The sequence below is a fragment of the Dermacentor silvarum genome, chromosome 4 (genome assembly GCF_013339745.2).
Source record: "Dermacentor silvarum isolate Dsil-2018 chromosome 4, BIME_Dsil_1.4, whole genome shotgun sequence".
NCBI lineage: Eukaryota > Metazoa > Arthropoda > Arachnida > Ixodida > Ixodidae > Dermacentor > Dermacentor silvarum.
This window is the reverse complement of record NC_051157.2, coordinates 69339946-69484124: the sequence shown is the minus strand read 5'-3', so window position 1 is coordinate 69484124 and position 144179 is coordinate 69339946. Positions and strand designations below refer to the sequence as shown.

Here is a 144179-nt window from a genome sequence, read left to right as displayed (position 1 = left end):
GTTGATCGCAACGGAGAACTATATAAAAAAACATTTGCAAAGCGCAATCAAGACTGCAAATCAATATGATTGGTTTTTCAATTTTTGTGACACGTATAGTAACCAGCTCCACTTTAATAGGATCGAAGCTTGTGCACCTAATGAAGACTTTTGCTTGCCCAGACGTTTGGTACGCAGTGTTTACAGTGGCGACGTTTGCACATATTGCGCAAGTGAACTTTCTAAAAACTCTAGGAGGACACTGAACTGAATACCGAGTGTTCACTCGGGTTTTCTCTGCCACCGCCTTTCTTTGGACACCATGTGCAGTCGCAACAGAGCGGGGCTGATGTGCGCTGGCTCGCACATGTCGCAACTGTCAGAAAACAATAGCAAACGAGCACGAACGATGTGGGCTGCACTTTTGCGTTATTACGCTTTTTCTCACGCTTGTATGAGCAAGCCATATGTAGGCTTGCTAGGCCAATCTCTCCTAGTTTGCTGTTATTGAACTTACTTCTATCTCCCTCACGACGGTTTGAAACAAAATATTTCCCCACGTGGGGTGTACTTCTGAAGTTCAGGACAACGTGATGTACCTCGCCAACAGCATTACAAATGGTCACGTTCTGAATGTCGCATTCAGCCTTGAGCAACGAAGATTATTGCAGAGCCAGCACTGGCCCGTATAGGCTCTGAGCTGACTCAATTCCTATCCTAAAGGATCTGTCCTCTGGTCATTTTAATTCCCTAAATGTGTGTGGATTTTTCCCATCAAAAATAACCTTAGGCTGTGGCAAGCAAGTGTCGAAATTCCTTCGGTGAAAGTACCGAAGAGGAATGAAATTGCGTGTGTTGTGCGATAGATTGTGAATTGCGTACACAAGAAAGAAAACATCGGAAAGCCTTTTTGTGCAATTGCTATTGCGTAACTCAAATTTTTAGAAAGAAAAAGGAAATATGGTTCGACAATTTTGCCTTCACTTCAGCTTTATTATTCCCCACAGTCCAACAATGCCCTAAACAGTTCACTGAAAGATGGTAACATAAAGATTCGTTTCGATAGTTGTTTTTAACTCTTTATTACGTGAGAAAACTGCCGAACAAAGCTTGCCGTGTTACAGTACCGTACGTTGGGTCAGCATCATCTATCATACAATGTTTCGGTGAATAAAAATATAAAAATATTGTAATATTCGTCAATTTTATTTAGGCTACGATATGCACTACTATATACATTGGTGGAAAAAATGACAGAAAGAAATTATTAACTCTATAGATTCTCACGTACAGCGACACAGCTACAATGGTCACTATTTCTTCTTTCGGCTACTAATCCATTGAGACAACTAAAAAATAAAAGCCCGAATGCTTCCATTTTTCATCTTTCCACATCTCAATGTTCAGAGCACGTTTAATTATAAGTAGCTGAAAGTACAGTGTGTTCTTGTGTTATAAGCAGCTTGGGTCATTGACATTTTAAGCAACCAATGGGGAGCAGACAGATGAACGCAAATGAAAAAAAAATTACTTCATCTCCCGCTGAAGGAAACCATGTGTGGAAGCGAAGCAGCGGGGAGATGGTTAACTTGAGCGAGAGATGGTTTCGCGGCAGCGGCCCGAGCGATCATCGCTGCGCTGCACAGGAGAGAGAATGAGTCGCGCGCGCTCCGTCATTTTCATACCGCGGAACTACCGTGGCACCCCCAGCGGAGTATGCAGCTGTCGCACCACCTGTCGTGCACGCCGCTCCGGTTCCCTAGAGGAGAGAAAGGGGGGAGCGTAGGAGAGGAGAGAGAGGGGGAGAGGACGCGCATGCGCTGTGGGGGTGTGGGACGCCACGGGAGGGACGGACAAAGCCTCCGCCATAAGCTGCTTCGCATCTAAAGAAATGCCGCTGTCTATAGGCTTTCTTGCCCTGTGTTCTGTATACTTTTTGCAGCGCCTTACCCGACAACGCCACCACCTCAAACTTACTTTTTTATTAATAATTTAATATTCCAGAGATGTTGGTATCTTTAACCGGCTACGGTTATTTAGTTTCATACAGAGCGAATATACAGGGTGGTTATTTCTAAGTTTCCCGGAATTTTTATAAATCGCCTGTGGCAGGCAGCATAATTCTTATTATTGAGCTAGGTTCTTCGATCAGGCGGACATTAGTAGCACGATAAATCGAAACACATAGTAGTCAAATAATTACTAAAAATTCACTAATTACCATCTTAGTTAATTATTTACGAAACATATTGCAATTTAATAATTGTAGCCGGTGAGTTGTCAGGCGTATCCACTTAGAACAAATTTCCAGAATAACACCAGTTTCGAGATATGCGCCATCAAACTCGCCGTAAAAATGCACTGTTGTTCCACTTACTTTATCAAAATGTGGTTTTATACATTGAAGCACAAAAGTAACTGGAACGCCCATGTATTTCGTCGCACACATTGGGAAATAATAACTCGAAAATGGTGTCATCCTGGAAATTATTTTCAAGTGAATGCGTCTTGCTAACTCACCGGCTACAATTCGTAAATTGCAATATCTGTCGTAAACTAATTAACTAAGAAGTTCATTAGTCAATTTATGTTACTTAGTTGAATATGTGTTTCGATTTCTCGTGCTACTAGTGTCCGCCTCTTCAAATAACCCAGCTCAACGATAAGAATTAGGCTACCTGCCAAAGGCGATCTTTAAAGATTCCGTAAAGCTTAATTTTAAACACCCGGTATATAAAAATAAAATAACATATCGGCACTGAACGAAAGAAAGGTAACAAAAAAAAAGTCCGACAATGAAACCAGGTGACAAGAATACACTAAAATGTATTGACAGCTGAAATCAAATAAAACATACAGGATCGTAAAGTCAGCTCAAATAAATACAGATAACTTAGAAAAGAGGTCACTAAAACACACCATAATATAAATTCAGCTCATATCCGTGTAGTCGACTTCAGTCACCTGAATTCGTAGATTCGCAATCGAACCCTGCTGCAGTGTCTCAGAACCTTTTGGTTTAGATAGCAATATCAAATAAACTTATTATAAAATATTTTCTATTACTCGAGCACAGATAAGAGTGTTCAAGGGACAAACAAGCCGGCAGTGCAGAATACATTCCTCGGCGAGATACGGCTTGCTGCAGAAGCTTTATATCCTGTGGGCCACTTGCGCTTGTGATCAACGCGGGCTGTGGTTTGGACACGGTAATCAAATCCACCAAACAATTGTCGCATGGATAGTTTCCAGAGTGTTGTGAACCGATTGATCTATGACACACCGATTCAGATTAACAGGATTTATTTTATTGCCGAATGAACCATTACGCTTCTTTTTTTTTTTCTTTTTTTAGGATGGGGGGGGGGGGGGGGCACATTATTTATCATTGAGGCAACTCTGGTGTTATTATTTTTGGTCCTGGATTCTTTGTGCAGGGTAATTAATTTTCTCGGTGTAAAACTTAGAAAAGAGTGGTGACCTCCAGATGCCCTTTGCATGTCTTATTTTCTACTGCCCTAATTTCTAATATAATAGGCAGAGCAGTTTGCCATTCTCCACTTTTCTTCTGTGCCTGAGATCAATTCCTATACCTAAACTTCGTGGTAAGGTACGAGTAGCTGTGCCATGAAAGTACCTCAGCTGTTTTCTCAGAACAAAATTAGGCGGCAGCGACCACAATAGAGCACAAAAAAAAAAGTCATAGCCTAGCTGACTGGTGCGTTCACGCGATGCGTTATTGCCGAAGGTTCAGCTCTCGCCTTGCCATGACAATCAGTGCTGTGTGTGGGCCAAGGTACCACGCCGAGCCCGGTCAGTGCGGAGCGGCTGCATCCAAATTGAAAATTAAGTCAGCACCGAAGGCGAAAATTAAAAGGACCCTCCTGATTAACGCAGTAGACAACCAGCAAAAGCAGCATGTCCTTTCTTTACATCGCATGCGTTGGACGGTCTCCTTGGGCCTAACAACCAAACTCTGCGTCCTGATCCGAGACAAATGGTAGAACCGTGGACGGTACAAGGAAAAGAAAAGTGGAATTGGCTGGACCGCAGAAAAGTTCCAAGCTCCGTGTGTCTTCGTTGCTTGGTGAAAACTGACGTCATTGTTGCCGTTGGTGACGCCTTATTTCTTTAAACTTTCCGTGGCTCCTTTTCAGTTCCTCTTTGTCTAGAAACTACGTTATTGCCTTATCTGGGGATAATTGTTCCAAGTGGAATGTGCTTTATACTTCATTCTGACAAAAAGTTTGTTGATGACGTAGAACTTATATCTGCCTATACAGAATAATGACATGAAGTCAGCGGCTGTCTCGAGGATCGAATCGCAGCGTACGCTGCCCCATTTGCCGAACCTGCCGCCAACGGCACTACAGTGCCATATTTAGACTATATCACGTGGGCTTAACCTTGTATAGCACAATGTATCACATATGCCACGTTGTGTTAGATGCTTGAAAGTGCTGATTTCAGCGCAGGAATCCTAATGGAATGACCATAGTTGCGTTTCTGATAAGCTGCAGTAATGTTTCACCTATGGATACGTTAACAAAGCAACTGCTAATTAATTAGTTCATAGAGTAATTAGGTTATAGTTGAAGAAAAACTTCTCGGGTGTTTTTTTACAAATGTACCCTGCATGCAAAAAATGTCACCAATTTGTTCTAGTGTTTCTTGTTAAGGAACTGCGTTTGGGAATTGCAAGGTTAAGCAGGTAGCTACAGATGAAAAATATTTTTAATAATGTCAACTTTAGAGTCAGCTTGTCTCGCTTACACTTTTTTCACGCTCACTCGCCGCCTCCTGCAAACACAGACTATCAGAAGCTTTGAAAAAGGCATCAACATTACCTGACCTGGAGGCATGGTTACGTTGTATAGGTTGACTGTCGGGGATTAGCATCTTGGTGACTTGACCATATTCTATATAATATGAAGAATTGATGCTTTGTTGCTTCCTATTGTCATATATTTATGATGAAGAATGGTTAAACAGAATTACCTTCCCTTTTGATCACCTCAATTTTTTGACGGCCCTGAAATGTTACTGCACAAACGCTTCTAACTTCCAGCCAGGTATAAATACAGACTTCATGATTAGGAATTCTAGCCACGGCCGCACGTAAAGTTTTTTCCGGTGTTTCGCATCCCGCACCATATATATCACAATCTTCACGGCAAGTCAAACATTAGGCGCATTAACGTCACTGCTTGTACGGCCACCGTTATCTTTTATTCAAACAGGGAGCAAAGTTCTTCAAGCGCTTTATGTTGTGAACAAATGATTTACGCAATGCTGGGTACTAAGTAAATTCAGTTCGACAATATGCTTCAAAATAAATAAACTTTATTTCGCTTCAGTGGAAGGTTAGGACAGCGGCTTCGCACAATTATGTAAAATCATTTCTTATCCCCATACGCTAAAATTATCGCTGGTATAATGAGCGCATGCTGCAAAAAAGCTTTCGGTTTCTCTCTCTTTCGGGTATCTCGAAGTTTTCTGATGTTTCACTATAACGGGGGTGCAAGGCTGAACTATGTCAATTTTTTGTATGCAAATTTACTGGGCTCAAAAACGAAAATCAGGACGAAATAAACAACAAAATCATGCAGAACATTCAGGGCAAATGTATAATTAAAACCACAGAAAGGTGAACGAGTCCACAAGAATTTTTGACATAGCAACAAGGCGCAATTTGTGGCGAAGCGGCAAAAAAGAAAAACTACAATAAGCATCTGCACATGTTCCAGGAAGTATCCGTCAGCGACAACACACCTGTTCACAGTCAAACAATTATAGTAGTTTAGGCGTTTCGAAAAAGATTTGTGGACGATAACTGAAAGCTGACTTAGACATGCACTGCCGCTTTAACTGATATAGCACGTCTCCACTATAAGGAGCACTTTTAGTTCTTTTGCTCAATATTGCCTAACCATCTTCAAAGTTGGAATTACAGTTTCATTCACGAATACGTGTTTATCGCCGGTGAGTCCAGGGATAGTATACCATATTTGCCAACTGTCCTGAATTTCCCGTGAAATTTACGAATTTGAGCCTCTTTTACAATTTTACGAATGTTGCATCAAATATTACGAAAAATTGATCCTCTTTGTGAAAATGTATCGCACGTCGGTCTCAGTAGGTTCCGTTACAAGTCTCGGTGGTGAAAGGATACGAAAGGCATAATCACTTCAAGAAAGTTTATACAAACAAGTTCTTGAATCAGAGGGGGTCATAGCGCGAGAAAACAGCGGACAAGAACGAGAGAACAGGACGAGCGCCTCCCTCGTTCTTCTCCCTGTCTTCTAGCGCTATGACCCCCTCCGATGTATCTAACCAACTAGAGCAAAAAGTCATACTCTTAAAGTTCTTGAAGCAAAATAAATTGTCAACAGCTAAGTCACTGTGAAAATTGGAGGACGCTTAAGCTTCGCCTTAAAGAGTAGAACGCGATAGCGTTATCCGGACCCGTTCACATCGCATCATTCGCATCTGGCAAGTAGGCTTCATTCATTGCAACACAGAACTAGCCAAAGCCAGCTTACAAAGACCAAGCTTACACCGATTGCCTTAAAGTCGGCTTCACCTTTAAACAGAAGTGCATTGCTGAGAAGATGTTTTTCTAGGGTCAATATGTCGCCTTATATTAAAATGTGAAGGGGCTAGGACCTTTTTTCAAGATTTAAATAATTGTTTGCTAGTGCCCCGACGCGCGCGCGTGTCCAAAGCGTATTTGGCAGACCAAGTCCCAATTTGACCTGCCGTAGGGAGCCGACATGCAAAACAACGCTTGCATGTAGGCTCCCTAACCTGCCGTAGGGAGTTGCATGTAGGCTCTCTAACCTGCGGAGGATGCCAGCACCATCTGGATAAGATTTTCGCAAGTAGGCTACCCGAGTGAGCCGGTGTTTTTATGGTAGAAATGCTGGCAAAAGAGGTTTGCGTTTGAGTTTCCTCGTAACAGAATTATGTTTTCTCGTACATTGAAATAACAGACCGACGCCACTATGTCTGTGAGTTGTGCTTAAGTTGTACTTTACCATTTTTCTGACGGATTTCACTGTGAGAAATTCAATTTTTGTTCACTAACACCTTGCCCCACAACGAAGGGCCTGCGTGGTCGGGGTGGTTCGGAATGATTTTCTCCTGCACTGACACCTTGCGGATGATTTTTTCCGCCACAGACGCCGATGCTGACGCCGGATTTTCTGCGACACGGGGCCCTTAACGCTGTCGCGTTAATATAACTGGCATCGAGAAACAGTTTCGTTTTTCCTGAGTATTTGCTATTCCAAGTTCACTGCTGGTCGGTGTGCTGCGTCTTCGCTTAAGTCCTCGTTACTCAAGTGCGTATGTATCCATGAAAAGACGTGCTGAAAGCAAGCTTTAAGAAATGCGTGCTATCTTACATGCTAAGGACTGCGTCGCAGGAAACGCAGCTGTCATAAATAATGAAATACTCTATAGCATGGTATCGAAGACCTTACAAACACAAAAAAAGAAAACGAAAAACAGGCATCGCGAGTTTGACAGGGGAACCGCTAAGCCTGATATGTATTCGTCCGTGGGTGGTAGCAACACAAAGAAATCGGCCAGCGCATCAGGCCTACGCGGATCTTGCTGGACCACGTCGTTTCTAACGACTCATGCTACCAGTAGTCTTTCATAACCAGAATCCGAAAGTAGTTTTGTGTTAACAAAATTTAAAGACAAGGACGCCATCGAAGAGTTGTCTCTTGTCAATGACGTGATGGAGTGGATGTCGCCAGGTGCGTACAGATACGTGCCGTGTCAGCTGCATTCGGGGCATGAAATGTATGAAAAAATAACCCACCAAAAAGCTGCAGTCTATTCACTGTTGATCCCGAGAATATCCAAAAATTTTTCATCACATGATAATTGTGATGAAGAATCACATTTATCGTGATTGGCAATTATCGTGATAATCGCTAAGGCTTGTAGCGTTGCGTATGCGTTCTAAATGTTGTAATATTAATCACATCATCCCCTTGGTGCCATGCTACAATCGATTCGATGCCTTCATGCTGTTCCAGGCAAATACTTCTTGGAGGTATCGCACTATACGCAAGCTATACCATACAAACGTTGTAGGACCTAGATTCAACCACTTTTTTATCGCTTTCTATGATAATGTGCAAGCAGATAGGACGAAGGCAAAGTGAGAAACAGCGTATCAGGCTCTACATATAGCATAGAAAAATCACAGTTCTGAATGCATGGCTTCGGCCCCTTACTCCAGAAATAACCAATCAGGACAACTACAGTATTCCAAACCTTTTGCCTTACACCATTTTGTAATTGCGTATAGCACTGGCCGGCCTAAATCTGTTAGAGGCCTCCTCTTGCTCCAAGGTATTTGCGGGACTGGTCATCGAGGATGACGTGCAATTATGACAGGTAAGCAGCTCTTATACATTAAGATAAATAGAAGTACTCAAGCAGATAATACATCGTAGGATATGAGCCAAGGCAGAGTATTGAAATTTAGCGTTAAGAAAAGGAAAGAAATGAACAAAAAAGAAAAAAAAGAACATTTATTTTGCCGGCTTAGCAGGTTCACCATGGCCCATATGAGGCCGAGTGGCAAAACCAATAGCGTGCGGTTTAATTATGTGCTTGTTCTTGGCAAGGCACCCGCAGCAAACCTATTCTTGAGAAACGAGATATTCCTTTGAAAGCAAAAGAAAGGCAGTACATGCTGTAGCGGACATAATAGAAAATTATGTATGGGATGCCTGCTGCCTGGCCAAGGAGGTGCATTGCATGGCACACTATAGTTCCACTTTAAATTACGGAACAGCAAGCAAGCAAGCAAGCAAGCAAGCGGAAAGGCCTCGTTGCATCGCCTGGAAGTATGGCCGCACAATAACCGCCAAAAGAACATTTCTAGGCAGAAGGGTTAAGCTAAAAACTACTTTTCGCAAACGGCAACAAAGCCGAGTCAGAGGCTTATACGGCCACGCAGACATAGCCGTGGGAGGTATGGAACAAACACGCTCACGGTTTTCCAGCGAAATTGCATGTGTGTAGCTGGCCAGGACATATTGTGTAAGAGGTTTAGGAAACAAGCCCCGCCAGATAAGCTTATATTTGTTATGCGCGGCCCCAAACTTGGTTTTCACAGCAACTGTTGCGTGTTTCTGCAAGATAGAAGAGTGGTACCATTTGTCTTGCTTGCTTTGACCAACTCCTGCGATCGCGATTTACACATCTTTAATTTCCCAAGTACAAATGATTGATTTCTTTATTCCTGGTCACCTCTGTTTTAACGTTGGAAAGCGTCTATTTGGTGGTCCAGATCTCACTTTCAACTGCAGTTGTCCCCGTTGGTCAAATCCGCTCTCTGCGAGAGTCGATGTTAATGTTTAAGCGTCGTCAACTTTTAGCAGAGACACCTTAATTGCCGTGTTACGAAGGGAAAAATAAGAAAATATTTCACGCATCGTGTATGACTCTTATGAGTATTTACAGCGGAATTATTTTCAGTGGTGGCAGTTAGCCTTTCACGTTATGTCACTATTCCTGATCTCTTTATCACTCGGCGAAATACGAAAAAGAAATTTCGTCGGCCCTACCACTCCGTGAAGATGGTGAACCAGCGAAGCTGAGACGTGAGGCCCCGGTGTTTATCGCTGGGTTAATCCCGAGCGTTCATTAAAGTATTTCTCAATTATGAGGTTACACACACGTTGGGCTGCGACGCAGAGAACGACGTCACTGACGGTATGCCCGCAGTCCGCCGTTGTGGTTAGCAGCATTCGCCCGCCATTAGCGCTTGCGGTTCTTCGAAATTAAATTGCTTCAAAATAAAATCGGCCAGTTACGTAAGACAATGACTGGCTCATACCCCCTTAAGCAATGGCTCATAACTACGTAAATGCGGCCTCCCCTTTACGACGATAGAGCAGAAGGGAAATTCTATGCTGGAATGACGAGCGGCAACGCAGCCAGCTATGGAACAAGACGACGACGACGAACGCGGGAGCAGTGGCATGAGCGCAACCCGAGGGGTTATAACGAGCCAGCTGCGGAAGAAGACGATAACGCTCGAGCCAAGGCTGATAGTAGACAGTTTTAGTTTAGCGCGCGCTAGACAGTACGTACGCAACGTGCTGCGCGCTACGTACGTTACGGTTGAGGCTGTCCCCCACAGCATTAGTTTACCGCGCGCAACATCTGAAACGTGGAGTGCGCCTAAGCGTCAACACCCTTGCCTCGGAGTGCTACTTGGCGCCATCTAGTGCATAAGCAATAAACTCGTATAGCCAACATTGGTTGTTACAAGTCAAGGCACGAGACAAGCCAAGCTTTTCCGCGGCGTTCGCGCCGTTCGCGCCGATTTTGTGTTCAGGCGAGCAGCAGCTAGGGAAGAGAATGCCGTCAAGCATCTTGTGGAATCGCCGCCTTTTGGCTACTCTTTCATGGCAAGAAATAGACGATCTGATGCTCACAAACCGCGAGCGGTGGCTTTTGAAAGCTGGCTGCAGCCTTGACGACATAGAATACCGCATAAGGCGCGATCGTGAAAGCGAGCTGCTGCGATACCGCTCACGCAACGGACTCCTCGATGTGGACCAAGTGGAGTTGACGTTGTTTCGACAACAACTCCGCTTCGAGAAACGGGATCTGAGTGAACTTGTTCGTCTGCTGCTGATCCCCGACAAAATATGCAGTGCTCAAAAAGTGACGGTGGTCGGCCGTGATGCACTGTGCCTTTTGCTCCGGCGGCTCGCCTATCCAAACAGATGGTGAAACAATCGTGTGGTGCACAAATTCGCAAGCAATTGCCGAACAAAAATTCACGCAGTCAGACTCGGAACTTACTTTCTCAGGTTGACTATGTCCTTCGCAGCGTAATAGGATAGCAGGAGCTCCGTTCGACTGCGGACATTCCGGGCAATAAACGGCCTCCCAGTGATATCCTGCATCTTTGCAGCGATCACGGTCCACTGCGCAGGGTCCGCGAATGGATTTAAGCTCCTCACATAGGCAAGGAGCTCCAAATCAAGGGAGATAAGGAAATGCACGCGAGATTTGCTCGCTGCCATGACCACTGACCCGCTTGTTTTGCTGTCGGTCGCCGCCATGTTCTTAAGCTCTCGGCAGTGCGAGATCTCGCGAGAGGGCCGCTGGTAGGGTACGCAACGACTGTAGCGAGCGCAACGCAAGCCCGGAGAACTAGCGCGCGTATCCCATACGCGCGCAAACGCACGCATCTCTCATAGGTTCAGCGCATGCGCAGTCGTGCCCCCGCTGGCACGTTGCATGCGCAAGGCCGTTGCGCGCGCTAAACTAAAACTGTCTATAGTTTTCTGTGCTAGAGACACCCTAACGTTTTTGTCTTGTCTTTGTCTATACACATACACATTCTGATAGTTTTCTGCCAAGCCATATACGATTTCGCCTAGACATATAAAGCTCGCTTTAAAAAAGAAACCGGGATCTATATTCCTCAGTTTCTTGTCATTTGTTTACCCGTGCGTTTCTTGTGTATCTCAATGTACACAGCGGAAGCATTATAAATTATTCTGTCCTGTCAAGCCTACTGAATTTCAGTGTGCAATTTATTGCTGCGTTATGCCAGTGTAGCCTCGTCTGCTGTGATGGCTTTTGTGCAAATGTGCTGAGAACCAAGAAAAAAAATTACCTAAAAAAATAGCGCATGTAAGATGCACCAAAAAGAATACGCAACTCTAGAAATATAATTCCTGCAGAAGTTGTCCCTCCATATTGACATACTGAAGAGGAAATGGAAAACCATCAGAATAAGATTGGTGCACATAGAATGAAACGAAGGCAATTGCTGCGTTGCAGCTACAAAGTCCGAAGAGGTCGAGGATTCATGAACAACGTTGCTTAAGTATCGCATGTGTGTCTCGAGGGCCTTCGAACACACACACAAAAAAATAACTTTGCAAAACTATCATCTTTTCTTATTTAGTGAAATACGTCTTGCTCGCGTATATTGGGTGCAGTCAATTTTGAGAGAACTGCGCTACCAGCGAAGACACAATCGCAAACTCAGTTTCAGGTTTGTCGACCCGCACTTACCAAAAGTGAATTGTTTCAGGATTCCTATGCTTAGATTTTTGATCTTACAAGCGTTCTCGTGCGGCTCACATGTAAGCTTTCTGATACTTGGGGCTATCTTGTCAAGCCAAGTAGCGCACTCCCGCTTCCCAGATGGTATCCTAAATGTTATATTCTAGAGTTTATTGATCAAGGGTCAAAGAAAAGAGCTTCGGGTTATTTTCTTGCCGAATCGTACAAAAAAACTGTATTTAGTAGCAGGATTTAGCCCTCCGTTTTCCTCCACCAGGCATTTATTATTTAATATTGATATTCACATCATTGCCACAAACAATAAATGGCTTTCAGGGCTATGCGTCCATAGTAGCCATCTGTTCTTTGCACTAAGGCCTAGTTTCTACGATTGAAAGTGAGCATGCCCACTTGTCGGAGAGAAACCAGGAATCAATTCCCTAGAAGAGCATTGTCTATTTTTGGAAGGGAAGAATAACAAAGCCGCGCAGCGTCACCATAAGGGCAGCTGCGATATAGGAAATACTGGGCAGGAAATCATTATTTATAGGATCCTGGGCGATGCACAAACCTATATCTGTGCTATTTCTAATAGACGGAACGCTCTGGAGCATCACTGAAACGTTGATGGAATTTAAGGATAAACGGGCACTTGTATGACTGCGTCACTAATACGATGTCTCTCCACTGAGTTTCAAGGCACCTCTGTTTATAATCTTAGAATAGGCAAGTTGAGCGAAAAGACCCCATCACGCGCATTTGCACAAAATGAGTCGACACTGCTTGAGCAGCAAGCATGTGGAAAGTCGCTTTTTTTTTTTTGTAAACCAATGATGGCATCTTAGGCGACGAATGAAACGAAATGCTGATTTTAAGGGATACCTGCCTTCTTGTACGTTCCCTGTTTTTAATCGTAAAATAAATACCTTGCTTGCATAAAATTTTAATGACACAAGAAAACCTCGAAAAAATTCTTGTGTAGAAATGAAGTTGGTGGCATTGTATATTGGTGCAGAAACAACTTTACTCGAACCTGGAGGAGTTGGAAGATCATAAACATAGAGAAACCGAAGGCGACGTGGCTTTGACTAAAGATGGAAATATTCAGTATAGCAAGAAAAAGTCAGGAAAGAAGAAGCCAGCTTATTCGCATGATGATTTCAACCTGCTGAAGCTTATGGCGAGAAGCCACGTCATTCACAGGTATTATTTGTTTGTAACTCCACTCTTTATGGAAAGACACGAAGAAACGTTGGACAGTGACATTATTCCAGAGCGTAATCGTAATAATGGGTAATTATGAGAGAGGTAAAGATAGCAGCTGCTGTTGCATGAAAAGACAATTGCAGTTCAAGAGCAAAGGCCTCTAGAAGCACTAACCTCTGAGGAGATTTACGTATCGTGAAAAAAAGACCAGCAACAAATGTTGGGCTCTTTATTAAGCGTCCAGTCGTAGCTCTGGTGGCAATTCATAGCTTTTTTTATTACCAAGGCCCTCACGAAGGTGTAAGTCCTACCTTCGTTATTTCATAGCGCTATTTTTGTTTTTTATATCGAAAGTTCGTCCGACGGCATAAACTATTAAAAATAGAAATGTAGGCCGGTTTCGGCGATGAACATCAATAGTGCTCGATGGTTGTTCCCATAGAGCCAAGAATCATAGTCCGGTGGTCGCGTGGGATGAAGGCCCACTGTTTGCAGGTAGCGCCGTCGTATCTGGTTTAGACCAGGGCATGTCAACAGCTGGTGTTTGATTGCAGCCGCGGACGCATGAGCTGGGATATGGGTAGGTATCCGCAAATGGCCCCCGGAGGTGTTGTGGCCAGGCATAGGTCACCGATGGGGTAAGTGCCACCCCCACACGGAGACTCCACAACACCACCTCCTTCTGGCGTGTAAGGAGCCCTATTGGTGTCTCCACTTGAGCTGGTTATCATGCTGCACCCCCCGATGTGCCATCGTGAAAAACACTGCCAACGTCAGCAAAAAGCTTGCAATAATAAGCGTGGAAACTTCAATCTGTCATAGAAGAATTTATCTGCTGTTACGCTCCTTAATCTGCACTCCTGCTTTTCAGACCTTCGGCACCCTACTTTCTTGGTAACATCGTTTGCATTATTCTTACTCGTCATTTTTATGACTGTGGTTTGAGTAGTTTCGTAGGTTAGAGTAGGTTCTATTTCGTTTTCAATGGGTTGCTATGGGAGGTTAGTATGGAAAATGTCTCGGGAACCTTATTTTTTGCTGTCCTATAGTTAGTATTACCTACAAAATTAAAATAAAATAAGTTATGAAGCGATAACAAAGCTAATTATGATAAAATAAGAACGTCATGACATGTAATTCAATGTCGCTGAGGTTGCACCAACATTGCATAAACATTACATTATTTAACCGTTAATCCGGAAGCCCTCTATGACCTTACTTAGATGGAAAGTCCTAACACTGAGTATACAGTTAGAAATCAGTACACAGCGCAGAACGTAATTTTACAACTGCATAAATTACTATACCATCACACTTATAAGTAATGCCAATCTAACCTTGTATCAACTAAAAAAGTAATTTAGGAACATTTTCACCTTTTGCTGCAGATGATTTGTTGATCACAGTCCAGGTACGTTTTGCGTAGTAAAAGGGTGCTTGTGCGGCCTTTAGAGTTTGTTCGTGTAACTTTTTTTCTTTCTTAGCTTTCAGTTCAATTTGCTCCTGGCTACAGGAATTCAAACCTCAACTACGTTTCAACTTATTGCCTGTTATTATGCTCATTCCACGAAAACCTGCGAGCAGGGTAATTCCATATGTAGCAATACCTTTCGCTGAAGAAAAGACCAACTTGCTGGTGTGGTTGCGCGTGGCCTCTGAAAGGCTAAAGACTAAATACATTTTTTTTGAGACTGTAAATTTTACCTCTCTGCCGGTAAAATGATATCTATTACTTTCATTATATTCTATCCTTGCTTTCAACTGTTGATACAGTTTCTTAGAAATTATAGAGACGAGATACCATGCCCAAGCATTCCCTATTGCACACACTTTGATGAGAGCCACACATCTGAAGACAAGTCCACCCACACATATTATTTTGGCAAAGTATACTATGGTGCATGTCGTTCTTTCTTGCATACTACGAATAAAATCCCTATTTGCAGCGACAGGCAAGTTTCGTTTCCGTCATATCCTCACGCCTTTAAAAATACATACAAATTTAGTGTAACCGTATCAAGGATGCCAGCAAGGAATTCAAACCACGTTCACAACATTTGTATATTTTCCACCCGTTTTCTCTTGTCAGAACCATTGGGCGTTATTTTCGCTTAAGCGCTGCCTTCGCGATGAACAAGCCAATCTGCATCAATTACTTAGAAAGAGGTTCCTAAGCAATTCCCAAAACTATCACTCTTGGCCTTCTTTTTGTGACTGGGGGCATGCATGCGGAAGAAAAACAAGGCACTTCCCGCTCTGGCGCAAGTACGCGGAAGTGCGCTTCTTTGTGTAGCTGCGTTCTGTTTCTGAAAGCCAAACGTCCCGTATGCAGCATGTGTTTCGCGTATAGCGTAAAAGAAACTCTTTTATGTTAATAGTTCCACGTTTCTTATCCTGCTCTGGTACAGGCTTTCTGCAATTCTTCTTTAGGTATTAGGAAGAAGAAACTGCGAATGATTTAAGAACAGCGCAATTTCCTTGGTGGTTCTACAAATAATGGTGTTGACGATAATTGGATGAGATTTCTGGCAAATTGCCGAGCTAAGGTTTCATGGGCGTGCCACAATTTCATTATCGAAAGTCCCTGCGCAGTGTTTCTGCACGTGCGCTGCTTAGCGGGCGTGCGTGCGCAGGAATTCTGCATGATTCACCTCGGCTATTGTGAAAAGCACTCTCGGAGGAACAGTTTCATGCGACCGCTTACAGCGGAGTACAGCATGTAAGTGGTTTTCTTTTTACTAAATGTGCGGAAAGTGATGTCATGAAACTCTACTAGAGAACAGTCACTCGGCATTCTATGCGCCAAATCTAAATCTTTGTGAGTCATCTGGATGAGGTAAGCAGTGTTGGAATTATAGAGAGAAAAACAGAGAGGAGCCTGAGAGGTGCCTTTTGCTCTAGGGATAAACTACACAATAAAAATGTGAGGAGGACGCGTTGCTGCTATGGTGTGTGGTTACTGAGTAAACGGACATGTATTCAGATTACGTGTTTGCTCTTGCGTTATGAGTGAAGTTCGCCATTTGTGCAGAGAATGCCGGAAAATTTAAAATACTTTCTGGGGATCACAAAGTGCGCCTTTTTCGTTTTTAATAAGTGTTCTTTAGGTGACATCGTTTCATTCATGAGAACAACCCAGCCGACAGTTTTACAGAGAGAGAGAAATGGGATGGGAAAGGCGGGGAGGTTAACCCGAAAAGATTCTGATTTGCTACCCTGCATAGGGGAAGGGTAAGGCGAAATGAAAGACAAAAATAATAGTGGAGAGAAAAAGCAAAGTCACGACAAAAAATAAAAAGAATAAATAATAGAGGAGGTTGGAAACGTCCGTGAGAACCATAGTCTGTCATATAGTCCACTCGAACGCAAAACTCAGTTTCACAGATATTCGTGTAGCCTCTGACACCATGTTGTGTAGCAATGTGCAGCTCCCCACTTTATATATTAGGGGGTTTTACGCGCCAAAACCATGATCTGATTATGAGGCACGCCGTAGTGGGGGACTCCAGAAATTTGGACCACCTGGGGTTCTTTAACGTGTACCTAAATAGTACACGGGTGTTTTCGCAATTCGCCCCCATCGAAATGCGGCCGCCGTGGCCGGGATTCGATCCTGCGACCTTGTGCTCAGCCGCCCAAGCTCCCCACTTTACCCGTAAAACCAGAAAGAGTAGCTTGAGTAACTTTTATGTCATGCGATTTCACAAAGTAAAGAACAGCTTTCGCAGGGGGCTGTCCGCTACCAATCGAGTGACAATCCGTCAACGGCGAAGTATTTCTTAATTAATTTTCTCACGTATTAAAACTGGCACATAGCGGTTTCGCATCAGCACGAGAATTTTTTTGCAGTAATTAAACTATCAATAACACATACGCATGTATAGTGAGAGAAAAGATGTATGGTGTCTTGTTTATTCAAGCATCTTTTTGCTTATATGAAAATAAACCGAAGATATGTATTCACCCTATAATAGCAACGTCTACTCATTTTCGAGTAGTAGTAATAATAATAATAATAATAATAATAAAGAACAAGAAACTTAGTAAGGCAAGGAAGTAACACAATGTGTAATGGCAGTCTCCTTAGCAACTCATCCTTTGCTTTCACCTCAGCTCTGCATTCCTGCTTTCTGTTAGCCGTATCGTGGAAAACCCAGAAAAAGTGATAGTGGACAATTTGACACAGAAAATTTCCCAACGCTTGCAACAACTCTATTAAAAACTGTGCCGTATATGTCTAGATAGAAGTGCTCGCCTACAGGCTACTCAGTAAGGCACATCGTTTCTGTTTTATCATTAAAGTGATGTTGTGCAGGCTTAGAATAAACTATGTTTTTCGCAAAAGATTTCGCAAACTATGTTTTTCGCAAAACAAAGCAACAACAAGAAAAAACAAAGAAGTATGCGGTAACGGAAAGACATTTCTGTGAGAAATTCGCCTGCAGAGTGTACCAAAATTATCTGTGTTGTCAAGCTTCCTCGCCGAAGAAAAGGATTAAATGCCCCTTTGAAACGCCCCTTATGAAAGGCTTGCTAATTTCGCAACACGTTTAGAATTAAAAAAAATATATAGTTTTTTGATGCAGACGCAGAGAAAACCCACTAAGAAAACGGAATGCCACCACGTCGTATTTTACGAATGTATACCTTAATCCGACGCTGCATGTTCTAAAGAGTTTTTGTGCAACGTCTGCTCTAATAAGGTTCTTTCGAAAGCGTTCTGCGTCAGTGCACGAATCTGGAGAACGAAGTTCTTAAAGGCCGTTTCCGACGTTGGTGAAAGAGGTCCCTGCCAACTTCCCGTGAAAGAGACATAATTCGCCGCCTTTGCATAAATGCCAAGCGTGACTTCCTCAGAGGGAGCACGAGGCCAAAAGATTAAATACGTGTAGACTGCGGTTAGAAATACACTTTCTGCAAGACACACAGAGATGAGCGCCAAATCACATAATGCACGCAACGAAGCGGCAGGCTTGCATTTTTTCAGAGTGGCTCGACGTAGACGGGCGAGCCACTTTTCACCTCTTCAGTTTGCTAACATCTTTAAGCGTTTCCTCAGAATGTGCCATTCGCCTGGTGCTTTTAAACACGCATTTCTGTGAAACTTTGCGGATATCGCAGAAAAAGAATTGACACAAAGCTACGGGTACGCTGGCAGTTTGATGGCGTGCTAGATCTCGGGAAGTGGAAAGGACAATTATGGCTAGTTCTCGAACCTTGTTTTTGGAGGTATTTTTTTGCTACGATGTTGAGTCATTTATTCGCATTTGTATACTGCTGGTTGTGGCCTCCGGCATAATCGCGGAAGCGCGAGCCTAAAGTGCGAGTGAATGACGACGACTAAAAAAGAATCAAAATGAAAAGAATCGTTTCAGAGTATGGCACTCAGTTAAGGAACAGGAAAAAGAACTAGCAAGTATACCGCAAGACATCGTGCTGCAAGTTCAACAAAAAAAAAAGAACGTTCAGGTTTTTCTTTCAAACGTTAATGACTACTTGGTAGAGAGTGCGTTTAAGTTCGTAAAAAAGTGGTTAATGATGATGACCTTAAAGTGATTGGCACCTATACCCACTCAGGGGGAGTGGCCTTCAACCTACCAGTCTCCTATAGGGATCGATGCATTAAGATAAATAATTTTCAAGGTAAACGCTAAATCTAACACCTCTACCGAGTGAAGTGTATATCCCTCTGCTTATATGTGCAGTGCCTAGCTTCAGGTGTTGCTCCTCCTGAATAGACAGGAGAAAGCGTCAGTGCAGTGAACACATTCTGAATCACGCATGCTTTGAATGTGACTCATGCTAGTGAGATTTTCAGACGACCACCTTGAAATTGTAGACTTACCGCATGAAAATACATTTCTTTTTCGATAATCAAGAAACTTCACAAACTGCGCATTGCTTCGAACAAACCATCTCTTTTTTTTTTTGAAATCTGTGTAAATGAAGATGAAAAGCCTAATCCGGTCTCCACGTGAAAAATTATTTTGTATTTAAAGTATTAAGGTGTGGGACATTAAACATTTTTCTGCGTAAACCGCAGTCATCAGCAAGAAATATTTCCACTACTGCAAGGCTGTCATTTTTATCGCCTTTGTATCAGAAGCATGTACATGAATTTATAGGGTTGTTTTCGTTATTTTTGGCGCTTAGAGAAGATAGTCTTATGTGGTTCCTAGAATTCTAGTACAAGCAATTTTTCTTTGCACTATATGGGACGCATGGTAACGCATGCACGTCCTCGCAATAGGATGTGAGAATGAACTTGTTTGCAACATTCACGTGGGTATTATTACTCTTGAATTTGCTCAACTCTGTTGACACAGATATTTGATGCTGTGTTTTTTTTATGACAGAAAAGGTTGCTTCAAACAAGCGAAAAAAAAATTAAACTAACCGAAACCAAATTCTCTTGCAATTGTTGTTTTTGTTAGCAAGAATTAGGAAATATAAGTTCTCTTTCAAAGGAATGGACTGAAGATGGTTAGCATTGCATTACGTGGTATGTAGCCCAAACGGGTTACGCAAGATGACACAGAACACATACTTCTTGAAGCTTGTTTTCTTCACCGTAGTTTGTACTTTTCTTTCATCGTTCAAATAACAAGCATTACATTATAAGCTTGACGCTCAGTGACTGGCCATACTTTAAACAAACTTTCTTTAAACGTAGTCGAAGCAGCAAACATTACGAAAAAAGAAAAAAATTTGAAGGAAATTCATTTCGTAGGATACTGCAAAATTACCAAAATAACCAGACTGCCCTAATAAAGAAAAACTTCAAGTAGCTTTTCAACTACGCTTTCGCTCCCTTTCCCTTCAGCTTCCTGTGGCAAAGCTTTCTTTTGTGTGTCACACAATGCTTGCCCAATTTTTTCCAAAGAATATAAAGTTTCAAGTGTTTTACCGCATATAGTTTAATATGTGTTCTTCATAAATAATCGCCTATACAAGCAATATCTGGCATTTCCATGCAAGCCCATTCTGCATTTGTGTGAAGCTGTCAAAGGAATGAAATTAGCACTGCGATGCCAGTCGTAAGCCTTCAGCACGGGTGACGCAGTTGCGTCTAGTTTCCTCTCGCCATTTTTCGTTGCAGGATCACCGACTGTAAACAGTTCATACTGTGCACCCCCGCCCCACTTTATTCCTTCTCTATTTCTTAAAGACTTCAACTTCCTTCAAAACGCTTAGGGCCTGCATGACAGAAAAATACTTTTTTTAAAGATAATAGAGGGGGCATTTAACTTTAGTGGTAGTACTCGCTTCGGGATATAGTATAGGATGCCTCAACGAGTGGAAATATAAATTTCAAAACCTCCAAGTAGGTGGGACTGAGCTCCGAGTCACCCAAAATTTTACAATCTTTGGCCGTTCAAGGGACAGATCTGACGCCCATCGAAATACGGTGCCGCCACCGGCGCCATCACAACTTGGGAGATAGAAAGAAAAAAAAAATCAGTGGAGGAGATCGGCATAAAAACTACAGAAAACCATCAAGCACGCAGTGAAGACGAATTCCCCTGCCGCAGCTGCGGAGACGATAGATGGAAGTGCATTTTAAAGGCCTCGAACTTGTAAAACATCTGGGACGACATCTAGAGCAATGCCCGCGAACACGAAAGTCTTCTCAAGCCAGCAGGTGCTCTTTCGTACCGTTTATTTTTCCCCTCTTTTTTTTTTCACGTGAAACCCCTCCTGCAATAGATATAAATGAACAAACCTTCGGAGAGCTGGAGTGGGTGCAGAATCGAAGTTTAAGACGTGCGCGTCTAAGGGTACCGACATTGACAGAAAAATGTTATGGCAAGTGAGTGAAACTAAGAGAAAAGAAAGAAAGAAAAAAAAGGAAGAAAGGAAGAAAGAAAGAGAAAGGAAGAACAGAAGCGAAGTGATCTTTACAAATGGCGCCAAGCACAGTTCGAGGCCGAAGCGAGTGTGGAGAAGGCAGGAAGAGTGTATAAACGACCATGTCTTCTACGAAGGGGCGGATTTTTGTGGCTTCTGCACCGCGCTGCCAGGATGTCAATTTTCATGTGTTTTCATTCTGTTTACGTGCCAAGATTCGCACCAGCGAGACTTCTTGACGTCTGATCGGGTTCTTCGCTTAAGGCTATGGGCCGCGTAAGTGAACGCTAAAATACTGCGCCGTAACGATCGGCTGGCTTAAAGTACAAAACAAGAGTTCTGGCGAATATCCTTAAAAGAACGCATTAGAGACGTTTCTCGGTTATCTTAAAAGCGAACGAGGCTGTAACGATATAAGCGCACTACAGGAAAGAAAAGCTGAGGGCTTCACGACAGACCCGTTACAGCTGCTCACACGGCTTAAGTTTGGTCGCAGAAGGTAGTTCGATCTATTCGCTGAATGGCGCTCTAGACAAGCCTTTAAGCCTCTACTTTGTCTTTTATTAGACCTTGAGGGATAACTTATGGTCCTAGGCATATGCTTTCCGTTATTTCTTTCTTATATCTAGTCATTGCTCGAGCAATGACGTTTATTGTTTAAAACCAGTCGCTCCTGCACACATTGGACTTAACCTCTCGTACCGTGCGTTCGGGTCTAAACCTTCGCGGTACTTGTCTGCTCTGTACTGCAATCAAATTAGGCGCGCTTATCCTGCACCACAGAAAAGTTGCAAGGGCGGGCGGCCGCCAAGTTTCAAACAAACGTTGTCATATGTGCCCTCAGTTTTATCAAGAGTAGCCCAGCCGAGATGTTCGTGGCTTTCGAAAGACATAGATACTCTTTCGGAGGTAGTAGCTGCCGGCTGCACATTTCATTCGTTACACTCCGGACATGAAGTCACGCCATCATTACGCAACTTAACATAGTTTTCTATGTCTGTCTTGCTGTTTTAGCTTGCTTCTCTGTCATAAGCACTGAAGACGTCATAAAAATCCAAAGGATAAGATCACAAATGTCTGCAAATATAGCTTCATTTTCTTTCAGACCATGCGGTTTTCGAATAAGTGCGGTGTTGCTGTGTTGGAAGGGAATTTTATACCAGTCACGGGATATTCATGCACACTTCGTTACAAGCACTAGCTATGCTGTAATAAGACAAATCAGGCATATAAGGGCTAAGTTTCTTGTGACACTGGCTTCTCTATGAGAAATTTGACGCTCTCCCATACGAAAGGCCTGACCAAGTATAACGCCCTAGGATGCGTTCAACATCCCTTGAACCTGTAATATAAGGAAGACGCTCAAGTGTCAGAGACCGGGCATTTATTAATTTATAAAAAAACTAAGAAAGAAAAAATTAAACGCAACATGAAATATGCCTTAAGAACCACTGCACTAGCCAGGAAAGAAATATTGAGAAGCATATGAAGCCTGCTCCTTTACGTGGATCAAAATTTAATTACATTGAAAAGTTTTAAGCTCTCTAAAAGAACTGTTTATGTCTTTAACAATTTAATTTCTTCGACGATTATAACAGAAGCAAGTCTTTTACTAAACCACACCTCTCCTTGTATTTCTTTTTTCTTGCACATGTTTTATTACGTGAGACGCCCTTCATTTTGAACTGCTGTGTCAAGAAGCGGCCCGTAGCGGACGCACCGTAAATTTTATTACCCCATCGAAGCAAGGCACTAGGCACTTCTCGAAGCATTGTCAGCATTATTTTCTTTTCGCGTAGCCTCTTTTGCTTGTCATCAGAGGTTAGGCAGCAAAGGTGATGCGCGCTTTCAAAAGCTCAAATGCTCGCCGACGTTAACGATTTGTAGAAATCACCTGAACGATATTCCTGAACCCACGGAAGCCAATTAAGAAAAGTATCAGGGAGGACTGGTGTAAGGTGGCTGAGTTGAGAACTGAGGCACTTTTAAGCGCCATTGATGTATGGTGGTTTAAATGATTAGGTTAGCAGGACAAACATGGCTACTGGAGAGTCGCATACCCCAAAATCACAGAAAAAAAAAAGAACAAAGATCTAAACGACATAATAGTACAGACCTTCCTAACATATAGCTGCGTTAGCGTGGCCTTAATGCCTTCTGGACTGTTGTGAGGCCGGATGGCCCTCCCTCAAAGGCCCTACAGAAGCGGCAGAAGGGAGCTTTGTATTCGGGTACGTGCTCGCATTTATTTGATTTAGGCAATCGTAACGTCTTGACGCGTTTACGCCCCAAAAGAAGCCTGTTTATCACTGCAGAAAAGCACTTCCTGTGGCGACGTTAACAGAAGCATTTATAATATGTGTATAAAGTTACTGACCCACCAGTATTTTTCAGGAGTCGCATTCAGCGTTTACCGTGGCACTTTCTATGCACATGAATACAGACCGGTGTACTTAGCACACAGTGGAGAACTAAAGGTATTGTTGCGCAGTTTGCTTTAACGAAAACCTTATGCGTAAATAACATGTTCTTCAATTTGGATTGAGGAGGTTGTACGTTTTAATAAATGTTTGCTGCACTCATCCTTGAGTCAAAGCCCGTGATATCAGAGTGGCGTGAAGAATAACCGCTAAGGGTTTTGTTATGGGATAACATCTGGGATAACACTCTGAATGTTATGGGATAACGATCTGAATGTGTTCAACTCAAATTGTTATCATGATAGCTTTTCCGGGATAATTATTTTTTCCGTGCTTTGCTCTCGACTGAACTATTTTAACATTACCTATAACTAATCGTGTTTGTCTCAGGTCATATACACGCTCTGCGTAGCGCACAATTTGTATTGAGTTGCAGCGTTCGTAAAGTGCACGTAGTGTTTCTTCGCTTTAGGCGATCCTTAAGGATTTTGATTTTTTAAAAGTTATATTTGTATTGTATTCTCGTCTATTGTTTTTTTATGTGTATGTGCTTAGCTGTAAGAACTTCGGATGGCGGGCTTTTCAGTGGCCAAGATTTCCACACAGTCGCAGGCAGAAACTTGGAGGACGATTAAGCTTCGCCTTTAAGAGTTGAACTCGATAATATAGCGCTAGCTGTTCCAACTTGAGCTTGCATATTACCTTATGTCATCCCGCCACTTTCTGCCGTATTCGACTGTGCTTCCTTCCCTTGGCATCCATTGCGTACCTCAAATGGCCCACCGGTTATCTGACCTACTCCTCACATGGCCTGCCCAGCTCCATTTCTTCTTTCAGTGCAGCTGTCTAAGGCTAGGATCCCGGGATTTCTTCGTGGCATAACGTCGACAGGAAACAGTGGTGGGCCAATCCCGTCGGCAGTGAAAGGCAAAACAAAGGTTCATACCCCCGTACGGCAAAGGCTACGAGCTTTTCGCAAGCAAAAAGGGGGTTTGTGTGTGAGTTTCCGCCGCAACAGAATTATGTTTTCTCATATACTCAAATTACAATCCGACGTTATCATATCTGTAGGCTGTGTGTAAGTTCTACGTTACAAATTTTCTGACACATTTTACTTTGAGAAATTTAATTAGTTCAGTAACGCCTATGCGCCACGTGGAGGGCCTGGGTGGTTGTGGTTCGAGATGATTCTTTTGTTTCATGACGGACACCATTGCCGACGGCAGACGTCGACACCGGATTTTCTGGGACACGGGAACAATCAAGATGACAGAAAAGTTAGCCATGAACCACGTTTGCGAAGTTATGTTGCAGGACCCTCGCCAGGGGTACGTACAGTGACACACGGCTATGCAATAAAGAGTGTGCTCTGCTATAGCAATTGAAACTAACGGATTTTCAGCATTGAAAACCCCGACAACACAGGCCGTAGCAGGCGCCACACACATAGACGAATACACATAGACGAATACAGCAGAGGAACACGCCTGTGAGCGTCAGGTGCAGGAAGTAACAGTGAAACCTTACTTCTAAGTGTGGCGCCTTCATGCAATGTTTGGTATTGCTTGTGACTTCATTTTTATTCCTCCCGTTTACATGTAAACTGAAGGAAATAATGAATTTGCAGCAAATGAGTTCATCCTGCAGGTGCGATTGAAATGTCTTTAACGCAAGTGTATGCAAGTGTATGCCGTCAGTCAATGAAGCAGGACCAAGTTCCTTAATATGGTTTATTTAAAGTGTTCAAGCCTTTAAAAAGTATTCAAGCTCTTAAACTGGGAAGACTTCATAGTGAGGATCAGCGGCTAAATATCTCAGCAAACGTCTGGTTTACAGATGACATTGTCCTATTCAGAAACAATGGGGACGAATTACAAAAAACAATTCAGGACCCTAACCGAGAAAGTGTAAGAGTAGGGTTGAAGATTAATGCGCAGAAAACAAAGGTAATGTTCAATAGCCTGGCAAGGGAACAAGAATTCAGGATCGCCAGTCAGCCTCTAAAGTCTGTAAAGGAGTACGTTTTTCTAGGTCAGTTACTCACAGGGGACCCTGATCAGAATAAAATTGGGCTGGAGTGTATACGGCAGGCATTACCAAATCCTGACTGGGAGCTTACCACTGTCGTTGAAAAGAAAGTGTACAATCATTGCATTCTACCGGTGCTAACATATGGGGAAGAAACTTGGAGCTTAACAAAGAAGCTCGAGAATAAGTTAAGGACTGCACAAAGAGCGATGGAATGAAAAATCTTAGGCCTAATGTTAAGAGACAGGAAGAGAGCGGTGTGGATCAGAGAGCAAACGGGGATAGCTGATATTCTAGCTGACATTGAGAGAAAGAAATGGAGTTGGCCAGGCTATGTGATGCGTAGGGTAGATAACCGGTGGACTATTAGAGTAACAGAATCGGTGCCAAGAGAAGGGAAGCGCAGTCGAGGACAGCAGAAAACTAAGTGGGGTGATGAAGTTAGGAAATTTGCAGGCGCAAGTTCGAATCAGCTAGCGCAAGACATTGGAGATCGCAGGGAGAGGCCTTCGTTCTGTAGTGGACATAAATATAGGCTAATGATGATGATGATTTAAAGTGTTGATTGACGGGGACATCCCTCCTGTGGACACCCTAACAGTACGTCCAGGGTAGACAGAGTAGGAAGCCATCAGCTTTCTCTATTAGTCTGCTTCCAAGTACTGACCAATCATCGATGTTTCTGACGACGCAGAATAATAACTTCACATATACGAAACGCTCTTAATTTGAATGGCAATACAAATCGAATTTATATATGAATAAAATAGCATTTGATATAGGAATTGATTCGAGAATCTGCTATTCGAAATTATAGAATCTTCGTGTCGGTTCCAATGTCAGGGTAGGAAGGCACTTCGCAATATCGCAGGAGTGAGACCAACGCAAGTGAGAACTGTTCCGAATCATTCTGCAGCATGAGAGCGACAGTTTTTGCGCAGAAGTATCTGCTCCTGAGCAAATGCATGGGGCAGAGAACTTCTGCTTAATAATTTGCAGTTATCAAAAACAAGGTTGGTACTTTAGCCCGAAGGGTGAAGCAGTGCCAGCGCCAGCAAGGCTCAGCGTTGCGCACAAACTCCTTGGATGGTGCTGTAACTATACGTGTGTGCGACAAAGCACGGCGCAGCACGCAAGATATCTGCTGCTGGCCAGAAGCAACGGTGCCTTGGCAGCTACCGGGCGTCTCAAAACGCTGACTTGCTGAGGAGCGCCGCCAAGGCCTCCGTGAGCGGCGCTCCGCGATGATGCACTTGATGACGCAGGCGGGAAACCGTGGGCGTTAGTCAGCACCAAGGGAAATATTAGATTACATTAGCGGTCCGTTCCGCTCAGACCAGTGCATTCATACAGCAGACCGTCAGGAACGCTAGTGTTCTTATAGTATCCGTGCGCACAACGCTCGTGCCAGCAACGGAATGCAGAACGCTGTCCTGGCTGCGTCACCGAGATACTCAAGGTGCGTCCACTGCGCTTCGTCGCTTATGCAGTCAAACGTACTCCGCGTCTCCGAAGACCCTGTAACACTCCACCGTCCTGCAGCGCATGCGCAGTCCATAGCGGGACAACACGGCAACGCCGAGGGCGACAGCGTCAGCACGCCTCCAACATCCATATTATTACTATAGCAATAATTAAAATTTCTCGCTTTTAGAGTCAATAAACGAACTTATTTTCTTGATTTAGACGAAGCAATTTAGTTAACCAGTATCGCCATGTTCGCATCCCTTTAAGAGAATATCCCGTGCGATAGTATCACCCTTCTCTTTTTCAACAACAAAAAAAACAAAAAAAAAAAACACCTTACGTGCATCTATCACGTGCGGTCTCTGGTTCCTTACTAGACATGTCAATGCACAGGAGGTAAAAGAAAGCAGTTATTTCACAGCTACGAAGTCATCAATTAACTGGGTGTCCAGTTATAAACAATTTTGCTTGCATGTTGAAAATAATGTAAATAAGCTTCATTTGTTTTAACCAACCATACTCTGCAGAAATTTTGTATTTACCTTTTCTTCGAAATAAAAAAGTTCAGTGTTCCATTTGGTATTGGAAGGCCGTTTTTAATGTTCGTATTCCATTCGATTCGGATATATCGCTATTCGAACTACTCTAGTGATTTTCATTACCGACAGATATACCTTTGTCCAACCATCGTGACGAGAGATAGTCAGGGTCAATAGCTAGAGCGTATAAAGGTTCACAAGCGTAAATAGATCCAGGCTGGAATGGTCGACGAAGAAGAATGATCGGAGAAGTCCTGACCAGTGGCGTTCTCGATAACAATGGCCGTTGCACGCTGTGGAGTCGAAACGTACTAAGGAAGGCAGGTCACGCCCGAGAGCCTGCCGTTTGTTGAAAGCAGCGAAAGACGGATAACCCGCTGATCCATCAATTCCCGACACCTCGATATGCCCAGCAAGTACTGAATGAACCCGCGAGGAGAAAAGAAAATGAATATGCGGACAAATCGTTTGTTCCAGGCGGTGACGCTCACTGCGAAGCTATGTGTTATTGGTAACAAATAAGCATCGTTCGCTATGGCACACGGGATGCAAGCCAGGGTTTTAAAGAAGTGGAACTCAGGAGTTTTTGCACCCCGCTTTAGTTCTCGTGCAAGGTCGTCTGTAAACAAGATGTTCGTATGACATAATTTAACGTCGAAACACTTCAGTTTATGGGGCTTTATTCCCTCGTTATAAAAATTATAAAGGAGAAAGTACTTGAGTGCCTTAAGCAGTAAGATGCAACATTTTAGACAAATAGAAATCAAATTAAGAAGAAAGTTTTTCTAACAGAATGTCAAGGGAATTTGAAAAAGATCTCCAAGTAGCACTGTATATATAATACAAAGGGATCATGTTCTTTTTTTGAGTTTGTACGCTTTTACAACCCAACTTTTCTTGATTTAGGCAACGCAGATGAGCCCACCACGTGAAATCCACCCGCTAAGCCAGCCTCATTATAGATAAATCGTTATTTATCACTGAACATTTCACTTGCAACGACATCTGAGAGTGGTCGTTCGTGCGCAACAACATGAAGTGAAACGTGTTACCCGTTTAATCAGCACAGGCTTTATGTATGGTTAGACGCCTCTTGCATTTGTTTTGCCATTTTTATAGTCGGACTAGAAACTACATTAGCATATTTTTTGGTGCTAACATAACGTATACTACACATTTTTCAATCTGATGGTGGTTGCAGTGACTGTGGAATAACTTTGTTATTTCACAGACGTCGTGCTCCAACAATGCTTCCAGCCATGGTGCACCACAAAAAGCATATATAGTCCATTTATTGACACTAACGCGCATTTATTTTGTCATATAAGAATATCAATACTCCTAGCTATAGAGCAACCTACGTTTAAGCAACTACAAAAATAGGTAGCTTGAAATATAATGCATAAAGGTTTTTCATGTTTGGACCAAAAGTTTATAAGAGCTAAAATTTGGGCGAGTTTGTGAGACTGCATACTTGACTTGAAGGGCAAAAGAACACGGGAACAGAAGAAAGCAAGGCCAGGGAGGACGAGCTCTAACTTCAAACTAAAGTTTATATTCAGAAAACGACGCCGTTTTTATTTGTCGACACTGATCAGGAACACAATACATCAGTGCGCAAGCGCGCTTCAATCTCCCCAAAAAGTTTAAGATAGTTCTGAAATTCAATCGCGACACGGCTATGCGCATAAAAACATTTAAAAAAAGCTATGAGAGCGTAAGACATAGACATAGCAGGCCCTTATCTTATGGGCACTGATAGTGTTGGGTTAGCAGCGAAAGAAATTGAAGAAGGCTTAAGCTGCGCCCTTAAGAGTGGAACGCGATAGCATTCAAAGATCCCTGAATGCTTCTCAGGCTTCCTGGCAATTGCAACGTTCTTTTTTCTCCACCTTCGCCTCTGCGTGCCGCTACCGTTTTACGCTGCCGAGAAGGCGAGCTCCATCTGGATGGGGTTTTCGCAAGTAACCTACCGGAGCGCGCCACTGTTATGGAAGAAATGCTGGAAATGGGGGATTGTGTTTGAGTTTTCTCGTAACAGAATTATGTTTCCTCGTACAATCAAATTCAATCCGACGCTATCATGTCTGTAGGCTGTAGTTAGGTCGTACTTTATGATTTTTCTGAAGGATTTTACTTTGAGAAACTCAGTTTTTGGTCACTAACCCCTTGCGCTACGCGGAAAACCTGTGGGGTCGGGGTGGTTCGGGATGAATTTCTCCGCCACGAATGCCACGGACGCCGATGCTTACGCCGAAGCGGGCGCCGACACCGACGCCGATGCCGGGTTTTCTGCGACACGGGGCCCTTAAGGTGGCGGTCCCACTCCCGCGGCACGAGCCCGTTTTCAGTACTTTTGGACCAACCGTGGTGGCTCTTCTACTTAGGATATAAAGTCGTATATACCATAACAAAGCTTAATTCTTGTAGATTTCAACTACATATAATATAAAGAAATTGAATAATGTGATTTAAAAATAAATGTTCAAGAACAAGCATGAGATACATGGTTTTTGCGAACTGTGTCTCAGTTGTGACCATATTTAGACGAAACTAATGCATGTACTGCATTGCGGCTTGCTCTGCAGCTTTAGGACATGTTTTTCTATTTCCTAGACGCAGCAGAATAATGCTGAATTCTTACTTTTTGAATAATTTGCTTTTGAAGATTGCCAAATATCGCAATCTTCTGTTGTAAACAGCCCGACAACTACACACTCAAGGATGCTAAATTTTTGATAAATTAGAATTCGAGAAATTCCCACTTAGGACGCAAAATTTCATTCATGTACCTTTATTAGTTTTAAACCGCAGCTTCGTAGCTTTAGCACCTTCCCGCAAAAATGGGCAAAAGTAGAACCAGGATTATAAATATTGCTTAATTTCGGTCGCATTATTAGGAAAACTGATAAAGGTGCATGAATGAAATTTCTCGTCCTAAATGGAAATTCTTTGAACTCTACTTTATCCAAAATTTAGCTTCCTTGACCATGTAATAACAACACGAGCGAAATCACTGAGCATACGAAGCAACCCAATTCATACATAAATACCACGAGCGTCTATGCACTTTGGCACCGTCCTTATGGCAACGTTGTTTCCGGCAATCAAACCCGTTACTCCGATCTCACCAGGAGAACAGCCACGAGAAGTTCCTTCAGCAAAGCACAACCGCTTTTTACGAAAGCACTGTGCCTGTTATTGCGTGTCACAATACTGTGCATTCCTAACAAATTATGGAATTCTTCGAAGCAGACAAGCAATCACGACGTTTCTTGTGAGATTTGTTTAGGAAATTTCCAGATTTCCAATAACGGAACAATCGTACCAGCGTCTACCGTCGTACGCTTTATGGCTGGTGCACGTTGAATTCCAGTTGGCTTGGCCACACGTAGTTGCGCAATTCGATAATGCTCTTTTCAGGACTGGCTTTCCGCGGTCGTTCAAGTGTCTTTGCTCTGTAATTCGATAGAAGCAGACCCTTTGTGGTTCGAAAACCAGTGGTGCATGTGGGGAATGTCAGAATGTACTCAGATTGTGGCTGCTGTCAGTATTCTTTTGTATTAAGGTTGCATCCTAAATTAGATTTTCAGGTTTGTCTGCACGAGCAATATCGTTCAATATGCACTGTTCTGCACACGTATGCACAATTTATGGGGAATGTGATAGACGTGAGCATATTTTTATCCCGATCGATATAACACCGGCGTGTGCTCCGATGAACTTGCGTCCCTCGATTGGTTTTAAAATTTCATGCTTCACGTTATGTGGTCTCAAATAATACGCATTATGGCAAGAATAGAGGCACAGCTTTGAATCATTCAAGCATTTTTGTTCATCCATAGCGGCTTGAACAAGACTAGTCCTTGTGTACATAGCCAAATGACAGTGTGAACGCTTCTATGAGTTCTGATTTTTCCGCAATACATGTAAGACCACAAGAGAAGAATAAAAATAAAGATTGTCGAGAGGAGCCTCTTTCTCCGGCCCCTTCTATTCGAATACGTGTAAAACAAGGAAACGTTCTATTTCGGCAGCCGTTGCCGTAGTTGTAGTGATCCTTTTGTGTGTGTTTTTAAGAAAGAATCGCATCTCAGTCACTTTTTGGAGCTAAGTTTTGCTTTACGCTATCAGTCTGTCAATCAAACATAATAATAAATTGAATATTATAAAAAATACATTTCTTGCAACACCGCAATAAAACAGACACGATAGTTTCGTACGGTGCATGTAATATGACCATCGAAGCTGACGAAATCGAAAAATACGCAGTGTTCTAGGTCATACAAACCATACGTGATTACGCCACAAGCACAACTCATGTAGTGAGAGTAACAATTACACGTCAATTGCAAATGAAAATATTAGGAGTGCCCTCCTTAGACGGCTATAGAGGGCTGCCGTTTAAGGAAAATGCGTTATATGCTTTTATTGCGTGCCAGCAATTTTCTGTAAAATGATTAACCTCAATCTTACATCAATTGCAGCACTACCAGGGCTTATTGTTTTATTTTAAATGCATTATTTTCCACTTATAACAGCCATCCGTTTTTAATTAGAGAGAAACCTGCATTATGTATGTATTAGAATATGACAGGCAGGGTAACTTTTGGGCCAATTGGCTTCTGAGGTTTATTTCAAACGCGACTACCGTCGTGCTCAGCTGACTTTATTGTAAGAAACAGCTCGCAAACCCAACTTCTAGCTTTTTTACAACTGAGCTTATTTCGACATTATCGTGAAAACTTGAAAACTTCACTTGTGGTACAACACTTGCGTAAGCATCGATGAGAGAGCTAGCGAAAGAAGAAAGTGGTGTGACAATGGTCGGAACATGGGGCCACATAGTCTCCACGGGGCTTGCATGTGCTCCCATTTCAGTGCTAGTTTGGTCAAAGTTGATGATGCAGCAGCGCAAAAAAAAATAAAGAAAAACAATGAGACATAGACGAAAAAGAAGGGATGACACAGGCACTGTGTATGTGGCTGTGTCTTTTTTTTATGCACTGCTACATCATGAACCTAATCCAACTAGCGCAGGTTAGTACATTTATTTTGTATGTTTCTAGGCTGTTGCAAGTCACGCAGGACGTATGTGCTATATGCTCGTGTGTTAGACCCAAAAACTAGTTTCGACCAGCTAATAACTCAAAAGAAGATGGAATGGCAGAGACAATGAGCCAATTGAAAGATAAAATGATGAACTGGCTCGAAGAAGCTTTGGCTCAGGCCAGGAAAAGTAGAGATGCCCAGAAGGCGGCGAAGTGGAACGGCAGGCAGGAGAGGTCGACAATAAGATAAAGGAAGGGGACAACGAATGACAGGGAAGGATGACCATATGAACTCCCGGCACTCCCATGACAAGCTTGCCTATCGTAGAAGACGTATATAGACAGATATGAGTCGCCAGACAGAGATGGAGCGTCCGAGAACGGTTCAATATAATACGGAGAGACTGGGCAGATGCCCGCGGAGCCTGTCTGTGGAGCACGTTTAATTGCGGTTTTAGCTGACAGCAGTCGTCAAAGACGGCTACGCGAGCTGTAGAGCCTGCAGTGGCGTGATTTTGTTGATTATGATGAAGTAGCAGATTTGATTTGAATAGCACCGCTGACAGGAATTGCAGCTCCGTCAGATATGAGGGCGTGCCTAGAGAATATATTGCTCGCCCTATTTTTTGGGACCTGTTACGGCACTTCGCGTCACTGGTAATATTAGAAAAGAGTTGAGTTCGTACTGGCACTGCTTCGGCGTAAACACACTCCTGAAACTATTATTGCTCGATCTTGCCACGGTATTCCACAAAGTGGGTTCCAGCGTGCAAAATTCTTGCTCTTCTTTATTAGAAAATAAGATATACTAATCTGTTTCTATAACGGTTCATGAAAGAGAACTTCAGAAGGAAGTACTAGCTATAAATAGGAGGATTTAGAGACAAAGTCCCTAACTAAAACACATTTCGTACGTCACAACTCAGGAGCGACATTGAAGTTTACCACAGCCTTTAATCATACGGCATTAGAAAATAATACTTGTTAAAGCATGCTGTAGAATATGCTGGCTTCTATGCTAGATGTAGTTCCACAAAACCTTCGTCATTTCTGTGTTCATCTGTATCTGTTTTGAAAAGCCAAGTACCACCATAAAAGACGAACTACGAAAGTAAGGAACTTTGTCACTTAATAGGCTCGTCATAAAGATTTTCCGATATATCTGCTACGAATTCATGTTCGACGGAAGCGTCCATGGCCACTAATTGAACCCGTAAAGAAAACACTGCCACCAAGTTTAGGCACGCCGAAGCCGGATGATCTCGTAACTGCTAATAATCACTAGTACGTTCGACTTTACTTCACTTTCGGTTGTATCACTTTACCTTGGGTTTGCTTGCCTCTGCAAAATTAATCTCCCTGAAGGTTGTCGCAAACTGCGCCCTTAAAGGCCCTACAACTGAATCTGACAGAAAGGAAACATTAATTGTCTCCACTGAGCGAAAAGATTGCAGAGACCAACGCCTTCTGGAAAAACCACACCGTTTCTGGCAAACTTACTACTGAGCGCAACGAATACGGTAAAAATAATAGGTTGATTTTTATATGCAACGTTATTGTTTCCCTTTATAAAGCTCAAACTAATTAACTATACAAATAAATGTTCAATGAAACACTAGGCGATTCATAGGTCTGCAGTGCCCTTTCCGAGTGTTGTAGTCTCTTCTTGGTCCCCTTCTAGATTTTCTATCAGAGGAAAACAGAAGAAAAAAAAAACTAGGTCATTTGTTTTCTTGTAGTCCCTGTTCACGTTATTATAGCTTTGGGTTGCAGCGGTCATGATATACATCAGCTAGCACTGTTGTTTACCCTGCAGAAAAACCACAAGTATAGTTGAATCATTGGCGCCTTCTTTGTCTTCCAGCTTTGTCAAAGCTCTTGTGAACTGTCGCATTATGTCGGCAGAAAGGAGCGCCCTCTCACACGATTTAACTTACTCATGAAGCCCTGCTATGTGTGCGTGCTATTGAGGACACTAATGCACGGTCAATCGGTGTTTTAGAGGCTCAATCCAACTTGCAGAGTCCTTACGGATATCTAGACTCACTTTTTATTGTGAGATCTGTTTTACGTTTGCCCATGAGCCTTCCCGTGCCTATTTTGCCCGTACTCGATTATCTGAAAACAAAGTGACTCGTGTGAGAAGTTACGTTAAATTAAAAATCTCTTAATCAAAACAAATATGCACACAAATGCACGACGAAATGTATCAATTTTTTACATATACACTACGGAACAAATATTATGAGGGGAGCTAATTATTAAATTATGCGATAGCACCTCGCTGCAGGCGTGTTACGGCAACCAGGAAATATTGAGTAGGAAAGTGAACATCCAGAGTAGGACAATTAATTTATACCGCATGAAACAGTTTTGTAGCGCTGCCCTGCATATTGCAATTAACATTAGAAGCATGAATGTGTTTATAGAAAATAAAAATAAAAATATGGTAAACACGTGACTTCGCTGTCGTGATGTAATGCGACAGCATTATCTTAAATATGTTTGAAAGAATAAATAGCAAATCCACTACGACGCCAGAGTGGAAGGAGGGAATGAACGAGGTCGCTTTAGGCCCGTGACGACAGTCGACGTGGATTTGTTCAGTGGCGGCCGCTGAATTGCGTAGACGCTACATCAACGACATCCTGGCATCATACTGCAGCAAACTGATGCGGGTATGTTTCAGGAGTAGACTTTTCTTAACCCGAATAAATAGCATAATAATCTGTCTGATTCTGGAGCAAGTTCATAAGGGCCTCACGCATGCTTGTAAGAATCTAACGATTTCATTTTTTTCTTATCACTCATACCCTCTAATGTGTTTCTCATTAACCAGATGTATAAAACTAATTTTCTTGGATGCCCTTTAATATGCATGCTTGACTCGAACTTGTGCATGAAAGATAATATTAAAGTTGTAGTCGCTTGCAAACGCCGATGGCCCAATATTTTTTGAAATTTACACGCCTGCAGTTCAGAGGAGGAAGGGAGGCGGGTCGTTAGGCAGGGCTGAAAGAATAATTAATCAAAGGGAAAGAGAAGGTCGTGACACTAGAGCATGGTTAATTTTTCCTAAGCATCAATCTGATCATGTGCATGGACACTTTGTTGTCTACAGTAACGAGAAGAGAAATTAGAACGGACTTTGAAGCTAACATTTCATTGAATACGTAAGAATATGTAGGAGGTGCTATAGACCCGCCTTTCGTGTTCGGCGGCGTTGTCAAATCTGAGAAAGGCTTAAGAGTTTTCCTAAATGCCCTCGCGAATAATGACAAATGTTTGCCGGTTTGATATAATAATGTTCCATGCATTTCCCTGCTTTGGGTACAGTAAAGTTCCATGTATTTCCTTGCTTTGTGCACAAACGCGAGTAAAAGTTTGGAGACTGCGGCACCAGCAAAAAATTTAAATATATTCAAGCACATTGGTCAAACACGTGCACGTAGGCACGCGCTCTTGATTTAAGCCGGAACGTCCAGCCTGCGAAGAAAAAATTTAATCGTGGCACCTTCGGTCCACAAACTTTTGCTCGCGACTGTACATTATCATCTTTCACTAGCCGGCCTTCTAACGGAGGCCATATACGTCTTACACTTTACCCGAGATGAGCAACTGCAATTCCTAGGGAGCCTACTAGCAATTCCTTTCTTTACTGACATTTTAACGCGAAAGCGTTAAGGGCCCCGTGTCGCAGAAAATCCGGCGCTGGCGTTGGCATCCGTGGCGAAAAAAATCATCCACAGCAACTACGACCACGCAGGCCCTCTGCGTGGCGCAAGGTGTTAGCGAAGAAGAAAAATCATCCCAAACCACCCCGACGGCGCAGGCCTTCCATGTGGTGCATGGTTTTGGTGAACAAAAATTGAATTTCTCGCAGTTAAATCCGTCAGAAAAATGGAAAAGTACGACTTAACCACAACCTACAGACATGGGTAGCGTGGGATTGCATTTTGAATTTACGAAAAAAAACGTAATTCTGTTACGAGGAAACTCAAACACAAACCCCTTTTCCAGCATTTCTACCATAGCAAAACCACGCACTCGGGTAATTTACTTGCGAAAATGCTATCCAAATGGTGCTCGCATCCTCGGCAGGTCAAATTGGGACTTGGCCTGCCTAATGCGTTTTGGATACGCGCGTCGGGGCCATAGCAAACAATAATAAAATAATAAAAAAAGGTGCTAGGGCCTTCATGATTTTATTATAATAATATTGACCTTGGAAAAACGTATTCCCAGCAATGCACTTCTGTTTAAAAGTGAAGCCGGCTTTAAGGGGATTGGTGTAAGCTTGGTCTTTGTAAGCTGGCTTGCCCTCGTTCGGTGTGGCGGTGAAGCCAATTGAAACAAAACTGTGATGCGAACGGGGCCCGATAACGCTACCTCGTTCCACTCTTAAAGGTGAAGCTTGAGCGTCCTTCAATTATTTTTTTTTCACACATGTCTATGCAATGCAGCGTCGTGTGTGGCAGAAGTGGACCACAAATGTAAGGAAGTAAATGCACGTTCAAAGGCCATACATAAACAATGCGCTTGGATGGCTTGCGTCGCCAATACATGGCTGAGACGGCAAAGGGTGTATAACCAGGATTATATTGCACGGGAGAAGCGTAGTGAAGACATCATCGGACAGCAACACACGTACAATGGGCTTCGTTTACGTGCTGTAGGCGCAGGTGCTGAGATATCGGATAGAAAAAGCACCCCTTGCTAACAAAAAATTTAAAAATAAATAAACTCGGTAAAGAGGGTGCAGGCAGCGACGCGGATATTTGCTGTCACGGCAAGCCGGCCGCGAGGAGATGACCACGGGCAAGGTTAGCAAGCCAGTCTTTAATTAAACGCGGTTCGCCGGTCAAAACAGGCTATGTGGGAGTCAGGCCGCGATCGAAAATTACCTGCAGCGTCCATAAAAAAAATAAAAAAACAGCATGCAGCCACTGTAATTTCCAGCGTTGGAACACATCGACCCCTCAGGTAAACGAGCTCCTGAATGTGAAAGCGTTCACTAACCGGAAGCTCAGAAGCAGAGCTTGCCGCATCACGCTAGGATGAGAAATTACGTACGGCTGACTACCTGCACCGATAGATACATTTTCTCATTGCTTGAGCGGGATACCTTTAGAATTAGCAGAAGATGCATCACCGCGTTTACGCCGCCATTGCCGGTAGTCCACACGCTGATATCATTGCCCGTAGAAGTGGTGTTCTCTATAATATAAACGCTGTGTTCTGGCGTCCGCAATTGAGAAGTGTTTTTTTTTTTAGAAAAAAATAATCAGACACATAAGTTCAGGAATCATCGTGAATATGCTTATCTGTAGGTAATGCTTGGTTTCTTATGCTACGTAGACATCTTGCGCTTACGTGCGTTTATTAACGCTTTGCGTTCTGCGTCAAGTTCAGTGCACTCAAGCGATTAATGGTCGATGTCACCAAGAGCTTGACAGTCACCACATGACGACGGAAATTGCACTGCCCCGCTGCACTTCCAGCGTAGCTCTGTACGCAAACTTCACAGTTTACATTTTGTTCCCGCGATAACACAGGATATTTAAGAGAGGACATTCGGCTACTGCTCAGATTAATCCGATATACACCTTAAAAAACGTTTGCGCCCTTTGGGGCTTATCTTGTCCCAAAACCACAATCGTCATCTGTCTTGTGCGCATTTCCTTTCTTTAACGCTGCGAGCCCGGTACTTCAAGGTCCCCAACGGCATGCGCGTTATCAGAATGGCATTGCATTCTTGACAGAAAAGTAGCGAGCGCTGAGTTTTCAAGAAAGTAAACTCAAGCAAGGCTGATGACGATAATCGTTGTCGAACGAGATAAGCCCCAAAAGGTGCAATATTTTTGAAGAGTGTACAAAACTAGAGTGGGAATGCTAAGGCTTGAAGGTTCACATAATCATGGCTGAGTGACGTGACCTACACCGCAGGAGGAATCGAAGCAGCAAGGCTGGCATATAGAGGATAAAAACTGGAATTACATTAATTAAAAACATACTTACAAATTTGTTGTTTCTGGACTCTCTTTGAGTCTCCCCCTGGCTAACAGGGGACCGTATGGCTCTTAAAGTAGTTTTATGTGTGGAAGAGATCAATCAATGAGCGAGTTCTTGTGAGAGTATCTTGAAGATGTCGGCGTGATCTGTGGTTAGTCCGCGGCCTCAATAACCGGCTCCTTCGTGCAGGTAGCTATCCTCCGCTTGTCACTGGGGCTTCATTCCATGTGGGGAAAATTCCGGCAGAAAAGAGTTGATCGTGGTTCTTAGCTTCGCCGCAGCGTTCCAGGCATGCGTCCTTCAATCTTCACAATCACTCTCTCTATCGGCAATCCTGAGCGAAAATGCTGGGCTCTGCTCACAGGTGGAAGTTGTTGGGCTGCACAAAAAACGAGTACAGAATTATGGTTGTGCCGCTAGTCGTATACGTGCCGCAAGCATTCCCGGTATGTTTACTCGCCACCTTGTGAGCAGAAGTGGCGGTGTGACCATCTCACGGCCAATTATCTCGCACAAAAGGCGTGCAAGGCATTGGCGGTCATGTGAATGGTTGCTAATCCCCGCAAGCCTTTCGGCACGATGACGCAGAACCTTTCGTACGGAAGCGCTGGGAACGTCTCACGCTTGGATCAACTAACCTGCCAAAAAAATCTGCAGGATAAAGATGGTCTTGCCGCTGGTTTTATGTAGTATCGACTCGGTAAGCGGACTCGCCACCACACGGAACGGAAGGAATTGGGCTATACAACACCGTTGAAGGAAATTTAATGGTTTAATAGTTTGTGCAGACGAAACTCATCAGGCAGCCTGCATGCTTTCAGGGTGAAATCTGGAAGCATTGCAAGCCGAGCCGGTAGGCTGATCATAACTGGAACAAACGTTGGAAGGATGGCACGCAACCTGTTGCACCCCGGTTCAAGTGTACGTCACCTTTGTTATTTCTTTGCGTTACCAGATGCAATGGTGTTATCAGATGTATTGTTGCCGGTTTCAGATTTTATTGCAATTGTCAAGTTAGTCTCTGGCGGAGCAATTGCCACCAGCTCTGAAAAGCTAGGTCATCTTGGCACAAGCGGCTCTTCTCCCGTTCTTCTGCGCAGGGTTATCGACAAGTGTTTGCGACAAGAACCGTGAGCCGTGTTTTGAAGCTTTTTTAAACCAGCGCATCGACCTCCGGGCAGTTGAAATCACCCGAGGATGTAAGTTTTAATCACATTGAACTCTGCATTGTGCCTTCATTCGTCTATTTTTGAGGAGCAAGAGGAGGAGGAGGGTTGTTCGTGCACTTCTGCCCAGTCCGCGCAATTAAATTATCCCAGTTCACATACGAGGAAATATCGGCTTTCTTTGAGAACAGTGCGCACTCAATTTCGAACCTTCGTCTTTGACAGAAGGGCAGGTTCTTGCTTTCAATGAAGGAGCTTTCCACTGCTACGAGATTGCTTCATTTAAAATTGTTGGCAGGATAGCGTTCACTTGCACGCGCCTGTATATAGTGTCATTTTGGCACTTATCTCTTTCGAACGAGGCTAGATACACAGAAAAAATTGAATAATACTTATATGTCCTAACAAACCCGTTTTTCTATACAATTGTGTGTATACGTGTATAGGAGTAGGTGTGTATGATTTTATATTCCTTTGTGTTCCTAAGATAATAGTATTTGGCACTGAGCTCGTGGCGCAAACTTGGCCTTTTGATCGTGGCCAATTAAAAAAAGAAGAAATCATCGATGTACACGTTTATAGAGTAATACCATTCATATACCATCGTGTGCGCTTTGACTTACCGGCCGTGCACATAGATACTGCTCTTTTCTCACAACCGTTGCGTTTTGCGTTATGCTTATTTCTGTACGGAAACGCCAGAGATGTCAAGGACGCATGCACATAAAGAAGCACCGGCAAGGATACTTTTCAGTATACGGAAAAGGAAGTCAGTGCGTCCAGTTAGGTGCGAGTCCACCTAATTATGCAGAAACCAAGCAGCGCATCATAGATCAAATCCAACAAAAAATTATTAAATAAATTTAAAAAGAAGCAGGAGTGTCCCAATGACTTTTTGCTGTTTAATCTAATTAATAACTAGGATGAATCCAGAAGAATGTTCACTCCTTCAATAAGTGGAGCAAAGTCGCACGTGCGAGTTTCTTGAGTTTTCAATAAATGTATTTCTAGTATTATTGCTCCATCAGTTATACGGACAGTCGAGGCACGTTCGTGTCGTTGGTGCCGCTGCCATTGTCATGCTGCCACGGTATGCGGCTGATGCATGACCGGCGAGTGGACGGTTAGAAGTTTTGGAGAGATGCGAAAGACTCTTCCTGCATTTGGTTGGAAGAGAGAGAGACAGCGAAGTCATCTGACGTACTGTGACCCACCGCTTAATCGGCTACACCGGAGCAAAGACAAGGCAGTGTTCGGCCTTCCGGTGCTGGTACGAGCATTGTGCGCACCATTACTAGCGCTGTGTGCATAGGACACCGTGGGGCCATTGTGGTGTTTGAGCGCAACATACAGTGCCCTCCCAGCTACACACGCCGACGGTTTTCCTTCGGTCTCACCTCGCACACCACTGAGGTACGTGGCCAGCGTCGCCTTTGACGTCGCTCCTTATCCCGCAAGCGTTTCAATACACGTGGTAACTTCCAGTTTCCCGTGTGCATAGCACGTGGGAAATTCTACTTCCTCCGACTAATCATAGAACTTATTCTATGAAAGTTCTCCTTACTTTATTGCATTATTTTGCATTATTATTTATCCTATTTCGTTACGATCTATTCAACGCGGTTAGAAGCTGCAGTTAGCCAAGAAGTCTTGCTTTTAGTAAAAATAGCATTAAACAGCAGACGAAGATACATTTATACTAAATGAACTCAAGACAGTGTATATACCTTAGTTAGTACAATACCGCCAGCCGGTTGGAAGAACCTGTGCCGGATGATTATGGCATTTGTATCGGATGGCTCTCATTGACACAGTGAATTTATTGAACTGATTAGACGTGTTGCTGCCTCCCGAGGAACGTACACAACGAAATAATTTAATTACCGCAGTTCAACTAAAAATAAAATTATTTTAGCAAAAGTCACTACAAAGTTCACTAAGAATATAAAACCCACACCATTCTTTGGGAGTGTCTTGCGGTTTTCTCAGCACAAGCGATTAATATAAACCATACTTTATAGCTAGCACGAATGTTAGAGACCACACCGACACAATTACCCGGAATGGGTGCTAAAGTAAACTCGATATATACATTTGTAACGAGACGACCAGTGGCAGAAAATACATTAATTTACCTTCGGCTACAAATGTGCCATCCCAACTCTTCGCACTTGCGTCAAAAGTACTCATTCATGCGCCGGCGCCGGTTCTGTGCAAATGCTCTACGCTGCAATCGCCACAATAATAGCCTTCAGCAGCAACAAAGTCGCGAGGAGCGGAGCGAACATCCATCGTAAGTAACGGTTGACATAAAAAAAAAAAAAAACATCATTCTCAAATGGAGTGAAATGTTCGTTTGTGGCATACGCACGTTCACGAGGACTCCATTGACAGCAATTTTGACACCAACCTGGCATGTTATCAAAGCCGCATGGTTAGCAAATCCCTCCAGTTGGATAACCTTAAAATGCACAACTAAAGGGGGCAAGTTATAAAGTGAAGCGGTCGCCATTCAATGAATAAATCCTTATTTTACAGTGAGCAACACATGAAATATGAGATAGACTGGACCTGTACATTCTTTTGTCGGTTGGCACTAATTTCTGTTTGTGTCCTTGAGCCGAGCCTTGCGACATAACCCTAGTAATCGGTGATGGCCTTGAGGTTTTTCTATCCACGCAGAGCTGTAAGCAGTAGCCGGAAGTAGTACAGCTGATGTGCTGCAGAAAGGGTTAGCCTGAGAGCTGATTCATAAAGAATTCGAGGCATACTATACTGCAGTAACACAAGTTCAAAAAGAATCGGATATTGTGAACTAGAAGCGTGCCACTCAGCAAGACTTTCATGAAGACTGCAGAAGGTTGTTGAAGATATAGAATAGTAGTTCCAGGGGTTATTGGCTATGAATGGATCGTAATTATGGCGTAGAATGCATACTTTCAGACTGATCTGATTCAGTTAGGGGAATTAATGATTAAGAAGAGCCTCAGCTACTTTTCTATTGGAGTTTTAGGCACCAGGCTAGCTATGCTCTTAAATAACGTTTCGCCCAACTCAAACTCGGTAGCTGTTCTATCGAGAGCAGCTGCCAATGCTCGACCAAGTTAGATATTCTCTCCTCCACCCGTCGTCTTTCTTATACCCTGTCTTCGTGTATGCTTATGATTAGGAAACTGCGAGGGGACAAAGAATGAAGAACACAGACTGAGAGTCTGTACCGCGCACTCGCCATCTGTTCTTCACTCGTCTTCATCCCTTCGTGCTTTCCTAACATCTAATCTATGCCAACTCCCCCAGTTCGCCATTTTCATGGGTATCTTTCGAGCGCCTCACACGAAGCACTAGCTTTCGTATTCAAGTCATCGAAGCCGAACTAAAAGCAGTATTAGAAGCCTGCACACATGAAGCGTATAGAGGACTGAATGGCAAAACGCAACAAGCTGCTTCAAAATGGGCACTGACAGTCAGCACGCATATGATGAGTTATATTGAAATGCAAACGCACGCGGTTGCGGGGAGAAGGATTTTCTTCATCTCTCCTTCATATTGTCGCCCCACTCTTTCCGAGCTCAGGAGTCTTCAATAACATTCAACCCGAGTCGGCGAGACCACAACTATATTCTGGTGACGTCCGCCATCCTTTAATCACCCCCAAAAGTGCAAATCGCAAGTGTTATGTGCTCACTCCACACTTAAGTTGTTTTAACCCATATTTTTATCGGTACTTACTTTTCATAAATGCCAACCTGTGAACTTAAAAAATTCGTTAAAATCCCGTGGGGATGACAAAGGGGAAGAGAGAAAGCGGGGCGCTACAGTATGAAATTTAATAAAGTTGGCATTGAGCACACACATTCCATTGGATACATACGCACCTTGTTGAGGATTTATCAAAAACTGTGAACAAGTGTACAAACCGAAAAGCAACCCTGTGTTTTTCAATCGCAGGGACTTTTTCAGCGACGTTGCTGTTGCCCATTTCACCTGCTTAAGGAAGATATCGGAATAAACTTGCTGATGCAAGTACCCCAATAGCAGTTGGCGTTTTCTTTTTTATGCCACAAAAGGGTGACGAACGCACAAAAGTGCCATGAAAAAACCCGTAATGCATTGATTTTGCTTTACAATGTTTAGTAGCCCCACACAACACCTTTAAAGCTTTTTCGAAAACAAAATCGTTGTTTCTAAGATGGTGCAAAGGTTTCGTAAAATCGTAGAGCTAGCAAAATTTCAAAAAGCTTGCAAAAATTCGCCAGGATTGGCAAAAGCACTTCCAAAATACGCGTATGTGTGCTAGAAATTTTTCTTCTTGCTATAAATACAGCAAACTTATTTTCTGCGGTTGAATACGTATATATGTGTTGACTAGTCCTGTTTTTCGTTGACGGTGACGCATGGCAATTTCTGGTTCCCCGTAAAATGTTCCATCTCAATGATTTATGGCTACATTCCGGGCAACATTACTATGAGTGAAATCAAGCTTACTATCCTACTACAAATATTGCTGGCTTGAAGATGACATTATTTGCACATAATATTAATAGAGGATCTACCGGAATACTATGCAACCGATGCGTTGCAAAATAATAGTGATACACTGTAGTGACTATCATTCCCGTTAGTACACAGCATTGCGAGTGGCCTACCTCCCTCAAAAAGGACACTTTCTTTATCTTTTTTGTTTTGTTTGCTGGAGATCGTCGAAAAAAAACTCCGAGTTTTGTGATGGATACTAAAGGTGCTCACGCCTTTTGCTGAAATGAAGAAGTGCAACTGCGGGAGAAGGCCATTGAAACATTATAACGGTGAATAGGGGTCACGGGTCGATGTATTTATCTCTAATTGGTTTCATTACCTACAGACGTAAAACCTAGTCTAAGTAACATTTCTGATTATTTTTCTCACTAAAGGTAATAATTGTGTGCTCTCTTAGGCCAAATATTACACCATTCTGTATGCGGAAATATGCAACGGAGCATCGTGCATTGATAAATTTAAGATTTCCTCAGGGCTTGACGGTGGGTCGGCGGGGACTAATGTACCACACATTGGTACCACATACTGGATAGGGCCAAATATGACCTTGAGGCCATAGAACTGAAGGTTGGCATGATATCAAACAATGTTAGGCACTCCGGCTACACTTGCAAGTCCTTATTTAACTGAAAATTTCGTGGACAAACGAAAATAATCTCATTGAAACAAACAAGTTATTTCTTTCTTTTGCAGCATTCGCTCGATATGTATAATAAGTATCGATATGCATATCAACGCAATCTCGTATAAAATATTTGTACTCAAAATTATAACGTACTCCCATGAAAAGGTAAATTTTCTGAGGGCATGTAATGCTTGTAGACTTCCGCATCTAAATCTAGTGATTTGTTTTAAGTTTGTTGCGTTCAAAGCAAAGCAATTATGGTGACTGGTCGAAGCAAAGTCATGAAAGCTGCTTACTTTTGTGCTCCACACGCAATAAGTAAGACACGCCCACGCTGGAACGCTAGCGCTTAGCGTGATTAAAGTTACAGAAGCTAAACATTTTAGATCATCTCTACGGTGTTATAAGTTCGCTACGAAAATTGATAATTCAAGCCTGGTAACTTTACCTGATATGTTTGCTAATGTTTTCATTCGCAACAGATGGCTTTCCTAAAGCCATCTGTTGCATTCCAATAATTTTCTATCCCACTGCTTCCACTAGCGTTCCACGATTGGCCAAAATGTTTTGTTCGGGCCACGACCACTTTGCCTCTTTCTCACCCGACGTCACGAAAAACCGCGGAAACCCCCATGTGATATGACGTGCCCACACTGATAGTTCAAAGTCGTTCAGGCTGCTTCCACTGACCCTGTCTGTCACTTGACTTCTAATACAACGATAACTAGCCATATCAAAGAGACGCGTGTACACTAAAGATGCACTAATATGAATAGCAAAACCAAATTTTGAAGAAATACCGGGGGACTGCCCCATTTCCAAAGGAATGAAGATTGGCACCCGCCGATCACCCTGGCACTGGCTACTCGAAGCGGCCATTGAGACAAAAGTTTTCTGCGTATAATGCAATTATTGCTTGGCAGTACAAGGTTGTCGAGCCCTTTCGGCACATATACAAGATTGCTCTGCCAACTTTTCTTCGCTGAAGATTCGTTTCAGCGACATGTGAACTGCAAGCTAAGGGGAAGTGGACCAATCTCAGACGCTGGAGTGGTCCTCCTCATGCCGTTATCTATATACTTTCATTATGATAGCTTGGGCCCACCAAAACCCTCTCCACTTCTGCGCGTTCTTGGCGTCTTGGCAGCCAACTTGATCAGAACAACCTATCAATGTAGGCAATCGTACTTGCTTTCAAAGCAAACAAAAGTGACCGCCTATATAGAAACGAGGAGAGCCTTTCATTAGGCTGTGCAAACATTGCTGTGGGTCATCGCCCCATACTTGCGTCGTTCTTTATGTGAATTTGATGTTAGCAGATGGAAATAAAATTAGAATGGAATAGATTTACGTTAAACGGCCCAAGATCTACATTACATTACAGCTTCCTGAAGCTCGGCCAGTAGCCTATTAGATATTAGAGACATGTGCGTGAGCAACTTCTAATAAGAGTGTGCCTTTTCTGCGTAATATAACAGACACCAGTCGTGATGTGTTTTATTGAAATATAAATTTTTATCTCGGTAAAGGCGTAACTATTCTGTGTGGAGACAATTAGATAGCTTTTCGGAGATTGTATAGCTTCCCAACGGTGGACATAAAACATGCCCCGGTACGGAAAGGCTTATGTGCAAACATTGACACATGTAGAACGAGAAAGACAACAAAAATGGCTTTAAAGGGATAGTAAAGCAAAACAATAAATCAACTTAGACTGATAAAGTATTCTTCTAAAACTCTGCTGTCGTTAACTGCACTGCAACAGGTAAATTATTAGAAGTGATAATGAAGCTCAAAGTTAATTTTTCAAAATTTTGCGTGGAACCCGCAACGTCAGCACTTCACTGTGACGTCACGACTTCTAAAGTAATTTTTCGTATTTGGGCCACGTTGGCTCAGTAAAAGTTCACGAAACTTGCCATATTCAGTCTTCGGCTCCTTTAGAACACAATGTCGTCAATCTTTACCACTAAAGAATTAACTGAGACCTAGAAGACGCTGTCAAAATCCATGACGTCACGGTAAGCTGGTGCGGGAACTTCAAGGTGGCGTGCATGGCCACTCACCTTCTGTGTATTTAGTTTTTCTGGCTTACCAAGCGGCTTCTCGCGGTAAGAGGGCTGTTTTCGGTATAGTGGAAGGGCAAGCTACTGATACAGAAGAAATTATATTTCCCTTAGGGCCCCTTTAACGCGATAGCATTAAAGGCCCCATGTCGCAGAAAATCTGGCGTCGGCATTGGCCTCGGCGTTGGAGTCGGCGCCGACGTCCGCGGCCGAGAAAATCATCCCCAACCACGGCACTGAGAATATATTAGGTATATGTATATACCCCATCTTGCTATACGACGTGCAGGATATGCAGGGTATTATTGCCACACCATTCAATCACTAATGTTGCTCATACTTTGGCTTACATTCTTGACAAAGCTGTTGCTCGCAATTTTGATAATGACAACCCACAAACAAATGTCATGAAACAAAACACCCCCATTGCATGCCTTTCATGTTAAATATTCTCAGACTGAAATATTAAAAGTGCGAAACAATAACGGAAACCTGAAAATGGTGTACTTTTGTTGACGCGGTTATGCACTATCTCCGGAAGCGGCCCATGCAAGAGGCCGTGTTTCTACCAGAAAGCTCGTCTTCGTGCATAGCGTTCAGCGTCTGCGTTTCCAGGCAACCATTAAGGTTGCATAGGCTGCAGTTGTCGGGAAGCGTAAGGAGCTGTCAGGGATCTTTGAATGCTATCGCGTTCCACTCTCGAAAGCGAAGCTTAAGCATCTTCCAAATTTTGTGTTGTCCTTTTCGTTCTACTTGTGTCTATGTTTGCACGTCGGATTCTACATGCCATGAATCTCTATCAGCTGGTTCAACTTTAAGTTCTATAGCAGGCCCTCCTGCAACACCCCCTCATTTAAAAGAGTCATATGTTGACTTTGCGCATTGAGGCTATTTAGAAAATATGGAAGGAGGAACAGCTGCAGATGTGCTTTCATTTAGTACGCCCTGCCTAAAGCGAAACCAATAGTGGTGTAGTTAGTAAAAATAACACTTCTGCTGGTCTGCTACAAGCACTGACTAAAGTTTCCGATTTTCGGAGACTGGCAGACGGGTCTATGTATTCTTGGCTTCAAGCTATAGTTATACCAGCGTAAGTATAAAAATAGAAAACTCTTGTGTTTGGAATGCATTAAGCCGTAACGGATGACAAAATAGCCAATGATAATATCAGCATTTCGTAACAAACAACACATCGTTCTCATTGAGTGATTTGATTATGCAACGTGCTACCACATGGTTTGTGTTTCGCGTAAAATATTCCTCCCACGTCAGTTTGTTTGCCAAAGATAACGTTGCTGTGTCTTGTGAGTATCGATGCTCATCTTTCGTTCCTGCACGCAGAAGTTATTGTGCTCTTCCGGAAAGAAATGGGGTGCACGAGGCAGCATTGCTTCCTAGCATACTGAAGGCGAGTCTCCGGGGCAGGAAAAGCCAATACACGTAACGAGAACCTGGCGTAACTGGTCGAGAAAGAGGAACAGCCCCAGGGATTCCGAGCGCCATTTTAGTTGTTACTTGGCTCGATGCGCCGTACAATAGAAACGCAGTCTGGTAGGCTTGTCACGTCCGGAGACCTTCTGCCTTCTGACAGCGAGGAAAGACGGATAACTCGCTGATCCATCGATATCCGACGCCCACTTCCGCGGTGCGAACACAGCGGACGCGTAATGCCAATCACATATATAGAGGAGGAAACGCAGCTGACCAAACAGAGCACATTGTGGCAAGCGTAAGTTTCAACGTGATGACAGAGTTCACTTCAAGAGCTCTCATTTATTCGAACTTTCTGCGAAAGAACTTTTTTGGTATGCAATATCACCAACTAACCGTGCAAGACGTGCTACAACGAAATTATTGCGGATGAACAGAAGGTTTCATCAATCATTGGTATATAAAGAGTGCATGCAGACTTTACTGTTCCATACGAAATCTGAGGAAGCTTTCTCAAGTTGAAGCGAAATAAACTACCTGTTATTGATTGATATTTCAAGTACACTACGTTGCCATGTCACGTAAGACAATCTAGCGTAGCAGATCCGTTGGCGATGCTTGCATCTCCGTGTCTATGTAGTTAACGACATTCCAATTTACCAACACATGTGTGGTTTAAGAAAAAGAAATCGAGTACAAATTCCGTTTGTGCGGGCACTTCACGAATCATTACCTGATATTTAGGAGGACCCAATTGCGTGATTTGTACCATATATATTTATGTCACCAATACACGCACTAGACGAGCAGCGGTGAACCATACGCTCTGTCGATGCCTTTAAAGTTATGGCTAAATTGCTGATGAACTGAAATGAGAGCTCAGTTTGTTTTCATGGCACAAACAATAAACAACTTTTTATTTGGCTGTGGATTGTGGCGACCGTTGTAAGAAAGCAATCGAGCTCAGTCAAGACCCGGGGCAGGACCTACCTACCGTTCTCCAGCATGTATCGGTAAATATAGATATTATATTAGTGCATAAGTGCACAACAAGGTAGGATTACCTTTCTGCAATGGGTTAGATAAATGTGTCCTCTCAGTATAATAAATCAGCGCATTCACTTTCAACTTCAATGATTTATTGTAGTGCCCTTCATCACGACTAGATCATGTAATCATGCATTGCTAGAATAAACATTTCAGCTAGAGTTCAATATTGATCCTTTTCGGCATGCCTCAAGTTTACATACCTAATAATTCATGGTATGCTCACCTGTTGCCGTAGTTTCTTGACAAAAACAGAGCATTCTGTTGGCAGGCGGGCCTTGTTTCTTTAAAGACGTCAGGGGCTACATATTCAGGATATGCTATTGATATCAGTGCTATCGCAGGAGGCATGCAAGATGAAACGAACTTCGAGCTTCATCTACGCCACTTATCGAGCGCGAGCTCTCTCACTTTGAGATTCATATTTATCGCGTGTGTAAAGCCTCCGCGAGAAAAATAAAGCACAACTTGAGCCCGATGCTACACTTAATTTGAAAAAAATAACCCAATTCAAAGTACCAAACGTGAGGCTTCAAGTTATCGAGTCTGCTGGAACAGTATTTGCAAAGAAAGAAAACACCTATATCTACACACTGGCTAACTTAATAATAAATGTGATTGAAATGGCTGTTAGCACACACCTGACAAGTGCCTACCAGCCGAAACTAGTAATAATCTTGGTTCTGCAGTTGCGTGATTGCTTTGTGCAGAACGAATTCACTTGGTTTCATAGGTGGAGTTTAACTTTGCCAAAGCAACATGATGGCTATGGGAGACAACAAAATCGAGAGCCCTGGTTGATTTTGCGCCTTGTAGCGTTCTTTATCACGCAGTTAGAGGTACTAAAGGGTGGTACACCCTTCTTCAGAGCTCTTGACAAATGCCATATTGTGAAAACTCCGTCTCCAGCTCCCGAAAATGAAGACTAAGAAGAGTCAGAGAAGGCCTTTCTTCAATTAAACGCCTCATGCAAGGATACGATCAAACTAGAAGTGGTGAGTAATTGTTAATTTATTCTATTTCCTGGAACTGAGCAATCGATCGTGGATGTTTTCCACTTAATTCTTCGAACAATGCTTAACTTCTACAACAACAGGCTTTTTGCCAATTAGTAACACTAATACGAACCCATGGAGAAAGCGGTTAAGTAAGAACATAAATTACGTGACGCTCGCATAACGGAGCACGGTATTAGCATTTTATTTGTGCTCGTTGCTATAGCGGAACTACATTTTGCTCAAAGTACACCACGTCAGTTAAAGAAAGAAGCAAAGAAAATCGAGCTCACTGTCGAAGGTGTTTTTTAAGACATTATCACACTCATTTGTAAATGCCCAAATGTTTAGCTCACGCGAAAAAACATTAGTTATCAGTGCTTGCGCGAACACCCTAAGAGAAACGTTATGCAGAAAATTCAGCCTGGCAAGGGCGTAATTATAGTTTTCTCGCCACTTTTCTAACGCGATCAACACGGAGCAGAGGGATACCACAAAACTCTGCAAAGCGTACGCAGCAAAAAAAAAAAAAAAAAAGAAAGAAAGAAAGAAAGAAAGCAAGAAAAATTAGCGTAGCTTGCACTGGAGGCGTAATGATAAAAAGTCGCAGTTTCGCCCGAAAGGCGCAGCATCAATTGCGATAGCAAGTTTACTAGTATAGTATACGGAGTAAGGATAGTTGTTTTATGGGCTGCATAAACTTGGAGTCATTCGCTTACTAACTGAATAAACAAGCATCCTGTCAGCGCGCTCAAGCAAACATGAATAGATCACACTCGATTACCGCCGACATGCACTGTCAAAACGTTGCCGTGAGCAAGCGCGGCGGGAGCAGTGACCGAAGGTTCGTGTGTTCCGTCGCTTCAACGGAAACTGAGCGGCGAAACTACAGCGCATACAAAGGTCAGAGGCGTGGGGAGATCGCTTTCAAGATACGGTGCGCGCGACAGCCCTCAGCCGCACAAAGTACAAGTACACCCCTCCTGGCAGAGTAGAAGCCGTGCGCCCTCCCTCACGCGCTGCCTTCCCGCTTTCCTCCTTTCGCGTGGGCGATTGAGTCACCAGTTCCCCTTGCGCCCGGTCGCAAGATACGCATTTAGGGCCGCTGCTAAACGTCGCCTCCTTCCCATCCCCCCACGGCCTTTCGCACGACCGGTGATGTCGTGTTTGCTCTCCGCGTGTTCGCTCTCAGTGAGAGCGCGCATTCCTCGCGCGCTTTCACTCGCACATACAGCAACGGCTCGCAGCGACGAGTTTATCGCTGTTGGACTTTGTACGGAACCTCACCGCGACGACGACGGCGACGACAGGAATGCGCTTGGAGTGTCGATATAATTGCTATCGCAATAAAAGAAGTGGAGCTGATGGGCGCCTAGCCATTCCTGGCTTTTGGGCTAGGCTAAGCACGACCAAGTCATCCCCAGCATTTTCCGGAACTTATTGATTATTGATCAATTATCGATAAGCTGTTGATTGGCTATCGGTTGGCTATCGTAAGATATTGGCCGCGTATTTGGGCAAGGCTAAGCACTACGAAGTCATCGCCAGTTTTTCCCGTAAATTATTGATAATTGATCATTATCGATTAGCTATTGATTGGTTATCGATTGCCTATCACAAGTTATTGGCCACGTATTTTGGTTAGGCTAAGCACTACCAAGTCATCCCCAACATTTTCCGAAATCGATTGATTATTAATTGATTATCGATTAGCTATTGATTGGCTATTAATTGCCTATCGCAAGGTATTGGCTACGTATTTGGGCTAGGCTAAGCACTACCAAGTCATCCCCAGCATTTTCGGGAATTTATTGATTATTGATCGATTATTTATTAGCAATTGATTGGCTATCAATTGGCTACCGATAAACGCCTAAGCTTAAGTAGTCCCAACCATGCTTAGCTAGACTTCGCCAGGCTTAGCTTGGCTAGTTCACAGGGGTACGCCAGTGCGCTTGGACCTTTTCTGCACCACCGCCAGGATCGGCCCACATTTTCTGTTCGCATGTTAAGGACTAACGCTCGGCTTAAACAGCTCCGCTGTTCAAATGGATACATGCATATACGTAGCTGCGCTGAAAGAATATGTAAAGTAAAGCAGGAATCTTGTATCAAATTATAAATTATGAAGCCTAATGCTCTTGTAGCGCGCATGCCATCAGTGAATTGCAGTGTTCAAAGCAATTTTACAAATATAGTTTCTGTAATAAATATGTAGATTTCACACAGCCTACAATAATTCTACAATGCGTCAACAAACTGCGCCGTATATTTATCCTGAGTTACCGATGCTTACTCGCATTGTCGGTCAGTCAATACCACACTAGCACATGAACTGTTTATGCGAAGGATGTTCAAATACAATGGACAAGAGGTAAAGGAAGGTTTGGGAATGCAAACAAATCTGCGTATATTTCTACTTTAAGCATACTAATGCAAAGCTACTATTCTTTCAAAAATGTATATTAGTACGCCACATTGGTATATTGGTACGGCGTGGCGTAGTACTAAACCGCGTATATTGGCAGCTGCAGCGTACAGTTCATCAGGGAAATGGGGTCTTCATTTTCATTTCGAAGCAGGACAAATAATATTGAATAATTGTACCAATATATTTATACACAACACAATAATGAATGCTAATTCAGATATACGACCTCCTAAAATAAGGCCCACCCGTCCTCCTCGAACAGAATATGGGTTTTTTATAGCAAACAAAACGCGCAGTATCACGCACGTATCAGGCGACATATTCCTGTCAGTCCGAAACCAAAAGCAAGAAATAATGCTGCAAACAGCACATTGGCCCTAAACGTCGCTTTTCTTTAAATAGAAGAAGCACTTTTTTTTTTCTGAAGCATCGTACTTCTATCTCGTCTAGACCTGCCGTGTATTTCTAGCCTGTGTTCCTGTGTACCCAAGAGACCATCTTTGGCACTTCTCACCAACCAGGATATATGCGCTATGTCAACAGGGGCAGCCATACCGAACGACTGAGACAGGAGTGATACGGTGTTGCAACAACCAGAACGAAAATGCTAGCACCTACTATGCTCTATACTGGACATCGGCAATAACAAAAAAGCCCAGTTTTCTTGCAGACTAAGCAGGAAAACACTCTCGCCAGGAAATGCCGCACTGCGTTAAATTTTTCTTTTAGATTTCCAGCCTCCGCCATCACGCTCGAAGGGAAACCAATTTCCAAAAGTTTCTTCAGCTTGTTATGGTTTCAATGTTCCGCCGTGAATTCTATCATGCGATCTGGAACGACGAAAATACGTTATCTCAAAAGCGCAGCAACTCAAATTTTATCTATGGTTGGATTGCGTGGCCGATGTCCGCGAGTTTAGAAAACGAAGTAGTCGTTCAATTTCTATCGAAGAGTCGAAGTGTTGAGCCAGCGAAGAATGAAACGACGCTGTTTCCGGAAATGCTGCTGCAAGAAAAGCTTTACGCGTAGTGTTTTCGTCCCACTGTTAAAATAAAGAAACTCGTCGCGCATTCTTGGCAGCAAGGAGAAAAAAAATAGAGAGAACTTACTGGAACGCTTAAACGCAATTGCACATGAAGAATATAGTTTGTTTTCTTTTAGAACGGGAGGGGCTACGGAAGGGGAAGGGGCACCATCGTAGTGTCTAAGCCTCTGGGTATGATTGGAAAAACAGGAGCAAAATTTTGAGAGCAAACGTAATTGCAATTATTTTTACCGTGGGTGATTCGTGTGCCAACGTAGGTCGTATGGTACAACTTCCTGCTTCTTAAAGCACACATCATCGCCCTGCGCAAGCTTTAAATATAGTTCTATCTTTTTAGTTCTCCTCCGCATTCGTGTATTGGTAGTCTTTGCTTATGACATGTCTGTCTACAGTAGCTGTATGTTGACACTGAATCATTGATGACAAAAGAAAACAAGAAACGCAGGTGGCTATCCTTACACTCTTCGGAAACCTCAAGTATTAACAAAATAAGCTTATCCATTTACAATCACATAAGTTGCCAGGATCTCAGCAAGGTCTGTGGAGACAGTCAGCACTAGTCGCATTTTCCTCAGTGTAGCGAAAAGGCTAATTCCAAACGCTACAGGGCACACCTGATAGGTCCAGGCGTTGCTTCGCATCTCTGTACAACTGGTAAGTTTGGCTCGGAAGAGGATGGAGTTTTCGTTTGAAGACAGCCACTCGCAAAGAGAGAATGAATAGGCGAGGCAACCAGCGAATTTGCACCGCATGCGAAATATATGTTGTCTCGAACTACCGGCTTAGAGTAAAACACGCAAACAAGCTGCATAAAGCCGCATTCTCGATCTCTAGTCCGGGGCGCTTTAGGCTGCACAACGATATCAACATGATCGCCCAGTTTGTCACGTAAACATTGAACACCAGGGCTTGTCGGCAGACATCGTGTTAACCATCATCATACTCCCGTTAGCGTTCGTGAGAGAAGTAAATGTGATTTGCCAAAACTTCGGTCATATTCGTGCTTACTATTTCACACTGAATTATTATTTTTTTCGCCTTTCACAGTAAAAACCCACTGCTGAGCACATCTACTACCTCTACTTCGGCACCCGAAGTACTTACTCACTCTCTGAACTTAGTGGGGAAGAGGATTAGTCGTTCCATGAATGCTCCACAGCTTCCTTCGTCTGCTGATGAAAATAAAGCAACGGAGTGAGCTGAGCTGCTGAGGCCCCACCTATAGCAGGGCACCAAGGCGCCTACAGAGGATATGTTATTGCCGTGGTATGTGCTGTCACCTGCAGCGCGGTGTGTGGGCCAAGAGACGACACCGTGCCTGTGAAGAACAGAGTGGTTGCATCCAAATTGAAAATTAAGTCAGCAGCGAAGGAGAAGATTAAAAGCGGACCGACTGATTAACGCAGCAGCCTTACGCTCAGAGAGGAAGCATCTTCGCTTTCCAGGTCGCACGCTTTGGACAGAGCCATCGCCCTAACGTCTAAATATGCTGCTCCTGAGATTAGGAGCAACGTATAAGAGGGTAGAGGCTCAAAAAGCAAGGTTGTAGTTGGTAGAAGATGAACTCCATGGAGATGTTCCCTTACTTTCTTTAATGGCGCACTCGACTGCATTAGAGAGTGAAGCGGGTACGGGTCTTCTTCTAAGTATTTTGGCTGATCCGTTTGAACAATAGAGACGCGCTGAAGGACAATTGCCGGCGTCCATTCATCGGCAAATTTTTGGGCGAACTGCCTGTGACTGATGAGAAACTACTTCTCGTTTTAGGTTAGTGCCAAAAGTTCGAGTCCTGGTATAAACCATGCAGCTCGTTCTCTGCGTATCATTTACTGCTAAAGTTCAAGGCGAAATGCCCACAGCGACGCGAGATGCAATGCCAAGCGGCATCATTGCGGCGAGATCCGATAAGATAATAATATAGTGATGCTTAAACTTGCCTAGGGCTCTATAGAACCATAAACATTGCTCCAGATCTGCAGAATGCTTCAGCGAACTGCGCCTGTTAAGCAGGAAAAAGCCTTTTCACTTTGTCTTTTACTCACGTCATCGATATGCGCCTGATTCTTTTCGCTAATTGTTCTTATCTGTTATGTCTGCGCCGTGCCGCTAACCCTAGCCCCGTCATATGCTATTCCACACTATGAAGATAGGTCACATAATGAAGTCTACATTTGAACTCCCGTGTTGACACCTTGAGTGCCAACTTTCTTCCAGTTGGCACTTTTTGGATAATCTCTCACACTGTTCTACTCTATTACCAAAATATTGTGGAGGAGTCAATGCCTGAATCAATATATAAGCAAATTCAAAGAAAAATGTGTAAATAAGTAGCGGCCCTCGTTCCACGAAGTGAACTCGTATTTCGCGTGAGCCTACTTTCTCTCATTTCTGTCGTCATTGCTTATCTAATTATTCTCTTATTGTTTATGTTATTGTGTGTCTCATTATTTCTCTTAATTTTAACAGCGGAGCTGTTTAAGCCGGTCGTAATGTGTGCCGCCTGCCACTGCGTTGCCTAGCAACCACCTCGCGGAGCGGTGCGCGCTATGCTCAGGAGAGAGAAAAAACATGTCACAGTTTCGCCCTAAGGGCGAAGCAATGAATGCGATAGCAACACAGCAATGTCATACGAAGTAAGGTGAGCGGCCTTGGTAGCAATATGAATTGTAGTAAACATGAGCTGATTAAGTAAGCAGGTGTGCTGTGGCGTAAGTAGACCGACATGAAGAGAGACTCGATGACCACGAGAAGGCGCGTGTGAAACGGTGGTGTTGATGAGAAGCGCTTACCGTGGGCAGCGCGTGCTAAGGGACACACCTGTAATGCTGCACTGCCGATCTGGGCAGCATTGCATGTGTAGCGTGCGTTGGAAAATGTGGCCCGACTATTACTAACTGAATGAACAAGCGTGGTGTGAGCGCGCACAAACAACATGAATAGATCACACTGAATGACTGCAGCCAACGACTGTCAAAACGCTGGCAGCGGGCGAAGGTACGTGCGGTCTATCGCTTCAACGGAAACTGAGCGGCGAATGCACGGCGCATAAAGGTCAGAGCCGTGTGGAGATAAGAGACGGTGCGGTCGAACGAACGACGAGCGCGGTTGGCAGCGTAGAAGTGCGCACCCCCCCCCCCCCCTCCCGTTCCCTCCGGCGCTGGCTTCCCGCTTCCTTGCGTGCGCGTGGGAGAGATAAGAGACTGTGCGGACGAGCGACGAGCGCGGTTGTTGGCAGAGAAGTGCCCCCCCCCCCCCCCCTGCTCCCTCCGGCGCTGGCTTTCCGCTTCCTTGCTTGCGCGTGGGTGATTGAGTGCGTTCGCTCTCCGTGATAGCGCGCGTCGCCGCACGCTTCCGCTGGGGCATACGGCGCGCGGCGAAGATTTTATCTATACGGAACCTCACGGCGACGGCGACGGCGACGCCGACGGCAGAAATCCGGTTGAAGTGTCCATATAATTGCTATCGCAATAAAAGAAAATGACGGCGAGAGAGAAAGAGAGAAACCAAATGTAGCAGCACCAACGAGGCAACGCGCAGAGGTGCTGCCGACGCCATCCACGCTTCTCTGTTTCCCCGCATTAGCGCCGAACGCTCGCGGTGTCCGTGACTGCAGCAGGCGCCTCTGGCGGCGGCTAGGCCGAGCTTCCACCAGCTGTGTGCTACTGCGCGTGCGCCGTGACGTCCTCCCGGCGTGTCGTCTGCTGGGCGCCGCCCGTATACTGTGCATAGCTTTCGCCCTACGTTCCCTACGTGTGCTCGCACTGCAAGTGCTTCGCGAGGCGTTCCCCGATGCTACGAACCACGAGGAAATGCTTACACACTTCGTATAACTTAGAATCGCTTGGCATTACTTCGTATAACTTAGCAACACTTCGTATAGACAGGACCAGCTAGCAACCGATCAGCTCAGCTGTGTCTTTAGCCTTGCGTCACTAGGGCAAGCTACCCCAATTTTTTTACGTACAATTACGTACATTAATAAATGACTATTTTATTTCACATGTCATTCAATAAAATCCACCGCTGTTGTTGCTTCTCCATCTTCTTATTCTGATCCGGATTCTTCTCCGTCTGTTTACACCTGCTTTTCTCTTTCTTCTTCCGACCCACTATCCTTCCCACCTGGTGACTCGCAGACATCCTCCATGTCTATTTCCGCCGACCCGCGCCCTCCTCTTCCTCTATCCGTTGACTCGTCGTCCACGTCCTTTCCATCCATTTCTTTCATGTCGTCTGACAAGCAGAATCCATGTTTGATCTTTTCCGCAGTCAGTCGCCAAGGCAGACCGAGTACAGCCACCAGCATTTTGTGGTCCGTAACGTAGTTGGATATGTAACGGACCTGGTCTACTGCACATCTATACCGGAACATCAAGTCCAGGCACGTTCTTTGACTCGCCGTGTGGGCAACGTCAGGTCTTGCCAAGCTACGACAACGGTACAGACAACAAGATGTCTCTGGGTGCCACTGAGGACCTTAACGTCAATCTTCACAAAGCCTAAAGCACGTGGTTCCTATATTTCACGATGAACACCTACGGACTTGAGTTGATATCACCTCTCAACACGCCGGAAAACCAGTTTGCTACCATACGTCGCAGTAGGGCTGCAATTGACCGTGTTATGTGCGGGTGGTTTGGATGCCGTAAACGTGTGCTAGTACGTATCGTACTACTCCATGCCCCTACCCACATTGAGCATCCTGCTGGTGTTTCCGCGCGAGCTTTCATTGCGGGAAGACGAGGAGGATACCATACAAGTGTGCGCAATGGTTGTGCGTGCTTGTGTTGGCCTCGTCGCTGCGTCCACCCGTTCGAGCGTTCACCTCTTCGAGCGTTCACCCACTAGAGTTTTCCTGCATATATGTAGCAGAAAGTCCTTGAAGCTCACTCCAACTCGCTCAAATTGCTAGAATGGGGTCATTCAGTATTCGCAAAAGCAGTTGCGTTACGCAAACCACTGGAAAATGTTACTCTACCACTACCAAAACAAAGAGGCCATTGATGCCATCATACGTATATAAAGGAGAATGCAAAATATGCTATCTCTCAGTTGTCAATGACAGCCCCCATTGGAAGATCCAAAATGCTGTGGAATGAGAAGAAAAGAAACGACCTTAAATCTTACAGACGTCGCAATCCCCAAAGAAAAAAAAGCCCTACATAATGTGCCTACCGTGTGTGGTGTTTCAATGCACGGTTCTCCAAAATTAAGAGAGCTTCGCTTACGTAGACAAAGATCTGGAATGTGTTCTGTCGAATGTTCTTTTTTTTCAATAAAGCGGCCTACACCCTCCTCTCAATAGAAAAAGAGAGCTTCAATTTCTGTATCAACATTTAAGATAATGGAATATGATCAGTTGCACATCATCAGGCCTATTAGGCAATTTTTTACAGTCGTAAGCTGTTATTGGCTCATTCCAAAAGCCGTTTCGGGTCGCGATGATGCCGCCGCCGGCGTCCGAGTAACCGCTTTCGCCAGAACCGCAAAAAAGTACCCGATTCCCGCCGGGAGCGAACCCGCGCCCGTTCGTGGGAGCCGGGCGGCGGAAAATACGCATATATAAAACAAGCACGCAGAGGGAGACGACTCGAGCCTCCGCCAGTATGGTGGCGCCGTCTAGGTAAGATGCCTGCAAACGCAGCGTCCGCAGGCGCAGACAACGATATGAGATTGAGACGAGGCGCGCAATCAACGCGCTCCCGTGCTGCCGAGCCTCCGCCAGTATGGTGGCGCCATTTAGTTAAGGTGCCTGCAAACATGGCGCGCCCGACATGTAAGTTGTAATTGTAAGTCTTGATCGGGCTCAGAAGACTGCTGTGGAGAGAACATTGCAAGCCGCAGCTCGCCGTCGACGCCGGGCGAACAGTTCAGATCGTTCTCGTCAAAACGAGGCGAACAGACTGCCGCGAAGACCCTGTTGGGCGTAGTGCCCAAATTGGAGCTACTCTTGAGCCGCTCCACCAGCTTACGCTGTGACTGTGCTGCGTGTGCCGCGCATGCCTATGACTTTTTGGCACTTTATGGCCAAAGAATGCAAAACCCAAAGATTAAGTCGAGAACGTATCAGAACTTACTAAAGTCGCAACGAATTGGGAGCGGTAAGTTACCCCAATAAAATGAGAAAAATATAGACTGACTGAAATAATACAGCTTCGTGTGATGAATGTGCCAACGCTTATGAACGGGATAATAAAATGTTTTCACGAACTTTAGTACGTATTAGCTATAGCTCGTGCATTTTCTTGTTCAATTTCTGTTAGTCTTTTACTTTATCCTCTTGCTGAATGTATGGGAGTAAAATGGACGGGGGAATCGAGTTGACGTCACTGCTTTTCTTGTGTGTGTCCCTTGCTTAACTTACTCTACATTGCACATTTTACCATTTCCATATCACAGGCTCTCTGCACTTGGAATTTATGCTATATGAAACACATAAATTACTTAGCTTAGAGCACTACATTCAATATCCTAAGGGAGCAAACACTTTTTTGCTCATGTCTCCTTCATATTACCTTTAAGTCTTTTGATCCTTACCCTCCTTACTCCTTACCCCAACACAGGGTAGACAGCCGATGCATACACTGGTTAATCCATGTCTTTCCATCTCCGCTTTCTCTCCTCTTCTATATCAATAAGAGAACACAGGACTAATCAAGCAAACTTTAAATTATAGCGTAGAGGCCAAGGCGTGAGGAAAGAGGTTGTTAAGACACTAATATACCTAGTCAGTTACGAATAGGGCCTTTAAAGGAATTACTGTTTTTATCAAAAAAAGAAAAAAAAAGATAGCAACAAAGGAGAACAGAGTAATTCGAACAAAAAAGGCGAGTACGCTGGGACACGGCATTTAATATTCTTTGATCAGCTTACTTTCGCAGTGTGAACGCAAAAGCGCACACAACTTATCACGAAGTGTGTATGTTATCCACTTGTTCAACGAACCTATGATGACACTTCACCCACCTTACGAGCTATTGGAATTACCGAGTTTTCAATATTCGGGGATTAAGCGCATTGAATGAATCAAGGCTTAAGAAAAGCTCCGTGTTTAGTCAGTTGACAACCACGTAAACTATAAGCCAGCCAGTTAACACACGTGAGAGCTTCGATAGATATGTATATACAGAAAAATGTTCACCTGTGCTTGAGAAATGACGATTTATGAATGAGTTTCAGCTACTTGAGTAAACAAATTACTGACAGGGGAAATTGGCATCCACCCAACGGTAGCACGAATCTTCAAACGAAACCAGTACGGATACCACAGAAAGAAAATTGCGCAGTTGAAGGACAATTCTTCCTGTTGATCAGAACAAATTTTTATTCAACTGCATAACTTTCTTTCTGAGGAATCCGTACTGCAGCTGGTTCCCTTTGTAGATTCCTGCGACAAGACGAGTGGATAAAAAATTTTTTGTGTGAAGTTGCTTCCACCTTGCGCGCCTGTGCAGAACTGATTTGCGATAACAAATCGCTGTTGGGAAAAAGCGTCAGCTCCGTGAATCAAGAAGCAACCCTTACCCTAACCACGTCATTTCCAAAAATAGAGCATGGCCAAAATAGAAGACACTCTACGATATTCTTGTGCGGACAAAGAAAAGAAGGCGGACGTGCTAAAGATGGCTTCATTGTGCTGCATAATGCTGCCCCAAGACGCGCAACGAGCTGCTGCGATCTTGAGACCACTCTTGCTTCTAAATAGAGAACTAGAGTTTGAGGAAGAGTCAGGAAAGTCTGTCTGTTTGTGTCTCTGTAGTTCGTATGTGTGAATGTGTTTTGCTTTTCGGTGTTTACATGTGCGAGTGCACGTGCACGAATGTGTTTAATGATTTGTTTGCAGAACGGCAACTCTTAAAGCGGCTGGTGGAACTTTCTTTCTTGGGCAGGAACCAAGGGGCCCGCAAACTCGCATTAGTGGAGAGCATGACTATACACACCATACCCCAGACGACTTCATTTCCTCCAACAACATATACTTTAGGCCCGTACAAGCAGCGGAGGAACGCAGTCGACTACCCGTGATAGCGGGCGACTAGGTATACAGTGCCAGCGAGCAAACTTAGCGGTGGAACCATAGCGCGATTCACAAAACCTAAAAACACGTCCGGTACAAAACGCTGCGTGTTTCAGAGGCTGATATTGTGCTTATATTTTGTACAGCTTGATAAAAAAATAAGATGAAATAAAAGAGAATTGTAATAGGCTAGCGAATGTCTAAAAAGTTGCATCAACAAGGCAAAATAATCTATACTAACCTGAGCCAAACCGTTGCTGAAAAAGATTTTGGCTTAGGCGATATATGCATTGCGCCATTCATTTCGACTCGCATGTCTCATCCTTTATTTATTGTTAGGTTGTTACGATGGCTTTAAAAGGACGAAGTATTGATGCATTCTATTTAGACGTTTCCTGCGCATAGTAGATAGAAAGCGAAAACACTAGGAATTAAAAACAAAGTGAGCAGCACCACACGTCATACCACAGTATATGTTTACAAGATTCTCAATAAGAAAAGTCGATAGGTATGCAGACTAACTTTGGAAAATATATTTTGGAGGCTTAACAAAGCAGTCCTGAAAGGGTGTGTCATGCACTACCTAAATGAAGCAGTATTTGTGCAGGTACTCCGAAAGCGCCATTAACATTTCGCTAAGTAATGAAGTTAAGAAAAAAATCTGAGCCCTTCCACTACTGTGAACATAGAAGCCAGCGAAGCTGTAACTATGATGGGTCTGCTATAGTGAATATTGCTACAGTGAATTTATACATGATCCTTATTGGCTCTATTGAGCGTCTTCAGCACGTTCGTCAAAGCATGCACACCGGCGTTTTGTTTTCGCTCGGCGCGATGGCCAAGTATTGCGTTTGCTGGGCCAAGTCCGCCCCATCATCATAGACTAGTGTATGAGCCGCTACGTTCATAGCCGCGGTACACTGCACGGCATCATCAGGATCCTGTTGTCAGGATCCTGGAAGATGTGATTAAACGAGCGTTAGTCCCATAGCGAGTCCAAAAGCCAACTGCTGATAACAGCGCTAGCGCGATCTTTGCATCACGAGACAAAGGGGAACAGCGATTGGTGGGACGTGCCGCCATCGAGTATCGCGACAATTGTGAAAGAGGCATCAGTGGTGGGGAGGGCATAACAATGGGCCATCAGTCTTCCGTTTTCACACCTGTGCTAAGGCACAACTGGCGGCAAATCGCCTCGCACACGGAGCCAAACCACCACACACATGGAGCCAAAGCAAATATTGATGGTAGTTTTTTTCTACACACGGACGCGATACTGGTGAACCTAGCCCTTAACAGCTTGGCTGTAAAAAGTAACGTGTAGCGCCAGCTACACGTCATTTTTACAGACACCGGGTGTCTATAAGCGCCTTTTCAGGTCCGTTGATTTTATATTTCGCTCCAAGTGCTAATCAAAAGTTCTAGATAAGTGTTCTTCAAAATTTTTGGCATGCTCTATGTAACTTATTACGCCGACCTGTGGTGTAAATAATAATTAAAAGAAGGTTGTTCAAGGTATAATGCAGATATCATCGAAGAGAAGTTGATTATCTGAGTAAATGAATAGCTCCCTTAGGCGGAGGACAGAAATCAAGAAATCAGATGGACGCACTTGCAATACTTCCAAAGTGCACTACTCAAGTCAATGGCGGTGTTTGATAATGACGGCAAAATTTATCGCCGACACGTTTTTAGCCGGGGAAGTGTCTTTTTTTTAATGCTCCTTCGTTTTAGCAGGTGTCATCATGGAGTGACGATGACGACGGTGGCGGACAGATGAAGGACATAGTCACGGTGATGGAGATCATGACAACGTGACAAGGACGTCAGCATGACCTAAGATGGTATGGCGACTAATGGCATATCGAGAGTGTGACGATGACGCACCACATCGGTGGCACGGTGACAATGAAATGACAACAGCAGAACGACGACCACATGAGAACGGCGACGCACCTGGGCTTTCTTCTGTGTTAGTTTACTCCACGGAGGCCATTTACTCGCCTCCGACCATTCGCTTTAATCATCTGCGCATCCCATGCACAGTGGGAGTCGGAATATAAGCAAAACTGTGGTGAATCAGCAAGACAAAATAGCGCTTCTCGACAATAGAGCCTAATTCGGTGACGAAAGCGTGTCCCGCAACCGTCAACCCAAGCAGTGAAGAAATATGGAGACTTGCATGTATGCTGGATACGGTGATACGTGACACAGATCTAGCCTACCACATTAACTCAGCATCAAAACCTTCAGACGCCACAAGGATCTCGCGCCACAGCACACGCGTCTCAAGGAGCCCCAATCGCGGACAACTTTCGATGGCAATGGAAGAAAAGCTCTGACGGGGCAAAACGCGTACTGGTAAAAGCGCTTCTATGAGAATGTCTCAAACTTTCCTCCGCGTTAGTTTAAGCTGTGGAACAGAAAATGTAAACACCTGAGTTACGACAGCAAAATAAAAAAAGTCGCAAGTTTCGCCCAGAAGGCATAAGGCTGATAGCGATAGCAGACTATTAGACAACTACACGAAGCAATTAAGGTTCGTAGTTTTATCGGCCGTGTAAATCGCAGTAACCATTCGCATGTAAATAAATTAACAAGCATGCTGTCACGCAGTACGGGCAAACATGAACCAAGAACACTGTCACAACGCTGGCGTTACGAAGAGCGGCAGCAGCGGCGAGTGAATCCCCCTTCGTGCTGCCTCTCGCTTCCACGTGAACTAGGCGCGCGATAACGCAATGTACACGCAGCCATCAGCCTACTCGGATCGCCTAAACTTTGTACCCACCAAAGGTTACTTCCAAGATAGGGCGCGCGTGTGCGCGCGTGTGCGCGCGGCTGCGTTTTTTTCACCAGTTCAACATGACGGCATCTGTACTTAGTCATTCATTTCACACAGTTCTGGCTCTGTGTAGGACGAGTACACAGCCTTCATTGCTGATGAAAGTAGGCTTCACGAGCAAGAACTGGAACTCAACTATCGGGAATTACAGTTCTCGAAGTGCAGGGCGAATCAAATGGATCTAATAGTCAACCTTACCACTGTCTTTCGGGTGCTTCACAGTGCATAGCAAGAAGGTGCTTATAAAAATGAGAGGGCTCCAGTTTCCCCCATTATTCTCTCGTGGCAGCTATACCTTTGCGGCGTGGTGTTGCACAGTGCAGCTTTCGGCGTTGGTCCACGTTCCCCAGTTCATTGGCCGTTGCCGCTTCGGCTACGTAGAGGCTGTGTAACATCGTACCACATCTGTGATCGACCCAGGTTGTTAGGGAACAGGCTGTACATTTTTTTTCGCAAAAGTACAACGAACTAGTCATCACACCACTACTTTCACCATCATACAATCGTATAGTTGTAGTCACCTTGCTGTTTTTGTCACACACTGGCTTGGCTCCCACACACATTTGGTTGACTTACATGAACGTGTTGCTTCTTTTGATAACTCTTCGCATAATCCCAAACGATGGTGTATAACCAGCTACCTGAAATATTTTTCACACAGCATCAATTCCTACATCTCGTGGGATCAACATAATGTTTTCCTTAATTTTCACTGACGCTACATCATACAGTTATACTTTTTTTTTAAATCTAGAGGCCATCTTACCTGTTACTAGAGCCAGGCCCTGTATATACAGCGTTAAGCATTATTTCTCATACTGAGTCTCTTGCATGCCTTCCCTGATAAGTCACAGCGACGCGTTTGTGACCAAAGCTAGGTTAGTACGGGGTAAGTATTTAGGTACGTAAGGGATAGAAATATGTGCTGCCTCCACGTTTACTAACTTCTTGGTTATCAATCACGTGCTGCAGGCAGAGTGATTCGCGGAAAGGGGGAAGCAGGTGCTCTCTCCACAAATAAGAGCAAAAGCTTCGCGAGAGCGTTGTGTGGAAGAGGTCGACAGCTCTGCGCTCATGTGTATCGGACAGAAACGAGCAATCGGTGGGCGAGTTGTGCGCCCGAAACTTCTAATTAGACCTGGCTCACCGGTCAGGTCACACACACGTGGGGATTTTCTAGGCAATCGATGAAGCCCACAGTTCTCCCCGGCAGGTACACAGAATCCGCTCGGGCGCAATACGAACGAACAGCTGAACGAGCAAGCCCACGCGAAGTTGTAACGAGGTTCATCCGGGATCAGTAATCAACCGGAAATTTCTACCTGTCTGAGTAGACAAACTATCGGTATGGTTCTCTCGTTGGATGCGCTCGCTCTAAACTTTCGCAGGAGCTTTTCGGCATCAGGCAAAAATCAGGCACGTGTTACGTACGGTGCTCTTTTGTCACGGATATCTGCATTGGCCTCAGCGACCGTGCATACTCCCGCACGCACACTGGCATGACTTACTTTCTTTTTTCCTCTTTCTATTTCATCTTTCCTTTACCCTCAGCGTAGGGTAGCGGACCACACACTCGTCTGGTTGACCTCTCTGCCTTTCCTCTCCTTCCTTTCTCTGTCTCTCTCAAAGCGATTGAAGATATGGAGACAATTTTGTTTTAGCGCAAGATACATTTGGGGTCATGTTTTTCTGTCGTTATCACCCATTCCGCCGAGCAGCCGATCTCGGTGACAGCGTGACCACAGCTTCGTAGTGGGATAAGAACAGCAAGTGAATGGAATTGTTCAATATATGGCCCCAGCATTCCATTATATTTTATGAGTGGGACTCAATAATACTCCCGAAGGCATTCGTCGACTACCTGAAACTGCAGGCGGAAGGAGGTGGTGTTCAGAGGGCACGCAGCAAGTGCCTCAAAAAGCGAGTGCAGTTCTCACCATGAAGCTTGTTTCACATGATGCGAATGGTTTGCGGTTCTAGTCGCAGCGACCAGAGAAACCGGACTTGCACGTTAGCTACGGTGGCGCAAATAATTTAAAACGCGGTGAAAATTTTCGCAGTGCCATGGCGTCTTACCAATGAAGTACAGGGTTTCGCGTACATGTTGGTGAGTGGTACGCGACGGTCTCGCAGTAGTACGGGAAGAGAGGCAGTCGCTGCGTCGGCAGAAGTTCGAAGCCGGAAGATGTGAAACAAACTTATCGCGGCTAGAGCTACTCCTCTGGCTGCAGTGGTGAGGAGCCGCTCGTCTAAGAAATTCGCATCGCAGAATCGTAGCATGCCAAATAGCCTTTGCTCGGCTATTTTGACTGTACACCTTTTGAACCTCAAAGTTGTGCCAAGAGGCAATATATTCATGACTGAAAATTGCAGACGAAGCATGCACGAGAGAGGGAAAGGAAAAAGACGTAAAAGAGGAAAGGACGGGGTGGTTAACCAGGGAGTATAACCAGCTGCTATCATGCAAAGCAGTCGTAAAAATATCGAGGAGACAATGCGTCAGAAACGGACGCGCGTTCACACTTAGTGAATGACTGAAGAACACGCGAGATTTTGTGCAGCGCTTCTGTTACGTTACAATCGGTGCTTTAGTTTGGGGACTTGCTGTCATTACGTTATAGCTAATGCGCACACAGTCTCTGAATTTTACAGCTGCTCCACCGTTTGCATAATGTCTGCCACAAGTGAGGGGAATATAAGAAACACACCGTTTAGCGCGTGAGTTTTTCTCTACGTTCACTCTTTCATGTCTCGATGGAGTTTGGAGATGCCCGAGAGAATCTCTCGGAAATCAAAGAATACGTGACCACTTCCACCATTTCAAGAAATTTTAAAGCTTTTACAAGCCTCGGTGCAAGTAGGCAACTGACACGCCTCTGCGTCTGGAATTACTGTATGACGCATTCTTTTTGCTTGTTTGTTTCCGACTCATTGAGCAGCTCCTTGGGCATCTAAACGTTGCTACTCTAATATTATCACCGTACATTGTCAATGCACTTTAAAAGAGTCTAATGAGCTTTCGTGAACAGATGTGCGCAAAATATTTGCGACGAGTTGAAAAATTTACAAACGGAACACTTAAATCCGTGCTCCATGGATGGTTAGCGTGTGTGCTATTTTCTTAGAACCTTACTCAGTGAAAGGCTCTGAAGCTTTGTCTGCTATGACGTCATGTTAATGTTGCAGGGGCGTGGAATACTTTGCCAGCCAGGTACATATTTTTACGTAAGATAACCAAAAGTTCCCGTTGAAATTTTCGATCTCATTTTTATGTGAAAACTGGTACCTGAGTAACACGTCAGTAATAAAGATATTAAGTCAACGCCCCCCCCCCCCTCCCAAATGCAGTCATATTGTGAGTTTTCACAATTTTTAAACGCCTTCGTCATTTTTAATGCAGTACAGAAAACGCACATGCGCTTTCGTAATGAACTAAATAGTGGAATAGGACAGCTTTCTTACAACATACGATTTTATGGGATACTTTCTTCTTATAGGAGGGGAAAAGAGGTATCAATTACTGGGCCACTTCAGTGTTGCTTCGAACTTGAAGAGAGCTACTAAAGTGTACAAATCGTACAACTTGTGTAACAATGATCGATTTCTCGTACAATGTCTGCGAGACGAGTGCTGACCAGCACTACCTCACAAAAGAATTCAACCTACCGGAGTACGTTAAAATGTGTCGCAATGTTTTCGTCTGACTTGAAAACTGAGAACTAGGATGAGATGCAAATGACGTATTTAAATTCCGGGCACTCTGCGTCTTGTCAAGCGCAGCAAAGCCAAAGTTAAATAGCTGCAATATTCCTTATCGCTGGACGACACCTGGCTCCACGAATTGCTACATAAGCTAAGATAATCTCGGAATGTATCATTTCATCGCATATTTAAACAACAGAGGACGTCCCAATCCGCCCTCCCCGAAGAAAAGAATTGCCATTTTCAGCATAAAAAGAACTGTGGCGCGTGCCTCCACAATTTCAAATCCCTCGAAGAAGGGTACGTCCACGCTCCGGAGTACGCACCAGCGCCGAAGGACAGTAAATGGCACGAACGTACTTCTGCTTGCGTAACTTTTTTCCTATACACTTCTTGATGAAAGAACACATGTACTGCCGAAAGAAATATTACGCGTCGCTCTTGACACGCTTTCAGGTATATATCACACATTTATATCACTCTCTTTGAGTCGTTTAAACCTCGACAAACGCCCGCCGCGTCATGTGTCGGCAAACCGCCTAAATGGCCACGTAATACTAAAGCTGAGAACATTCGACGTCTTTGCCGTCTGTAAATAGAGCGCTGTCACCGTAAATCTGCGAAATAACTGGCGAGTCGCGCCAGTTCTCAGTAACGGCACCACCCCAGAAATATCCCACCCACTTTGCCACCCTTGTCGTTACCGCGTTTATATCCCTCTCCGCAGCATGACACCGCAGCGTCCCAGGGCCACTATCTTCAAGCCACATCCGCGCCGTGTCCTCGTATGTCGACTCGGGGAATGCTTCGCTTGGCTTGGCTGCACATTTCTGGGCGGCGTGGACGATCTCTTCCATACAGGCGCGACTATAAGCACGGTCGCAAGGCCGGCATATTGCCCGAGTATAATCCGGTGACTGCGCTGCAAGCCGTCATTGGATGCTGGAATAAACGCTGTATATGTTCGTCGTCTGGACAGCGTGCTTTCCTCCGGTGCTATCTCTGCCGGCTGGAGAGTGTCGACAAGGGAGAAGTGTTAACACCCGTAGAAAAAACTAGCGCTTAAATACCGTCCACAGACCGAAATCGATTCTCAGTGACGTAAACACAACAGTTACGACTATGTGAAGCAAGCAAACAATGAAGTCACTGAAGGTGTAATGTAAAACAACTGTTATTTTTATTCGAAGAGTAGAAAGAATAAACAAAGTGTGGAAAAAAGACTTGCCGCAGGTGGAAGTCGAACCTACATCTTCAGCATTACGCGTGCGGTGCTTTAAACAATCAGGCTCTGTCGGCGGTCACCCTCCCGTCCAACTTTTTTTTGTATATTTGGGCACATGTGTAAATAAACAGCCCTGACAATGTTAGCCGGCGATACTTATAGCTATGACGGTGGATGAATATCCTTTAAACCCGTAAAAGTTACGTACGGGTAAATAGTACACCAACTCATAGGAGCAAGCAACCGATAAACACACCTACACTACATTGCCTAGTGACATCAAGGATGCATCAACGTACCAAGGCATCATAAAAGCTGCACTCTATATAAGAGCAGCGCTGCGCTAGCCGGTTCTCCTAGTGTAGTTTGGGAGAGATTACCTGGTCACATGTTCAACTACGTTTTCAACAAGTCTTGTATATATACTCCCGTGTGGTGGCGCACGTACACTTTGCATGAGCTCAATGAAAGTCAACGTATTTTATTGCGAGGTGCAATAACTGTTAGGTATGGAGTTAAATATCAGACAACGAGTTCCTTCCAAAGGAGGAAATTGTTTGCAATTTCTTTGTCGCTAAAGTGCAGGTGACTGACAAGTTTCGAATTGCGAGGTAAGATACTCTAAGAAAATGTATACTTAGGTTTGGATATTAAATTTCTACAGTTAAGAACTGACAATACCCACGTTTTAGTAAGTAAAGCAAAACATTTTCATTTAAGTCAATGTAAATAAATTTGGTAATTCAATAACACACTATAATAACTGAGAAAGAGGCCCCTCTTAAGCACTCAAAAGTGACCTTCCTCGTGCATCACTGCTTGATTGCAATGTCTAGTCGTCGATGGCATGCTATTATACTTGCTTTTGTTGGCCACCTTGTCCGCTAATAATCGCCTGCAGCCGAACTCTATATAATGTTAACTATAGCTGGTCGCTTTTTTATGACGTTGAGTAAGGCCGTCGGCACCGCCCTAGGAAAGAGAAGGTTCGTTGTAATGGAGTTTAATGATGGTTGATTGATGGTATTTATGACTTCGCAAGGAGTGGTAACAACGATCACGCACGGGTTCGACCAATAAATCGCATGTGTTGATTGCACGCTGCCCAGCCGCGCCAGCTACGGACGTAGCAATGAACATCTTCCACTGATCGAGAATCATGGGCTGGGTTTATAGTGTGCGTTCAACATGTCCAACAGCGTGGATGACGGGACTAGTGATACGCGCAGGACAGATTCGTTGTGCTCAGCCCGCTTCTGTTCTCTCGCAATGTGCGATGTTCTACACGTTTTCCACTGATGCTGTCGTCTATAAATACTCCTCCCTTCCGCCAGTGACTAACATCGCACACGTTTCCTGAATGAAGCCTTCTAATTCAGACACTGATTCAAAACACTAAAATGCACCGAGACGGTGTTCCTACGGCCGGGAGTTAGTGTAACGTAGTAGTTTGTACTTAGATGGAAAAGAAGTCGTGGGGAGAGGAGGAAGATGGTGTGACGCTTGCGTCCATCAGTGCTATCACTCTGCTCTGCGTTATAGTGGTTCGCATTCTTTCGGTATACAAATATCCCCTGTAAATACTCTTCCTCATAATAATATCAAGGCATTCTCGTCCCAGCACAACTCTTCAACGTATTTTGCTGCTTACGAAGCCCCTTTAGGCTTTCTTAATATTCGTATCACAGTAAAAACACTAACATTTCTGACAGGCTACAAACGCCGCCCTGCTCGACTGCTTTCACTCCGATACAGATGGCATCCAAATAAAGCAAGCGATGATGTAAACGCAAGAAACGCGAAATGAAAGAAACTAGCGGTGAAGGAACCGCCAAAGCGTGACATGTAGAGAGTTCCCGGGAGAAAAATGCGGCGCCGGTTTGCGCCAGCGCAGTTCGAGACGCACTGAATAAGCCATAACGCGGGACCGTTACGAGGGCGCACTGGGAACATTTGTTTCCCGTGCAGCGTGCGGCTCTGGGACCCCGTCGGTCAATCGGTCGAGGTAAGCGCCAGGTTCGTGCAAGGGCGAAAGCTGCCCTCCACTGAACGGCACGCAAACCAATCGTTGCCGTAAACTGTGTGCAGCTCTTTCGCTTGTATTTATTATGTAAGCTTGGCGCTGCTTTCGCGTGTTTGATTTAGTCCATGGCATGATACTTAGACAAACGGATTTGTTAGAAAGGACATCCGGGGTTAATGTGGGGGGATGATGGTCTGCGTACTGGACGTCTGTTTGTGCGTTTTGCAGAGAAGCTGTTCAATACATAAATATGAGCGTCAACTGTACTATGCACAATATACATATTTAAGGTTTTCTCGACGTAATGCTACTCGTTCTAAGAAATTGTAACGAGCTGTACTACGCTTGCTTAGAGACCGAGTTTGACTTAAATTCGATATTTCCACTATTATATTATCGACTTGTCAGTTTGTACATCTGGAAAAAAAGAAAACGAAAAAAAAGAACGCTCACCGACCCCGCAGACTGCGAATAATTATTGTTGTCAGTTACGCCACCTATTACGGGTGTCTTAACTCACTATATTTCAAGTTTGCATAAAATATTGTGCGCTTTAACAAGACTGTATTTAAGGCCTTTTTTGGTTTACATTTCTGAGTTTTGTTATTGGTTGTATTCGACTGGAATCACAGAAACGACATCACACGCAATTAAGTTCGTCAGATGAATCTTGGCAGCTTGGAGCCAATAAAGTGACATTTCTAGTCTGTCGTCTGTGTTTTTTTATAGCTGATATGCACATTTTTTCATAGCTGTGACTTTCTTCAGAAATATTCTCACTCATCATTATGTATATTGTGACCGTGATAAAGATTTAACTGGTGTAAATGCCTTAACTGAAAAGAAACAGTGCTACAGACCGGACAGGCGATTGGAAAACACACCGAGCGCTGAGTTCCAACGGACTTTAGTAACGCCATGTTACTCGTTTATAAACATTCACAAGAAACGGTTCAAGCCACTGCGCACTCGTAAAGCGCAGTTTATTGCTAGTCGTAATATTAATGTATCAGTGGTCGTGTCAGTCATGCGTGTAAGATTGAGATTGATTTTGGGGTTGCTATTATTTAGACCAAGAAGAAGCTCGAATGAAACCGCAAATCGAACGGAATCTGACGAGCACCTTCCTTGATGACTGACCTAACAGCTAAAAAAGTCGCAGTTTCGCCCGAAAGGCGAAGCATCGATTGCGATAGCAAACGAAGCTATACGAATAAGTATAGTAGTATTATAGGCCATATAAACTTTTAAACATATGCATACTAACTAAATTAACAAGCATGGTGTGACGTGCGCACAAGCAAACATGAACGCATCTCACTCGATAACAGCGGAAACTCGCTGTCAATACGCTGTAGCGCGACAGCAGCAGCGAGCGAATTGACCTTCGTCCCGCCGCTTGCATCAACGCGAATTGAGCCGCGAAAGCACAGCGCATGGACGAAGGACTCTGCCCCCGCCGCAGATAGATTTGAAGATGCAGCCGCCGAGGCGGCAGCGCGCGGCGTAGTACGTGGCCTCCCCCCCCCCCCCTTCCCTGCCCCCCACCGGAGCCTTGCAGCCCGGCGGGCGCGCGGGGGCGCTCGGGCAGTGCAGTGTAAACCCCCCTCCCCCCCCTCCCCCACGAACCCCTTCCTTACCCTTCCTCCGGAGCATTGCGCGCGACTGGAAGAGGCGCGCTTCCTTCCCGCTTCGCTCTCTTGCGTGAGCGAGATAGAGCCGCGATCGCCGGCGCACCTTCGCCCGCTTTTACTCGCACATACAGAATACGACGGGCGGCGATTTTATCGCCCTTGGGCTTTATACGGAACCTCACGGCGATGATGACGGTAACGGCGACAACAGAAATGCGCTTGCAGCGTCCATATAATCACTATCACCATAAAAAGAAAATTGGAACTAGGGTATATATACTGCACTGTATACGTATGAACTGCAGTGTTTGGAAACGGGTCTCTTGGTGTCAATAAACTCAGTTGGACGTCAGTGCTCTGTGTATCTGTTCGCCAATCGCCTGTACCGTGTTATGCTATGTTAGCTGATCCGAGCAACTAGCTCGGATCCACACCTTAGTGGTATATCCTTCATGCCCTCTATGATAGCTGCGAGACATAATCGCTTTTCCATTCGGGTATTATTACCGGCTGATAGGTCAAAAACTAAAAAAAACAAAACCCACCTTTTGCCTATAAACACCAAGCTTAAACGCGGAAAGACGCCTCCATTGTAGAAATATGATGAAATACCAATTTTCTCCCACTGAGCACAGATATAAAGACGTAACACCATGTAGTCGGCCAACACGCTGATGCACATCCCAAATTTTTAAGTATTCTAGGGGTATTCGAAAAAAATACATCGTGGGTGTTCTTCGTTGTTTGTGACGACACAACGTTAGAGCGGTCTAGATCAAACCAGTGTCAATATTCTCTAAAAGCAACTCTAAAAATCTGACTGAAGCATTAAACCATTTCGATATAGTTCCGCATGTATCTGACTTCATTTACAGGATAAATATTTGAGTGAGGGCTTCCCAGGTAACTTTGAAACGATTAATGAATAATGTTGTACAAGGGGTTTAGCGACGATATATGTCCGTGAGCTCACACAGCTGCAGCCAATCCAAACTCCTGTCATTACCTGTCACCGTCGAGTACTTTCTCGTTTTGGTGAGGCTATAGAGCCGTATGCCCGGTATGCTTCCTCTTGTTTATTAGTTACCCATCCCTATGTCATCTGTTTGCCACCGTACAGGAATGATGTCAGAGGTGCGCTAAAGAAGAAAATAATTCTGCAGATCCAACGCACTGTGGGAACCTATGTTATATGAAACACTTTGCAGGTACCTAGCTATCAGCATTGTTTGGGGTTCCGCAAAACTATAACAGGCGGACCAACGTGTTCCTGTTAATTTAGTATAGTTGTGAGCGTGAGGTTGTAGACGGGCGTATGACGGCAATTGCATGATTTCTACGCCGGCCGTACGACAGAGCAATGGTTGGGTGCTTCATATAGATAGCGGACGAGCGTAAGCAAGAGGAACACGGATTGTTATGGCATCAGCGACTACGTTAGATACATTTGTTCATCCATATGGCTACTTCATGTGGTGTATTTTAAACGACGGTGGCATTGTACTTGGGGGAAGAAATGAAGAAATGTTAGAACTTGATAACTTAGGCGATCATGAAGTCTGTACAACGTCGCACAGTTTCTAAGTTGCGTATGCTATTACGACAAAAGTACTGGGCAGTTTGGGCCGGTCCTGGAGATAGTGTAGTCTAACATGGAGCCTCAAAATGCGAGCTTTCACAAGGAAAGAAGACGACAAAGTGGCACGCGGTGCACGCGCCAAGCATTTCAAAGAACTGGCTGGCTTTGCAACGAGAAATGCATGCGTCCTTTTACTGAGGCCTAATGCCAATAAAGAGAGAAAAAAAAACTGTGGCTCCAATCCACGCTGTGAAGGTGGTTGGACAGCGAAGCTGTAAACGACACCCACAATGATTACCCATCGGGACGTCACTTGAATTCACACACGTGGTTCTACAAAGAGTGAAAGCAGAGACAAGTGAAATGTACTTAACCACACCCTTTATTAGTTCACAACGACATTATATTCACGCTGTTCTTCTGACGTTTCTACTTTCCGTGGTCTACCCACGGTAGACCACGGATGGTAGATCACGAAATTGAATGAGTTGCTATACCGTGGTAACGTCACAGCGTGATTTATATGCTGTTGGGTACTTTTCTACTCGGAGTAGCTTATATGCAACCGTAAACTTTACCGGGAAACACACGCAGGAAAACGAACGCTGTAAACGACACCGACCACGATTACCCATTTTGACGTCACTTGAATTCAGACAGGTGGCTCTACAAAGAGGGAAACCAGAGACACTGGTTTCACGAGTGTCTTGAATGACGTCAACCCTTTTCGAAGCAGCTGCAAACCTAATCTTTACCGGAAGACGTCGGAGGGCGTTCCCATTGTTCACATGCGCCTTATCATCCATCATGCGTTTTGATGCTTGTTTTGTGGTTTTTCTTTTGAAAGCAAGTGCGAGCTGTATGCTGTATGCCTGATTTCAAAGGAGAGGGAGGGAAGCCCGGAAGAGTGCGCGCCAACCCACTTTCTTTCCATGTCCCTCCTCGCTACACATGGCGTTTTTTGCTGACGACGACACGAAAATTTCCTTGGCTGGTACAGGTATACAGCTGCGCTGTAAAACAAACTATTGAGGCGTAATGGGCAGAGCTCCCGGCTACTGTGCTCGACAGGTTCGATTTCCACATCGGTACAACATTATTTTAGTTTTTCTTAAGCGAGGCGAGACAGGAACCTACCTACTTACCTACCTACCTAGCTACCGCAAAGTACCAAGAATGAAGCAAAGCGGGTTTCGAATTAAGAAAATTACCGATAGCAAAGCTAAGGTGAACAACTGACTATCTCGGTTATTGCATTCAATAAGGTTCTGCGAATTTCATTGCAATCGTTCAAACATAGAACTTCATAATAGGATTCTTATGCACAAATCTGGGACTCCAGCTAAGCAGCCTTCATGGGAATCATAAGTGACACTAAAACTTTTCCAACGATTTCTGACGGCTTCGTGAAGATAACAAAAACTGCCGATCATTTGATTGTCTCTCTGCGGTTCAATACTATTCTGCACTGTCATGGTTGTGTTTTTGATATTATACCATCGTGATTCGCATGCTGCATTGACGACAACACGGGTGCGCGTCTATTCTCTTAGGATCTGGCGTTTAATCTTGAATACCTAACGCCGCAGACCGAAACAATCAGTGATAGCGAACCTCGGGTAGCCAAAATTAATCGGTAGCCCTCCAATGCAGCGTCTCTCATAGCACGGGTATTGCTTTGCTATGTGTTAAACCTCATGAATATATCAATCGGCACCAGCGTGATTCATGGTCAATAGATCAGGCGGGTTAGTTCCAAAGTACGTGAACTAAAATCACAATGAGTTGAACTGGAAAGCGCGCTCACCAGCCGCGTACGCAACGGTCACGAACAGAACACAGCGCGCTAATGTTTTGGAAAGTTTCCGCGCTATGGCGCCACTCATCCGCCGCGTTTAGGACGTCGCGCTCGCTGGGGAAGGAGTCATTGGGGTGCGTCTGCTACAAATATCTCACTGAGGCTGTTCTACACACAGCCTATATTGTATGCGTTTCCTTTAACACTCTGCGCTCGCTTCATTTCTGCCAGGAACGCGATATCACACTGGTACGAGTACGGGCATGCCATTTGTGACTCGAGACATACTGCGAGCGCAGCGCTAATGAAAGGATATGAACTAAATGTAGATGACGATTATCGCAGGGGGTCAAGATAGATCACAAAGAGTGTCTCTTGGATTATGTATATGGATTTATTGAATATATTCACTTTTGCGCGTGCTTACGTTCTTTGTTTGGATACAATGGTTTCACTTCTTTCTCTTTCTTTTCTTCTTTTTGTACTATATTAAATGTTGTAACCACTCCTGCATGGGCCCGAGGACTGCCTGCAGTATTGCCAAATAAAATAAATAAAATAAATAATGTAGCTTCGCGCCAGAAAATTGACGGGCCGCACAACTCGAATGTTTGGCGTTGAGAGAGATTTGCATGCTGGGGAGATAATTGTGTTATAAGTGTCGTATGCGGACAGTGTCAAATGAATTCCCGATTAAGTTTTTATGCGTGCATGTTGATAATAACCACTAAAACTATATGTTCTATTAGTGCTGTGTCTGTTAAAACCGAACGTGGATGTGGTTGGGTATTTGCAACCCTGGGGGCTACATTAGAGGATGCAAGGTTCGCAGAATAAACACCATAGGCATTTTATTCTCTCAATATTCCCGGGAGTGCTATGAGGTTAACGTAACTAGAAATTAAATGTAACATGAAAGTAAGAAATAGTATACGCCTGCTTCTCTGGATTACTGAAAATTGAAACAAAGAAAAATATAATATTTGCTTATGAAAACGTTTTTAGTTCTCTTTCTTCATTGCCATGTAAATATACACGGCCATGCGTGATGAAGCAGTTTACTGACGCCCACTGGTGCTTGGAAGGGGAACAAAAATCGGATTTGCCTGTCGCTTATAAATGTATTCAATCGTTGCATATCCGATATACTTTGTGTGGTGTTTTGCACAAGCCGAATGTTTTTTTATGATCCTTGGTCTTGCTTCGTTTAACTATTATTCCTGTTTCCGAAGCTGCCTTGAGATTGTTTCCCGATTTCTATCGAATGCATTTTAGTAAAATTCAGTGTCAACACTTGGTTTCTTGAAGCAAATTTTATTATGTAGTGCTTGCAAAAGTTCTAAATTAATGTCGTTACCTCTGTGCAATGTGAGAAGCCACTTGTCTTATGGATTTTCAATTTAACCTTAACGAATGCTTCGGTCAAATATGCTCAAGAATGGTATTTAATGCTCGGTCTATATAAAGCATAGTTTACTATGTTTAAGGGAGACAAAGAAATTATAAATGAATTTCTCTAGACTTGAGCTTCACGTTTGCTTATTTGTTTTTGAATCACGTTCCAACTGCCTTGGGCAGTTATTAGAAAATCGTTTTTTTTTTTTTCATGTCCCAACTGAAGCCCTCTTGATAGATGCTTTTCCGTACAGGGTGAATAGTTTCCTGCTCAGTCACAAAATCCAGATAAAATTCTGCACCAGTCGCCTAAATAGTTAATTTTGGGAGTCTTTCAGCTAAGGCACTGACTCGCTGGCGCAGAACTTCCTCCCAGAGGTGACATTTTGCATTATTTTGCATTTGATATGACATTTGCATGCCGTATTTGGTGGTACTATCGAGAACATCTCTATTTACACGAGTCCACTTGTGCGTAGGCTAAGTGGTTTTTGTAGTCGGTATTAGAGTCGCACACTGGATAACTGGTACTGGAGTGGTCACAAACAAAGTGCACTTGAAACGAAAAAGAAATAGAGGTAAAATATCTTTCTGGACAGTATTTTTGAACCCTAAATAACAAGCCCCATCAAAAAAGTTGTCCTACATTCGTCGTTATCTGAAATCTTCGATTTCAAAAAAAAAAAAAAAATGTAGAGGCATTTTTTCAGGCACCGAAATTGGTGGTGGATTTCGCAATACTTTACGTTCGTAAGCCCCATTCGTCATCGGAACTGCTGCCTTGCCTATTAATCTTATGCCCTACATTACTATTGGTTCGCAATTGAGCTTACGTTAAGAACGTCATTAAGAACTGAAGAGTAAGAACGTTTTTTTTTCTTAAATGATACAGACGATCGAGGTGCCTTAGAGCCATCGCAGTTGGCGCCGTCCTGCTTTTCTGCTTTCTACCACGCGTTAAGGGTTAGACGGCGTCCACAGATAAGCAGGGCTGTTGGCTCGAAAAGCGGCAAAGTGGACGCACGGTCACGCGGGCTCAATCTACTATGCCACAGCAGGGGCAGCAGAACGTTCTGGCTGCCGCTGTTGGCAAGGGCGTTGCGCGCAAACACGTTATCGTTCATGATGAGCAAATGTATGCAAACTACACCTTGGTGCGTGCAATGGTCTCAATGGAATGTAAAGTAGACGTCCAGCCAAATTTATGTAATCCTTTCCTACGGAGTTGACACACACCGAGGGTTTTAAGTCGGCCTCATCTCGGTACTACGTTACGAGGTGCTACGCTTACAATTGCCGCTGGTGGCGGTCCTCATCATGCCATCGTTCTAAGACGTCTTCAGCGCAACGCTATACTTTGCCATCGATTTCAACGCTTCTCTTTCGGGTGGAACAGCCAATGTTTCATTTTTTTTGTAGGTTGAGACCCTGGATTTCAGAGAATAGCAGCGCCAAAAAGCACCCTACTGACTAAGCCGAGCGGAACTTTTAAATACCTTTCTAGTTTTACAGATCTGCTGAAACTGCATAAATGTAGGAAAGTGAGTCGGAATTTGGCGAACAACTTCTCGGCAGTTTCAGCCACGGCGCACTCATTTCATCAAGCAAAATACACAAAGAGCAACCCAGTTAGTACACCAGCACCTCCGAAGAAAATGAAAGACAAACAAAAGAATGCACCAAGAGGGGGAAAGAAAGGAAGCTGACGCTGCGTGAAGACCCATTTCTCGCAACAGCGGCGGGACGATGTAGATATATGGAACTGCATTTTAAAGGCCTCGAACTTGTAAAACAGCGCGAAGGACGTCTCACGAAGCCAAGAACAGGAAAGTCTCTCGAGCACGGTAAGTGCTCTTTCGGTGTTCTCGTGTCGTTTTTTCGTCGCTTATATGGGAAAGCTCTACCGTGATGAATAAAGATGAGAAACCAGCAAAGATTGATAGTGGGTACAGAAGAAAAAGTTCAAGACTGTGGCTGGCATCTACAAAGATGTGAAAGAAGCGAAAGAAGCGGTTGAAGCAAGAATGATGTAACTCAACCTGGTAAATTTCAACGGCATCCAGTGCAATTGGAGCGACAAGGAAGTTAGGAAGAAAGATAAAGGGAGGGGGGGGGGGAAGCTTTGTCTTGTTTTAGAACCCCTTTCTAACAGCTCCTCTGTGTATTTCTCCGTCTTTTTCCGTGTTTTGTGAGACGTCGCACGCAGTCAGATTTGTATAACTTTGATCAGGAACATTGCTTGCCGCAGTAAAGTCGCTTTACGAGTTTCGGCTGGGCAAACGAGTTGTGAAGGGAATACAAAAAGGAACAGAACTTTTCAATATTCACGATGGGAAGCACGAACTATTAAGCATGTTAGTGGGTCATCGTGGACGGATAACAAAGGTATAGCCAAAACTATTTTTAAAGGAAATACAAACATCTACGTAGTGCAGGTCCCCAGCTGCTGTTGCAGAGCAGGCTCCTCGCTGAGGTGCCATTGCAACACCTGTTCGATGCGTGCCACGAATGGCGGGGAAAGTACTTGTAATGCCTATATATTTGTTTTCCTTTTTTACGTTATTAGAGAAATGGCCGGGATCTGCCGGTTCAATGTTCAGTGCTCAAGGAAGACTTCTGTGTTTTGCAGTTTTTTTTTTTAATGGGCAATGCACGGATCCTCGCACCAAGAACGCCATCACCACTTCTGTCATTTAAAGATTAGACTTAAATGCCTACACTTTCTAGAGACCAGAACACAACTTTTATCACGCGAAAACATACAGATAAGAAAGCATGAGTAGAAATCCTGGCAGCTAGAAAAAGGCAGACGAGCGCCAGTATGGAGATCTCCATCTGGGATTTTATTCCTGGTCTACGGCATGTCAGCCATCGTCACCATGGTCGTCACTACAGGTACTGCTGTTTGGCGCGTCACATGAGGTTTACATTGGAGTGGCCCTTATGCAAATTTGTTTAACAAATAATTCTTCATATATATCTACAGCGTTTTGCGATCTAACGCCACAGCTTGGCTAAGAGCGATATCGTAGTGGTTGCCTCCGAGTTATTTTTACCACTTGGCGTTTGTTAACGTGCCGGTATAGATAATGAGAATCGCGAGTAAAGGTTTGAAGTCCACACATGCGGCTAAACTTATTTCTCTAGCAGCGTAGGCGTTAAGGCTAAAATGAAGTGGAACAGCCCAAGCGCGCCTGTTCAGCCAATTCAAGGCTTTGAGGCAGGTTCACGTTCGACGGTGCCACAATTTTGCTGAAGCCGTTGGTTTCTAAACTTTCGCTCGATAGTCAGTGTACATCAGGACTCTGGAATTTCATTGTTGTACGAATGCGGTGCCCGCGGCGGAGAATAGAAGTCACCACATAGCGCCCAGCAGGCTTACACCAAAGTAATAATGCCACAGCGACGGGGATACAGTAGTTAATGGCAGGTCGGCTGAACTACATGTTGTCCGAGTCGTTTAGTATTCATAAATGCTAAACGAGTCCGCAGTGAAGGCGGCAAGCCAATGGCGAATGAGCGTTTACGAAAAAAAAACAGCTTTGCTTAATTCTGCCCTGGGTATTTTTTGATAATCAGGGACCGTTGTCGCTAAATCACCTGGCATTGATCACCATTTCAATGTATGATTTTATCGCGATAGCAATTATATGCACACTCGAAGAGAATTTCTGCCGTCAGCGTCGCCGTGAGGTTCCGTATGCTGGATGTGCGAGTGAAAGCACGCGAGGGACGCGCGCTTTCACGGGGAGCTGAACGCACGGTGGAGAGCAAACGCGCGTTCTGCGCCGTGCTACCTGAAGGGCTGCAGAATAAAGCGTCTCTTTCCTCCTTTACAATCACCATATATCTAGAGCAAACGCGACTTTTTCCGTCGCGCGAAAGGCCGTGGGGGGACGGGAGGGAGAGAGGGGTGGCGACGTTTAGCTGCGGCACCAAAGGCGCATTTATATAAAAAAGTTGTCGCAGTGTCACCTGAAAGGCGAAGCATCAATTGCGATAGCAAATTTATAGAGAGCTATACGGAGTAATGATAGTAGCTTTATCAGGTGTATACCCTTGGACATGCAGCAGCACCGGCAACACGCAGAACTGTTGTCGACGCCGTCGGCGCTTTGCCCGCGTTCGCACAAAATGCGTACGGCGTTGGTGACTGTTGCCGGAGCCTCTGATATAAATAGGCACTTGATGCCGCAGCTAAACGTCGCCTCCCTTCCCTCCCCCTCCCCCCCCTCCCCGCCACGGCCTTTCGCGCGTCGGAAGAAGGCGCGTTTGTTCTACATATATGGTGATTGTAAAGGAGGGAAGAGACGCCTACTTCTGCAGCCCTTAAGGGAGCACGGCGCAGAACGTGCGTTTTTTCTTCGACGTGCGTTCACTGCCCGTGAGAGAGAGAGAAAATGACTTTATTGACACTGCCCGTGAAAGCGCGCGTCCCTCGCCCCCTTTCACTCGCACATACAGCGTTCGGCGCGTGGCGACGATTTCATCTCCACTGACGTCATACGGAACCTCACGGCAACGGCGACGGCGACGGCGACGACGACGCCGACGGCAGAAATCTGCTTTGGAGTGTCCATATAATTGCTATCGCAATAAAACGTTGTGAGTTGAGAAGGTGGTAAAGACTTCCGGCGCTGCTCAACGAGTGTCCCGTTCTGATCTCGTCGAAAACCTCGGATCCGCGCCAGAGGCACCGGCAACAGTTACCAACGCCGCGCGCGTTCGGTGTGAACGCGGGCAAAACGCCGACGGCGTCAACAGTTCTGGGCTTTGCTGGCACTGCTTCATGTACAAGTTTATACAGCTGATAAAACTACTATCCTTACTCCGTATAGCTCTCTACTAATTTGCTATCGCAATTGATTCTTCGCCTTTGGGGTGAAACTGCGACATTTTTACATTCCACGCCTCATTATTGTACGTGGTTTTCTTAGACCTTTTCTCCTAAACCTCCCAGTAAATGCATTTAAGTATTAAAAGTGCAACTTACTTTTTTTTTCTGCAAGGCTCCTGCTTGAACGTATTGCAGGATTTCTGACAAGTTCCTAAAAGATGGCTTACGGTTCCTGAAGAGCCATAAGAACGTAATATTTTAGACATGCTAAATGCGTGGACAATCTTTCGACAAACATTCATTTTGCTTGCTGTAGATGAGTTCACACTGAATAGTATTAGTTACATTTTTTCGGACAAAGTTGCCAGGTCACGAAGCCAAACCATTTCATTTTTTTTAGAGAAAGGTCAGTCAGTGATCATGATGATTTACTCAAAATTTTGTCGCTTTACGTTTGTGTTGTTTCTAGACATGCTCATTATTATTATTTAATGTGTAGCTTTAGGTTACTTCTTGTGATGGTGAATCAACAGTTGGAATGTGAAAAAGGTTAACAGCCCCGGGTTTTCTAGAACGGTATTAGGACTCAAGATTTTGCTTTGCCTAGAGAAGCGCAGCTTTCGTCCATTGAGATGGCTCACTAATGGGCTCTTAGATATGTCTTTATAAATGTTGACGAATGGAAGTGCATATACCTTCATTGGAATAAAATGGACGCGAGGCAATGAGCTTTTCCAAATCCTCTTACATAAATTTAACAGGACCATTTTCTGGCTAATAACGTCACTAAAAAACTCACTAAAATGGTCACTTGGACGCCAAAAAGGCAAACTTGACGTTAGGGTGACCAAAAACTCGCTAAGTTTAGCGATATTCTCCAATAAGTTACCAACACTGCTGCTCATAACATAATCGGTGTGTTTGTAAAAGACCTAACAAGCAAAAATTCTAGCTGAATTAACGAATGTAGTATCGCAAATCATAACGCAATTAAAATAATGTTTACTGAAGTGTGCACTAGTAGTTTCATTTGGACTCCTTGGTACCTAACTAAAGTTCCTATGCCGTGCAAATTGGTTTCGCTGACACACGCGCACAATGAGATGCAGACGTGCGTGAGAACTGGAGGAGTTTAAAGTCTCAGCAGGTACTTAGCTAATGAAGCCATCTAAACCGGCGCGCGAGATCCAACAAGTGAATAATATTGTATAAGAGCGACATCTACTATTTATTTCTCATTTACTTTTGCCGGCTTTCTATTCTGCGAAGTTTGGATTTTGCTTCAGTCGGCGCACACTAAACGAATACCCTGCATAATTTACCTTGTGTCCGATGTGTGCGTGGCCTGGCAGAAGTATTTTATTAGCCCCAGTTGCTCTTGATAAAGCGCTTACTCTAAATGCTTCGGCTGGGAAGAATTCTGAGAAAAAATTGAAAATAAAAGAAAGTGTGGATTTATTGAACAAGATCCTGTGAATACTTCCAGGCATCTCTAAGTTTCCCGAATATATATATATATATATATATATATATATATACATACATACATACATACATACATCAGGGACGCAATGAATCACAGGGGCCGGCACAGAAGTAGTTCAAAAAATAGAAGCACGTAGGCAAAACATAACAGGACTTTACTGACTATATGTATAAGAAGCCAACAAACAATGACACCAAGGACAACATAGGTGAAATTACTTGTACTTACTAATTGAATTAAAGAAATTATAAATAAATGGAAATGAAAATGGATTAACAAGCAACTGTCCGCAGATGGGGAACGATCCCACGTCTTCGTATTACGCGTGCGATGCTCTCACCATTGAACTACCGTGGCGGCATTTTCCCATCCACTTTCTGGGGTATTTATGTCTTACATCTTAAACTAACGCTGGGAGTGTTAGCCAGTGCCACCACTCAGAAACCATGGTGGTGGATGTGGAACATCCTTTCTGCCGCAGGCGTCATGAGCACGTGATCTTTTTGGTTGATGGCAACTGGTCAGTAAACCCACATATGCTACCTGAAGGCATCAATGTTGCCGCATTCGAGCCCTCGTTATGTAATGAACGAGAAGAAAGGGAAGCGAGGGGCCCGATTATTATTAATCATATCTTAAGAAGTTAACAAACAATAACACCAAAAACAACACCCAGGACCACACCAAGGATGTTCCACATCCGCCGCCATGGTTTGTGAGTGATGGTGCTGGCTAACACTCCCAGGGTTAGTTCTAGTTGTAAAAACATAAATACCCCAGAAATTGGATGGGAAAACGGCTCCGCGATAGCCCAATGGTAAGAGCATCACACGCGTAATGCGAAGACGTGGGATCATTCCCCACCTGCGGACAGTTGTTTTTTCATCTATTTTCATTTTTCATTATTTTTATCATTTCTTTAATTTTATTATGTACAAGTAATTTCGCCTATGTAATTTCCCCAGACTCAAATAGTTGGAACTCATGCCAGCCACTCCTGAAATGTTGTCCATAGAGTAGCGACGACTCTAATTGTTTTTGCGAACCTTTTCCAATTTCGTAGGCACGACTGGTTGAAAGTTAGTCGAGAGGAGAATGGTCTTTAACGCTCATTTCTGATCCTATAGCAGCGCGAACCACTCAAAATCTCATGTGTGACTGAATGCTCACTTCATAAATGTTGTTTGAAACATTTCAATTGTTTCTTTTGACGTTTTTATTTTTATAAGAGAAATCAAAGTATCAAGGAGATTAGCTATCTGTTACAAACAGGCTTCACGATTTCGCAAGAGTAGCACGACAACCATTGTGACAACTGCCACAAAACTGTAAGTCATTTTACGGTGATGGTGGCTCATCCACTGACTTGTGAACCCCAAGTCAGTGGATAAGCCATCATCACCGTAAAATGACTTACAGTTTTGTAACAGTTGTCACAATGGTTGTCGTGCTACTCTTACGAAATCGTGATTCTTGTTCATGGATTCTACGAACAAGAATCCATGTGAACCCCATCCCACGTCACATGAACCCTCACTTCCACGTGAAACGGCGACAAGCCAGAGCAGCCATCCTGCGCAAAAGGCAGGAGGATGCAGACACATACTTTACTGACGCGGGCTTATACCCCAGAGGTGAGACAGCGACTCCTACTTATGTGGCTGTCGCGACAAACCGGGGGAGACCGATCGTAGCAGCGTCCGTACGCACGACTTCAAGTGCCACGGCGGAATCCGCGGCCATAGCCCTAGCCATCCGAGACGCTGAGGCCAAGAGCCAGTCGGCTTATATACTCACAGACTCGCAAAACGCCTGCCGGCTCTTCCTTCGGGGAGTTCTACGGGCCGGGGTCCTTCGCATACTAGGACCAAGCCTCCAAATGGACCACGGGATAACCTGGTGTCCTGCGCACACCGGAGTGGAAGGCAACGATCGGGCGGATCGTATGGCTCGAGGTATAACAGGCCGAGCCGCGATACATACCGCTCGAACGGACGCCTCTCCGACACCCGGCAGCACACCGAGAGACATACTTGAGGCACAACGACTAGGAAGACGAACCAAAGCTCCACCTCACCCCAAGCTAAACAGACGACAAGCGAGGGACTGGCGCCGAATACAGACAAACACCTACCCACATTTACATAGACTGCACAAAATATTTCCTAACAAACACAGCGACAGATGTCCATGGTGCGACTCCACCCCGACACTAGAACACATCACTTACCAATGTACGCAGCGTCCGGCAGACGCCATCTCGCCGCTACTTGACGATACACTTAGCAATTGGTCGTGGGAGGCGTGACTCTCCGAACTGGACTTGGGAAGCCAATTGGCGACCCTCGACCAGGCCCGGCGCACCGCAATAGCCAGTGGGGCCCTGGAAGAGGGGCTCCACCCACAGTGACAAAGCACGATCCTAATTTAAATAAAGATGTTTCTCTCTCTCTCTCCACTGACTTGTGAAGTACCCGCGAACACCCAACTAGTGGGAGAATACAGCAATACAATTGCACAGAGCTCGATGAAGCAGTCAAATGTTGGTGTTGCTTTTTTTTTTTTTTTTTTTTTGGGGGGGGGGGGGGGGGGAGATCTTTCCTCGAATATGGTCCAGGCAGCTGCAGCACGCGATTTGCGTTCTTAAATACTTCAAGTGTTTGGCGCGCTAGAAAACGTCTTATACCGACATAGGCTGTGACCGGAAACTTAAATAGTATGAAAGGAAAAACTGACTTCCACCCGTAAGTAGCCCGAAGCTACAAAGGAAACCTATACAGGTTTCTCAGTAACAAAGCTTCGTAGTTGAAGAAAAATTCGCCTTGGTCCGGGACTCGAACCCGGGACCAACGCCTGACCGGGTTGTTCGCTTTACCATCTGAGCTAACCAGGAGGCTTGCAGATCGCAGCGCTATCGTAATAGTAGGTTTCTCATTTTCGGTATCGCGTTACAGGATGTATAAGACTGAAGCTGGAGGCTGTAATTTTTAGGCAAAGCACTTGTAGAGGCTGACTGTCAAACCAAAGCAGACTCAGCTGTCTGGGCCCAAAGTAGATCAATCTCTGATTGCCATTTCTTTATGGTGAGATTGGCGTAACAATAACATACTTGTTTAATGCTAGCCGTTGCGTTACAAAAGCGAACAAATTAGGTCATAGTTAAAATAAAATAAAAGAAACAAACGATGTTGGAGATTGTCCGGGCACAGAGCGCGCGAGTGCGATACGAGGCAAGTGCTTAGGAAACTTGCCTAATTTGAACTTATCCGGGAAAACGGGGTGTTTATGAAAATACGGTCTTTCTTCGTCGCCAACCACCACATGCTAAGGGCCCCTAAACAAACTGTTTTGCTGCCTCTACTAGACTGCGGTTAACTGCGGCTAACTGCGAAGTTCTTTATCACCCACAGCACTCGCAACCCACGCCTCATGTTGTCTCCTGGGACTGTATACGTACGTAGCAGACGCGCGTTCATAGTGCATGACGTGACGCGGTAGATCTGGAGCGCGTGGGGCGCATCGCGAGTGTAATTAGGCGGAACTGTGAGCCGTGTGAGGCGAGGCGTGCCAGACATAGTGCGCGAACGTGCCGCCTCTGCCCCGTCCACGATGCGTACCCATCAATCAAAACTAATTCAGTTGTTCCGGGTCACGAGTTTTATGAGAGCGAACAGAGCCTATTGTGTCTCTTTCTCATCACTGAACCCCTTTGCTTCTCCTTTCTTTTTGAACGCGCATGTGGATGTGGTCTGACTGGTTTATTCCGGAAAATGCAAGGAAGTTCAGTGAAAGGAATAACAAGACCGAAAGAAGGACCGACACAGGGTAGTTGACGGTCTTTATCCTCACCTGCGCGCTGACTGCGCTGAGTGCGAAATCTCTGGTTAAGATAACTTCTACGTCAAACAATCCTACAAGATGGCCGGATAACCTTGAAAACGGCCAAGCGGATGATGTATCCTTAAGAAAATGTAACGCACATGTCACTGTAGAAATAGTATTCTTTCTTTGGCTAATCCGAAAGTATCTTACTTTCTGATCAATACGGTAAGGTTATAGAAACACCCGTTGGTAAAAAAGAGGTAAATGAAGATTCAAATATATCCTAAGAACTCAAAATTTCGGAGCCACAGTTGTGATCAAATACCACGCTGCGACTACAGTCGCGGTAGAAAAACTGATAAGGTCTTCGTTGCAGCAAGCTCCTCGCACAGCTTCACCATCAAGCTGAGGTTTCAAATAAAAAAAATCAAATGAACTCCTTTAATTATCTGGGAACCAGAAGCTGAGTCTGCTCCTTTGCATGATGTGTGCCATTACCTTGCCATGCGCTTGCAGGAGCCACTAAGTCGATAAAAAGAGGACAACCTTTGCGACAACATTTCTTTCTTTCTGTGAGTTTATTAAAGGCAAATTCGGTACAAAATTGCCTGGACATCAACTGCACCATTGACATTGTAGACAACAAATCGAGCTATGAATGAATTATGAGTTTACTACGCTGACATGCTTTTGAGGAAAAGTATACCGATGCAGTATAGAGAAACATTCATGACCTCCACTACACCAGCGAGTAATTTTGGCCCAGCGCTCATATTGTAAAGCCAAGCGTGACGGCGAAAGTGTCATAAGCGTTCGACATGTATGGGAAGTTGTTTTTAGTCGTTTTACTGCGGAAGCATAACATTGTTTTTGACGCTCCATTTCCAAAAAGCTTGCCATAGGCTGCTTTGCCTCAAAATGGCTATATATGCGGTGGTGCACCCTTTACAGGGGCAAATTGCAATCTGGTTAATTTCTGACTATATTAGCGCTTATTACACACATACGGTTATTTTTCCTATTGTGAGACTATTCTCCCTTGTTGAGTTGTTGAGACCTACATTCTGATACTGTTTCCGCCTCCCTACGATGCTCTCGGAGAGGCGAAACGGCTGTTATTATTATTTTTTTTTGAAGTGCATACGAGTACCCAGATGCCAGATAAGCCAAACCCGTTTGAAATCAGCTAGAAAGACCTTGTCTTCCAAAGCATTTAACGTGTTGCATTGTAAAGTGTTTGATATGCGTTTGATATGCGTTCAGCGTTTGATATGCATATGAATAGTGATATCACCCTTGTACTCGAACTGAAGCTTCCTCCTAACAAAACTTCGGCAACTAATAAGAACATAAAATAAGGCGTCCGATCTAAAAATATGAAATGATATTGCCGGTTAGAGATCAGTCGTCTTTCGCTTCCGCCCAGTCAAGTTCTAAACGTTTAATACACATTGGGACATTCCTTTCTAACGTGAAAACAAAACACAAGCAAGGCAATCAAGCGTGGCTCGATGCATAGTGTACATATAAAAAACAAGCTGACAGTCAAGTTCTGATAAATAAAAGCGGGAACACATTGCAATGAAAAAAAAATAAACTAAGATGAAGCCCAGGTGAACTTTAGTGCAAGAGAGCTGGGGAGTAAATTATGTGCTATGAGCGTGAATAAGTGTGAGTGCTTTAAATGTTGCCATGTTCCTGAGAAATACATATGTATGTAATTATGTTCTGTTGGCAGCAAACTTGACACAGACTGCAGGGACAAGCACGAAAAAAGAAAACAGTAGACATCAGCAATTGCGAGGTTTCTGAAATAATTTTTACTCCCCAGCGGCTAATCCGCAATATTCCCCCAGTGACCAAAACATTGCGGAATATTTCTGAAATCGTCTGCACACCCTCTCAAATGTACGGAATTATGTCAACAGAACGACTATGGCGAGACGATTACAACCATGGCGATGACGGTCACACAATGAAGACTGCGGCACGACGAATACAATGACGACAAACTGCCGTCGTTATGTCGTCGACTAAGTAAACTGCGAAAAGCTGTCATTTAGACGACTGTTGCTGCACTGCGCAACAGCTGAAAGGCTTCATTTGCCCTAATTTTTGCGTGTGCCTCATGCTTGTTTATGTGTTAACTTGTTTAAATATTTGCTTAAATTTTGGTGTGTTTCATATAAGTGAACTATTCTATAGTTCTTGAAGGCCTGTTGCTTCCAATGTCACCGAACATCGTCACTGGAACCAACCTGTTCTGATTGCCCGTATACAGAAATTATAAAGAAACTACTAATTAAACTGTCCCCCGAAACCTTTCAGATCTAATATACAGTTCTTTTAGTGCCTGTTTTCCAAATATTATACTTGTATATCGTCTTGCATACTGATAAAAAAGTATTTAACTTGGATGACTTGTATTCTAAATTTAGGCTTCCTAGAAAATTGCTGCATTGCTTATGTAGTAAAGTGCAAATTACGAATTCCATACGGCTGTAGCAAAGAAATGAAAACAGAGAAATCATGTCTTTCATTATCGTGCACTGTGTGCTGCCACACGAGTGAGTGTGCTTGATATGGTGCGATATATTACTTTCCTTTTCCATCCTTTATTCATATCATCACCAGGTTAAATCCGCCTGTTGCTATAATCCCCCCCTCCCCCCATCTACCACCATTATTCGTATCAATCATTGCTTCTTTTAAGTATTATGTTCAGATTTATCCTTTCTTGTGATGAGTACTTTAATTGCTGCTTTCAAGGAGAAACGGGTTACACTGCAGGGAAAGGTTGGAGAAACCAAGGTGGCGATGCCAATACTTGAACATTATCAATTAACTTACTATGAATTTAATTTTGCAAAGTATGTATCTTGCACCTGATGCGAGAAACTGGAAAGGAAAAGCGTCTTTGAAGCACATACCACAGCATGAGTACGTATTTAAAGGGCGGAACACGTGTGGTGACCCATTTTTTTTAACTTACAAAACCACAGTGGAGTTCCCCTCTTACCCCCATCTTACATCACCGTCGTCCGCAGCTTCACTTACTACCCTCTCTGGTCTTCTTGTAAACTTAAAGTATGATTTGTGCTCGTCCTTCAACGCTTCCCGATTTTTCCATTCCTCGAAGCTCGGCGCAGTGCTGTTCGTCATCATTCCCGCATTACGCTTCAACGCACATGTTCGCCGTTGTTCGACGTTGTGAACATCCACCCACGCAATTTTACTCTCGCGTTTCACTTTCTTCTATTTGGAGTCATTTATTAGACTAACTTTATTGTCTATACAAGATTGCTTTTCTTAAACCAAGTGTCACTTTGTGGCAGTTTTAAAATTGTAGTCTTCCTCCTGCCTTGTTCTTCGGCTGTTCAGTTTTTTTTTCTGCATGGCCCCTTCTTCCCGACGGCCTCTGTAAAGCAAGCCCTCGAAGCCAGCCTCGTCTTGACTTGAGCTTTTTACCGATTTGTCACGTAAGGCTCATTTCTTTTTCTCCACGCCATGCCCTCTGTTTCTGAGCTTGAGCCCGTGTCCACACCGGCGATCCTATGACTTTCGACTCGAGCCGTGTCACGCTTGTATGATTCATGCTAGCACTTTCAGCCATGTGATTTTAATGTCAGGTAATATATTTCCTTCTTCGTCCGTACGGCGAATAACGGTGACTTTGGGCTGATACGCGGGCATTTTGAGTCGTCAAAACTTTTTCCTCCATCCTAAGCGATGTTGATGTTTTTCGTCATTTGAAATATTGTGACATTTGCTAGCAAGCGGGGAAAGTAATCTTTATAGTTTGTCAAGCACCTGAGCGAAAAAAAAATAAGTTGGTATAGCTACAGATTCGCATGGGTTTGACGGAGTAACGCTGAAGTAGACCTATTTAATTAGTAGCATTGAGGTTAATCCTCTCGCAGTAGTTAAAAGGCCGATATTAAGTTTGGTGTGTCTGTCATTTCTGTTATGGCCACTGACGACGGCAGCCGTCGTCGTCATCAAGTGAACGTTACGCACTGTAGCACGATAGAGGTCTTCTTTTTTTCTTTCTGGGGTTTTACATGCCAAAACCAGTTCTGATTATGAGGCACTCCGTAGTGGAGGGCACCGGAATAATTTTGACCACCTGGTGCTCTTTAACGTGCACTACAACGCAAGCACACAGGCGTTCTTGCATTCCGCCTCCATAGAAATGCGGCCGCCGCGGCCGGGATTCGATCCGTGATCTCGTGCTCAGCAGCGGAACACGATAGACGTGACACAAGATGAATGTAATACACAGCATAAAAAACCAGTAACGGCCCAAGACACAAGACAAAAGAAGGGGACGGACGAAAGCGTTGACTATCAACCAATTTTTCTTTGTGTTTTGCGCCGTTACTCGTTTTTTATGCAACATGTACCTAACTTTCGCACTTTATGACCATAACACATAGACGAAAGCCCTACCGTTCGAGCGTTACCTTCGTCTTGCATCTCTTCTGTCGCGCTAAAGAACATCATATTCAGTCAATGCCAACAAGCCTAAGTTTCAGTTCTTGTATAAGTCATCCTCAATGTCATTGTCATTACAGTGTCGTTGTCAGGCGGGTTCTTCATACTAATCTTCACTAATTTTGCCGTAGTAAGAACAAAAAAACCAAACTTGGCTTACCACAGCCATACCATTGCTACAAATTACGTTAGGAATTCTCTCGTTTATCTGTAGCTTTTTTCAATGTCACAACGGAAACTTCTGACCTACCTAATGGTCGTCGATAATTTTTGTCAGTCAGAAGTGGAGAGAAGAAAACACTTTCGCACCATTAAGCGAAATATGCACCGATAAAAGCCAGAATAGATGGTGGTTCCGCAAATTGCACCGCGTAATCGAGATTAAAACCCAAATCTTTCAGTAATCCTGGTACTTAGGGGTGAATGGTGCCATGGGGAAAATGCATACAGAGACCTCGAAAGCGAAGAAAAACTACGTGTCAAAATATGCTTTCTCTGTCGCTCGCTCCCTTCTTTGTTTTTTTTTTCTTTTTGAAAAGAATGAGTGCATGATTCGGGAAAAGGACATTATTGTGCCTGAAAAAGAAAGGACACCACGGAAAAAAAAACTGGGGACTTGATTTGGATAGATAGTTCGCATAATGCCATACTCAGCAATTTGCCTCATCCGATGTATTTCGTCGTCGTCGTTAGCAATTGATGGCGCCGCAACGTATTTTTACGAGTCAGCAGGCACGGATCAACTTAATCGAGTTTATTGTGCTCCTTGAGTGGAGGAAACCCGACGCTGTTCCATACTACGTCCGTCGCGTACATATCGATTGCGTTGTATTAAGATTCACCGACGGCCGTTACGCGGATGATTTAGGGCAACGTTTTCAGGTGACGCTGCAGGTGCAGTTGCGGTGCGCTGCGTGTGAGGTCCTTTAGAGAGCGCCTTTGAACCCCGCTAGAAAGTAACCTTTTTGTGCGGGTACTTGCATTTAATCAGGACGCATTAGTGCGCTGATTGACAGAAGAAGCATTCCAGTGGAAGTACATCGGGTACACTGAAGTAAAACGTCTGGACGCGCCTTTTTAAGGGCGTAGTCTTCTTTTGCGACTTCCGAATTTTACCAGACATACGAACAGAAATTAATTGGAGGTTCTTTCTTTCATGTGCACAATGTCAACAAAGTGCGGGATGCCCTTATTGAGGCTTTTTAATGCACGCGTTTGTAGAGGCACATAATTCGTTATTATGTGTGTGTGACACAGACCGTATTTACGTATCACCAGCTGTACATAAATGGGCACCCTTCAAATATGAACAGCGTTTGATTTATAGCGAGAAAAGCAGTACATGCGATGTGTGAGGCGTTTGAATGTAAGTTACAAGCTGCTGAAAAATGTGCCATGCGCACTAACTGTTCTTCCAAAATTGTCGACGTATACCTATGAAATCTCAAGAAAGTTGCAGGGCGGGCATGTCGCGTTATAGCGCGAGCGAAAAAATAGGTGACTTTCAACATTAAAATGCTAGTGCCTATGCTATATGATGTGCTATATGATATAGTAACACTTTTATCAACTGTCAGCACCATCTACCACTACATGTGCTGAGCTAAGCACCAATTCGTCTTGCACCGCTGTCATAAAAACGTGAGCAACGGTCTTGCCAAACGTATATAGAGGGTTACGCGGAGGAGACCCAAGCGAAGCCTGTCGATGATGGTGACGATGATGAAGACGTATGTTATGATTGGGATCCCTTTCAAACGTGGCGGAAACAAATAGTCACCTAGCCTGCTTGATTTATTCAGGTTTTAATATATCTATCGCTATCTGGCCATTTTGCCTATCTGATCTAGATCTGAACTTTTCTATGTAAAACCTATCTCACTATATTGTACCATTACCTATGTCTGCAATGACTCTCGTTCTATCAATCTCTTCCTGGATTTTTTCCCACCAATACTCTAAACGCATCTTACTTATCTTGACTGCTGACCAGTTAATCCTTCCATCTTCTTTGAACCCCAACATGCTACAGCTCTACAGCTCATTTACATTTACAACATGCTACATTTTTACAGCTCTCGAGTGAATATCTTGGCATTCCATTATGATTTGCCGAGTCATTTCAGGGCTTTCTTTTTTTTGTTCTTTTTTGCAGTACACAAATGTCTCATCCTGCGGCGAAGATTTGCTCCGATATCATATTGTGTTCTGTCAGACAGCTCGGGGTTCAAATATCAAGTGTGCACTGCCCTTTGCGTTATCATGCTAATGTTCCCTTCTGATTTCTTTCTTGCCGTCATTGTTAATCTCCATGGTCTTCTCATTGTTTCCATCCTTTTCATCCAATTAAGGTCTCCCTTTATAATCCTTTCATTTTTTTATGAGACCTCGTTGTCTATTTACACTTTCAACTGCCCTGTACCTGCTTGCCAACTTTCATGACCTCTTCTCCACTACGTGTCCACGCTTTCGAAGTGCCGAAAAAGTATGACCAGTGCCGTCTGTCTGCCGTCCATCACTATTTCTTGTTCTTACTACAAGAACGCGGCTGCGCGGTGTCTGCGCTTCTCCATACACAAAAATGGCAGTACATACAAATGGGCCACGAAGAACCCATGGAGGGACGACCACTCTAGCTTCACAGATCGCGCAGGAGAAGCCATGATGACGGCGCGACGGCTCGGTAGAAAAACATTACGGGGCTTCCGGAGTACCACGCTGCGAGCGTAGGTGCTCATGATGTGGTTGACGACAGGAGATGGCCCCACGCTTACCGTTCTCAGCCCAGCAAAGGGGAGCGTCATTACTGGACGGTCAACCCGCTCTGACACTTTTGTTGCAAGATCTTTTTCTGCACTATTATTTTCCGTGTACCCTATTTACTTCACTAGGTGGGTGCCAAGCTTTTCGATACATCAAAACGACGAAATGTTTCAGGCCTTTAGTGCTATGTATAGCGTCTAACTCATTTCTTGTCTCAGGGCTGCTGCACTTAGCTGTGCAGATAACGGTGGCGTTGATATAAATTACACTTGCAGTGAAACTTTCGTTGTATTCTTGTTTTTGCTTGGGAACGCGCAACATATATATATTTTTTTGTTTTACTGAGATTCGTTCATATTTTTACCTCGCCGGATGAGTTTGTACAGAATAATATGCAGTCTTTGTCAAAAGAGTTTTTAAAACTCCGCTTTTTTTGAGCTTTCTTGATTTATTTTTAATATACATTCTTACTTCGAAAGAAACCTGTATTTTGCACTTGAAATAATGTGTCACTTTCTTGTGCCATGAATTTACACTTATTGAGGTTTTGGCGCTTATTCAGTTTTTGATGATTAAGTTAACACTTGTTTCAGCGTTAACTTAGGCACATCAAGCCTCATGTGTATTTACGTTTGCGGTATTACACTGAGGAAAAATGTAGTCATAACGCACATAAACCAAATAATTGATTACGAAACAACGTCGTTGACTGTGCAGTTCAAATCATTGGTATTTAACTTCGCAAGCTATTTTAAGAGGTCTGTATTGTGCCTTTGCCTGGTGCCAATAGACGTCAGAAAAGAAAAAAAAACGACGATTTCATAATATGCACTATTAAGTGTAATTGCTATATGACACACGCTGAGAGCACAGCCAAATATACGCTTCGGTTGGTATAGCGCAGAGTCGTCTTTACGTAATGTCTACAAACGACTGTTTTACTCTACATGCAAGTGAGTACTCAGCAGTGTGCTCTTCATGCGAGCACGTTATGCGTCCGAAAATGTGTATCGTGAACTAACCGCGTGACAGAGCCCGCTCACACCTCCAACTGCTTTGCCTCAGCAGCAAGGAATATGCGAAATACTGGAAGTTCTCTTTCCACATGGCAAGCTTGCCCTTGTTATAGATGGCCGACCTCTCGCTCACGGTACATTGGACCGAAGGTTGGCTTGCAAACAGTGAGTATGGAAGACATGGCGGCAAGCACAGCGGCGTGAGCTCGTGCACTCCTGCTTTATTTTCGACACATCAATCTGTGTCTCGTGCAACTGTGAGGAGACGATCGAACACGTGTTCTGTTTTTGTCATCTTTATGTCATCGAACGCGACATTCTTCGGAGTGTATTAGACCCATTAGACAGCAGGCCGTTTCCAGAGACAAAGATTCTTGGACCATGGCCCCACGCGTCACAGACTTACAAAGCGACGTGGGCATTTCTACAGTTCATGAAGTCGACCGGCCTCAGTGACCGATTGTGAAGTGTTGGACAACCACACGTGTTCATACTCAGAGTAATTTTTTCCTCTCTCTCCTTTCTTTTCATCCATTTAAACCCCTTCCCTCGTGTAGGGTAGCATACCGGACGTGCCTGTGATTAACCTCCATGCCTTTCTTTTCTTCTTTTCCTCCTCCTCCTCCTCCTCCTCCTCCTCCTGCTTTATTTCAACTTCTAGTGCGACGTCGTCAGCCACCGTGTCAGGGTCAAAAATGATGCGTGTGCAAGCCACTCGCACAATTTTGCGTACTCTCTTTTGTCACTCGGAATAACACGCTTAATACTGTGAAGTCAAGTATGTTGAGACACCATGGTATCACCACGAAAGCGAAACTGAAGAAAAACGCGTAGTTTCGAGAGCTGGAATTCAAGCACCAATCTTCGTATAGCAGAATGAACCAGTCCTAGGAGGGCAAACGGGATTTAATGTCATGTCAAGGCAGAAGATTAGCCGTCGCCTGTAACAAGTATCAATCCTTCATTAGAGACTGGGAGAGGAAAAGGGATAAATGAAAGGCTGTCCTTCATAAGAATATATAGCATTGTGAGGGAGCCGACAAGTCCTGGACTATGGAAAACAAGATAAGCCGAGAAAGTGGAAGTATTTGAAATAGACTCAGACTAGCGAGTGTATTCACCTAATAAGTTTTTGCACAACGTCTGCACAGTGCTCACGGGTTTGGCGCATAGATGAGTTATGTATGGGAAAAGGAGAAGCCGTTGTCAATACATTCTTTCGTAAAATGAGCGGCGCACCACTTAAAGTTCTTTCGAATGAGCTTTAGATAAATTGTACTTTGTAAGAGGGCACGAAGCTGAAACTTTCAGTTTCCTTGAATGAGCGTCGGGTTCGGGTAAAATGCTATACTGTGAAACCCTTCTCAGGCGAAATGATTTGTTCGAGTATTTCCGTGGAATATTTCATCAACTCCACTTGAAAGCTGCCATTGATTTATTAACCAACTCAAATCTTTATTGCCTGTTTTTCTATATAAGCCTATTTTCTATTCATCTTCTTGTGTTTACAGGACATAAAATTCTGCAGATATTGCAAACATCAGCACATTCATTGCACTCTCAGCACTGCGGGGGGGGGGGAGTTCTAGAGCGCGGTCAGCGGTGGCACATGGAGTGATTAAGAAATTGGTACGAATGGGCTGCAGTTGCTTCATGAAGGACAGGGTTAACTAGAGATTACAGGGAGAAAGTTATGTCTTACCATGGACTTATAAAAACGGATGACAGTGATGATTCTGCGTCACCCTGAATCTTTTCCTCGCTTTGTCACCCTGCCGCCTAAAAAATAACACCACATGAGCGTTCTCTGACATTGGATGCTCGAAATGCAGTACAAATTATTTAATCGGTCTTACTTGTTGTATATAATTTAGCTTGCTATGCTGAAAAGCGGAAGCTAATGAACGGGCAGTAGTTGTACGACAGGTTTAGGTTATATAAAAAGTGTAACAAGTACACCAACCTATTGTAACCCAACCTAAGTACACCAACCTAAGTACACCAACCTAAGTACACCAACCTAAGTACACCAACCTATATATATAACCGTAGGCACAGTCTGCTGGCACGTCGGTTTGTCAGTCATCGTGGTAGCTGTTAGGTGATGTGTGCTGCGAAGTTTCGTGTTTGTACCCCGCCGTTCCCCCAAAATTATCCAGGAAAAAGGTAGGAGCCCAAGGGTAAATGGGTGTGTGCTTACAGTAGATAAAAATGGCACCCAAACAGCAGCAATTGTCTTGGTCCTCGCCTTCTCTAGACACCTTCTTCATTGTATTCCTCGAAACGATATATATATATATATATATATATATATATATATATATGTGTGTGTGTGTGTGTAGAGAGAGAGAAAGAGAGAGAGAGATGTGACGTTTTAGGCAAAGCCTAAACTATGGTCCGCCTTTCAATGGTTCTGCAAAATGGCACATTTTTTTTCTTTTTTCAACACATCCAAAAGAAGGGAATGTTACCCAAAACAATGCGGCTACTCTCATTTTGCGGCTGTGGGAGGAATTACGTTTTGTTTGCGCGAGCATCAGGCAAGTCTCAGACTTCCATGCGACAGACAAGTTCGAACAGGAAATAGCTTGCCCGTTTCAGACGTCGCCCTTTCAGCACTGTTCAAACTTTCTCGCTCAGCTGCTGGTGCTCCCGTAGATCACGCGCGGTTCTTTGATCTCAATGCAGAACAGGCACGGAGTAACTACTGGTACATAAACAATCAATTTGCCATTCTCTTTTTGTGTGGGATACTGCGTCAGCCGTATCATTTATTTCCTTCCTACCAAGACTTCTTTACTTGCTGCTCCCCTTCGGAGTCAGCGGAGCATTGTATTTACCATGAGTACAACTCCGCATCAGGTTCATGTGAAGCAGAAAGTGGCGTGAGAGCGTTGTCTTGGAAGCGAGATGGACTCAGTCAGGCGCAGCCTCTCGGGGCACAATTAGAAGACCGGTGAGGCTGCGCCACGGAGTGTCTCGATGTGGGGTGAAGGGGCGAAAAGATGGGCTGCTCTCCGTTATTCGCGTGTTTGCCCCCTTTCCTGCCGTGCTCTGAATTCCTACTCTTACTTCTTACTTTGTTGCCTCAGCAACTTAACTCTTCGTGGTCTCTCTCGCCGAGCAAGCGAAGCGTTGCTTAAGTGTCTGGCATCTGATTCTGTATCTTTACCGCACCATCTTCGGAATCACGCTCTGCCGAATCGCAGAGCGGAGCTCCAGGAGTCGCAGTGGTGATTCGCCTCCCTTCACTCTAGCTTTGGTCACTCGCAAGAGAGCAAGAGCGAAGTTAGGTGAAGGGAAGGGCATTGTGTCGCTTCGGCTCCGTGCCGAGAGCTCTTGCAAATGACGCTACGGTGAACGCAAGGTAGTCAGTGTAGTAGGCGCCTGCGTATTTTGCGCTTGTTCGTATAGTGAAAATATATACTGTTAAGCAGTTTCAGCAGAAGTTGGCAGTCACGGACACCAAGCTGACTTGAAGCTGTCGGCAGCGGCTGCCGCGTTACCGTTTCTTACACGTCTCGTACAGCAATACGCATGATTTCGGCGTGCGAAAAATGCCAAGCTAAGTATGGGTACGCTCCTGGATATAGGTAAGTACTTAACTGTCACGGGAAAGATGCCTTTGTTGGTAAGCGGCGTCCACATACCCACGCCTTACATGCAAATAATATGCAATTACGTCACAGGTGTTCAGAGTGCATACGCTAATAGTTTCGGCATAACAAGTATCCTGAATCAATGCATCTGGTTTCCGATGCACGCGCAAAGTAGCCGTTAAAATTGAGTAGTGAAAATTGGCCCACACGCCTGAGCATCCTTCATGTTCACTCCAAATGGCACAACGTGTTTGCTACGCCTGTCCATAGAGAGTCCGGTGAGCCCACATTATTCTGTTTACATCTGTCCCTAAGCGCATTCGGAGCTTGTAGGGGGCCCCCGTCTGTCGCTCTGCATCTTTTCTAAGGTAGAGTCTACGTGAAAAGTTTCTAGACCACAGTCTTCACAAAAAATGTTGACTCGGTAGCCTGTAGCGGACCTTGTATTCGATTATAAGAGCCCCAAGGTTCGGAAGAGGGAAAGTGACCTTGCTTCTCTCCATCTGCAGGTTACATCTATCAAAATCACTTCAGTAGCACCGCCACACATCTCAACCTGGGCAGCTGTGGCCTGCAAACATATCAAGAAAACTGTACGCATAGCACCTTGCGACCTGTAAACCATGAACCTGTTCCAACTCGCCCATTTCTGTACGCATACGTAACCTGTAATTCGGTACGCATACGTAACCGGTTGCTTTACAGGGAAGCCACTTGTGCAAATAGGTGTGGTAGAAAGCGTCCACTACAAGCAAATATAGTCGTCGCTCAAAATGCACTTATTCCGAAGCAACTCTTTGACATATCACAATAAAATTACACGCCATAGTTGGTTCGACAAAGCAGATGTGTTGTTAAAATTGTGGATCTTTCACAACCATTGAGATTTAAATTTGGTAATTTGCTATATGCAGTTGGTGCTAGGTGCGCAGGCAAATTATTAATTTTGTTTGAAGTTTTTCTTACTGCTTGCCAGAGGAATTAGGCGCTTTATGTTGGTGACCTTCTGAGCGCCAATGTATATGTTGTGGAAAACAATGATCGAATAGATTTAGATATACAGGCAGTTGCTGTGAATATTTTTCACCTCCATGCGTGCAATAAGTTGTAAGTCATAGGGAAAACATTACATGTCTCTCCATACTTGATCAGCTACCTCTCTGGTACAAAAGGAACTGAATTAAAACTATGACGATGAGCGAGAAGCAATGACCATTAATCCCTTACAAGCAAGAAATAAGAAATACCATGATGGCTACGACCAGCATGTGTTCAGGGGGTCAAACATTGTAGCTAATCAAAGAAATGTTTAAGACCGTTATATTCGCGCTTCTTTTTGTTCTTTTCTTTGCGGACAAAGAAGCCCGTAAAGGTGGGCTACATTATGGAGGGAGCAATCCTTTCTTCATATAACCAACTTCATGGCGTCGCAGTGCTCGACAACATGTGTTCGTAACAGCATTGCAATTTTCTTTAATAGTTAGCTTTGTACATAAAACATCCTATCTATTCTGATGTAGTCATTCCATGAACTCCATGAGTGCTTCGTCATGAGTTTGACGCACTGCAGAAATAATGCATACATTATTCTGCAGCACTGCTTCTTGAGAAAAAAAGTATCACCGAATAATATTGGCATTTTCTTGACTCCTTTGTCTAGTGTCTTCCAGCTTTAGAAGGTGTCATCGGTCAAAATTATTTTGCAGTTGAAAAACTATCCACACTTGAGAGCTCAAGTTAAACAAAAAGGATGCTGCACTTGTGGTACAGTATCAAAAGACGAGTAAAAAATGAAGATACCCATGTAACGCTGATACAAACTTCGGCGTGTTAATATACGTATTGCACAGGTAGTGAATTACCTGCACAAACTTGGCTCCCTCGGTAGTTTACATTGCAGAGGTGCGTTTTCACCGCGACGGAGAAAAAGAAAAAAGAAAATAGAAATCACGGCGGATCCAGCAAGCCGCTCACGTCTGCATTAAAAATACCACTATAAATCTGAAACACCATCCGGATCACTGAAAGCACAGGTAAATACAAAACTAAAATGTTTTTACACATACGTGTCATATTACATTTTAACTCAATACCTTCCGACGTCATTTACTGCGGATGATTTGCCATCGTTAACGCCACTGACTTAAGGCGCTTTTACAGCCCCGAACATGAGATGCTATGCAAAGTGAAACAAGATATGAATGGATGGCCGCGACTCTTCAGCTGACGGTGCATTTGTGCCCGTATCGTACGTCATCATTAACGTTTTCGCGTAGTTGTGTTTTCTTGCGCATAACTTGAGCGCGCAGCCTGCTAGAGAAGACCGGCCGAGAATTCACGCGTAATCACAAGGAGATTCAAATAAAATGCCGATAGAGAAAGATGAACTGCATATTAATGTGACTACACTGGGCCGTATATAGAAGGGTAGACAACATACACGTAAAGTAGAATGACGCGCTAGCGTGCAAGAAATATAAATGTAAAAGAATACGCCACTGGTCTCACAAGTGTATACCAGCTTCAGTCATAATTAAAGGGACGTTGCGCGATCTTACATGTTGCATAGAATAAAGAACACATTTGCCCATGCAATATGCTCGTGTTGTTTCTTGCAACGTTCATCAAAAGGCATCAATGCAACGTCAAACCCTCGATCTATGCTTTGATCACCTCTAATCAAATGGCTTCCTTTCAAAGCTCTAGCTGTTATTCAGACAGTATACCATGTGGCCAGCGTAACTTGCGGCAAAATATACAAATATGCAAGTTCCACGTAGCTGCACAGTTCCAAGATAATGCTGTTCAGTGTCGCTTTGAGCAAGTCAGTTATTTTTATTATATTGATTAATTACTTCATTAGTTATTATTTATTTAACTTCTGAGATATTATACTCAGAACATAAGCGGCTCTTATGCAGACTATCCTAAAAATTCTAGATCCAGCTTTCTGTTGATTATTATGTGCTAAATAAAGCATTTACCGAGCCTGAAAGAGAGCCCTCGAAAGAGTAAAAGTGCCTCGCGACAAGTCCAGCGACACTTTTTTCTGTTTTGTGGGATTTCTTTCAAGCTTCTAAAATTTCGACAAGGCACATTCAAAAATATTTCACAAGGAATTGTCGAAAATAAGTAATGATGGCAATATTTTCTTCATTGGTCAATCATAAAAAGTTGGAAACACTTCTATTTAAAAAAATGGCTGAGGTTTAAGTCTTGTAAACCTAGTTATCACGATCGAAAGATATGTTTGGCTTGGATTTGCAAAGACTATGCACACAATGTTTCCTTATGCACGCTTCCGCGCTTGGTAAACTTCTCTATAACGGGCTAATCTGGCCTCCCTTCACTCCGGTGTTTCAGCAGCCAAGTTTGCCTTGGCTTGGGATTTCACAGCCTGCCGTCTGGCTATATCTACTAGATTGTATTCAGCCTCTCGCTTGCGCTGAAGAGCACGCACAAGCGGCCCAGCCGGCGCGCCATTCGTGGCCATCACGTGGCGTGACGTCATACCTGCCATACTTGCGCTCCGGTGGCTCGCGCTCCGGCGGCTCAAGGTCACTGCGACGCAATGAATGACCTTGCGAGACATGGCGTAGTAGAGCTTTCGCTCTAAAAAGAAAAAAGAAACTTGACAACGAATAAACGGTTACCGAGCTAGCCGAAAGAAAAAAAAAAGGCAACTGTGACTGAGAGCCTAAATTTAAACTCGGCACTGGAGCAGTGCAGCTTCTGTTCGTGCAGAACCTCCTTGATGTTTGTTTCAATGATTTTCATCAAATAGTTTTCGTGTCTGACCAGGTTGCTGTCTTACCTCCATTTTCTATTCGGTGTGCCCAAGTTAGAATAGAGAAAGATCCATTCATCATCATCATCCTAATATATTATTATTATTATTATTATTATTATTATTATTATTATTATTATTATTATTATTATTATTATTATTATTATTCATAATAAATAAATACATTAGTGGTTCTGTAAAACATTAAATAAGGTTGCGGAGGGAGGGCTGAGCGCGCGACAATCCGTTCACCAGCAGTAAGTCAAACAACGCAAACCACACTTAACAAGTTAAAAAACACATAAGTTAATGCTATCAATAATACTGCATTTGAAATGCCCCACTCACTGCGACCAGGGGCTAAAAATAGAAAGTGGTGACTGCGATGTGGTTGTGAAACAATGCCCTCAGTCGTGAAAAACGTTCGCAGGCTGCAGTTCAAGTACGATAGAACCAAACATAATAAAAAGCTGACATCAGAGAAATGGGTGGCTTTCGGGAGCGTGGCTTCCCGGTTTTCATTGAACATGTACTGCTTCCCGTATTTTAAGCAGCTAGCACAGAAAACGCAACTGATATCTATCATGGTTATGTTGTCCGTGTACCTCGAGTAATACATCATGGGAGATATCACAGGAGTCAGTGATATGAACACGCCCGATTCAGTCTGAGTGAAAACGTGCGGAAACTGAAATCTGCAATTAAGGACGGCAAACTGTACTACATTTAACATATATATATATATATATATATGTATATATATATATTGTGAGCGCATTTTGCGCATATCGTCGTCGTCATCTGTACATACGACTCATCATCTTGTGTGAACGCTATTTGTGCATATCGTCGTCTTCATTTGTACATACGACTCATCATCATCTTTTGTCTCGTGTGGTGCTTCGTCTCTGACTCGGGCGGCTGCTCAGAAATAAAGGCATCGCATCGGCCGACGTCTCACAAGTGGTGGAGAGTGCTTTCGATTCCCACGTCCTCTTACTTTCCCGATTCCCCTGGAGCTCCGATCCGGTCGTCGTTTGCTCTCGCCTACCACGGTGATGGCAGAAACCAACCCGTCCACCAGTGCTGCTACCACCTCTGCTCAGCCCGCTGGGCCTACCTGGACGGTGAACACCACACACCGAGATCCTCCCGTCTTTGCCGGCCTCCGCGGCGACGACGTCGACGATTGGCTCGATCACTACAACAGAGCCAGCGACGCCAATCATTGGGACGACACGCACAAATTGCGGTATGTCGCTTTTTACTTGACCGAAGTTGCGAAGACATGGTTTTTTAACCACGAAAGTGACTTTTCGGACTGGTCATCATTCACCCAGCAATTTCGCCAGATATTCGGCATGTCCTCTGGACGCTCCGCCGTCGCGGAACAGAAGCTGGCAACGCGCATACAAGAGAAAGACGAGTCCTATACGTCCTACATTGAGGACGTCCTCGCTCTCTGCCGCCGCGCACAGAGTGACATGGCGGAAGCTGATCGCGTTCGCCACATACTGAAAGGCATCAACACGGTCGCCTTTAATGCTCTCGTCATGCAGAACCCAAACTGCGTTGGGGATATTATCACGGCCTGCCAGCGTCTAGACACGCTCCAGTCTATTCGCCTGCCACGCGCCTCTACCGACCCTCATCTCAACGGTGATGCTGAGCTGCGCGCCCTGATACGCACTCTCATCAGGGAGGAGCTTCACGGCCATCTTTCTGGACCTACGACGCTTGCAACCGTTCGCCCCGCTCCTCCTGGACTGCGTGACATCGTCAAGGACGAACTGGCGTCGATGACAAACGTCCAAATGGACAAGTCTACTGCACCATTTCGTCCGCCAAGTTATGCCGAAATTGCCTCCCGGCCTCCCTCGACCGTTCCGTCTCCACGTGCCGAAGCTTACCGCGACCCCCTAGCTTCGCTGGCAGCGAATACTCCTGCAGAGCCGTACTACTCTCCGTGGCGGTCGTCGCGCCCTGTTTGTTTCTACTGCGGTATTCGCGGCCACATTTCTCGCTTCTGCCGTCGGCGTCAGCAAGATGAAAGGCGGGGCTATGCTACCTTTGAGCGAGACAGCGCACATAGGTTTGACTCCTACGTTCCCGGGCGTCACCCAGGTGAAAGGCGAGGCTATGACACCTTTGAGCGAGAAAGGATACCAGGCCCAGATTCGTACGTTCCCGGACCGTACACAACCTCTTCCGGTCGCTCTCCTTCACCTTCCCAGGACATGGCTCGAGCATCCCGCTCGCCCCGGCGTCGCTCTCCTTCACCTTACCGCCGTTCCTCATCGCCCTTGCGTGCTGCTTCCCACGTTGTGGACACCCGTCCGGAAAACTAGAGGCTGCAGTTTTCGGAGGAGAAACTGCATCGTATCGGACTGTCCCAATTCCTCCTGCTCGCCCCGCCAATTTGCTCTCAGTTTGTGTGGAAGGTGTTTCCGTCGACGCCCTTGTAGATACTGGAGCCGCTATTTCTGTTATACATCGTGAACTGTGCTTCCGTCTGCGAAAAGTGCAAACGCCGTATGTTGGTCCGGTCCTGTGTGGTGCCAATGACGTTCCCATCTTTCCTACCGGACAGTGCACAGCTCGCGTCCTGATAGACGGTATTCGTCACCATGTGCAATTTGCGGTGCTTTCGACGTGCGCTCATGAGATGATATTAGGATGGGACTTCCTGTCTGCTGCTTCTGCACTAATTTCGTGCGGCGACCCAAGCATCCACATCAGCGACACCGAGACTTATCCTGTTTTCGATTCCCCGTGTCCCAACCTCATTGCAGCAGCGGATTTTATTATACAACCAGACGAAGAACGTGTTCTCACCCTTGAGTCAACAGACATTGTCGACGGAGACGCATTGGTTGTACCTTCTCAGCGCTGCATTTCTCGAGGACTCGCCATCGCTTCTTGCTTGGTCCGATTCTCGAGTGGCTATGCCAACCTCACAGCCTTTAATACGACTCCTGAGCCACTACTACTGCCCAAAGGGTCTACCGTCGCCATGCTCGCCGACGCTGCGCCGGTATGTGTCGTCAGTGTTGCGCCTGCCACATCTTCCGCGCATTGTACGCCCGCAGAAGGCCACACTAGTGCTATTAAGGCCACCTTGAGTGGAGATCTCAATCCGGCCCAGACGGATGCACTCCTCACCATTTTAATGAAGCATGCAGCTTGTTTTGACGTTTCTTCGCGAGGCCTGGGTCAGACCACTGTAACTACTCATCGAATTGAAACAGACGGCTCTCGCATCATTCGCCGTCGCCCGTACCGTGTGTCACCTTCGGAGCGAAAAGTTATAGAAGAACAAGTGAAGGACATGCTGACACGCAACATTATAAGGCCTTCAGCAAGCCCTTGGTCTTCTCCTGTTGTGCTTGTTAAGAAAAAGGATGGTTCTGTGCGCTTTTGCATCGATTATAGGGCGCTAAACAAAATTACCCGCAAGGATGTTTATCCTATGCCTCGTATTGACGATGCTTTGGATACCTTACAAGGTGCCGAGTATTTCTCGAGCCTCGACTTGCGCTCAGGATATTGGCAGATTCCAATGCATGAGCAAGATAAAGAAAAGACTGCGTTTGCTACACCTGATGGCCTTTTCGAATTTAACGTGATGCCTTTTGGACTGTGCAATGCGCCAGCTACGTTTGAACGTATGATAGATACAGTACTCCGTGGCTTAAAGTGGAAGACATGCCTTTGTTACTTGGACGACATTGTCATCTTTTCGTCGAGTTTCTCGCAGCACCTACAACGTCTAGACCAAGTTCTGACGTGTCTAGCAAAGGCTGGTCTCCAACTCAATACTAAAAAGTGCCGCTTTGCAAGCCGAAGCATTAAAGTATTGGGCCACGTCGTCAGTAAGCATGGCATCCAGCCTGATCCCGATAAAATCGCTGCAGTGCTGCAATTTCCGCCACAAACCACACTTAAAGAACTCCGCAGCTTTCTAGGACTCGCGTCCTACTTCCGCCGCTTTGTCCGTGACTTCGCCACCATCGCCGCTCCTCTACACAAACTTCTGAATTCGAGCGCGTCCTTTGTGTGGTCGGACGACTGTGAAGCCGCCTTCCAGACCCTCAAACGACTTCTCACGTCAGGGCCCGTGCTCCGTCATTTCGATGCAACCGCCCCTACTATTCTACACACTGATGCCAGTGGGCATGGACTTGGCGCTGTCCTGCTGCAGCGGAATCAGAAATCTGAAGAGCAAGTCGTGGCTTATGCAAGTCGTACGCTTTCTCCTGCTGAGCGCAACTACACAATTACAGAACAGGAATGCCTCGCCATCGTGTGGTCAATACAAAAATTTCGACCCTATCTCTACGGCCGCCATTTCACAATTGTGACCGACCATCATGCCCTCTGTTGGTTGTCGTCCCTGAAAAACTTGTCTGGACGCCTAGGCCGTTGGGTACTGCGCTTGCAGGAATATGACTTTACTGTCACGTATAGGTCCGGCAAACAACATCAAGATGCCGACGCTTTGTCACGCTGCCCGCTGTCTCCAAACGCCCATGCTTCACCTTCGGTCTGCACGCCCCCATCTAGCCACACGTCTCAGAACACGTCCAGTAGCCCGGGACAGGCGGTTGCCTCGGTTGACTTTCTTCCGTCCACTGACCTCGTCTCACTCCAGCGTACTGACCCATACTGCCGAACGCTGATCGACCGACTTACTGGCTTGGCACGACCCCCCAACAGTCGCTTAAGACGACAACTTTCACGTTTTAAGCTTCAGGGTGGAGCGTTATTTCGATTAATCTACCATCCTTCCGGTAACCGGTGGGTACCAGTCATACCTCGCTCACTTCGACTCCAAGTATTAGAAGCATTTCACGACGACGCGACGGCTGGCCACTTGGGCTTTCTTAAGACCTACGACCGCATCAAAACGCGTTGTTTCTGGCCGGGTCTTTCCGTCTCTGTCGCCAAATACGTTAGCTCCTGCGCGTCATGCCAACACAGAAAACGCTCGACATCCCTTCCAGCCGGTCCTCTGCAGCCTCTACCATGCCCGTCCACCCCCTTCGAAATTGTGGGCATAGACTTGTACGGACCCCTCCCACTCACGCCCGCTGGTCACCGCTGGATCGTTACCGCAGTGGATCATCTCACGCGGTACGCGGAGACAGCTGCTCTCCGCTCTGGTACTGCCTCCGAAGTCGCCGACTTTTTCGTGCACGCTATCGTTTTGCGCCACGGCGCACCTCGTGTCCTCCTGAGTGACCGTGGCAAGATGTTTCTTTCGCATGTTCTTCGTGAAGTCCTCCAGGCCTCTGACACCACCCATAAGACCACATCAGCGTACCATCCGCAAACAAATGGCCTTACCGAGCGTTTTCATCGAACTTTGTCCGACATGATGTCAATGTATGTTCGACCCGATCACACCAACTGGGACACCATCCTACCTTTCGTGACGTTTGCGTACAATACTGCCGTCCAACGTACAACCAATTACAGTCCCTTCTTCCTTGTGTACGGTCGTGCGCCGTCTTTCGTCTTGGACACTACACTCCTTTCCGCACCTGCGGCTCCATCCGCGTCTCTTCCTGAAGAATTTGCTGCTCGCATCGCCCGCTGCCGTGAAATTGCTCGCGCCAACACCGCTACCATTCAGGACAAAAGGAAAATTCGTTATGATGCGACGCGTCGCATTGCTTCGTTCCGCCCAGGCGACGAAGTTCTTTTGTGGACACCTGTTCGCGCACCGGGCCTCTGTGAACAGTTTCTCCAGAGATATCTCGGCCCCTACACCGTTTTGCAAAGAACTTCGGCCGTTAACTACCGCGTCACTCCTGTCAGCTCAGCTACTGACCGCCGCCGCCGCTCTACTGAAATCGTTCACGTCTCTCGCCTGAAACCTTACATTCGCCGTACCTACCCTTTCTAGCTTGCGGTCTTGCTGACCGCTTTCCTGAAGGGGGGAAGTTAGTGTGAGCGCATTTTGCGCATATCGTCGTCGTCATCTGTACATACGACTCATCATCTTGTGTGAACGCTATTTGTGCATATCGTCGTCTTCATTTGTACATACGACTCATCATCATCTTTTGTCTCGTGCGGTGCTTCGTCTCTGACTCGGGCGGCTGCTCAGAAATAAAGGCATCGCATCGGCCGACGTCTCACAATATATATATACACAAATAGAGCTGTTTCAAGAGAAAATGTGATTTTTAACTCTTAGCGCAAAAGCTGGCCGCTTTCAGAGCAGACAGTCCTGAAAGTCCGGCCTATCGGTCATCGCACCACAACCGGCAGGCCGGTCAAGGCACTCGGGAAGTTCCTTCTAACCTCCCTGTCTTTCCGTCTATTCCTCCTTCCTCCCTCCTCCTGGAAGTTCCTGCGTTTGAGTGGCAACTATAGTTTTCGCGGACGTTCCCCACCTCCTGTATTTATTAAGGTTAAAGCCTTAGGTGTCTATGTTAGCGGTGCCCTTGGAAGGTGGCCTTGCGGTGACCTTTCCGCGAACTTGGCCCTGACCTTCGCCGTGACGAAAAATGGCCGACGCCGCAAAAGGTAAAAACACGTCTAGAAATACCCGAATTGACCTCAGATTTCTCAGGGACGTTCCTGTAAACAAAGTAAGTTAGTGGCTTTTAAAAGAAAATTTCGTAAATTTCAGCCTGGGTGGGAATCGAACCCGGGCCTGTCGCGGTGCGTCACGACCACGCTTCCCTGAAGCCACGGCAGCTTTTTTTTTCTTTCATGGTATTTAATACATTAACATGTCATCCAATAAAACATTCACTAATTGTGCATAGTCATAGAAAGGTGGGTACACACACAGAAAAACAGAAGAAGCACTGTTCCGCTTTAAAAGGGTGGTAAGGCTAAGCACCTCACCAAAATGGGGCACCAGTCCGGTTGAACATCAAGTCCATCATAAACATTCTTTAGGTGCACAGAAATCTGGATGAAATTTACTCTTGTGGGTACAACCGGTTCGGCGTTGCGGTCCATCATTCGCGTCTTCCACAGACTGTGCATTCCCATGAGAAAGAACATGTAGAAAGGTACACTGTGATCATGGGTCGGCAGCAGATATCGCACTGTATGGGGGTTGATTTCAAGGTCTTTCTTTAGAGTCCGTTGGAGGATGTCCCAAAATAGAATGGCATCTTTGCAGCCAATAAAACAGTGTTCAATTGTCTCTGGCACATCACAAAGACGACAATTAACAGAAGTCACAAATATACCCTTTTTCTGTAGCCATGTTTTTACCGGTAAAGTTTCACTATGAAGTTTGTAAAAGAATGCTTTGCAGCATGGGGATATATACATTTTACGAACTCGTTTTAGTACATCGTGGCCTGGCCATTCAATGTATAGTGATCGGTAAAATGGAGGCGGAAAAAGCATGGACAGTAAATCTTTGTATAACTTTTTACGCGACACGGAGTACAAGTATTCAGTAGAAAACCGAACTGTCAGGAAACGAACCGCCAAATAAACCTCCTGCATGAACCCCAACAAGCATAAAGGCGAAGAAAAATTTGATGAAACAACGAAATCAGGTAAAGCATCAACAAGTGTGACTTGCATGAATGACCGAATTATAGGATGTGAAGGATCGCGAAAAAAGAAGAAACGGGACACTATTTGCCGCACGTAAAGATGCACTAAGCCGAGCCCACCCTCACTAACTGGTCTAAAAACATTGTCTCTCCTCATGGGCTCGAAAGTGGAAGACCATATGAAAGTTGGAAAAATTCGGTGAAAGCGTTGGATGTAGAGCCTGGCACAGTGAATAACTTGCAATACGTAGTAAATTTTAGTTGCTAAAAACTTATTGCAGGCTCCAGCCCTTCCGAAAATAGAAAGTCGGTATGGAACGAATGTCTGAGCGTAACTTTGCAAGGCTGAAACCCGTTCTTTCCAATAGTGCGCGCTTAATTTATATGCGTCTAGGGGCACGCCAAGATACGTTGGCGGAACATGAGTCCACTTAATGCCTGCAAAATGTTCTGGCTTATAACACCAGGAGCCGAACCATAAGCCTAAGCTTTTCGAGGAGTTCATTTGTGCTCCTGATACGCTGCCAAATTTCTCTATTGTAGCTACAACCTTTTCAACACTGGGCTTATCTGTGCAGAAAAACGCTAGATCATCTGCGTAAGCTCACACTTTAACCTCATTACCCAGTATGTTGAAGCCATGGATGGCACTTGACTGAATTACGCTTAAGCATAGTGGTTCCAGGTAAAGGGCGAAGAGTAGTGGGGACATCGGGCATCCTTGTTTTACCGAAGAGCAGATAGCAACGGGTTTGGAGAGATGGTCATTAATAACTAAACGAGTAGAACAATGGGTGTAGCAAAGCCTAACTCCTTTAAGCACAATGGAGCCAACATTGGCGTGTTCCAGAAGAGAAAATAAATAGGAATGACTGACTCGATCGAAAGCTTTAGCAAGGTCTACTTGGAGCATTGCAAGCTGCTCAGTGGAACAGTAACAGTACTCAAGAAGTGTACGGGCGATATGTATGTTGATCTGAATTGATCGACCTCTAATTCCGCACGTCTGATGGGAACCAATGAGAATCGACATCGCAAATTGTAATCTATTAGATAAAACTTTTGCAAAGATTTTATAGTCAACGTTTGACAGCGTGATTGGTCTGTAGCTTTCAACAGAACGCAGTTTTTCCTTATCTGAGCTTTTTGGGATTAAAACTGTGTGGTTTTTGCAAAAATATTGTGGAAGGGCGTCCACCTCTAAACTTGTAATAAATATATCCAATAATATGGAACTGATAATCCCTTTGAACGCTTTGTAAAATTCGCTTGAAAGTCCATCAGGGCAAGGGTTTTCGATAAAGGCAGCTGATCAATAGCTTGCTCAATTTCTTGAATGGTAACAGTACCACTGATGAATGCACACTCCTCATTCTGTAAAGGTTTTACTAGAGACACAAAACTCCCTAAGACTTTTGCATCATGATCTTCGGGAGGTGCACTGAACAAAGCATTGTAGTAACCCTCAAATTGTGAAATTATGTCATTCGTATTTGTTACAAGACTACCTTTGGAGTAGATTTCCGAAATTACTTTTGAAGTACCGTGACGTCGCTCATCAAGTAAAGCTTGACGTGTTGGCTGTTCAGAGTGCAAAGCACGGCTGTTTCGAGATCGAACTCGCGCACCTCCGTAACACAGTGCGTCATACTTTTGTAACTCACATTTAATATTTTCCATATCTTCTATGTAAGTGCCTGGCATTTCGCATTCCATCTCGTAAATGCTACTTAGGCTCTTGAGAAGCATTTTTTCTTCATTCTTTCTATAAAATGATTTTACCAACCCAATTTCTATAGCCACTGTGCGAACCTCTTGCTTAAATAGTTCCCAAGCCGCAAATAATGGCAAGTCTGTAGAAAAACAAGTTTTTAGGGCCATACACACACGATTGATAAATTCCTGATCATTTAGGAGCTCAGAGTTAAGTTTTCAGAGTGCCCACTGTGGTCGGAAATGGGTTACAGATTTCTCACCAATTTTTGCGATAACCATACAACGATCAGAGAACGAAACTGGGATAGTACTACAAGACAGTCCTCGGGAGAGGAGTGATGAAGAGACATAAATTCGATCAAGGCGGGCGTAAGAGTGACCTTGAATTCGTGTATAAGAGCAAGAACCCTGTCCCGACGCTCCTATATCTATGAGCCCTGCATTCTCTATCACGTTAGACAAAACTTCACCACTCCTGTCTCGCTGAATGTTAATCCCACTTCGATCACTCGGATCACATACGCAATTGAAATCTCCCATTAACACAATGCAGCGTTCACAGTCCAGTAGATTAGACACAGTATCAAATAAAAGAATTCGTTTGGCAGCGTCATTAAATGCGTAGAGGTTAACTATTCGCCATGGCACACCCTGCAACACAAAATCGCAGTATATGTATCGCCCTTCAGCGTCCACATGGTAACTAAATGCTAAACAAAGTAGGCTCTTTTTCAGAAACAGGAAGCAGCCTGCGGATAAACCAAGGGCGTGTGAAACGCAGACATTATATTCAGACAGAAAAGGTCACAAGGCCCTTTCTGTTTCGTCATCACTCTCAATCTTCGTCTCCTGCACGGCGACGAAGTAGAGGCGATGCCTAGATAAAAGCCGGCGAAGCTGTGCCTGTTTCTGCAAAGACCTAAGGCCTCGTACATTCAAAGTTGCGAAGAGAAGTTGCTGTGTCAGCGCCATGGTGACTAACCACTATACGGACCTAATTATCTATGTGGTCGGTCCTTGAGGGCAACGGTGAGGCTCCCTCCGAACCCCCACCAGGCCTCCTGGACCGTGATCGTCGGCACTTTCCTGAGTGTTTCGATGTCTTGCGGCGACGTGCTTTTCTTGTGGTACTGGTCGTGTCGCTGTCCGTGCTTGTTTCTGATGTGTTTGTCGCGCGGCGCTTCGGAATTGATGCATCCGCGTTACTTCGTCGGTCCTCTACCAGAACAGGGCACCTGTCGAGAAGCTTGGGTGAAGCAGATGATTCATTTTCGGCTGCCTCTTTAGCTTGCTGGGCAGGAACTGGCTCTGTGATTACGGGCGCCTCATTGCACTGTTGCTTGGACTGATCATCTGTCGCTTTGCTACCTTCCTTGTCCTTGGGCGGTTGTGCGATGACATTGTCTTTTACATCTAGACGAGACTTGCCGGCACAACTGGTCTCCGCGGCAGAAGGAACATCTCCGGTCACGTCGAGAACCTCTGTGGCGTCCATTATGTGTTCTTGCACGCATTCATCAGGAGGTTGTGTCCTATGTCGTAACTTGTCGGCGTATGTTACCACACATTCTTCAGCTGTGTGGCTAAAGCGCCGGCAGTCTTCACAACGTGGAGTTCTGCAGTTGCGACGAATGTGGCCAACCTTGTTACAGCGGAGACAAAGCGGGGGTCTGCCTGGAATCAGTACAAGGCTCTGCACTCCACAGACAGGTAGGAGATGTGGAACGTCACCCACACCTACTCCGTCAGCAAGAGACAACACCACATCACGATTTAGAGTTCGCATTTCTTCCATCTCCGATACTCTCCAGCTTTCTGCTGATATAGATTTCACTTTCCCGTAAGCCTGGAGTGAATCTCGAATGTAGGCGTCTTCCAAACGCTCAGGTAGCCATAAAAGCTTCATTTTTACTTCCGTGGGCTCAGGGTCCATGACGATGCAGCGTCTTCCTTTCACTGATAAATCCCCGCACGTGACTAGATTTGATTTTGCCATCGGTGACTTGCACGTCACCATCCACACGTGCGACATCTGAAATTGGCCAATGGAACTTATTTCCTTTAGGTCAATAACATTCCGAAGGGCGTCTCTGAAGTCTTGGGCTCTGTACGGTCGACCAGCTAAGTCAGCATGCAGGAAAACGGAGTCCACAACCAGCTTACCGGTAGGAAGACGAGGTAGCACAATACGGTAGTCATTGCTGCTGGCTGACGCCTGAGCAGCACCTCGGCCAGGGGCCGATAAATCCTTTGGAGCGGAGAACATGAAAAACGCGACCGTTCGGAACGCCGCCTTCTTCTTTCTCCTCGAGGCCACGGCAGCTCCACGGTTGAGGCTTACTAAAGGTTTACCTAGTGCGTGCCTGATTGCACATGTCACGTGGTCACAGGGACGCGCTCGTGCCACTGCTCGCGCGTTCATCATCATCGTCGTTTTCTTCCAAAAGTGGATCCGATTGCGTTGATCATGTCGGCGTTCCCATAGTGCCCCTCGCGCTCGTGCCACTGCTCGCGCGTTCGTCGTAGTCTTCTCCCACAGCTGGCAGGCCTTCACGTTTTACAAACGTGTAAAACTTGAATAATTTTTTCGTGCATTTGCTTTATTGCTCAACTATTATTTCGGTCTTTCATTTCTGTTTACCGTTCTCCCAGTGCAGGGTAGCAAACCGGAATTATTTTGGTTTAACCTCCTTGTCTTTCCCAAGCCATTTGCTCTCTCTCTCTCTCTCTCTCTGGCGTTCAGTCGTATTAAATAGAAATCAGTAACATTCGAGTTATTCACGTAGGCACCAGGTTGACGGTGTTGCGCAGATATTACGACAAATCATTACAAGTTTGCGAGCACACAGAAGTACACAGGCCGCTAAATCCTGTTTCAGTCAGGTCATTAATTTCTAATTCAAATTAAAGCATTATAGTGCACTTAAGATTCTAATCAACATGGTAAATAAACATGAAAGATTTAACGAGCTCTGTTTTTGTAGCTTGGTATGTAACAGCGTATTGCCTTTAATTGCGCCAGTGTTTGTTCGGGGTTTCTTCCGTGGTTAACTGAATCTCTGCTGGAGAACTTAGGCAGCAATCCCGAAAGTGGAAAACTTGAGGCATAAAGTCTAACGCAATTAAGCTGTCCTTGGAGGGAAGCCACTCGAGTATCCAGCAGTAATGCAGAGCTAAAACACTGCAATGTCACTAGCCCCAGGCACGGTAAAGACGTTTATTGGGAAAATAAAACAATATGTTGCATAGCCGTGACGAAGGAACTAGATTTTGCTGCGACCACGCTGCAAAAAGAAGTTCACTGAACAGCGAAAAAGAAGGAACAAAGTAGAAATGAGCAACACCGTCGGTCATAGCGTGAGAGAAATTTTCAATGCAGTTGCGAGAGCAAGCGTAAAAACAAGTGAACCAACGTGCGAGTTCGTCGCACTCTACGCACCGAGGATCGAAGACCAGGTACCCTTTAGCGTTCGGCACGCGAATGCTCGATTCATCGATCATCTATCGCACCGCGTTTGGACAGCTGCGATTCAGCTAGGCGTCGCAGCAGCGATGGCCACGCGATATAGCTCACGAGCCATTACATAGCGGCTGGTGGGCCCCGACTGTAGCAGGCACAGGAAAACGGCAGAGGCGGCGTGCGACTATGCTCGTACAACAAGCAAGAAGGGCTTTCTCGCGATCTTTTGTCGAATAGTCACTAGGAAGTAGACAAACTTCGTGGGGGCAGGAAGTATATAAATGGACTATCTAGAAGCTGAGCCTGTAATCTGCTGAGATGCAGTCAAAGAGCTAGTGCCGTCCAGTATCGCCTGGGCCACCCAGCCGCGTCGGAACTCCGAGTAACTCGTTGACGTACGAGACGACAAACCAACGCCTGCAATGAAGCTCGCGGTATTTCGCCTCAAGTTAGCTCAACCTGTTTGAGGGAAGTCGTCAGATCTAGACTCCCGGGAAACCCAGCCCAGCAATCGCATCTACCTCAACAAGATCGGCTCGCCAGCATTCTTCGGGAAAGCTTTATTTTTGTGAACTACTGTTAAGTGTATTCTTGTATATTTGATCCGCGCCCTGTTTCATTTCTATATCCGCTGTTAATTGCTCGTCATATTTCTTTGTCGTCATCATTGAACTATATTAGGTTCAGGTTTGTTAGTTTTCTCGTGTTTTTCTTCTTATTATTTTTATGTTCTGGCACGAGTTCGTGACAAGGCGTGTTTTGTTTCACAGTACTGCTTTTCGTTCGAGGCACGTTTGGGAAGTTGCATTCATTATTATTCATTTCTCTGAGGATACTTTGAAAGAACTTTGAGTTTTAGGAACGTTCTGTTAGACAGAGGGCAGTGTTGGTCTCTTCTGATCGTGATAGAGGCAGATATATTTTTTGAAATAATTTGATGTTTGCTTTCAGGAAAACATGACAGCTGAACGTTCGAGAAAGGATAGCGTCAGTGTGTTTTTTTCGCAGAGATATGTAGGTAGTTCGCGTGAGTTACAGCTAAACTTAGACTTTCTTTTCGTATTTCGCGAGTTCTGAAAAAAAAATAACGCTTTATCAGGTTAGATACTGATTATTCTGCAGTCTACTTCAGCTGATTTTAGAAATCGCCGGATGGTTGTTCCCGCACGCACATAGAGAGTACCGCGCCTTAGAAACAGGCTGCGCGGATCGCTTTTAGTATAGGCATACTCTACAGATATCTTTTCGCTTCAACGTATTATGCAAGCGCATGTTTAACGCTGTGCGTGTCTCGCACGTGTATTTAGAAGACGGTAGCATTTGAGTTTCATGTAGTGCGTGCAAGTACTTATAAATAAGCGCGAATGTTCCTGTAGGCTTGAGGGCGTAATTTCGCGTTTTTTTTTATTTTGATGTTTTCTTTTGTTGTTTTTTTATGTGTGGGCCGCACGCAAGAGTTCTGACCGCAAAGTGAGAGCGAGTGTGATAGTACATCCGTGAAGTCAAAGAGGCCCTCAGTGACACTATTACGTGGGTTAAGAACGGATGTAGAGTACGAGTACACAGTTCATGGCGTTTGTGCCACATATGATATTTAAATGACCATTTCTTTAGGGTCATACTGCAGTGAAATTGGAGGATTATGGTGTTGTATACCTAGACGTGTATAGTTCTGTTCTTTTTTTTTAGTATAGTAAGCAGAAGGTCGTAAGTCCCAATCTTCTTCCAGCCCACTACATTTTCAGGCATGGAATAACGCCTGACACAGGCAAAAAGAAAAGTCGACGAGAGCTAGTGGGGCTATACTCGTCAAGGTGCAACCAAATTAGGAAGGCCCACTAAGCTTTAACAAAGTCACTCCCTCACCGGAACAGGAATTGGCCTCCCTGGTGCAGTATTCGGCCGCTACCTACAAAATGACTCCTCCAATTTACCCAGGGCCCTCAGTCCCCAGCGGCTGCGGAGCACCTGACCAAGGCGGCGGTCAGACATGTTACGCGGCAAAGGGTACTAAGAAGCTCTGGGTCCGGACAGGCCGCCAATGGAAACTGAACCTGGCAACATTCAAAACACGCACCCTATCCAGTTAGGCTAGCTTAGCAGAGCTATTTGAAGAATTATCAGGTATTGCCTGGGATATTATTGGCCTTAGTGAGGTGAGAAGAACTGGTGAGGCTTATACAGTGCTGACCATCGGCCACGTCCTCTGCAACAGAGGTCTTCCAGATAGGAGAGAATTTGGAGTAGGATTTCTAGTCCATAAGGACATAGCGGGCAACATTGATGAATTCTACAGCATTAATAAGAGGGTAGCAGTTGTAATAAAGCTGAATAGGAGGTATAGAATGAAGGTTGTATAAGCCTACGCCCCAACCTCCAGTCAGTCACGATGATGAAGAAATAAAATAGTTTCATGAAGATGTTGAATTAGCAATGAGAAATGTGCAAACTCAGTATACTGTAGTCATGGGCGACTTCAATGCAAAAGTGGGGGAAAAGCAGGCTGGCGAGCAAGCAATTGGCAACTACGGGATCGATTCTAGGAACGCTAGAGGAGAGATGTTGGTAGAATTCGTGGAAAGAAATAGGCTCCCAATAATGAATACCTTCTTCAGGAAGCACAGCAACAGGAAGGGGACCTGGAAAAGCCCTAATGGAAAAACAAGGAATGAAATTGATTTCATACTGTCTGCCGATCCCAGCATAGTGCAGGATGTATTAGTGTTAGGTAGGGTAAAGTGCCGTGACCATAGGTTAATGAGGTATAGGATTTCTCTCAATTTGAAGAAAGAAAGAATAAAAGTAGTCAAGAAGAAACAGGCCAACCTAGACGGAGTAAGGGAAAAAGCAGAACAATTCAGGCTGGCGCTTGCAAACAAATATGCAGCTTTAGAACAGGAAGATAAATGCAACATAGAGGTAATGAATGAAACCGTAACTAGGTTGATCTCAGAAGCAGCAATTGAAGTGGGACGTAGGGCACCAAGGCAACCAGTAGGTAAGCTCTCCCAAGAAACAAAGGACCTAATATCTATCTATCTATCTATCTATCTATCTATCTATCTATCTATCTATCTATCTATCTATCTATCTATCTATCTATCTATCTATCTATCTATCTATCTATCTATCTATCTATCTATCTATCTATCTATCTATCTATCTATCTATCTATCTATCTATCTATCTATCTATCTATCTATCTTGTTACGCCAACCCAGTGACCCCAGTTGTCTAGTAGCTTCTGCCACTAAAGGTATGCGCTTGCAGTCGTGATGCCACCTTGGTCAATGCATAATCGTCATTTCAGTTTCATCATCCGACACTCGTCATGCCATCATCGTCATACATTCGCCACGCATTTGGTCTGATGACGCCACGGTCATGGCATCATCGCCAGCCCAGCCTCGTGATCCGACTCTCGTGATGCGATTCTCGTCACGCCTTTTACGTCCAACCCAGTGTCCCAAGTTGTCTAATAGTTCGGCCAGTAGGTATGTGCTGGTGGTCAAGATGTCATCATGGTCAGTGCATCGTCGCCATTCAAGCTTCGCAATCCCGCTGTCATCATGCCGTCATCGTCATGGATACAGTCGTTATTGATTCATTGTCATAACCATCGTAGTGATGCCACTGCAGTCGTTCTGTCATCGAAAGGTGACCCATCATGCCATCCTCATCGTACGCTCGTTGTCATCATAATTTTACCGTACTCTTCTCATGCCATCGTCGTCAATATATGTCATCGTCAAACACTGGTCGTCATTCATTTATTGTCAGAGTGTGTTGTGAGGCCATCGTGGTCGTTCCATCAACGCCATTCTAACTCAGTCGCCCAACTCTCGCGATGCAGTCGTCGCCAAGCCGACGTCGTCACACAGTCGTCGTCATACCATTGTCGTAATGCCATCGTTGTCATTCTGTCGCCTTTCCAACGTCATCGCTTCATAAACGTAATCCCATTATCGCCATTCCATCTACCTTATACTACCTTCGTCGTTCCATCGACGTCATTGTTTCTTCGTACTTCTATCGTACTCATGCTGTCGTCAATAAATTGGGGACGCCGTTGTCATTCCATTGTCATCACTGCGTCGTCATCGCGCAGTCATCGCCATGCATTCATCGTCACGCTTTTGTCATCAGTCTTCTTGGTACAAGCGTTGCCAGGCCATCGTCCTCATGCACTCGTCATCATCCCATTGTCCTCATCCCAATTGTCCTCATGCCATCGTCGTTGTACGATTGTCATCATTTCAGAATCATCTCATTGTCGGCATGCCGTCATCGCCATAGCACCTTCGTCGTTCCATGGATGTAGTTCTTTCGTGGTCATTCCATCGTCGTCACTGCTTCGTCGTCATGTAGTCGTGGTCATGCCGTCCTGCTTATGGCCGACCTTAGCAAGTAGTGCCATAGCAAAGTGGGCCGATTCTCGAGACAGTGTATGTCGCGGGTAGCAGGAGCAAGTAAGTCGCGAACTGACTGCTACAAATTCTAAATAAACGTGTCTTCGCGAATATCGTGTGTCACTACAATTCTTGAATGCCAATCGCATTACTGTCGACCGTCATCATGAGCTGGGCTCTGCCGGAATTATTATAACAGCGTAGCTGTTTAAGCCGGCCGTAATGTGTGCCACCTGCCACTGTGTTGCCTAGCAACCACCTCGCGGAGCGTCGCGCGCTATGCTCGGGAGGGAGAAAGAGAAAATGAGAGCGAGAGAAAGTGCGCGCGTCGCGCGCTATGCTCTAGAGAGACAAAGAGAAAAGGAGAGCCAGAGAAAGAGAGATAAACATATTGTAGCAGCACCAACGAGGCAATGCGCAGAGGTGCTGCCGACATCAGCCGCGCTTCTCCGTTTGCCCGCATTAGCGCCCAACGCTCGCGGAGTCCGTGACTGCAGCAGGCGCCTCTAGCGGCGGCTCGGCCGAGCTCCCACCAGCTGCGCGCTGCTAGGCATGCGCCGTGACGTCATCCCGGCGCGTCGTCGGCTGCGCGCCGCCCGTACACTGTGCATAGCTTTCGCCCCACTTCCCCCTACGTGTGCTCGGACTGCAAGTGCTTCGCGAGGCGTTCCCCGATGCCACTGACCACGAGGAAGTGCTTATGCACTTCGTATAACTTAGCATCACTTCGTATAGCCAGGACCAGCTAGGAACCGATCAGCTCCGCCGTGTCTTTAGCCTTGCGCCACTAGTGCAAGCTACCCCGATTTTTTCTTTTTAGCTTAGAATAAGTGGTAGAAGTGTTTGGCTGTTCATCTAGACTGCTAGTAATGGTAACCAGTTGCCTATTAGAGAAAAATGAATAGCGCTAAGAGAACTAAAATACACTGGAGAGACAATTAGGTTAACTGAAAAACAACAACAAAAAACATAAAATTTGTGCGCCTACAATGGCTTAGGCTTAGAGGCGTCATGAGTAACTTCCCTTCTGTATTTCGCACCCCCATCCCCCTCCCCACGTGTAGAGTAGCAAACTGGACAAAGTTTGGTTAACCTCTCTGCCTTTCCTTTCTCCCTTCTCTCTCTTTCTCTCCCTTCTGTAACACCTTCGGGCCTTGAAGGTAGTAAAATAAATGAATAAATAAATAAGTAAGTAAATAAATTAATTATTAATTATTAAACTATGTTTAATGAGGGGTTCAGACGACGAAAATAATCACCCATTATAAACGGTGTATATACATATTATCCTAATTTAAAAAGAACCATCAGTAGCATCTTGTCGGAAGATTAATTCAAACTGTACCATTTCTTTCCTGACTCCATTTCTGCCACACTTATCAATTGTATATGCCAATATGAGGAAACGCTGAAGGAGCGAAAGATCTGAAAATGTAGGTGCCGCGGCACTGGAATAAAACACAAATAGTGTCTCTGTTAGCAACGTAGCGCTTTTTTGGAAAGCCGAGGAAGCAAGGGGGTGCGATTGGGGAACAGGTCGGGATCACGAGGAAGACAACTTTGGGGGACGTATTTTGCCTCCCGGCGAAGCTTATGCGGTCGCCATTATTCAAGACGCAAGACTGAGGCCATTCAAATGCGAGATAAACGGTTGCAGGTCTGTCATTGGCCAGCCCCTAAAATCAGTAGAGAGTTCTTGTATTTTGTATTACAAAAGCGAAGTTTTACTGTACAAACGTAAAAGATTGCACATAGTTTTAAAAGACATTGAACCCGTATTCACAAAATGCTCTTACGCCAGAAGTGCCAGTAACAGCCAATTCCAGCCAATCATGATGCTAGACATATTATTAGCGAATGCGGCCAGCCAATGGCAAAGAGCACTAATGAAAGGAAACTTTGTGAAATCGGGCCCTCGTGTTTAATGAGTGGGCGGTATATGTAAAGTTCAAGTACCCGATGAAATAGAACACGCAATACACGGCTGCTCATGCTCGATTTAAGCACTGTATAAGGTGGAGTTCACTGAAGTGTCCTAAGTGCGATGCCAAGTGTTGTTAAAAGGCTCAGTAACAATAAAATTACGCTGCTGTGCAAAACGTATAGACTGGTTTGGTCCTCAATCCAGTGAGAGTTTTTAAGAATGTCACTCCGCTCTGCTAAGTGGGTGACGTGGGCGTGCGGATCACTAGATCTGGCACTGTGGGTGCTTCATCGCAAAGCGTAACAGTGTACTGGATGAATCGCAGAGAAAAGTATTTCGACACACTTGTGTGAAATACCTAGTGTTCCTGAAAGGGCAGCCAGAAGGGTGAAAGGAAGTGTTGCATTTTTGTTGCATTTTTACGTGACTAATCTCATGACCAGATTAGTCCTGACCAGATAATCTGATGACCAATCTGGCTGGAGTCGTTGTCAACCCCAGCGGCATGCTTTCCAATAGCTCTTCAATTCGCACTTCAGACCCCGAAGTCGCCGAGCAAGCCGCCATCGCCTCGCCCTGCTAGACGTTCGTGGGTCTGAGATTATAGCGATTCCAAAACGGCAATTAGGGCTTTTCAGAAGGGTCGCATCGCCGAGCAATCTGCTCGTCTTCTTAGCGTCTCCAATCCGGATGCTCTCACGCATCATTCGATTCACTGGTTTCCCGCTCACGTAGGGTCGGTCGAGGGTGCTCCCTCGAACCTCAATGAGTCTGCTTACGAGGCTGCGCGCGACCTCACCGACCGCGCTTCCTCTGTAAGGAGAGCCGACACTCCTCCCCCCTATGGCCACAGGGATGCTCCCGCTACTCACAACGAGGTTACGAAATTCTTTTACATGTCTAGAAGGGTCTTTCAACCCCCTCACCCCAAATTGAATAGGGCGCAAGCTGTTTTGCCTAGACTTTTACAGACCGGCACATATCCGTGTCTGGCCGTTCTGCGCGAAGTTTACCGTAACGTATATCGCGACGACGCCTGCCCGTCCTGCGGGCAGACCTCCACTCTAGCACACATGCTCTGGGAGTGCGGGTCCGAGATACCCCAAGTTCAGCAAGGATGAGTGGGACTCGCTTCTGCGTAGTCCTGCTCTAGACAAGCAAATCCTGGCTGTCCGGCGTGCCCGCGACCGGGCCGGTGGGCTAGACCTGCCGGTCCCGACGTGGGACTAGCCGGGTGCGCGACGAGTTCGCGTCCTCTCCGGACCTCCAAAAAAGTTATTTAATTAACTCACTAATCTGATGACCAATGGTAGCCGATTTCTACTCTGGACATCGGCGCAGACGCGACTCAGTTGGCAATAGTAGCCCCCCCCCCCCCCCCCCCTCTCTACCACCATGCTAGGCAAAGACTGCCAGTAGAAACAGCCTCCATAGTAGCTACAATTTCACCCAACTGGTGGCAACTATTCAGTGTAGATATGTTCAACAGATGCCTATTCGAAATGATGCTGGCGTTACCATGTACGTGCTCAGAGAAGGAAAATCAGAAATTTACAATAGGTCAGCGGTACTACTGTATTTCCCATTTAATGTTCTAGGAATTATACGGACGTTCAAGGCACATTCAAGCCACCTGAGCCGCCAACACCAAAGTTGTGGGCTGTCCCGATATCGACGGAACACGTGCGAGAGTAAATGATGAACGAAAGATAAAAATTATTCCTGGCGTCTGGAAATGCTAGAAAAAACATACAACACTGTCAGGGGCTCTCAAATTTCGTCATTCATTATAAGCGGAGCAGTAGCACCTAAGACAAAGCTGTTATTGTGGTAGTTAGTCCGGACAATCAGTCATGACTAGCTATTTCAAGTTCAGGCTGTTCTCGAAGTTTAAGTAAGCTCGAGGTAGTACTTGTCTATTTGAACATGTACACAAATACACACAAAGATAGGCTAAAATTCCATAAATTGAGCCGATAGCGAAAGGCAGGGGCCGTGAAAGGCGGATTTCCTCTCGTGGTTGTAAAGTCGTGGAATCTGCGAAAATGTGCGATGAAGGGCTTATCGGAGATTTTTCAGTCTGGTCCTTTCTCTGATATCAATAGAGTCTGCAACGCCTTCGGTGCGCATAAGCAAGCCTCTCGAGAGTAATTAAAGCGAACGGGGATTACGCCGTGACTTAGGCGGAATACATATTGTGCCATAAAGTTTTCTTTCCTCGTTGCCTTTATCCTGCTGTTTTCCTCCCTTCTCATTCAATGGAAGCAGGATTTCAATTTCAAAGCCCAGAGCTACCGAGACGAGAAACTCATTTGGAGCGGGTCTAGAGGGAGAGCAGAAGGTGAAAGAAGGTGGCAGGATTATTTCGGCACCAAACCTCCCGGGACACATCGGATTTTTCTTCGCTGCTCATCGTGCAGAAATCTGCTCTGAGGGCACGCTCAATTCTATATTGCCAGCCTTGTTTTTAGTTTTAGTTTTGGACTAGAAACAGGACGTATGGTGCAAAGAGTGGTTCTTGAAATATCCGAACTGAAACGCACTGCGTGCGTTTGTGAGCATAGTAAAAAAAAGGATAGCCTGAATCTTCCACATTATTATCAAAGTCTCGTTTAATGGGATCGACGCCTTCTAATAGGCACAAAGGGTTGCGCTTAAACTAGGGAACAAAAGATTCTCTGATACTACTCGCAGCACTCATTGATTGAGAGCGGTGAGCCTATTTTGGGTTTTCTGACGAATTCAGTGAAGCAGTATCTCAAGAACGAACCTCTGATGCTTTTATTCTAAAAGGCAGGAGTGATCCACGGCAGCTTTTGAAAGTTCAATATGAACAAGCCAAACGAGGGAAAAAAAGTGCGAGAGAACTGAAGCCCCTCTCCAACCAACGAATTCAAGTAGTTTCACTATAGTGTTTCCCTAGCATAGTCTTTATTTACAATGCATTGCACCAAACAAAAAAAAACGGAATTGCTAAAGAAGCCCTTGAACGACACATCGACCCCTACTACCAAGGTAAAACTGAGGGTTTAAGCCCTCTGCTGAAAAAAAATTGTCTAGTTTTTTGAGAACCTTGGCAAAGGTTACATGCAATTACCTTAGGCAAGGGAGACGGCCTATACATTTAGTCTTGTAAGTACGGACAAAACCAACACAGCAAAGTGCCAACCTAATCTCAAAATATTTCGAAGAACAGCTAAGAAATGAAGCGACCAGTGTATTACATTTCGACTACAGGATGAACGCCCATTCAGCTAGACAGGAATAACGGGTGCTTAACACTGCAGACATCATGTACTCAGAAGCACAAGTTATAACGCTTTATAGACCTTACGTTTTAGTTATACATGTTGAACCTCGATATAATGACACAGTACGTTTCGCAAACAACTTCGGTATGGCACGAATTTCGTTGCATCGAGGTCGCGTTTAATGGGATATCGTCTTTCAGCGGCATCAGTGATGCCGCACATTCCTAAAGATTTCCCATTCCGCTCTATTTTGCGTAGTTGCGCTCATGACTTCATTAGACAGTTATAGTTGGGCGTCCGCAACAGCTGTGCGTATGCAGGCGCCAGTGTGCATGCGCCGTACGCAAGATCACGCCGGCATCTTGCGCGGGCCCGCAGCTCTCCACGTGTTGCGTAGCGGCCGTTGCGGTATTCTGCGGGCTCTGCATGACTTTCTCGCGTGTTCGCGCGTGCGCACGAGAGCGCATTTTCTAAGAAGGCTCCCAACGAACGATGGCGGGTGCGTTGGCTGCAGCAGTTTCTGAAGCTCGCGTGTGGCGGCGCTGAGCAGCACGCGACCGGCTCCCGGATTTGCCACTGAGCAATTCACATGTCAGCTTTTGCGTCCATGCAGTCAACTTTGCTTCTTCGTGAGCACGGGCATGGTTGCGGACGCGCAGCTATATCTGCGTATTAGAAGCAATTTCAGAACAAACACCAAGCAATACGAGCTGCATGTGTAGAACAGTCACCGAAAAGTATCACTAGCAACGTGATCTTCCACTAAGTACGATCACTAGTGGCTTGCGTTAATTGCTGCCATCCACTTTCACCCTTAACACCACGGTAAGTCGTTGCTTGCACTGTTTGCCGGCATGGTAACGTTCAAGGGCCAGGGTCATGTTTCGCAGAAGACAATAGAGGAAAGCTGTCTCATCGATATTGTAAATGTCAGCGATATCACTACGGGCGAGAATTCCTGTAACGCTGTAACGCAGTCGCGAAGCTAATCCTTCGCTCCATTTGCATTCGCTTCTGCACATTCATCAATGATTACTCCGCCAACGATAGCGCGGCGTTCTTTAACACGTTGCTGCCACCTACTGCTAGCTTTGAAGGCATCGCAACCTAACATACATGCGAAGTCCGGGGCTTTTTGTTGCAGCATGACACCACTCAAGGGTATTTTTTTGGCAAGCTTTCCATGAACCCCGTTAAAAGGGCTTTTTCCATGTCGACGTACGTAACTACTTTTAGCTTTCTTCCTTTCCGTACTGAGGCCGCTATCGCTGACGGCGCACGTTATGCTCTGCTTCGACTACAGAATGATCGAAAGCCTACTCAGCAACATCGACATCTGTCAGCCACTTTCTCCTTACAAATTCTTCTCGTCGTCCACTACTTTTTTAATCATCTTGGCTTTGAGTTCTAGGGAAACCACTTTTGTTTCAGGGTGCACCACTCACTGTTGAACAAAAGTACCAGCACCCCTACTACAGGAGAGACAAAGGACTCTCCTAGCGTGTCATTAAGTGCGAAGGCGCCGGAACGTCACTCTAGATGTCGAAACATATCTCTACACGTGGACACATTCACATGTGCTACTTTAACGTCCCTACTTCCGGACGGCGCGGAGGGGAAATATTTATCTTCATTTTTTTGCACCTGTCTTGCCTTTACAAATAGCCTTCATAATTTTACAATAAGAATTTTTTTTACTTTACAGGTGGTATAATTTGCCTAAATTTTCTTTTTGAACTCGCGAAAGCGTCGTTGTATTGAAATTGCGGTGGAAAACTACTTCGTTAAATAATGGAGGGAAATAATACATGCATTTCGTCGGAAGCAAGAAACGGAAACGAAGAAATGCGACCGAACCCATCTCACGATGACTGTGTCGACAGTGCATTGAATCAATATTGCGACAAAACGTGTTGCCGCCGTCGAATCAAGTTATAATTAGCCGTCTACAGGAAGCGGGGTTCCACTTTAGCGCTTCCCTAGGAACATGGCGACATCTAATGCCGCTGCCGGGAAGCTTGCAATGTGACCTCCAAATATATGGTTACAGTGGTATGGTGCGCCTGTGCGTGCAAATGCTAAGGAACGCGTAATCCGGCCACTGGGCGCTTCTCGCACTTCTTTTGGACACGCCGCGCCATCTGGTGGCACTGCCGAGAAGCCTACCTGCGGCCTCCGAGACGAGAAGCGTGGCGCGCCGGTGCCTTCGAACGCTTAGAATTGTTCCCTCGCTTGCGGCAGCCTCAGTGGCACAAACGAGTACTCAGTAACCCAAGTTGGCGGGAGGGTCATTGGAGAGTGGCACATACCCAGTTCACTCATGGCGAAGCCTGCTATAGTGTCGGGTTTCTGTCCTTGAGGAAGCTTGTGACAAGGGTTCGATTCTGCTCATCATCAGATAAATTTAGGGGCTCTTTTTCGTAAGTGTCAAGAGCCACATTCCCAGTGGCACATGCCTAGCTACCCAAGTTGGCATCAAAGAGGTTCATTGAAGAACAGCCCAGACCAAGTGCTCTTATCATTATCTTCATCATCAGCCTGTATTTACGTCCACTGCAGGACGAAGGCCCCTCTCGCGATCTCCAATTACCCCTGTCCTGCGCTAGCTGATTCCAACTTGCACATACAAATTTCCTAACTTCGACAAATACGCGGAGTACAATCAACCTCTCTATATGGCTTTCATTGATTATGAAAAAGCATTTGATTCAGTAGAGATACCAACAGACATACAGATATTGCGCAGTCAAGGAGCCCAGGAGACATACGTGAAAATCTTGGCAAATATCTACAAAGATTCCAGAGCTACCTTGGTTCTTCACAAGAGCCTATCAAGAAAGGGGTCAGGCAAGGAGACACGATCTCTCCGATGCTATTCACTGCATGCTTAGAAGAAATATTCAAGCTCTTAGACTGGGAATGCTTAGGAGTGAGGACCAACGGTGAATATCTCAGCAACCTTCGGTTCGCAGGTGACATTGTCCTATTCAGCAACAATGGAGACGAATTACAAGAAATGATTGAAGAACTTAACCGAGAAAGTGTAAGAGTGGGGTTCAAGATTAATGCAGAAGACAAAGATATAATGTTCCTGGCAAGGAAACAAGAATTCAGGATCGCCAGTCAGCCTCTAGAGTTTGTAGAGGAGTATATTTATCTATGTTAATTACTCCCAGGGGACCCTGATTATGAGAAGGAAATTTACAGAAGAATAAAATTGGGTTGGAGTGCATACGGCAGGCATTACCAAATCCTGACTGGGAGCTTACCACTGTCGTTGAAAAGAAAAGTGTACAATCATGGCGTTCTATCTGTGCTCACATATGGGGCAGAAACTTGGACGTTAACAAAGCAGCTCGAGAACAAGTAAAAGACCGCACAAAGAGCGATGGAACGAAAAATGTTACACCTGACGTTAAGAGACAGGAAGAGAATGGTGTGGTTCAGAGACCAAACGGGGACAACCGATACTCTAATTGACATTAAGAGAATAGAAATGGAGCTGGGCAAGCCATGTAATGCGTAGAATGGATAACCGGTGGACCATTAGTGTTACAGAATGGATACCAGGAGAAGGGAAGCGCAGTCGCGGACGATAAAAAACTAGGCGGAGGGTTGAAGTTAGTGCTCCTATAGTGGGCGTCAAAGAGTTTCTTCAAATAGCAGTGCGTACTAAGTCCCGCATCTACAGTGATCCATGTCGGCGTGAAAGAGGTTCGTTGAAGAGTGGCGCGTATATGCACACTGTCCCATACTCAGTCACCCAAGTTGCTCCTATGGCTGATTTGGAACCCTGTGAATTCAGCACAGCAGCCCGATGTTCTAGCCATTTGACCACGGACTACCCAATGACCTAGGTAGGTGGGAAAACGGTTAGATACAAACACAGATACCCCATGGAAAGTACAAGAAGTACCAAAAGAATGCTACCGCATTAAAAAGTTCCTTACATCGCGAACTTCAGTATATTGTGGTTTGACTGTGTATTGCAACGCTTGCGCCTTTGCACCCGTCGCGTTGGCTCAATGGTTAAGGCGTTCAGCTACTAGGCATGAGGTCGCGGGTGCAATTGCTGGCCTTAGCGGGCGCAATTTCCTGTAACTTAAATGCAGATAGAGAAAGGGTGATACAGAGAGCGAGAGAAGTAAATAAATAAAACAAAACGAACTTTCTCGGCGCGGCGGCATTCGAACCCAGGTACCCACGGTCCGAAGGCGAGCGTCATAACCATGTGCACTGCGCTATACACCCACTTTTTTTCCTTTATTACATGGGAGCAGAATTTTCAGCAACACAAGTAACAAGGTGCTACAGGTACATATTCAAAAGTCAGGCAAGCATGTGCAAGCGTCCAACAAAGGCATCCAGTCCGGCGCTGTTTCTTGAGCAGCGTACACACTACGAACGTAGGCAGCAGATCCCCGGAAAAAACGACCGAGTGCTTCGCGGTGGTTGAGCGTGCCTGTCACACATTCTACTGCGCCAAAGACTATGTAGACTAAGTACTATGAACATGTCATATGGTGGGTCACCGGGATCTTTGAAAGGTAAGAAACGAATTGTGTGTGGTGTGATGTCTAAATCTTTTTGAAGTGTTCTTTGGAGAATGTCCCAGAAGAACACGGCATCCCTACAATCGACAAAACAGTGATCAATCGTTTCAGCGTGTGGACACAAACGGCAGTTTGTAAACCACGGCACGAAACAGCTGTTTTTTTCTAACCAGGTTTTGACAGGAAGGGTTACCCACCCTTGCAGAACATGCATTTATGACAACCATATGATTGCATTGTACCGATGATTGTAACACAACTTGCTATGGGCGAGAGAAAGAGAAAATGAAAAAGATAGAGAGAGAGAGAGAGAGAGAGAGAGAAAGAGAGAGTGATAGAAAAAAAAATATAAACTTTCCCGGCGAGGCGGGATTTCCCGGGTACTCACGGTCCGAAGGCGAGCGTCATAGCCACTTGGCTATACACCCACGCTTGCAGAGCTCCGCTGTTTCATCAGATTTCACAAGCGTGGAACTGGCTTAATTTTTTTGTCTTCGCTTACAACTTAAGCTGGCATATTGCATTCGGACAATTACCTCTACGTTTCCCTCCGCGGGAGAAAACAATCTATACAGGCCATTTATTTCCTGTATCCATATATCAAATGACTACTGCTATTACAATGTATTTCGACTCGCGCGTGTTTACTAGCTTGCTGTCCTCGCGCGCAGGTCACGCTCTTACATCAGCCAATGTAGTTGAATTGGAGGCTGTAGCGTCAGTTTCGTGATGTGGCTCATATTCGTGTTGTGCTTAGCGTTCTTGCCCATTGTGCAAGGTAAATCAGCTGTAGGAGGACACGGGAAGCCTCCACAAGGAGCCCTAGGTTCCATAAGGAGACAATCAGTCTGCGTCAGTGCCCCTAATTGACAAGTTCTTTTGGAGTCCACAAGTCGTCCCCAGGTTTTTGGTTAACGGTTTTCTTGCTTGCCCAGTGTCCCTCATATGAAGTGTCCATCTTCCTATGAACCCTGTGCATTGTGGAAAATTGGTTCTTGGCGAAAATATTTGGAAGGTCAATATATTTTCTCGCAATTTCCACAAAACATATCTCCGATATTTGCGCTAGTCTCATGATTCCTATTGTGTGGGTATATTTATGGACTTGGAGGCTTCCATTCTGCAAATATAACAAGTGCACTGGAGTATTAAACCATGGGTTTCCTTTCCTCGGTAGTACACACTAAAATGCAAATTTAGGTGCAGAACCTACAATTAAAGGTACAGAATCAAGTGCAATGTCAATTCAGTTGCCCCCTTTTTTTGCACAGAATAATGTGGTGAGAACTTGTAGGCAGAAATTTTTAAGGTTACTGTGTGGCAACTGACGCTCCGAATAAGAGCAAGCTTGCGCCACAAATCTTATTTTGGGTGTTGGCTTAATTAACAGATAAAGTTAGCCATAGTGCTGTTCATATAGCATTGTTACAGACACTGCTCACTTCAGAAACAATACGGTGGCTCGGCAGGAGGTTGCTAGACGCAATGCTCAATCTTGGCTTCCTTCAGTACACACTCCTTACAAAGTATTCGAATATCAGCAATAAATATACCACAGATATTGTGGGGCAAAGTGCAATAGATGTCGGCTTACTCTCGCGAAAACAAGTGCCAAGCGTTCTGGGTCTCAGACGACTTGCATCCGACAGCAAAAAAAAAAAAAAAAAATAGGAGACGTGATCACGACTCATCTCCACCGAATCATTGAATAGAAGGTCGCTGTCGCCGAAACAAGTTTACCGTGGTCTTGCGGGGACAGCAACGCTTCTTAATATAAGCGTCCCTCAGTCGGACATTAAGGATCGATTTGTCAAGACGGGCGCTTGCATGGACATGCGAGCATGGTTCTCTTGTGTATACACATACAGCGAAGGACAGAGCGCGCGATCTGTGTTTTGGCTGGCGGTAGATGTCACGCTTTTTGCACGCTCGAAGAGAGCGGGCATTGCGCCAAGCGGAGATCATTTGCTGTAGTCATCAATGTCAAGGAAAAGGCAGGCTAAAGGGATGCTTGTGAAAGAAGTAACTGTGGGGAAGTAACGACATGGACGCAGGCCTTTTGACCGATCGACTAAGTGCGGGAGCAAGTACTCCTACCCCCCCTCCCGCGACAAGGAGACGGCGTTGCATACTTCCAGGAGATGGTTGTCAACGTCATATTCAAGCTTCATTCCCAGCATTCTTCGCTTCTTCGTCCTTATTGACTTTCCATAGCAATATCCTCCTTTCTCCCTTTACCGAGTGCCCGCTTTCGCCGAGTTCTTTGCCCTTCCGTTTGATCTGGTCCATCTATATATCGCGCTAGCATTTCGCTTCTTATATCCGTGATGTCCTTGACACCGGCCTTGATCGATATGAAAACGGCCTTGTAGCAACCAGTGGCGCCCTCAATGACGGATCATTGATGAGTGCCCCTGAAATCCTCCGGTATTAGTGAACACTGGGACTATTTACATAATAAATAAAGATTAAAGACAAACCTAAAGATTTAGAGATGAAGATAGGTCTGTCACTTGACTTTTATTTCTTCGTCATTCCTTCATGCGTTAGGAGTATAGGCACACTTGCAGGAATGTAGTATAACAGTACCTAAAACATTGCAAAACTCACGCGAGAGTATGTAATTATACAAAGCACACTCCAGTGCAAGAAGTGCAAGTGCTCATTTGCTGATTGCTATTGCTGATTACTATTGCTTATTGCGTATGCACCACGTATACCTTTGGAAGTGAGCTGGAGCATTGTGCATTACCGGACGTGCTTCCCAGCCTCACTTAAGCAACTCCATTTATCTTATTTTAGAAGTGGTTTGATGGACATGGACTGCTTCAATCTTGAATTCTCGTATTTTAAGTCCCATGAGGAATAGCATCATCATCATCATCATCATCATCAGCCTATATTTTATGTTCACTGCAGGACGAAGGCCTCTCCCTGCGATCTCCAATTACCCTTGTCTTGCGCTAGTGCATTCCAACTTACGCCTGCAAGTTTCCTAACTTCATCACCCCATCTGGTTTTCTGCCGACCTCGACTGCGCTTACCTTCTCTTGGTATCCATTCTGTAACCCTAATGGTCCATCGGTTATCCATCCTACGCATTACATGGCCTGCCCAGCTCCATTTATTCCGCTTAATGTCAACTAGAATATCGGCTATCCCCGTTTGTTCCCTGATCCACACCGCTCTCTTCCTGTCTTTTAACGTTATTCCTAAGATTTTTCGTTCCATTTCTCTTTGTGCGGTCCTTAACTTGTTCTCGAGCTTCTTTGTTAACCTCCAAGTTTCTTCGCGATATGTTAGCACTGGTAGAATGCAATGATTGTACACTTTTCTTTTCAACGACAGCGGTAAGCTCCCAGTCAGGATTTGGCAATGCCTGCCGGATGCACTCCAACCCAATTTTATACTTCTGTGAATTTCTTTCTCATGATCAGGGTCCCCTGTGAGTAATTGGCCTAGATAAACGTACTCCTTTACAGATTCTAGAGGCTGACTGGCGATCCTGAATTCTTGTTCCCTTGCCAGGCTATTGAACATTATCTTTGTCTTCTGCATGTTGATCTTCAACCCAATTCTTACACTTTCTCGATTAAGGTCCCTCAATCATTTGCTGTTATTCGTCTCCATTGTTAATGAACAGGACAATGTCACCCGCAAACCGAAGGTTGCTGAGATATTCGCCGTTGATCCTCACTCCTAAGCCTTCCCAGTGTAAGAGCTTGAATACTTCTAGGCATGCAGTGAATAGCACTAGAGAGATTGTGTCTCCTTGCCTGACCCCTTTTTTTATATGTAACTTTCTACTTTTCTTGTGGAGAACCAAGGTAGCTGTGGAATCCTTGTAGATATTTGCTAGGTTATTCACGTATGCCTCCTGTACTCCTTGATTACGCAATGCCTCTATGACTGCTGGTTTTTCTACTGAATCAAATGCCTTTTCATAATCTATGAAATCCATATAGAGAGGTTGATTATACTCCACAGATTTCTCGATTACCTGATTGATGACATGGATATGATCCATCGTAGAATATCCTTTTCTGAAGCCAGCCTGTTCTCTTGCTTGGCTGAAGTCAAGTGTCATTCTATTGGAAATTATCTTGGTGAATATTTTTATACAATACTGAAAGCAAGCTAATGGGTCTATAATTCTTCAATTCTTTAATGTCTCCCTTCTTATGGATTAGTTGGGAGGAATAGCACAAGTGGGTTAATAACAAGGTTAACTACAGTCTTAAGAGCCGGGAGCATAAGCGCATACAAAAGGCCTTTTCTAGGATTCTGTCCTGGTAAACGCGTTGTACATGATATCTAATCGCGAGAGGACTTGCTGTCGTGAGGGATAAAGTGGAGTGGAACGCATGGCGAATTTGGCTGCAGGATAGCAAGCTCAGCTTGGTTAAATCTGTGGTGTCGGTCGTGGCCCTCAAGAAAGATGCCAAGATCTCAAACAGCCAAGGTTAAATCTTCCTCCAGTGAAACCAGGCCAGTTCTGAAAGCTGGGCTTTCCGAGTGCATGACCACGGGCCGCCGGCGAGAGGCGTTCCACAAACTTTGCGTATCAGAAACAAAAGTATAACATGGCGCCGCGCATAGGCAGGCTTGTTTCTGTCCAAATGTTATTAAGACTTGCCGACTCGTGCATGCACAAGATGAAGCAGGTGTTAGAGACGCCCACGTGTTAGTACTAACAGTATAGCGCGGGCTGTACGCCAAGTGAGAATTATGTTCTAGACCATTGACCGAATGCGCGCGATAGTCACCGGCATGCTAATTACAGGTTTACTTGTTTTTAATTAGGGCAGCTGTCGTCCCGACAGTTCACATCAGATTTAGACCATCGAATTATTCTTTGCAAGAGCCTGTCTTATTTGCTAAATTTCTGCGCAAACTAAGGGAGACGCACTCCCCTAAGAGCCAACGTTATGTCCGCGTAAAGAAACGAGAAGATTCAGTGACTGCGTTATCTTGCGCCAAGAAGGAGCAGCAGGGTGATATATCGCAAGGTTGTTTTCTGTCCATAGAACCAGAAGGCCACTCTCCTAATTCGACTATGTATATTGCACGCAGGACGTTTCTTACAGATTTTTTTAGGGGCGAAGCTCCTTAGGGTCGAGCCTTGTCCTCCGTCGCGCCGTCGTAGCCACGCTAGTACTCGCCGCTCCCGCTAGAGGCGCAGCTGTGCTCTCTTTCTCTCTCATTCCCGACGCGCGCTCCGCGCTCTCTCTCTCGTCCTTAGCTAGGGGCGCTGCGGTGCACAATGGGTATAGCAGCGCTTCTATATACTGTACACATGTACAATATATGTATATATATATATTATATATATATATATATATATATATATATAGTATATGTACGCCACGCTCCGTCTTCCGGAAGCCGGAAGCGGAGCCAGAACTGGCAGCCGGCTTCCGGTTCGGGGATCATTCGTGCAAAACGCCGGAAGCATTCTCCGGAATCCGGAAGCTGGCTTCCGGTTCCACTTCCGGTTCCGGAAGCCGGAATTGGAAGCCAGCTTCCGGCTTCCGGAGAATGCTTCCGGCGTTTTGCCCGAATGATCCCCCGGCCGGTGCTTCGCCCACTCATCATCATTGACTTCGTGGATATGCGGTGTTTTTTTTTTTCAGTAGCTGTAGGCGAGGGTACCAAATGCTCAGAAACTAGAGTATAGAGTATACATATATAATGACGCAGAAGGCGCCGTTATGCAAACTCGCCCTATTTCTTCGTTAGCGCCTCTGCTTCGACCATTCCCCATAGAGCATTTGGATGACTTAACAGGTTTTCGTGGACTGACGAAAGCCTATACGCTGTTGGTAGTGGACCCAGCTAAGCCTGATCAACGGAATAAGATTCTGGTGTGGCAGCGGAAACGATAGACTTCGTTCACTAGCTGTCCCTTGGCAATCCTTTTTCGGTTATCCTGTGTACATCGCTGTCATTCCTCCTTGTTTGTACTTATTATCTGTGTTTTATCTATTTTAGGTATTTGAGGTCGGTGCATGGGGCTGCAGGCTCACACTTCTCTTTAATTTTTATTTCGTAAGCATCTATACCTATTCATTCTGTTTCTCCACAGCAGGAGGCACTTCACACAAGTAGCTCTTTTTAAATAGAAAACGTGAACGTGCATGACCGATGTAGTAGGAAATGTGCAAAGGTGTTATGGCTTGCATTATAATGTGTAAGCTTCGCATCATTACCCGTCAGGGGTGGCAGGGCTTGAACCGCCCAGAAAGAAAAAGAAAACAAACTAGCGGCTACATATACCGACAGTTTCTAAATTAAATAGCAAACGGCAGTGGAACAATTTGCGCCCTACGTAGCTCACAATAAATTCGAAGCAGAACGGTTATCAGTAACTAGAAAACTAACAGCCGCTGATTCGCAACATTTCGCATTATTACATTCTGATTGTACACTATCAACGCATCAAAAATAAGTGCTGCTAAAGCCGTTATGCCAGAGGCTGGCCATTATGTTGTATATTTTTGTTCCATCAATGCTAATAACTGCCCACATTGGAGCATCTGCGAACGAACGAGCGTACATGCTGGTCACTCTGCATTCAACATTAGTAACATCGGTAGCAAACCGTGATGACCGTGACAGTGAAGTAGGTCGCATACTTTTATTTCAGGCAGCGTGGGAGAAAGAGTGACTGGAAGGATGCATGTTAATACCGCTGCTTTGATTGTACTCCCACTGAGGAGTTAGGAAGAGGTTATCTAGAGTGGCCTTCGAACTGGGGCTGTGTTAACACCGAGCCTACGGTGGTAGAATAGGAGAGGTGGCCAAACGACTATCGCAAGCGCGTTGCCGCACCTCTTGAGTTTCTACAGCAGTTGCCAGGGGGCGAAAGAATTTTATGGGCTCAAAGGCGCGCATCGCAAGCTTTCGCTGTGCTGTAAAAGGTCGGTTATTATCGCAAATTTTGTGGCTGCAAAACGTTGTTTATGTTTTTAATAGGTTGTAGAGGCTGTCTGCCGGCATTGCTCAGAAAAATGAGGGTATCAGGCTGTATGGAGCTTAAAAATTTCTAATCAGCGCAGTTAATCTCGACAAGACTGACACAGAGCTCTGATAGCAAGGGACGGGCGTGTATTTTTCTGGAAGCGTGAAAATTCTTACCAGCGAGTGCACAGCGTAAAAAAAAAATGGTTTTCACGTCATTGTGGATAGCATTAGGTTTATAGGCGTAGTTAATTTATGATCGCCTGACTGTAACTAAATTTCACTGTTGCGCGGTCACCACTTGTTTAATTATTGTTCAGCTACAGAACCTATCTGTATCCGACAAAATAAAGAATGAAGCACGACATGAAAAATAAACGACGCGTCTTAAGTCACGCTGCATGCGCAAATCCGCGCGACAAGTCCGTTTTAAGCGATGGTAATTATTAAGCGATATTGAAGACCTCCCTGGTGTACGGCACAATGACGCGACACTCTTTCTCAAAAGTTGGAGACGTAAACAAAATTGGAAGACGCTTAAGCTTCGCCTTTAAGAGTGTAAGGCGATAGCGTTATCGGGCCCCGTTCGAGCCCCGTTATCGGGCCCCATTGTAAGCTGGCTCTCCCACTGCAACCCAGAACGTGGGAAAGCCAGCTTACAAAGACCAGGCTTACACCGATCCCCTTAAAGGCGGCTTCACTCTCAAACAGATATGCATTGCTGGGGAGATGTTTTTCCAGGGGCAATATAAGTCATGTTATTATCAAATGTGAAGGCCCTAGCAGTTTTTTTATTATTTCATTATTTGTTTGCTATTGCCCGACGCGCGCGCGTGTGCAAAGCGCATTAGGCAGGCGAAGTCCCAATTTGACCTGCCGAGGATGCGAGTGCCATCTGGATATCATTTTCGCAAGTAAACTGCCCGAGCGCGCAGCTGTAGGTCTGGTAGAAATGCTGGAAAATGGGTTTGTTTTTGAGTTTCCTCGTAACAGAATTATGTTTTCTCGTACATTCAAATTACAATCCGATGCCACCCATGTCTGTAGGTTGTGGTTAAGTCGTACTTTACTGTTTTTCTGACCGATTTCACTGTGAGAATTTCAATTTTTGTTCACCGAAACCTTGCACCTTGTGGAGAGAGAGAGAGAGAGAAAGACGTTTATTAAATCATAAAAAAATTGAAAATTGTACATGTATGAAAAGGCAACCCCAGTGGTTTTTCCGGTGAGGTGCCTAGATTAAGTTAATGGTTTCGCTTCTTATAAGGTAGGGGAGCAAGCTGTCATATATAGCTTTGCGGTGTTGAGGAGTCCCTCTAGGAAGGGTCCAGTCATTGAGTGTGACGACTGAGCTCTGCAGCCCAGCAAGGCAGATTCTTCGCAGTGAGGATAGGCCAGGACATGTCCATAGCAAGTGGTGTGCTGTGGCTGGCGCACCCGTGGTGCAAGTTCCACAGGTGGGGTCCAGCGACTTGTCAATGTATTGGACTTTGAACGCAGGCGTGACTGCCGTGCCGGTGCGTAGATGGCGGAGTGCCGCGCGTTCCCGGCGTGGAAGCCCAGGAGGGAGGGGGTCATGGCCTTCGGGCAGAAGCACTTGTAGAGCAAGCTTTCTATGCTGTTGGAGCGGCAGGTGAGCATCGACAGCGTCGACATCTTCTGCCGATCGAGTTGTGACGGAAACGGGGCAAAGAGAATGGGGGGTGGGTAAACTTGCTCCCCGCGCGAGCACGTACGCTCGCTCATTCCCTCCTGCGCCCATATGACTCGGTGTCCAATGAATCTGCAGCTCAGTTCCCTTGTGCCGCAGAAGTGTTGCTTCTTCGTGGATGGTGGTTGCCAGTGGGTGCGCGTCAATCTTGCTTAGTTCGCGTACGGCGTCTTGCGAATCCGTGTATATGTGTAGAGAGCGGTGATGCTCGAGGCGGGCATATCTGGCTGCCTGAGCAACCTCTAGAATCGCTTGTAGTTCTGCACCGGTCGTACTAGCCTGCACGGTTGGGGTGGTTCGAGATGATTTTCTCTGCCATGGACGCCGACATCGCACGCCGACGCCGACACCGACGCCGGATTTTCTGCGACACTGGGGCCCTTAACGCTATCGCGTTAATACAGTTTGACAGCTCGCGACGCAAGCCGGCTACGTAATTTCAAGTACAGCGGAGCGGAAAAATGAGACCAGACTACCCCTGCTGCCACCTTACTCAAAGCGGCGGCCAACTCGAGAGCCATCGCGTCATGCGCGACGCATTGGCGGAGCGGCGCCGTTTGGCCACCTCTCCTATTCTACCACCATGACCTAGGCTTGTGAAAAGATGGCGTCGACGACCTCAACGAGTAACACGAGGAACAGGCCAGAAATCATACCTGTCCAATGCGCCATGATGCAGAAGAAGCTGCCTATGCAACGCCGCTGCTTTAGAAGTGGCCTGAAACAGAAGACATCCGCAGGTGAGACCTCTCTCGACCGAACATTTCAGCAAGGGATCCGAACAGCTTTTGAGCATGGGCGTAAGCATGTCACCTTAACTCGCACCTCTCTTACGTCACGGAGTCCTTCCTGGGTTCTAAGTCGCGAGAGGTGGTGCCGAACGCAGGCTCCGCGGCCACTATTTGAATACAGACGTTTAATACAGCTCCATCATCAACGTATCACAGCGGCTGATCATGCGTGATTCAACTTCACGTTTTACCATACATGGTAATCAAAGTTAGATTCGATTCACGAATGTAATTTTCAAGGCTTTGTTTCTCGATGCCAGGCCACAAACTTATTTTTCATTGTTTTATACATATGTAAATAAAGAAGAGGCTGGCGCCTTTATAGGCGCCGGCTACTCCTATTCGCAGGGCACGCAAAACTAAACGCATAAAAAGTCCGAAGAGCACTGAAGAAAGTCAATTTGATCATTTGGCTATGGAACAAAATAAGGTATTCACAAAGCAATAACTAGAAAATCGAAAGCATAAGGGATCAAATCAGCTGCAACCATCGAAGATCCCTAATGCTTTCGTGGCGAAGTAGTTGATAAGTGCATTAATCCCGCACGTACACTTCAGAGCTGGACGGCCCTATGAACGAGTGCAAGCGGGCGTCGCGCGCAATATACTGGCTGAAACCTGAGAGACCGTCAAATTACTGGCTTCTCCTAGTGAAAACGGGTTGCGTAAGCACCAGTACGCTTTGATCAATTGCACAGTATTCGCGTATTGGGTTGCGCATAGCGCAAGAAAGACCAGCCGAAACGACCACGCGGCAATATTCCGAGTCAGTCATGTGAGCTTAGTGATGCACGGTTTTGTTCTTAAGTCCGCTTTCTCAGTGAGCTCAGCAAACGAGGCTGATAATTTGGCTTAGTGTGGAAATGAAATCGTGGCGCCACTCGCTGCATCACCTCTGTTCTGTTGCAATTGCAGACTATTCGCAAATGTACTTGTGAGCAGAAAATTGCTTAGAAGTGTTCGCTGTGGCTTCCATGGCGTAAGCTTATTGGTTCTTTGTAATTATAAAAATAAAGAAATGGAAGCGTTCCTTTAATACAATAATCTGAGCAAGCAACTGAAGGGGTCTGTCAGCGTTCTGCGTATAGACTGAAATGAGCGCCATAAAAATAGCACAGAGTCAATCAATAGCCAAAGTACCCTGCGCAGTTGTGAGCACCGCAAAGCAGTCTTATTAAAGTGAAGCTTTCTATGTCTCCCTGATTTGTCCGTGAACGCAAAAAACGCACTGCAGAAAAGCCAACTTACACAAATGGAACTATCTGCGACACAATAGAACAATGTCGTAGGCTTCTTGAATTGATTACAAATCCGTGATTATATCAAAATTGAAACGTCCTGACGGCAACATCGCAAGCCTACACTACAATCACAGGATGCAGTTGGAGGGCCTTTTAGGTGTCATTTCACCGCACTTATTTTTCGGCAACCACAACTACACTCACGGCTTCTTCTCTTGCGTCTCTTCCGTCACCTCCATGGCAGTTTGACTCTTCCATAAGCACAGGTTTATTTCATACGTAAAACTGAAATTTATTTAAGGGTTAGTGAACAACAAAATGCTGTTCTCACAAGAGCCACTCGTTCTTTAGTCGAACTAACATTGTCACAATGTCCCAGAAGGTCTAGCAGTTACATTATAACGTGTTGCAGTACTTGAACTCCTGCATACTATGAACTTGCTACACACAGAGTGTGTTATCCTTTCCTATAAATAGCGCAATAAAGACAGTACTGTACGTTGATTGCTTTTGAAGCTTTCGGGTGCTGCATTTATCCGCCACTAGGCTATTGCAGTCGAAAAAAATGGCACACAGGTGACAACGGAGTCAGTCTAAAGGCAGTGGTGCTACATGTCTACTCAAACAGAAGCTTTAAAAGGCGCACCGTTTGAAAGTCGATGCGCGGGCACGCGGGGCTAGCGCACCTGAACACGAGAAACATTATAGGAGAGGCTATCACTTAGCGGGATCATCGTGCTTGAAAGAGTTAACACTATCTCGTGCAGTATTGTGCCAACCACATCGAGTACCCCTTGATCTATTGCTGCCTCTAGCGCCCGCTTTTCGTCAATGGCGTGTTGTAGTAGCACAACATCTACATAGCGATGAAAGCTTTGCTTCCTTTTGTTCGATGTGTGTTTTTGTCTACCTGACAATAAAGTAAATGAACTGTAGGCCCATTATTACACTGAACACCTAGCCAATAATACAAACACTATAACTGCTATATTTGCGTGCCTTTGTCAGTACAATTCCTATTATGATCCACTTGTCCTAGACAGATACATAAAAATTAGTCTATTAGATTTTATGAGATTTGATGCTTTATTTAAAGTGATACATTTCACTTGGCTACTAACTCCATGTTTTTTTTTTTTGCCAGCGAGTCATTTCTTATCTACACTGCTCGATTTGCTTCAGCATTCGCTTAATATATTTGGTAATTAAAAAATAATGCCGTGGTGCAGGAGCGACAGTTTTTTGAGTGCCATTTGGCCACGTGCTTCATTTTCACGCAAAAGTTAAGTAATCTTGTCTCATTAAAATAAATATTTACGGACACCTTGTTGCGGACGTCATTCAACAACTTTGGTGCTACCTGCAACTGGGGCAGCTAGCTGTTCGATGCAACGAACGACCGATGTTACTTGCAACCTTAGAATGAAAGCTCCAGCCTCTTAGTGCGAGATTATTATCCATAAACCGGCGTTAATTCCATAAAGCGATTCTGCGATTGTTTAGCGCGCAATTCTATCGCAATATGTCTATGTCTTTGAGAGCGAATGTTATGATGACGGCTACAAATATATAATCTCGGTATATGAAAGGATTGTACCTGAATTCTTGAGGGCTGCCTTTATTAGGCCTTGCCTTATATTTATTTAATGCTGTGTACAGTGTCAATATGGCTGACACAAGTAGTAAATGTTCGTGACAATGCATTAAACGCACCCCGTGCTTGAAACGAGTCTGAGTAGGAAACAAAGATGCCCCGAGTGGTGGACGCGAGAGCGACTATTAGTGGCCACACCCTATCTGTTATTCTGTAAAAAAAAAAAAAGCTCGCATGACAAACAGAACAGCTGCAAGGCTGCGACTCCACTGACCAACATCTGGTAATGAGCGCTGCAATAAACAATGACTACAGCGTATTGGAGCAATCTTCTGGAAGAATTCTCCACCATTCCGGAAACAAGTAAGATTTTTTTGTTGTTCTCAGATGCAACCGGTATCGATTCCTGCATTTAAGCGCTCGCATACGAAGAGTAAGGTAGCATGGCTTTTGCAGGCATTCATAGTTTGAGCCATGTCTCCCAGGACAATTTGTTTTGTGCCTTGAACAAATTATTATATAAAATGATGCAGATCCAATGCACTTACTTGAATCTACGTGAAGCGAGTCTTTACTGAAGCGGTCAAAAAATCTTATGCCACTTAATGCGATGCACACAGTTCTGTTCATTTTTTTCCCCGACGCCACGTGTAACCTCAACAAATGCTACTGTGTGTGAGCCGCACAGGTAACAATTTCATTCTCGTGCAATCTTTATGTTTATGTTTTTGCACTACATCATTCACGTATTGTGACAAATTGTAAACACCAAAAAACGTGGGCCTATACAGTGAAGCGTCGGCAAAGCAATTTCGTGAGGTCAACAGCAATGTATGTTGCTTATTGAAGGAACTATGGTTATTGCAAGTGTGTGGAAAGAGAATTATGGCACATGCCTACACGGTAGAAAAAAATAGAGGGTATAACAGGAAGGGAGACACTGCAAAATTCCGGCTGGCTTTCTTGGGCTGGGAAGATGGGTAACAGTAGTGAAAAAAGACAGGACGACAAAAGAAAAATAAGTATAAATACACATATTACTTCTATACCATGTGTGTCAAAG

General features: G+C 44.8%; 1 protein-coding gene across 1 annotated transcript; it reads right to left on the bottom strand.

The window, feature by feature from the left end:
- Positions 1-58027: 58027 nt before the first annotated feature.
- LOC119448682 (uncharacterized) lies at positions 58028-115522 on the bottom strand. The gene is made up of 2 exons (XM_037711908.2): positions 114458-115522; positions 58028-58310 (listed from the first exon to the last, which is right to left on the bottom strand). The coding sequence occupies exons 1-2, from the start codon at positions 115486-115488 to the stop codon at positions 58028-58030; spliced, it is 1314 nt and encodes a 437-aa protein (XP_037567836.1). The 5' UTR covers positions 115489-115522.
- Between the last annotated feature and the right edge of the window lie 28657 nt (positions 115523-144179).

Excerpts from the sequence above, each read along its gene's own strand:
- LOC119448682 (XM_037711908.2), bottom strand. The coding sequence starts at position 115,488 with ATGTTCTCCGCTCCAAAGGATTTATCGGCCCCTGGCCGAGGTGCTGCT. Across the intron at positions 58,311-114,457 it reads TCACCCAAGCTTCTCGACAG|ATGTGCAGTAGACCAGGTCC; the intron begins GTGCCCTGTTCT and ends GTTCCGGTATAG.